At 39.7% G+C, this 144,179-nt stretch overlaps 1 protein-coding gene and 1 long non-coding RNA gene across 12 annotated transcripts; one reads left to right on the forward strand and one right to left on the reverse strand.

Annotated features, from left to right (window-relative positions):
- Positions 1 to 501: 501 nt before the first annotated feature.
- LOC115336829 lies at positions 502 to 38,036 on the reverse strand. Of its 6 annotated transcripts, none has more exons than XR_003921933.2 (5): positions 37,111 to 37,221; positions 33,889 to 33,995; positions 31,303 to 31,397; positions 5,978 to 7,243; positions 502 to 1,498 (listed from the first exon to the last, which is right to left on the reverse strand). It is a non-coding gene; the product is annotated as an uncharacterized LOC115336829 (long non-coding RNA). The 6 variants fall into 6 exon arrangements; XR_003921930.1 differs by lacking the exons at positions 502 to 1,498; positions 5,978 to 7,243 and adding exons at positions 25,124 to 28,616; positions 37,932 to 38,036 and having other exon boundaries at positions 37,111 to 37,202; XR_005931669.1 differs by lacking the exons at positions 502 to 1,498; positions 5,978 to 7,243 and adding exons at positions 25,124 to 28,616; positions 31,497 to 31,687.
- Positions 37,119 to 114,147, forward strand: KCNN2 (potassium calcium-activated channel subfamily N member 2). Of its 6 annotated transcripts, none has more exons than XM_030004440.2 (11): positions 37,124 to 37,363; positions 38,051 to 39,171; positions 39,481 to 39,576; positions 58,976 to 59,394; positions 86,240 to 86,381; positions 101,621 to 101,731; positions 104,252 to 104,379; positions 106,955 to 106,963; positions 109,008 to 109,077; positions 109,307 to 109,376; positions 110,968 to 111,082. In XM_030004440.2, exons 1-10 carry the CDS (start codon positions 37,153 to 37,155, stop codon positions 109,325 to 109,327), a joined length of 2,328 nt encoding a protein of 775 aa, XP_029860300.1. In that variant the 5' UTR covers positions 37,124 to 37,152; the 3' UTR covers positions 109,328 to 109,376; positions 110,968 to 111,082. The 6 variants fall into 6 exon arrangements, 5 of the variants coding, with proteins under 5 accessions (XP_029860300.1, XP_029860299.1, XP_029860301.1 ...); XM_030004439.2 differs by having other exon boundaries at positions 109,307 to 109,362; positions 110,968 to 111,076; XM_030004441.2 differs by lacking the exon at positions 106,955 to 106,963 and having other exon boundaries at positions 37,127 to 37,363; positions 109,307 to 109,362; positions 110,968 to 111,076.
- Positions 114,148 to 144,179: the final 30,032 nt, after the last annotated feature.

The following is a 144,179-nucleotide window of genomic DNA, read 5'->3' on the forward strand; positions in this document are numbered from 1 at the left end:
GTTCTAACTGAGCTATTTTTTGGTTCTCCAAAAGTGTGTGATAATTTATTCTCTGAGCTCTTTGGAGAAAAGACTTATTTTGTACATAGGAGTGCACTTGGGCTGGGGTCAAATCAAAGCCTTTCATCACACCCCTCTGCTTCTACCTTAGCTGTGTGGCATACCTCAGTAGGGTAGATAACATGAGAAGAGAACCTATAAAAGAAAGAGAAACTCATAACACTTAAATTTAACCCTGGTTCAAGTGCAGTCTCTACCAACTACCATCGAAACCTGGACCTTTGTTTCCCATGTTGCAGACAAATGCCACAACTTCTTCAGATGAATGTATATGTGGTCTGACATAAAATCCATCCTGGACCTACAGAAATCTTCGTTGTTATCTGACGTAATTTGTGACGTGATTTTATTTTATCTTACTATGGCAAGAAAATTGTGAGAGTTCTTGATCAGTAAAAAGAGAAAAACTTTGTCCTTTCTATAGGAAATAAATAACAGCCATTTTATTAACAGAATTAATTAACAGCCAATTTATTAATGGAAATTTCCACACTGGTAGGCTAGTTAGGCACCAGTCTAGGCACTACAGTTTCAGTAACCTTGCAGGGGCTGTCACAATTTGGAAGTGCTCTGTCACTCCTTAAGGCTGTTGGAATTACAAGTGCATCCAACTTTCATCAGAAAATACTGTAGCCTGGTTTAATTTAGCATCTTACTATAGAAACAAACATTTTACTGCAGTGGATTCATTTCTAATAAACTGAACACTTCTTTCCGTGCAACTCAGGTAGCCCTGAAACAAAATCACCGAGCAGTTTTCATGTAAATGCAGAGTGAGATAAATACATTGAATGTGTGGCTAACCAAGAAATCACTTCCCATAGTAACACTAACTGCTCGAAAATCCTTAAACTTAGCACCCTACAGGATCTGTAAAGAATATCAGCATTATTATTATTATTATTATTATTATTAATATTATTATTATTGTATTGCTGCTGCACTAAAGTATCCTAGCCCAAGATAGGAGCTCCACTGTGCTGATAATGTAGGAGCACATGTGAAAATATATGTAGTTCTTTCGGACACACAGAGTTTTCTGAATTGAGGAAAAGACAAAATTAGTATCATGAGCAAGAGGAGGACTTCATAGCTAGTAACGTGCACTGCATGATGGGCATTTATCATAACTCCGGGTTTTTTTCCCTCTCTGTCAAGCCGTAACACCCTGTGCTCTCTTAGCATTTCTTTCAGCTCCCACTGTGGCTGCAACGTATCTACCTGTAAATTTTGACTCTGTCTTTTCCTCTCATCTGTTTTGCTACTTAAGTTTGGTGGCTTTTAAAAGACAAACAAAAATCCAGCAATTTGTCTTGCAATTCTCTTGGAAAAAGGCTTCTTTCCACAGGGTGTCTTCAGGCACCATTGTGTTCATGGTAGCTGATGTGTTACCTGGCAGGCTGTGTCAAGCTGTGGGCCGCACCATGTCTTTACCATCCTGGAAGTAAAGGTCTAGTTAATGAAAACAACCTGTGCAAAACAAACAAACGAACAGGCCTTTTTGCATAAGCTAGACTTGTGTGGTTTTGTTGCTAAAATTCACATATACATCTCCTGTGTATTATTATCCTGGCTGGAGATGTACAGGTCTTTTTCAGAGCCACTCCTTGCTCTTACTTGCAGACTGCTTCACAACTCCACAAAAAAGCCATTTGTAAACAAATCTAGAGCCAACTTTGAACAAACCTAGGCCCAGTCTCTAATCAGATCAAGCTAGATATCAAATCAGCTTGGACTCTTTCCTGTTTACAGGCAAAAAATCAAATGAAATTCAGCAGAATTCAGCTAGTGGGTATAGATATCACCATTATTTTTATTGACTAGTGATTACTAGAAGGATTTTTTAAAATCATCTAACTCTCACAGGTAAAGAAGTTTGTGTTTTAGGACCCTCTTGGAATTAAAACCATAATAAGAAAAATCAAAATGCCAAAAAGAAAGCATTTTAACCTATTACATGAGAATAGATATATGTTTAAAATGCTCAAAAGCCATGCAGTTTCCCTCTAAGGTCTGATAATTCTCTCTTATTTTGGGTTTTCAAAAGAAGCTCTAAGGACAGCATAACTTGGAATTTTTGGCTTTGACTAGCTAGTTGATTTTGCTGCCAATATTTCTGCAATAACTTCATGCAGACATATTTGAGATTTTTTTTAGATGTATATTTACTTCTGTTGATCTAATTCTGACTGTTAATTAAACACAAACTAATCTTGAAGATTTCACTTTATTTTTTCATTTGTATGGCCAGTCCATTTTTTTCCTCTGGCTTTTCAAAATGCAATTTATTTCTCTTATCATTAAGAATAACTTGTGTTTTTTCATGCCCTTTCTGCAATGAAATGTTAGCACATCCCCATTTCCAACAGCACCATTGTTAAACAAACCCAGCACTCAGTGGCCACCATTTAAGTTTAATTTCCCCACAGTTTAAAGTTGTGATGTGACAAAGTGACAGCAGTCAGGTTCCTCCAATTCCAACTGGACATTTAGCTGTAAGACCTGCCCAAAAGTGTTTCAGCAGGTGATCACAGCTCTAGAAGGATATCAAGAAATATCTTACCTGCAGGGTCTGTGTACAGTCAGCTGCTCTACCACTGCAGTATCTGTACCCAGTAATATCATTCCCCTTTTCCATTTTTTGTCATGTCCTGTTAGGACTTTTATTCATGACCAGTTCAATTCTATCTGATACTCAGCAGTAAAAATAAGTAAGTAAATCTTTGCATCCGTGTCAAATTCGGATTTGAGATTTGGTTTCCTTGTATACAGTTTATTCTCCGCAAACCTGGGGTGCTCTCCATGACAGTGCTCTATAGGAACTGGGTGTTTGTACATGGTTCTGCTATATCACCTAAACACCATAAGTAAGGGGGATCAAATCTCCTTGTCCCCATTCTCTGCTGCACTGGGGATGAGCAGTGGCTGGGAGGTGGGTTTAGCTCCCTGATTCTCCCATTTTGTAACGTTGTCTTGAGGCAGTACCATCGAGCTACCAGTACTAGCTTAAAGTAAAGCAAAGTAATGGGGTACAAGCTGTGCAGCTCAATGCCATGTGTCCCTAGCAAACATTAAACATCCTCTTTCTATTCAGGAGGGAGGGTGTAATAAGCACAGAAGGTGGCTGTATGGTTTATTAGCTTTAGGCTGGCAAGGACTGCTGTTACTTGTTTCAACTAATTTTCAAGTCAAGACCTTTGGCTAGCTCAAATCCACTGTTTCGTGTTCACTAAAGAAAGGAGTCTGTGTGCTGGAAAGTTTGGTCCATTAAGTCACATTTGTTGTTAATGTAACTTCTTTCAGCATTCATGTTAAGTTAAGCTGTGGATGGGTTAGTGAAGATAAAAGGAGCCCACAACCTTGTGTGCATGTGCATGGCTTCACAACAGTCTGTGGGAAGCAGGAGACAGCTCATGAGAGAAAAAGGAAAAGAAAAAGGATTAGTCTGCAGCATGTTTCATTAGTATGCTGCTAAAAGTTCCTCTAGGTGGTTGTGTTTCCATCATTTAGATGGTAGAATTAAAACAGTTAAAAATTTATCAAGCCTCACTTAGATGTTCACTTCAGAAATGCAGTGGATTAAAAAGCTGTTTTCCTAGGGTTGTTTGCTACTGTCTTTTTGCCAGAACTTAAAACAAATGCATGGAAAGGATCTTTCCAGCATTCATCATTATCTTTAAGACAAAGAAAACCATATTAACCTAACCAAGTTGCTGACCTCACTCTGAGAAGGAAGACAAGCATGATTCATCCCACTGGCCCTGGTTTAGGACTTGAACTCTCATTTTGGGCAATAAGATAAACCATTGCAGCAATTGCTTCAGTGAGCATCTGTCTCTGGTTCCCATCCTGTTCTGATGGAAGTATACAAGGAAATGCTGAAAGACGTTGTTTCCAACCTGTTATTCCAATACTGATTTTGATAAATTAGTAAATGATTTTGAGGTCTTCAAGTTTAATTTTCTCTCTACATGCAATAACAGCAAGCAAACAAACAAACAAAACATTACAATTTATTTTTCTTGGACTAGGAAGGTCTTAGCAGTCCTTAATAATTTGTATATTTTGAGTAGTTTCCCTCTGAAATTTTTGTGGGAACTTTCCCCTCTGTGGGAAACATCAACATTTTGTGATCTGATTTGGGACAGACATTAATTTGGAGATGACAGTAAAACAGTGATTTCCTGCTAGCTCTGCTGAACGTGTAGGTTGTATGAAATGTAACATGTATTAATTCATTCAAAACTACAGTTTTGAACCTAAGTCTCAAAATGCTGTGATATAACATTTCCCACTTAGTGGAAGTACAACTAGGTTATTTTCACGAGTCTTGTTCTAATAAAACAGAAACATTTATCTCATGCTTTTAATGTAACTATAGATACTAAAACTAACACTTCCATTGTCCTGTTGGTAGAGAGAGGTATTTTGGGTTTGGTTTTTTTGGTCATGCTATTATCTTTCCCCTTATGTTTCTTTCTCCATTCTTTAAACTTGCTTGAATTAGGTGCAGTTGTTTGTCAGGCTGGATTTGGAACAAAATTATGTATGATATGTAAGTAGATCCTTGCTCATAAGATTCAAATATTGCTATTTGTGTTTGATGCAGTAAGGTAACATTCCTGTTTTAAAAACTATAAAAGGGAAAAACCCCAAATACAGAGTCCCTAAATAAAACCTTCTTCTATAGCCCCCCAAAATAAAAACCTGTTCCTTGACCTTTTTCCTCCTCCAATTTCTTTTTCTACATGCTTCATTTATTCATTGCTGTTACTCTCTTCATTTTGCAGCATGCACTGACTGTGTTTCAAGCACCTGCAATAGGCCATGCTTGGATTGCCTGGTGACCATGACACTGCATGGTGTTCATGTTTTACATTAAATTGTAAAGTGATGGGGAAGTATCATCTGACTGTTTCCAACAATGAAGATATATTGCTTTATAGGCATTTGGAAGGGAAGCTAACCTGGTCCAAACTCTGAGAGGGATCTGCTCAGATCTTCTCCTTATACTGAACTCCCAATGGAAGACCAAAAGACTTAAAATAAGAAAAATCACATTTTTCATTTAAAAGCTAGAAATATAATTCTTTTGAAATAAAGAAAACACAAAACAACAAATGAGGACAGAACAGAAGTAAAAAGGGTCTGTGTAAGACTCACTGCCCACTGCTCTTTTGCCAGCCAAATGCTGCTGTTGGCAGAGTATCTCCTCCCTGAGATGGCTCTTCAGCTTGAGAGGGGCCAAGTAGAAAGGCAAAGCCCTCTCCCTTGCCTTCCCTCCAGGGAGCTGTGACTGCCTCAGTCTTCTTAAAAGAACATGTAGATCCAAAGCAAGAGCACAACAGATACTCTCTGTCATAGGCAAAATGACCACACAGTTTTCTCAGGTGTTTCCTCCAATTTTGGGGTGGAGAGGGCCTGCAGAGGGAGGTGTTTTTTCCACAACAGTAGTAAAAGATCAAGCACTTAGCTCTCGTGCAGCAAAGCTGCAACTGCTAATTGTTTTTATATTGAATTCCTTTCATAAGATATGAAGATATATGGCATTTTAATTTCTACTTTGGTTACTGAGTGATGCATGCAAATAATTAATTAAAATATTCTGCTGACTGAAATGATAATTTGGTCCAAAAAAAAAAAAAAAAGGGGAAGAGAGGCGTTATGATCCAAAAGCAACAGTGCCTCCTGCTCATTACAAAGAGGAACCATTTTCAAGGCAGCTAAAATGTCACTCGGGGTGTCGAAAATAAATGAAGAAAAGTTTTGGCAGAGACATTTCAATTCTTGTTTTAAACTGCTCAAGTGAGACATCAGTGTACAGAAACCCCAAATGTGAACAAAACTAATGCTTTGCAGTTATGCAAATTTTAAACATGCATAGAAGGATAATAATATGATAACTTGAAGTAGTTACCATGCATTGTATTATTGCCAGAGACTGTTGGATCAAAGACAATGTAAAAATTTGATGATGTGTATCACGTTGTGATAATGAATCTATTAATTAGCACACACTTTTTTGTGCCAATGTGTTCATAGATTATGCAGCTTGCAGGAGAGTCACAAGAGGTCTGGAACACTGGTGTATGTTCAGGATTTGGTTTTGAATTACTGAATAAGTGGTTGCCCAGAGTGTTAATCTCCATTAGGAAATTTCTAAAACAACTGTCACCTAGGCAATACCCTAGCAAACTGGATTTGCAGGTCAAGAATGTCTGGTGGACTGCAAGGAGCTTCAGTCTTTTCTTCTGTGCTTGTACAGAAGAATCTACGAGAGGGACATTGCATAGCGCATGTCTTTTTCTTTTCCCTTTCCATGGTTATGGTCAGGAGAACTTCTACAGAGAAAACTCTGCAATGTGACAAGAGTGAACTGACCTATTCTAGAAATTCAGCCCATGAAGGCCTCAAAGAGAAGTATTTTTCTCCCTGCTTCTTGCTTGCTTCATCTGTGGGCTTTGCCTTGCTTCAGAAGAATGCAGTGGTCTTAGAGGACTCCTGGAGAGGGATGTGCCTCCGGAGTAATCATGTCTTTGAAAATCTGCAGTGAAAACAAACTACAGCCTCGCATGGACAAACTGAGACAGATTTTGGCATGTCACATGATAACCAAACTATTTCTACATTTTTATTCATCCTTAGATGTGTATGCTTTTCACAGTCCTGGATAGAGAAGATATGTAGCAAGACTGCTGCAACCAAGTTCTCTTCTTTGGGGAGTAGTACTTTCTAGTGAGCTGGAGATATGAAGGGGCAGGTGTGCCATTAGTATCACCCCATCATCTTTATTTAGAGATCTGTTAAGTTTCATTCCTCTTTGGTAAATTAGGATAATTTGAGATGTGCATGTAATATTGTGTTCCGGTCAGTTTTTTGAGGTAATCTGTCCTCTGATATCTATTACTCCAGACTTGCCTAGCATCTTCATGCTGAAGGCTGATTTCAGATGTCTGAATTTAGTTTTCATTACTTTTTTAATGCTTTTCTGAAGAAGTGAGGTTGAAGATTCAGCAGTAACTGGAGAAATTTCTGTATCTGGTATTGCCATGAAAATCAGAGAGGATGACTGAGATTTGAGAGAAGTTTGCCAGTAGTGGGCACTGTCATTCCCTCAGCCAAAGTATGGATCATTCTTGTAAATTAGGACCAGAACTTGTTCTCAGCAATGTTATGCAATTTCCTGTGGAGGGAAAAAAAAAGAAAAAGAAAAAGTGTTCTTGAAGGTAATTCTGTGATGTTAGCAGGGTGAGAGAGAAGATTTAAGTGTTTTTTTCATCAGATAGATCACCTACACCATATTTCAAGTATTCGCATCTTAAAGCCGTTTTTCTGCAGCAATAACAGAGAAGAAAGGGTGAACACACTGCTTTGTTTTCTGTGAGTATCAATCCAACTCTATTACCAGAACTAAGTATAGTTGAAATAAATAAAAGCCATTTGTTACTCTAAATTAGAAACAGCAAAAAAAAAGAAATCTATTGTTCTGATACACTGATGCATTTGGCTCAAGGGGTTATTGCCATCATCAGACAAAAGCTGACACATGGCATTGTGCCGCACTGCATATTGTGCTCCAGTAGGCATGCAAACACAATGTTGCTCACGTTTGCATCATATGGCATTGGCATAACACCATAGTCTTAAAATGTTGAGTAAGGAGAACTCTCTGTCTTTGTGTGCTAGTAGGTGGAACTTTAAATTGTGTCACCACCACAGAGTTACTGATGAAAAAAAACATGGCTGGTACATTACTGGAAGTTTTTTAAAATAAATCTTAATTAAAAGCCAAACTATGGGCTTGGAAAAGTAATCTGCTCTCTAGTAATGTGTCAGGAAGACAAACACAAGGTAGGTCAGGAAACAGGCTTTCAATGGTGGTGCTGGAGAGGTCAGTGAGAGACAGCAGTTATTGACTGTGGTAAGAACGGCATGCATTGTGTAGATGAGGTCCGCAGCAGGAAATTAATGATCTAAGCTGGTGAGCTGTTCTATACATTGGGCCAAGTATATGTCATGAGCTTTTCTAAAACTAGCTAAGTGCAGGAGCTGGAAGCTCAGCTGTTACAGATAGAACAACAAAGAATATGGCTAGCAGGGAGCTTTTAAGATATCTAGTTCATTCCCAACCCCAGGAACTCTGCCTGAAAATTTCCTAACAAAAGTTTTTTTCTAGGAGATGCTGTAATCTTTTGTAGATAACCCATTCTTGCCCTTAACCATCCACACAATCAAAGACATCTAATCAATATGCAATTCAGGATTATTGCTTCTTCTCCTACATCCAGGAGACACAGGGAAATATTTATTAATTTTCTCACTGTGGTGTAGTCCCTAGACTAAATAAATATCCCTGTCATCTCCAACTCTCCCACCCACCCTGCCCCCTATGTTTCCAGTTGTTGTTAGTCTCCTCTGGAAACTTTCCACTAATATAACAGTTTCTAAACTGTGGTACTTGGAGCAGAGTATTCCCATTAGTAAACGTTTTTACTCATTTGGGTTCCTTAGTCAGTCTTGACTGACTATTAATACCTCAGATGATGCTGTATTGCAGAAGTATGAGTTGGTAAAGCCTTTTTGGTCTGTGAGTCATTCCATCACCAGCTCCTTTCCTGCAAAGCTGCTGCATAGATGTTCTTCAGGTTGAACTTCTGTAGTTGATTATTCCCACAGAAACATAATATTGTGCACAGATTATTGCCTTGACTTGCCAAGATAATTTTAAATGCTCTCTATCTGCCAGAGTGCAATCTTTTCCACTTCATACACACACAAACTTATTAAGTGCACTGTCTATCAAGGATTCGGATCATTAATGTGAAAACCCATTTGATATATTTTTACAGTTTGATGGTGAAACATGAAGAACTACTCTGACTATGATTTTTCTAATAAATTCTATATTTTTTTCATGGTAGCTCCCACCTGGACTGCATTTCTGCAGTACACTTATGGAAAGGTCATGAGAGACAGCACCTTCCTTAAAGTAAGAGATACTGCATCTACTGTCTTTTGTCCATCTACAAAGCTTGCTAAGAATTTTTTAGGCTTTGAGGAGATTGTCTTGGAGGGCAATGTATTTTCCCTTACTTGTGGCTTTTAGGTTAGTCAAACTGGTGGCTGGAATGCCAGAAGGGAATTGGCTAAGGGAATTGACTGGATGACATCTTGTGGTCTATTTCATCCCAGTTTTCTGTGATGGAAAGCCAGTGCTGGCTAGATTGTTCTTTGGCACTCTACTAGCTTTATATAAGCCTGATGAATGCAGCCTACAGAGACTTATCACATAAACCTCAATTATATGTGCTCCAGGAAAAAGCTGGAACAAAGAGATATACTGGGTTATTAGTGAAAAAATTATTTTGGGAAATGGAGAGAGGTTACTCAGGTATACATCTCATCCTTAAGTAAGGACTGATCCCACAGTAACATCTTAGTGGAGTCTTTGCTTTTGTATCTTCTTGGTAGTTGTATACTTTATGCTCTGCCAATATAAATAACTTGTCAGTTTGCACTGAGTCCCTTAGTTCCCGTCTGCTCTGCTGTCATTTTTCTACTTTCAAAGCCACCAATAAGTTTAAAGGGCTTTGACACTGAAGTTTTGAAACCAATACAGTTTAAAGCAGCCTCCATGGAGTTACAGGAGTCACTTGCATATCCTTGGCTCAGGCCCAAGTTTGTGTCCACCTCTCTCTTTGCAGAGCTGAGGTGTGACATAATTCTGCATGTCGTTTCAGAAGGAGCAATGGGCTGAAAGGGAGAGCTGTGAGCCATGTTTTAAAGGCAAGTGCTTTGAGATGCATTGAAAAGAGCTGTAATAGCTTTTTCTGTTCATGGCTGTCAGGGTAAAGAAATGCTGGGAAAGGAGAATAGAGGGGATAAACAGGTTTTGTCTTCCATTTTACCTGCATATGATAACTTTCTGTTGATGTCACAGTTGTCTCCAGCCTCAGCCATGGTTTCTACCCAGCTAGCCCTATTGTGATTACTGTCCTGGCAGTACAAGAGCTTAGTACTGCAAGAGCTTAGTACTACTTAATACAGGCAGTTTAGAAGCTGGACTTCTACTACTAACAAAATTCAGTTTTTCATCAAGTAAGAGGTATATAACAATGCTTTTTTTTTTTTTTTAATCAAGCCCTTCCATAGTATAGGTAGTGATGCCTAACACCTTACTTCCATGTTTCCCATTGCACAAACACATTAAACAAGGGCATATGAAAACTACATGGCACTTATCTCAGTATTTCCATGAGGCTTAGACAGCAAGACTGGATTGCACAGAAGGTGGGCAGAGGCAGAAGGTTGTTCTGGGTATGCCATTTCTGAAAGCTGAGTATTCTCTTAACCATGTACTTGTAAACCCTGGTTTCTTCTTTCAGTGAGAAACATAATTTGTATTTCTCTTGTAGGGGGAAAATGGCAGTTCTTACATTTCAATAAATATGAATTGTAGAATTTTTTATGCTATTTCCTGTTGTAATCAACAAACAAAACAGTAAGTCATTTTGTTTTGACTTAGTGAATATTCTAGAGTAATCTTAAGAAGCTGGCTTTTTTTATTGTTGTTTCCAATGTTTCTTTGTTGCCCAAATGGTCTGTTAAGCTTGTCTAACTTCCTCAATGACTTTGGTCTCAAGAGAAAGGCATTCTGGATTCTGTCTGGAATATTAAAATAGGCTGAGATTTGATTTGTAAAACAATCTGTAAGTTCTAATCCCTTATTCTGTACACCCAAACTCATGTACTGAAAATATCTGGGCTGCAGATGTAAGCATTCGAATGCTTGTATTAACAACACAAGTACTGGCAAATAAGTAAACTCACTGTGGATAACCTTATACTGATTTTTTATAAAAAGTTGCATATTTCTGCCCTTTTCTCCTTTTTCTTCTTCTTTTGCCCACTCGTCCCAAATACAAATTCTTGTTGCATCAAAATGAAAATCTTTCTTTTATCATGTAAGGAATAACCTAATCTTATTATTAATTTTTCAATAAATATATCAGGGTTTTCACCACTTTTATGCAGACAGTTAGTTACCCTGGAGCTATGCAGTTGGCTTGTTTGACTGCTGGGAAGACATCAGGGCAGTTCACCTGAAAAGTGAGTGATGCCTTTCTTGCTACTATTGCCAGGTCTAGGCTGCTACACTTCTAGTCTGACCTGTGGCCACAAGGAATGCACCTTGCAAGAACAGCATGAGATACTGTACTAATAACAATATGTAGGGTTAGACCTTGGCCTGAATCTTTTTCCACTTATGGCCTTAGTCAAATCACAATATAATAAGAACTGCTTAAATCCAGCTGACTGAAACTCCTGCTCACTGAAATATTTCCACTGTGTTCCTTACTTGAGCTCAAGGCACAGTCTGTTTTCCAGTCTTTTGCTCAGTTTAATTAATATAGTGCATCTCTTAGAAGGGTACTCAAGAATGCCACGCACCTTTTGTTCACTGAGTTACAGACGTCTTAGGTAGCACAAGCCCTTGTGTGAAGGCTAGACTCTGCTGTGAGTTATCACCTCTGGAAAGACTGCACTATCTGCTTGAAACAACACCTTTAACAATAAACAGAACCTCCCCCAGGCCTTTACTTGGTTTCTAAAATATTTGGCAGCCACTGCAAAATTCTTAAAACTGAATAATAATCTTCAGGAATCTTGGGTGAAGTGAGAACCTTTTTCTGTTCTTTAACTTGTATTAAATGAGGTAATTTCATAGAAGATGCAGAAATGTTTGTGAGTAAAAGCATCGTGGCAGCCTCTTTAGCTTACAGTTTTGTGAATGCAAAATTGTTCAAGGACTACATCAGATGCATTCTAGAAAAGAATGCAAGTCTAACAGTGTCAGAAGAAGCTTCAGGTGTCAGGTCCCTCTCAAGTCTAGCGCCAACTGGGGTTACCTTGTTTAAAAGGGGTGGGGGAGAAAGGTAAGTGTGTCTGTGTGGAGACATGAATATTCAGTCTGGCCCAATATTAAATGCAAACCCTAATCCACTTCTGTAGTCATGTGGCAGGAGATGTGACTAGCTCCCAGAACCTTACAGTGGCAAGTGTGTAGTGGGTTGTCCTGTCTGGATGAGGCCTTCCAGTATGGTGTATTATGACAAGCTTGACTTTGATGTATAACAGTTGTTTGGGTTTGTTTTTTTTTAGTATTTTATTTTTTTAGTATTTTTTTAAGAAACAGAATTAAGCGTAGTACCTACATGTTGTATCAGACACTGTTTTAGTGTTCACCTACTTGAGAAACTTCTCAGAGTATCATTAAAGGGCAATGCCATGTGTAATGACTTGAATCTTCCTACTAGGATGGCTACCATGCTGTCCTGGTTTCAGCTGGGATAGAATTAATTGTCTTCCTAGTAGCTGGTATGGTGCTATGTTTTGAGTTCAGTATGAGAAGAATGTTGGTAACACTGATGTTTTCAGTTGTTGCTAAGTAGTGTTTAGTCTAAAGTCAAGGATTTTTCAGCTTCTCATGCCCAGCCAGCAAGAAAGCTGGAGGAGCACAAGAAGCTGGGACGGGACACAGTGTGGTGGGTTGACCCTGGCTGGACGCCAGGTGCCCACCAAAGCCGTTCTATCACTCCCCCTTCTCGGCTGGACAGGGGAGAGAAAATATAACAAAGAGCTTGTGGGTCGAGATAAGGACAGGAGAGATCACTCACCAATTACCGTCACGGGCAAAACAGACTCAGCTTGGGGGAAATTAACTCACTTTATTACAAATCAACCAGAGTAGGGTAATGACAAATAAAACCAAATCTCACAACACCTTCCCTCCACCCCTCCCTTCTTCCCGGGCACAACTTCACTCCCGGCTTCTCTACCAACCCCCCCCAGCGGCACAGGGGGACAGGGATGGGGTTTACGGTCAGTTCATTACACGTTGTTTTCTGCTGCTTCATCCTCCTCAGGGGGAGGACTCATCACACTCTTCCCCTGCTCCAGCGTGGGGTCCCACCCACAGGAGACAGTCCTTCACGAACTTCTCCAATGTGGGCCCTTCCCACGGGCTGCAGTTCTTCACGAACTGCTCCAGCATGGGTCCTTTCCACGGTGTGCAGTCCTTCAGGAGCACACTGCTCCAGCGTGGGTCACCCACAAGGTCACAAGTCCTGCCAGAAAACCTGCTCCAGCGTGGGCTCCTCTCTCCACAGATCCGCAGGTCCTGCCAGGAGCCTGCTCCAGCGCGGGGTTCCCACAGGGTCACAGGCTCCTTCAGGCACCCACCTGCTCCGGCGTGGGGTCCTCCCCGGGCTGCAGGTGGATATCTGCTCCACCGTGGACCTCCATGGACTGCAGGGGGACAGCCTGCCTCACCATGGTCTTCCCCACGGGCTGCAGGGGAATCTCTGCTCTGGCGCCTGGAGCATCTCCTCCCCCTCCTTCTGCACTGACCTGGGGGTCTGCAGGGTTGTTTCTCTCACATGTTCTCACTCCTCTCTCCAGCTGCCGTTTTCCGTCTGTCCCAACTTTTTTTCCCTTCTTAAAAATGTTATCACAGAGGCATTACCACTGTCACTGATTGGCTCGGCCTTGGCCGGCGGCGGGTCCGTCTTAGAGCCGGCTGGTATTGGCTCTCTCTCGAACACAGGGGAAGCTTCCAGCAACTTCTTACAGAAGCCACCCCTGTAACCCCCCCCGCTACCAAAACCTTGCCACACAAAGCCAATACACACAGTCAGGGCCGCTGACCCAAAGTGGCCAACGGGGTATTCCATACCATGTGAAGTCATGCCCAGTATATAAACTGGTGGGAGTGGGGGCAGGGGGATCGCCGCTTGGGGATTAACTGGACGTCAATCGGTGAGCAATTGCACTGTGCATCATTTGTATATTCCAATCCTTTTATCATTACTGCTGTCCCTTTATTAGTGTTATCATTACCATTATTAGTTTCTTCTTTTTATTTTCTATTAAACCTTTCTTATCTCAACCCACGAGTTTTATTTCTTTTCCCGATTTTCTGCCCCATCCCACTGGGGGCGGGGGAGTGAGTGAGGGGCTGTGTGGTGCTTAGCTGCTGGCTGGGGTTAAACCACAACACATGCTGTCATATAAGGCTGTCAATTATGTTAATGCTTCCATTCTATGTTAATACTTATGTCACTTATTTATCAACAGATCATATGAAGATTTCTCTAGCTTTGTGTGTGCTTGCATTTAATGCTTTATATGGCTGAATAAAAGCTGACAGGTTGAATGATGGTAGAATAATAAATAATGAAATCTGAGACTCATGCTATATAAATGCAGAAGCCACAAACATCTGAGAAAACAGAATGCTGCCTCTTAAAAATGAAATCTTTAACTGTAAAAAATGCACCCAGCAGCTCAGGGATGTTCTGGAAGCTTGGTATGATGCTACCTGCATGCAGAAGGGAGCTTGCTATGTGAAGAAGTTTTGACTTTTTGCCTCTGATCAGGCACAGCCTGATTATTTTGAATGGCAAAGGAATCACAGTTGTTGAGTCCTGTGTTTGTCTATTTGGAAATATTTATTCTTTTCACTATGTTATCAAATTAAATTCCATACCATTTTAGTTTCCTTTTCACTTTAGAAGGATGCCAAAAATTAACCGAGGGACAAGAGTGTTTCATTTTTATCACTTCACAATGGTTTAGGGGAATGGCAGACCACAATTACAATCACATCTTTAAATATTTACCTATCTTGGGGTCTACAGCTTGGATGATACTGAGTTTATTCTGTTTACAATTGATTTTATTTTTAAAGGCAAATATTTAGGGTCAAATCCAGACTTATTCATGGAAGGTACTGAACTCAATAGCTTAAATCAATGAGAACTATGAATACTGATTATATCAAGATGTAATGAATTATGCTTTCAAGTGTTTACCCCTTCTCAAGGTTTAGCTCATAATGTGATTAATCACATAGGTATGACAGGCAGGATTTCAACCATAACATTCTCGCTAACATATCTAAGTATGTGCAAATAGAGATGAAAAAAGAAACAGGATCTTTTCAGGGTAAAAAGTGGCTTCCTGACCTTCAATAACTTTGTTATTCTAGTGAGTTTACTGCAGATGGAGAAGACGGAGTGGACCGTCCAAATACTGGTGTAGCCAAGCTCTGCTTTCTGATGTGCTAAGGCTGTATGTTGCACTAGGAACAAGCCACCCAAGTCCTGAGACATGAGCAATGTCACTGCACTGCTTTTGCAGCTTACAGACTGTAAATCATGATGCTACTGGAAAGAAGGATAGGACTGGCCCACATACAGAAAGATACCTGGCTGTGCTAATGTAGCTAAAAGGAAAATGGAAATTACAACATGCTCATAGCATGATGTAAAAACACTTCAATTTTCGTGAATCAAGGAGGAAGATAGCTGAGAAGAAAGGAGTATTTCTTTGTGAATACCAGGTGAAGGTCCGTGGTCAGGGCACACATACAGCACACATCTCTTGTTCTGGCTGCGTGCTGGGGCCAGAGTTTCTCTAAGAGACTTGGTGCAGAGAGGAGCTCTGAGAAATCACAGGGTAAGGAAGCACAGGAAAGCATAATTCTGAATAAATGCAATTCTTCCCTTTAAGCTTGCCTAAGGCATGGCAGAAAATGCAGAAGATAGGAACAGAAAGATAACAAAGTTACCCTTGCTCAGTCAAAGACATATGCAGAAGAGAAATTTCACCTCATTAGTGTCTGTCTTAATGTCTAGCAAAATTTCTCTTGCTAAATCACTTCACTGACATGCAAGTCGCTGCTGTAGCAACCGCTACACTACCATCTTCCATGCATTGTAAATGCCTGCATTTCTAGTGTTTGTTATGCAGCTCTATTAACCTGTATCATCAGTGTTTTTGCAAAGAACCGCACAAATAAAATAGCCAGCTGATGCTCCAACTTTTTACATACTTCTGCCTGTTCAAAAAGCTCTACTAAGTAAACATTTTCTTTGGCTTCCACATATTTATAGCTACACGTATCTGCCTGTGCTAGTGGTATCCCTGTGACTACATAGCTGAAGTCACGAGAACTATACAGACAAGGAAACAGGAAACATACTTTATTAGTGTGGTGATGATGATAAGGTTCAATTCTTTTACCAACAGAAAAAAAGTGCTTTGTGCAGCTGATAATATATCGTATACGTATAGTCAATTTCAGTAATTGCTAATATGTAATTCAAGCTGGCATTCTTAATTTACTGAAAATTTTAAATGCATTTGCTGTAATTGCTTATAAAAGAAAAAACAAGGAAATCTTAACTCATTCTGGTCCAGTGAATTTTGCTTTCTTTACAAATTGTGGCCTAGCTTCAGGAGGAAAGCCTTAGGTGCCATCTGTCCCCTAGCCCAGCCTGGAGCAGGGTGACCTGGGCTCTCTTTGAGAATTAACCTTAAGCAGAGGAGGCATTGAATCCAAGTTCTGGAAAAAAATGTTCCAAGCTGTGTTTTTATGTCTATTTCTGTCAGCTCTTTTTTTTCAAAAGGAGAGAGGCTTCTACCATAGAAAGGCAACTCCAGACCATGAATCACAAGTAACTGGAAGAAGATGCTTAAGACAGAAGCCTTGGAGAGCAGTGAGACTTAGGGCATTTTTACACTAATGAGGTTAGACAGACTTGGTCTTGCTTCCTTCCACTGCTCACCTTGAGACCATAAGTGCAGGGAACAAGGCTGCGGGACATACCTGAGCTGGCTGGACAAGCAATTTGTCCTTCCTAGCTCAAGGTAATATGCTCTCAACAATTTTGTTTATTCAATTTGTATCTATTGCATTAACAGATCTACAACTCTCATGAGGGAAAAAAAGTAGTTAGAAGGATGAATATAGTCAAATACACATAAATACTTAAAATTCAACCCTGGACATATTACACCAGCAAAGACAGAATCATTGCTGCTGTTAGCCAACTCGCTTGAGTTCAATAAACATATTTTTACAAAAGCGTAAATTTTTTGCTAATGAATCACAAATAAGAGACCTCAAACAAACCATGGATATTTTGTCTTTTCTTTCTCATTAGGGACCAGTCACATGGGAAATGTAGGCAGACTCTGAATCACTGGAATAATGTAGGCATGCCAAGAAATGGCAACACAAGGGAGCTCAAGACTGCAGCTGTGCTTTGCTGCTGTGTTAATCCATAGATAGACAAGATGAGAGGGCTTTTTATACCCTCTCTTCCCCTTGTCCAGCTGAAAGCAACTGCAAAATATGGTAAGTATTCACAAAGACTAACTTTCACCTGGGCGGTCTTCAGGGGTTTGTTCAGTGCTAATCCACAGGACCTAAGCCACAATCACCTTAGCTTCTGCCCCTAAAGGTTTCCTACACTGGGAAGCATTGTCTTATCTTTGCTGAGCAGTTAACACATAATCTCACTTGGACGCAGAAATTAGGTATTACTACATCAGGCTCTTTGAGGCAGTGGTCTGGTGGGCTTTTGTACAGCACATTGTGCAAAATCTAGAGGACTGCACTTTTCATTAAATACAACCACAGACATTGCTTTCTTCAAAACACAGCTGGAAGAGGAGATGGAGGTGATGCTCTGTACTGGTATAGGACAAATATCAGTCTTTTACATCAGGAATCCCTGCCTCACTGAATGCTGGAGCCTGGAGGCTGGATAGTCATGCTCCTTTTCTCTTCTTTTTCTTCCTCAAAGACTTTATTCAATGCTTTGGCAGGAGAGAGATACACACAGCAAAATATTAGTCTGGGAGGGTTTCCAAAAGGTAGGAGATGAGTTTCTAATCCCAAGACGATGATGTAAGAGGGAAGATGCTGTTCCTGTTTCTGGCTTGCTTTTATACTGACGTGTGTTCAGGAGAGATTTCAGGCTCTGAATTCAAAGTGGAGAGAGATGCTCACCTCCGATGCTTACTAACCTGGGGAACGGGCCGCATACAAAGTACATTTTTTACACTTGTGTTTACCTATTAGCTAGCTCTTGTGGATCCTGTTTGCAAATCCCTCTTTCTTCTGCACAAGCAGCCTAGGTCCTTAACGCTGGGTTCCACTACCTCAAAGTTAGGTTTTTGCAATGCTCACTGACACTGTGACACCAGAGTGGCTTCACAATGTAGTGTGCTAAATGTGACTGATACAGAGAGGGTAAAGTAGCTGGTATTACTGTACATAGAGGTTTGATGCAGCATCTATTGAAATTAATATCTTTTCACTGAGTCTCGCAGGCATTTGATCCTACCGAATATTTGATTTCGAGGTGAGGAATTTGGCTTACATTCTTCAGAAAACAGAGGACTAAAAAGTAGGCTCAAACACAATTCTGATAGTGATTTTATATAGGGATTGATATTTCTCTTTGCATCAGCTGCACTTACAGAGAGCAGGTAGTAAGACCAAGACTTTCACAAGCCTGCACTGACATTGGAACCACTGCCTTTGGTGCCCAATCTCATGCATTTACAAGGCCTGATACTTGAGACTGGCTTCTCAGCACCTTCTGAAGCTCAGGCCTTTTTAAAGCGATGAGTATCAAGAAATCTATCTTGTAAGTAGGTCAAGCGGTATCTATCAAGAAATAAAAGATAAAATTTCAAGGCCATTTCTGAAAAAAAAAAGAAAAATGGTTTAAAAGATACAGAAAGATTAGATTCTTTAGCAGAGCACTTAACAGGAAGCAGACCAATGAATTAAGCAAATGAACATAAGGTGTGGTTACACATATTATGGGATAAAGAAACATACTGTGTCATCCAGCTCTCAACTCAATTTGTGAAGAAGAGATCTAGAAGTATTATGCAGTTCTCTGATGCCTCAGTAATTTTCAATTCATCTCCCCCAAATTAAAATCAAAGCTTTTGGAAGTCATCTACAAAGTACAAATATTATGGGAAACAGTTTGGAACTAGAAAGCTGTCTTTTTCGCAATATTGTGTGCTGCAAATGCTGTAACTAAATCTAAAATAGATGCTTTTTTTGTCTTTGGTGTAGCCATGTGAGGGAGTACAATAAAACAAAGGGAGTACAAAACAATGCCCTATACATTTATAGACTGGATATAAATAGTCCAGCTGCAAATGTTGAAGTTCAATTTCTTCATTGCTCCGTTATTTTTCTTACATTTACAAGGTTACAAGATAAGCACGATTATTTTTGTGTAGATTGCTAATGCTACTCCCATTAGATGAAAGAGAATTCAAAGGTGAAATTAATATACAGAGAGGATTTGGCTTATCTTTCATTAACTGAGTATCTCCACTACAGCAGTGCTTCTCTTTTGGCAAGATCAGCATTTCTCAACACTGTTCCTCTTTTCCTCTTTCTCTTTCAATAATCCTTCTATATCTTCCCTCTTCATATAATTGAAATCAATATTCCCAGCTAAAACTGTTCTCCAAATCCAGTTTATTGAAGGAGATAGATAGAGTGCAACGGAAAAGGAATAAAATCCTAAAATCTGAAAATTCTTTTTTCTCCCCATGACAAAAAAATGTTAGGCATAAGATTCCTTTTGGGAAGGTGAAGAAAAATGTTGAATGAAAATTATTGACCAGCTATCAGTTAAAAAGTGACTCAACGAGCCTATTCTGCCCCCCCTCCCCTTCTTTTTTTTTTAATTAAATCAGTCTGCAATTGCATATAGTTATGTACAAAACTCAAGCTATTGCCACTATAGACACACAGGGTGGCAGGCGAAGGGAGAAAAAATACACTGTAAAAGAAGAGGAGAAACCTTTCTGTGTATCATCCTTGATTAAACTATCACTTTTGATAAAAGGCTGTTTATGTTTCACTTTCAAATCTAATTGCTCTGATTATCCAGCTAACTCAGTTATGTGAATAATCTTCCTCTAAAATCAGAGCAAAAAACCTTTTTCCAGATTTAGTTCCCTGAATGGTTTGCTGGAGGAGTCTCTCTCTTTGCCCACTGACTTAGTCACCTAGCCATCTTGCCAGGTGGCCAGGGTATTCTTGCCAGGACTCACACCCTCACAACAGGCAAAATAAAGGTATGCTGTATTTTAATGCAAAGTTTGTTCATATTAAACTGCATTTTCCTTTGTTTTATTTATTTACAGTAGGGCCTTGGTGGAAGGGCACTAAGATTATCAGGGCTGCTATGCATGCTCTTAGTACTTAAAAATATAATCTTAAAGTGTATATGCAGAGAGAAAAAAAACACTGTAAGAATTAATGGGTTTGAAATGTTTTGATGAAGTGACTTGCTATTCTGCCTCAGTAAATGAAATGATTTAGTAAATTTTAGTGTTGTGGCCTTGCCACATAACAGTCTATTTTAATGCTTAAGAAAAATTATACAGTGGGGGAAAAGAAGTAGTGATTATTTACTGCAAACTTAATTTCAGGGCCCCACTAAACTGTCTTTTGAAAATCCAAGTGTATTAAATGGTTCTCCCTTGTTACCACAACTGTGTTGACTTCTTCAAGGAAATCCACTGAATTTTTAGATAGGGTCCCACCTGAAGGGTAAGAAAAAAATTTGATTCTTTCCCAAAATCTTATTGATCCATGTGTGTATTACTTCTATCTTTTATTATAGTTCTTACTCAGTTTTGCAGTCCTGACATCAGGTTTACTGGTCTGTAGTGTCACTTATCTTCCCAGGAACCTTGGCATCATATTGGCCATTTGCCAGCTGTCTGGTGTTGATGTAGTCTTAAGCAAGAGGTTATATATTCTGCAGTTAGTAATTCAGCTATTGGGTCTTGAATCACCAAATGCATAGATAAATTCTGCCTGATACTCCCTCCTTTATTTGTTTTTCCCATATCCTCTTTTACTGAGAAATCAATATGGAATAGGTATTCAAATTGTCCATCTGGATCTCTTCTTTATGGGGGACTTGTTGAAAGATATAAGATCAGGACTCAAGGCTTTTAGGCCTCCATCACATCTGCTGCTTCATTATGCAGATGCTTTCCCTTCTATCAGTCAAATTCCTGAGTCACTTGGTTTTTGGGGATGCCCAGGAATAAAATCTTACATGTAATGATCAGGTAAGCCCCCAGCTCATATCTACATCTGACCAGAACAAACTGATTTTGAGTATTTCTTCTACCTCTCCCACCATCACAGCCAACTCCAGCAGGCATTTTTGCGACTTGCTATGTATTTTCTCTCTTTCCCTCACTGCCCTTTCCAAAACAGAGGTGCTGCTACCTGTTCCCACAAATTCACTTATTAAATAATCTCATGGACTAGGATGGTCTCCTAGCATGTGAGAGACCATGCTGTAGATCTCTCCTGTGTGATAAAATCTTAAATCCCTCTGAGCTGGATTCTCTAATTGCCAGAATATAGGGTAAGGTTTTCTCAATTACCTTACTGTTGAACAGAATAATTAAATAGCCATTGCAAAGCTCTACAGACTAATGGCTGAGGAAGTCATTTGGGAGTTGGAAGCCTGGACTCCAGTCCCTGCACTAATGAGTGTTTAAAGTGTATTCTATTAAGAGACCCATTTCAGAAAACCCTCTAGGTTAGTGGCTAAAGCATTGAGCTAAGAGATGCACATTAAAGCTCACCAAGCAGAAGAAGATATTGACCGTATTCGTTCCGCATCTTGGGCGTGCGCTGAGCAGGTGAAACATGGCACAGGCACCGCTGCATCCTCTTCTTCCTTTTCTGACTTCCCCTCCATTTTGCAGGGAGCAGTGATGAATAATGTGCCCCAGGAAACAGTCTGGGTTTGGGAGTCTATCTTGTGTACTGTATGGTAGCATCTGATTTTCATGAAGTGCCATCGTCCCTCAAATGCCAGTTGTCTACTGTCTAAATCAGGTTCATGTGTTGCTTCTCAATTTCACAGTTAGATGACTAACTCTTCCAGTGTATTGTGTAAAGTTTCAAGTTGTAATTGGCAAGTAAAGCTTCTGGATTGTATTAGTGGCTTGATACCAAAGAACTGTTATAGTGCTGAGAAATTATTGAATTTATTGCTACTGCTGATGTGGCGCCCAGCTTTTGAACCTCTAGTTCTTGTCACAGAGGTTAAGTGATGCTCTGTGGAGCTGAGTGGGTATTCAGTAGTGAAGAGTTTCACTGATTAAATGCTTGTCGTGGTTTCCCCAGCCAGCAACCATGCAGCTGCTCGCTCACTTCCCCCACCCCACAGTGGGATGGTGTCCCAATCCAATGTCGGGGAAGGTTTCGATATGATCCCAAGAGCGAGATTAAGACACAAATGAGGTCAAATGCCATATAGTCAAAAGAGTTTTTATTATCAAAAGTATCAAAAGTGGAAAATGGTGGCGATAGGATAGAATGGAAGAAAAGGCAGAAATTAAGCAAGCAGTCGGGATAGAGTTGCAAGGATAGTCACCACCATGGATCCAGCGGCGTCCCGTTGGTCCTCAGGCAAGCAGCCGGTGGTGGGAGTTGCAAGGACGGTCACCAGCACAGATCCAGCGGCGTCCCGTCGGTCCTCAATCTTCAATTCTTTGGTGAGGAAGAAAAGGCCCTCACAGCTTGTCTCTAGGGGTTTTTATAGGGCATATTTCGATGATGTCATGCGCTGCAGGTTTCATTTATCACAGGACCTTCGCGTGATCGACACCAGAAACCAGTATCTTATCAGCTCCAGCCCAGTTTCCTCCCCTGGATGTCTCAATGGCCTGGTAATTGTCCTTATGGACAGAGGAGTGTCCCGCTTAAACCGGCCATCTTGGAGACAAAGGGCTCAAGATGAGCAGTTCACAGTTCCTTGATGACAGCCCAGTCCCTCATACCTAACAATCTTTGAGGCAAATGGTTCAAGATAACAATTCAGTCTCTTACAGATGGGGGGAGAATCGGGACAAAAAAGTAAAACTCATGGGTTGAGATAAGAACAGTTTAATAGGACAGAAAGGAAGAAAATAATAATTATAATAATAACAATAATAAAATTACAATAATAATAATAAAAAAGTTGGAATATACAAAACAAGTGATGCACAATGCAATTGCTCACTACTTGCCGATCAATGCCAAGTTAGTTCCCAAGCAGCGATCCCACCCTCCCCTGGCCAACTCCCCCAGTACATGGTATGGAATATTTCTTTGGCCAGTTTGGGTCAGCTGTCCTGGCTGTGTCCCCTCCCAACTTCTTGTGCCCCTCCAGCTTTCTTGCTGGCTGGGCATGAGAAGCTGAAAAATCCTTGACTTAGTATAAACACTACTTAGCAACAACTGAAAACATCAGTGTGTTATCAACATTCTTCTCATACTAAACCCAAAACGTAACACTATACCAGGTACTAGAAAGAAAACTAACTCTATCCCAGCCAAAACCAGGACAACGCTTTACAGTTAAATGATTTATGTTCTAGTGTAATAAAGTTCATAATTTTACACAATTATTGTAAAGATTTACTCAGGTAAGAGATAATTAATGTAAACCATGATTAAGAAATCCACCTCATGAAGTTCAACAAGCCCAAGTGCAAGGTCCTGTACATGGGTCAGGACAATTCCTAGCATAAATACAGGCTGGGCGATGAGTGGATCAAGTGGAGCCCTGAGGAGAAGGACTTGGGGGTGTTGGTTGACGAGCTCAACATGACCTGGCAATGTGCGCTTGCAGCCCAGAAAGCCAACCATGTCCTGGGCTGCATCAAAAGAAGTGTGACCAGCAGGTTGAGGGAGGTGGTTCTCCTCCTCTACTCCGCTCTCATGAGACCCCACCTGGAGTACTGCGTTCAGCTCTGGGGCCCCCAACATAAGAAGGACATGGACCTGTTGGAGCAAGTCCAGAGGAGGGCCATGAAGATGATCAGAGGGCTGGGGAACCTCTCCTATTAAGACAGGCTGAGAGAGTTGGGGTTGTTCAGCCTGGGGGAGAGAAGGCTCTGGGAAGACCTTACAGCAGCCTTCCAGTACCTAAAGGGTGCCTACAAGAAAGCCCAAGAGGGACTTTTTACAAGGACATGTAGCGAAAGGTCAAGGGGTAATGGCTTTAAACTGAAAGAGGATAGATTTAGATTGGATGTAAGGAAGAAGTTCTTGACTGCGAGGGTGGTGAGGCACTGGACCAGGTTGCCCAGAGAGGCTGTGGATGCCCCATCCCTGGAAGGGTTCAAGGCCAGGTTGGATGGGGCTTTGAGCAACCTGGTCTAATGGAAGGTGTCCCTGCCTATGGCAGGGGGGTTGGAACTAGAGGACCTTTAAGGTCCCTTCCAACCCAAACCATTCAATGACTCATTCTATGAGCTATGAGCAGCTATTCAAAACAGGCAAATCTTGAAATGTGAGAGGGTGTTCTACGATACATAATATTTGTCTACCTTAAGTGAGCACCTTTTCAAATTAATTTCTAAAATTAAGAAAATACAGTTTCAAAGATAAGATCATGAGCTATTCTCAAGCTCCTAATCTGGATTCTCTTCTAATACTTTTTTCTTTTGCCAATGGTTTTCTGTGCTTCGCTGATCATTTATCATTTCTCCAGTACCAGGATTATGACATATCTTCATCCCAGTTTGGTCATGTACTTAGTGCTCATCTGGATCCCTGGAAAAAGTTGACTAGAGATGGGCAATTTAGTGGCCAAAAATCACCCCCTAAAAAGTTCACTTTTGAGATACTCAGGGAATGCAGATATTCGGAGAAAATGAAGACAATGCAAAAGGATTTTTTAACAGAAGTTATAAAAATGCTAATACTCCTCTTGCCAAAGGAGAATAATCTTACTTAGTTTATTGTAAAAAGTGGACGTTTACATCCATGATGGACTAGAAATGCTACTGCAATAAATATTATTCCTACAAGCAGGATTTGTGGGGAAAAATGCTAGCAATCAATTCATGTTTATTCATTATTATTAACTATTTATTCAGACTTAAATCCCTATTGTTGTTAAACATCTTAAAATTCCTCAGTGACCTTATTCTTTCATTTTCCTTCAGTGAGACAAAATGAGAAGGATTCTCTTCAGTAAAATAGATGTAAAGGGATGACTGCTTAGCACTGGAAATTTCTAGAATTATACAAAATTGTTATTAGGTAATTCTGTTTTTGGAGATTCCCAAGAGGCTATATTATGCCAGGTAACTATATAAACCTAAATTAAGGATTTGCTTTCTGTAAGAAGGAGAGATAGTCTTCTGCTTTGAATCTTCTTGCCTGTTTCATTCATTCATATATAAATCAAGAATATATACAAGAACATGTTCATGCAATAAACATATTTAGGCAATCTCTTTACACAGAAATACAAGAGTGCTACAGCAGCTGGACAAACTGATTAACATTGTGCACAGTTCTTCAAATTTCAGATACGAATTTCTTGGGCTTCTCCTTCAAAGTTCTTCTCATCTAGCACGTCTTATTTGTGTCCACTGTCATATTGTTACTGAGAAAGTACTTTCCAGTATGTCTGATTTCAATATTTAAGGCCTCTTTTCATGTACTTCCCTCCTCCCCGAATTAGCATAATTCCAGTTATCTACTTTTAATATGATGTCTATATTTATTTAATACCTGTACTTTAATGCTACAAGAGAATCAGTGCCACCACGAAAAATAGCTGTCCTAAATCAAAACTACTGATTAGCCTAATACTTTCTTCTCAGATCGTTCATGAAGCACATATTCAGTATCCATTTTCTCCATAACCTTACAAAAGACACTGTCTTGTTTAGTCTAGAAAAAGTCTTTACATCCAGGGAAATCACCTTTCTTCGCTTGCACTGGCACTGTGCCACTATTTTCTTTAGGCCTGGAATACTTGCACCCTTCTTCTGCCTAGTATTGAAAAATAAAAGCTTGTACTAGAATTAAGAAAGAGTATTATATCTGTCAGTATCATAGTAATTAGCTTAATTTTCAGAATTGCTAAGCACCTGATCTAATTGTCAGTTTGGCAAAATACATCAGCTAAGAAGTTCCAAAAGATCTGGCACACAGCCTCCAAGCGTTTGACATAACTTGTTGGGTACCTGAGCCTTATTCTTCACAGGTACAGCAGAAATGAATCTGGCCCCTTGACTGCACTGCTCTGTTACATGTACATTTAGAAAAACCTGAACATTCTTAAGTCTCCTGAAAAATAAACTGGGTTAATCTTTGCACATGCCTTAACAGGATAAAGGATGTTATTAGGGTGGGCTGGTCATCACTAATTATGAGTTCTTTGCTTGGACTTCGTAGATAAGCTTGGCTTCAACAAATGATATAAAGTTGGGAACCTTAGGAAACTACTGCTTTAATGTAGCAATAAATGGACAATTTTAGACTTTCTTTTACAAAGTCACCTGCGGTGGGAATATTACCCATCACTGCAGGTAGCTCAGTGAACAGCTTCAGTACTCAGTCACAGCAAAAGATGCATACGTAAGTCATAGGATGAAGAATAACAGGAATAGCTTAATAACTAGATGCATACGTAAGTCATAGGATGAAGAATAACAGGAATAGCTTAATAACTTTGAAGGCAAAGCAGTAGCCACCTTCTCTGAAGTGCTGTACTGCACATTCTCTTTCAAGAAGGGCACTTCAGTGCTAAAGGAGGCTGAGAAAGGGGTAATTCTATTGGCCAGGCATAGAAAACACTTGTGAAAAAAGCATACTACCTGCCCTCCTTACTTCTTAGCTTTTTTGAGTGGTCTTCTAAATATCTGCACTCCACAACGTTATAAGAATAGTGTATTAAATAAAAGGGCCTAAAAATAAAATACATGTTACAGAAAAACAGAACAGGACCTGTGTCTTCTGTCTCTTACCAGAAAAGTTAGCAGCAAGTAAATGAAGTATTAGAAATGGGAATATTCAACATTTATAACAGGATTCTTTTCTCATAAATATGAACCTTTGCAAATTACTGTCTCGGTAAATCTGAGCTTTAAACTCAGAGAGATTAGAAGGCAGCTGGGGTATCAATTTAGATTTATATCTGCCATTTCAAATAAGAGACCTTGGAAGACAGATCCAACCTATTAGCTCGTAGCCATCACTGCCAAAACTACTATGGGGCAGAGCTGAGACCAGACAGGCACCCCCACTCTGATGGCCCGCTGCATGGAGATGCACTGGAAAGGGGCTCCTACCAGCAGCAGAGCTATGCATGTCTCTCCTTCCACATGGACCCATCTTTCCACACCGGTCACCAGGCTTCTGTCACCCATGTCATTTAAAGTCAGCCTGAAAGCATCCCCCATTCTTCTGTCCTTGTAAGCACTAGCAAGGGGGACGGATTATCCCTGTACCTACTGCCAACTCCTTAGCACTCTCCATCTACTGAAACTCTGATTAGCTCCTGTCAGGGACAGGACACTGGCCTAAACTTGGAGCCTGGGCACTGCCTTCTCCCCACAGATTACAAAGATGGGCAGTCTTGGTGCTCGTAAGCCTTATCTGCCTTCTAAAGCTACACATGAGAGAAAGGACGTGTCAGCCGTCTCCTCCATCTGCTGAGGACCTACATCAAGTTTGTAAAGATGCAAGATATTCTCACTAGTAGAAAAGAGCATGTATCTTACATCAGCAAACCAACTTTCGTTGTTCAGGATTTAGGCCAAAATGTTATTTGTATTCTACATGGATAAGATCTTGTTCCCAGAATTTATCATTGGCATTTAATTACTGACGTGCTTCCATTTTAAGAAATTCAGTGCTGGTGACACATCAAATTTAGACAATTTCTTTTGTATGTATATTCTGTATTTCTGGCCAAAACATCACTTCTCATTCTTATAATTACACTTTTCAGTCTCCATGTCTCAGATTATTTTTTTTAAACATCTGCTGTCACACCTACTTTGGAATTGCAGCTTTTTTTACCCCTCATTACCATTCTTTCCACCTCACATAGTTCATCTCTATAGTTCCAGTATACCTTCATAGTGACTGCTGTCTTATTTTCACTTCTAGCTCCACTGTCATGAGTTACTTTTATATTACAGATGGAGACCAATAAGCAATACTGATCCACTTGAATGGCTTTTAGCTGCTTACAAAGAAATTGTTTATGAGCATACTAGGGGGCATTTTCATGCAGGTTCACACTTTGCCTTATAATAGGCAGAAGTGCCACTCTTACCTCCAGTGTGGGAACTGTGCATCCATTTCCAGTGCTTTAGCACCTAACTTCCCAGTGTGCTTGCAGCCCTGAAGTTACACAAGTACACATGTACATGCAAACATATTGGCAGAGTTTGTGCCTGACACCTTTCTGCAAATGTAAGCCATTACATTTCATTTGAAAATGACACCTAATTGTATGTCTTTTTATTAACTGTATATATACTGTATTTCACTTGCTGTACATTTATCATCCTGACCTAGATTCTGCAATTACATCTGCCACTGTCTTCTAGGACTGTTTTCAAAAGCAAACATTCAGACTATGTCTACAAAATATACTATTACATCTGCAAAGAGATACTTTGGTAGAAAGACATGAGCAAACATTCACTAGCACACACTTTTGGTCTGTGTAAATACTTGCCTGTAGAAATGAAAGCACTAAACTTGAAACAGAGTTGAACAAAGTTAGGAGTAAAAACTGTGAATGATTTACTTTTCAGCAGGGTACTTAGGAAGTTGAGGTTCACATCAAACCAGATTTAGGAGTTCTTTTTCATCCCTGATGAAACCAGAAAGTCTCAACATGTAGTAACATGTAATTACAAAAAAAAAAAAAAAAAAAAAAAAAAAAAAAGAAAAGGTGGTTTAGTTGTTGCAATAAAAGGAAAATAGATGAACACATAATTTCATAGTAGGTGGCATTATTCTCTCCCTTATTCAGTAGTCCTATTGTTAGACTCAGTCACCCAGGACATTGCGAACTTTCAATCCCCTCCTGCCTTTGCCTGGGGATCCAGCCCTACAGGACAGGAGTTCCGAGCAGAGACATTCTTGTGCCACCCTGTTGGTATTTTTCTGTATTGGATAGATAGCTACTCATTCATGCAGGAGCAAAAATGATGGTATTCACCTTCAAGTCTTAGCTGCCAGACTTCAAAGGCATGACCGCAATCTGTGACTTTTTGTTTAACACTAAATGTAAAAGCCTCAGAAGGAGAAATACAAAAACTTCTGTTCTAATCCCCTCATGCACAGAATGGAGCATGAAAAAGGTGTGAACTGCGATCACTGAGTAATAGCTGATTATTCGAGAAAGCAGAGATAGGCTCTATTGATTTATTTTTACCAACAAAATTTCAGATTATTTACTTCTGTCACGTAACAGCTTAGGAACAGGCACCGTTTTTTTTGTGGAAAATGCTGTACCTGCCAGGGGAAAAAAACCCCAAAAGATCATCCAGCTTTGGGGGAACTGCAGTTTCAACCAGATATGTGAAAAGGTGACAGTTCATTCCAACTTGCACTGCATATGTATTTAGCAGTATGTTATTTTTATTCCTCATCATAAGGACTTCTAGACTTGACGGAATTGCCACAGGACATAGTTCTTCAATCTTACCTACTTGTGTTGATGCTGCTTTTGTTTGCATGGTAGCATTGACTAATTTAATAGGGAAATACAACCCGAAGTGTACTTTCTGCGAAGTCATGCCATTTAATAGTAAAATAGATATCCTGTCCACTTTCATGGCAGTCAAAAAAATAAAACAAAGTAGAATCAAACTTCTAAATTTTGTAAAACTGGCCACTAGGTCTAGAAGATAGGAACATTTCAGAGAGACAATTGTAGTATTTCCTTTTAGCTACCAATACCAATCTGGTAAGTTTTCTTCAGGAGTTTAAAGAGTAAATTTCTGGTAGATCAAACTAAAAATAGTCTAGGCGGCTTTTGTGAATAAACATAGCCAAACCTGTTATAATGTGGCTTTTTTTTTTCATTAATGCCACATTCCGCATGTTATAAATAAAATTGTGGCTATTTTACATCAAATACAAAGTCTTTTTTCCCTTTTCCGTTATGCAAAACATGCTTATAAAGCATAAATCATAAAAAAGCTTGGTGAAGTTGAAAAAGAAATTGTCAAAGAGTTAGTAAAGAACACATGCAGACACTTAAAATCACTTTGAACTTGCAGCTTCATGTAGTCATGTAGCAGCTTCACCTCTTGGAATGACAGTCCTGTCCATTACATAGCACATGCATGGGAAGGGCAGCAGGACAAAAACTTACCCAAACTGACAACTGCATGTTAACTGAATGACAAATGAATATGATGACATTGGCTTGTAGTGAATACTCCTTTTCCTACATATTTAACAGGAGAGATGAAATGCTGAATTTCATATGCAAGACTAACTGACCACAGTTTGGGGTATTGTAAAGTATAAGCGATTCTTGAATGTCAGAATAAACACTTAGAACTTGTTAGAAATTTTTAGCAAATGCCATGACTTCAGGCCAGTTCTGAAAGCAGCTTTAAGATCTGTGGTTCCAAGTGCTGCGTGCTCCCCTGAGCATTCAAACGCTGCTACTGCGCTGAAGCAGCCACAGAAGCCTGAACATGAGAAAGTCTGGAGATGGCCAACCGGCTCCTGTGGCTCCTCCAAATGGGACAGTGGTAGATGTTGTGGGGATTCAGTGGGTATTTGCATACTACTCGTGGAGATGAGTCTGTAAAAGGGTCTCTCTTCATCTCCTAGCAGGGTATTACTGTTCCTACTCCAAAGAGAGTGACTGGGTTTTGGCTAGATCCATGTGTCTTGTGTACTCTCATTCGGTCTGACCTAATGAGTCATTTCACATTTCATGGGTAGAAAATTGTAAGGGGAAAGATTGGTTGTTCCTTCCCCCAGCTATGATGCAGCTTGACTTTCAGGATCTGCTCTCTGAGATGGTATATGCGTGTGAGTCCATCCAGGCTGGCAGAAAGGAAAATCACTTTTTCTTCCCTACTGTGTTGATGTGGAGAAGAAACACCCAGACCCATCCAGCTTACATTTAAGAGGAGAACACAACAGCTGATGGTGTTTAAAAGAAAATGCTTAAGCTCCTACCCCATCAGGTGAGCATTCCCCTGAATAGCAGAGTCATCAGTTAAGTGTTGGTCTTGAGGTAGCATGTCCCTATCCTCAGTTCGTATTCTTGACTAGCTCAAACTCTGCATGTTGGGTTGCTAACCCCTCTAATCCACCTGCCTGAGCTCTGCAGCAGGGATCAGGTGCCTAGAAACAAGGTGCGTGGGGGTGCAGGTGGATGTTGCATCTCCACCCTTCAGAGAACATGGCTCGCTAAACACTGGAATTCTGTCCTAAAAAGAAATTGCATTACCAAATAGTATGTGACAATTTGATGATTTGTTGCTCTCAACACTGTCTGACATCTGCATTGCAATTTCCCAAGATGGTACAGGAAGATCTCTTACCTATGTGCCTTATTTGTTCTGCAGTAATGATCACAAATGGGAAAATGGATTCCTACCATGCCCTCAGGTGGCTTTCTTGTCCAGAGGGTAGGCTTCTGTGAGACAGAAAACCTAGTTTTATTCAGACCAGCTTGATCACCGATACATTTTTAATATTAAGAAAATTAGTTTGAGAAAGAACTTCTAGGACATACTTTATAATAGTTACAGCAGAGACTTCATAATTAAAGCTAGAAGATCTTTCCCGTTTTAAACTTGATTTTGACCTTCCAAAAAGATAAAGAACCCAAAATGCTTGTCAGGAGTGAAGAAACCATACTTTCTGTGTATTTCCTGTTTCTGCATCAGACTACTCTAACGTAGAGTGTATTTTGAACGTGTGAAGCTGTAGACAGAATTTTAAAAAAATAATATTAGAGTTTTTCCTTTGAGAAATGGTCTGGTTATCCTAACTTTTTAAAGCAGTCTACAGTGATATACAAATTTTTAAATGTCACTTTGCTAATAAAAGAGCTACTAATCTGATATATTGGGTTGCAGAGATGGCTTTTACCCAGCTGGAAGGGACTAAGTTTAATTCTATAGAAATATTTTCTGAATGGGATAACATTTTACAGGCTATGTGAAAAGTCTTAAGCCCTTTCTCCTTAATCTTAGTTTTGATAACTAAAACTGCCTAGTCCTTTCCTCAAAAACACAGTTAATTTTTTGTTGAGTAGTATGGAAATATAAGGGATAAGGGAGAGAAGTGAGAAGAATTACACTTCAGAGAATGAAAGTTTTATAAAACTTTCCAGCACTTTCTGGAATGTCACCTCAAATAGTTGCTCAGTCTCTGAGCTTATCAAGCCAGAGCCAGCTTGAAGCACAGATCGCTTGAATAACTCCGTACTTTCACAAAAGCTGAGCCACAGAACTCTTCCCTGTCTTCCACCACCTGACCCACAGGTGCTGTCAGGTACCGTACAAGTAAGCATCCTGTCTCCTCTGCAGTAGGGAAGGGCGAGAAGGTTGGGTAATGTGAAGGGCAGGGGAGTGGAGAAAAGAACGTGCTGCAGACAGACATAGCTAGGAAGGAAGGAGATGCTCTTCCCTCAGTGACTGCCCCATTCCTCTGTCCCAAACTCATTTCTCAAGTCAGCCATCTCATAAATTAGAAAAACAACCACACAAATACAATTAAGCGTATATTGAGGAGAAAGTGGGACTGCAGGTAACATAAAACTGGACATTGGCTTTCATCTTTTCCCTGCTTCCATTTGTTCTGCAAGTGTATAAATTTTCCAGACTTGTTACAGATATGATTTCTGCAAACAGGACCCCAACATACATTGACATTTGTGTGTTATGAACATATCCAAAAGGCTTTAGGTATGATGGTGACAGCAACAAACAGACTTTTGTGACATGGGATTTGAACGTGCTGTGGAAGCTGTGGAGTCTTTCAGGGTATCAGGTCTGCAGAAACAAATAAAAAAGCCTCCAGTAAACACAATCAAAGAAGCAACCTCACATTTTATACATGCTTTGAATTGGCAGGGCTACTGACTGAAGAACCTACAATGCATTTAAGATTTGAAAGCAATGATACACACCACATATTTGTCACCTGACAAATGCAAAGCCCATCTTTCATGTTTTAGAGCCTAATAAGGGATCATGTCATTAAGTAACCTAGAATGCATTTTCCAAACACAACAATGCCAGTGCAAATCTATAGTAACTGTGCTCTGATGGTAAAATGGAAGCACTGATGGTAAAGTACCAATGGAAAAAATACCTGTTTTTCAAACATGGGCAAATGAAATTTAATTATTTAGAATCAATTGCTACATGAATCAGAAATGACATATTTTATGGAGAGGAAAAGCACTGTTAACATCTTCAATTTGCACACTACCACCTTTGCAAGGTATGATCTTATATTTAGATGTAAACACTGTCTCACGACTCAACAGGTCAAAATTCTTCAAATACTGGATTCTGTAAAGTTAAAAGTAAGCTCACACTTGATAACCACCCCCACACAAAGTCACTCTGTGCTTTTGCATAGGCTGAAATAAATACTGCATGATGTTATAATTTCAGTAATTGTACTGAGTTAAAGTTCTGTTCCAAAACTGCAGCAATTTGTGAGACTAATAAAAGGTAGTCAGATTAAACCTAATGTAATAGTCACCTGCAGAACAGCTGTATTGGCTGGGCAAAATAGTATCAATGCTGATGCAATTAGCTAGCTAAGAAATTCCTTGTAGGTGGCAGTATCCCTTGATAATGAAAAAAAAGTAGCAGCAACAAAGGAAGTTATTAGGTTTGTGTGATCTCCAAGTACTATAAAATATCCAGAAAGGATGGAAAAGTGAATTAAGGGAAGAAATACTTAACTTCCCAGCTGTTTTGTGGACCCCATCCAATATTTTCAACATGTTTAATAGTAATAAAAAATGTTGTTAGAAAAAATTTGAAAAAACTCCATCCCTTCAGGAAGGCCCCTTGACTGGAGGAAAGGCGTGCAGCAATTCTACAGATTTCTTAAACTGCACCCCCATAAATTAAGACATTTACACTTTTGAAAACTTTGGTTACCGTTTAGAGCTGTCAACACAGTGTCCTTATCTTTTGTGTCCATCATGTCCCAGACAATAGATGAAGGTTTTGAACTGGAGTGAATCTGCATTTTCATTGGTGATATGCTGGAGAAGCAGAAGAAAGTGCAAATTAGTGGAACGGTATAAAATCAAGTGGAAACAGTAAAGCATGCCTCCTTCCAATATGCAGCTGTATTATCTGCACAAAGTCATTATTTGGTATTTCTTCTCCTTCACCCACTACTGTGGAACATTATCAAAACGTCTTTGAAATAAGCACAGGTCCAGCAGGAGTGGGATTCCAGTTAGGGCATATAACTACGCAACAACAGAAGTTGCTGGGGTGAATGTCAGACATCTGGTGGGTAAAAGCCCTGCCAGATGGTATGCAAAAGGTAATTTACACATGTGGCTCATATGGTTAGTTTCCACGCCACCGTCTTGGCAGCTGTACTGCAGTCATTTGGTGTTGTCTCACAAAGCATTTTTATTGCTGCATGGATACCCCTGAGTGATCTCATGATAGCCTGTTGCTGCTGGTGTTACCTCTGTTTTTATTAATGTAACTCTGCTTTCACTGAATGGCATCCTTCTGTGTATACACTGAGCTGTGTACCTGCTTGCTTCTTCTGAACTGGACAAGGCTGTTTCCTTTACTGCTTTCTAGAAACTCCTAGGTCTTGTGCAGAATGTGCTTTGAGTTCAAACTACTGTTACAGAATGGAACTTCCTAGGCTTTTTTCTTTTTCCCATTCTTTTTGTTTCCTTTTTGTTACTATCTTTCTATATTTTTTTACTTTTTTATGAGTGCAGGATTCTCATTGATTCTGAGAATTCTAAGTGATTTTAAGTCTGGCATGAGTAGGGGCAATAGGATAACAGCCAAAATAGCTTTCTAATAACTTTTATTGAAGCCTGTAGGTGTTGTACCTCCACTGGATGTTGTTATGTGAACTTTTCAATGACTAGCCATTAGCTGTCATTTCAAATATTTCATAGTGGTTTTTTCCTCTCAGAAATCTAATTTTTCCTGTGTCTGTTGAACTTCCTGTCCTGCCGTTGGTACAGTTTTGCTCAACAGTATTTATCTTGTTCTTGCAATTAGTGGGTTTAGAAAAAAAATCTGTTTTCCAAACGTCTCCAGTAATCACCATTATCAAATGAGATCTGCAGTAATTGTCTCTCTCTTACAAAGGTGTGTGCACACATGTGTGTACACCCACACATACATATGTATGTGTCAAAACAGCCTCTTTGGCAAAGCAGCAGCAGGACCTATGATAATCAGTAAGAGCAGTTCCATCCAGTATATAATGAAAAGGTAGGAAAAAACCAAAGCCCCCAATCCCAAACAGCTAATGTTTGTTTCATAGGGGTTCACTGTTACCAGTTTAGTATGATTTAGCAGTTCTGAGCTGCCCACACTAATTTATTTGTGATACAAAAGAGTATAACAATTCAGTTCACATGAAGAACATGTTTTATTACTGAAAACAAATACATTCATTTTTAAAAGTGAACTTTGAAATTATTTCACAAGGGAAGACGTTAGATTAAATAGCATCTTTCTATTCCGGCTCATTAATCAGTGTCATAAAGAGGAAGGTTCACCTCTTTAGCTGTGAAAATGCAAACTCTCAACCATTCTTATTTTAGACCTTGAAACTGTGATGCGATATCCCAGGTTGCACAACAGAACTGAAATAAACCCCTAGCTGATTAGTTTTGTAACTTGCTGTGTGATTAGTATGACCTCTTGTGTTAAACACGGGAATATTCATTTGTTTATTCGCATAATGAAACAACCAAGCAAGTATACGAAATATCTAAAAGCTAGTAACAGCACTGTCCTTGCTATTTCTACAAATAAACAGGATAGCAGCAGTAGAGATATCAAAATTGGAACTTGTAACTTCTATATATGAATTAAAAAAATAAATGCCATCATTTCTCCATATAGAATGCAGCTATCATGTATTTTAGTCTACCAAGACTTTAAAAAGATCAAATTTTTCTTCACAATTCTATTAAAACCTTGCATGACCAGACTGGATGGAATTACCGGACAAAGTCTTGGTGACTTCTAAATAAAACATGAAGATTTACAAATTTCTTAAAAAGCCTTTCATGGTAAACGAGGTCCTGAGGACTTTATCATCTGTTAAGGAGAACACTTAAAAGAAAGTATCTTTAAGCAAACATTAAGGACATGGCATGAACGCAAAAGGAAAGATGAAACCTAGGCCTATCTGTATCTTTAACTAGTTCACAAATCATACATTTTGACACCACACTTGTGCAGGACTTTTGTTTAGAGAGTGATAAAAGCCAGGGTTCCGTAAGATTTTCATTTTCTAAGATCCGTGTGATTCATGTGTGTTCGAAAACCCAGGCAAAACAGGACCAGTGAGATGAAATTATAGTATTGTATTTTTTCAAACAAACAATGGAAGATCTGAAGCTGTGTTAAACAGCCCGTTCGTTCTCAAAAATAAACAGCATCTTTAGAACTCAGGGGAACTGAGTGCAACGGAGAGCATCCAAATACACTTCAGTGTAATTTAAAAATACAGAGTGATGTATTTGGAAAGTGCTTTATCATTCATGCCAGAATGTGTGTGTGTTTTATTCAAAACTTGGTTGTTAAACAAATTGTAAGTTATCACAAGGCATTATGATGCTGTATATCACACATACTCCTATTTATGGGTGATTTTTCCAAAATAACCTATGCTTAGAGATTTTTAATTTTTGGTCACTCTCTAAATAATCTATCTATTTTGTACCACCACGATATTTACTACATTAGTGAGGGTTCTTTGTGTGTGTGCGCAATATGTGCTTGCTTTAAAAGGTACACCTTGTTTAGGTGTCACTGAAATTTTATAGCAAAGCATATTTAAAAACTTTGTTAATGACAATTCTAAAATGCAAGCCATTCAAGGGTGTAGAGTTTCTGAAGAAATTTAATGCGTGTGAGATGCAGAAATTATAAGGACGTAGGCTTTTATCCTAGAAATGCTTAGTGAATCTTGTCTTTAACATTAATGAGAAGTTATAGACGTAAGGAAGCCTTCCACACTATCAAATTTTGCGGTTGATTTTTCAAGCCGCAAAGACAGTGCTGCCTGACTTGGGGGGGGGGGGGGGAACCAACCTCCTCTTGTAATCTCACCTAGGTCACAAGAATGGCATAGCTGTAACAAGGCAAATCACTTACCGTTGTCACGATTCTTCCCTTAAAGAATCCTGCCTTAAATACATGCAGAGAAGAGACTTTCCCTGCTGCAGACATTACTCTGCCGAAGGGAGCTGTGGGAATGAATTATTCAGTGAGAGTTTGGGAGGGAAAGGAAGGGGAAGAGGCAAAATGGTAGCGGGCGACCAACTCAAGGACTGCGCTGGCGCTGCCCGCCAGGACACGGGAGCCGGAGGGGAACACTGCTACTCCGTGACGCCGATGCCGTTTCACGGTAAAGCTCCTGCCGACCCGCCGGAGCAGGTCTCCAGCCCCCAAACCGCCCCCCCGCGGTGTCCCGGGTGGAGGCCTCACACCCCGGCGGCCGGCTCTCCCTTCTCCAGCTGAGGGAAGGAGCAGCCGACAGAAGTCGCCGTCGCCCCCCGCCCCCGCTTCGTGAGAGGCTCGAGATGTGCCGGGGAGGGCCCCCCCCCCGGCCCCACGGGAGCCCGCGGCCTCTCCCAGTTCCGAGGACGGGCGGGCAAGGGAGAGGGCGGCGAGGGTGGCGCGGGGCAGGGAGGGAGGGGAGCGAGCGCGACTCTGTGTTTTGCAGGGCGGCGGCGGCGGCGGCGGGCGGCAGGCGCCGCTGGACAGCTCCGGAGCGCGGCGCGGCGCCCATGTTCCGGAGGCGGCGCAGATGTGAGCGGCGGCGCGGAGCCTGGGAGCCCCGCCGCGGAGGCCCCTTCGTGGCGGGGGCGATCCCGGGGGCGAGCGCTCCCCGCCCTCGGGAACCCCGGGGTTTCCGCCGCGTGGGGCTCCCCGCGGCGGGCGGGGCGGGCGCGGGGGGCGAGGGCAGCCCTTACCTGCGGGCGCGGGGCGGGCGGGAGGCGGGATCCCCGCGCGGGGCGGGGCGGGGCGGGGCGTCGAGGGGACTGCGCGCCTCCCCCGCCGCCTCACGCCGCGGCCGGTCCACCCCCCTCAGGTGACGTGATGCCCCTTGTTTTGGTCCGCCCGACCAATCGGACGCGGCGGCTGGATTCTACGGGAGCCGGGATGGGCCCTTCGTGGCGGCAGCAGGACTCTCCCCTGCCGACCATAACGCATTGCGCAGGGTGCACCACCGCCCGGTCCTCCTGCGGCTTTAACGGCGACGGCATGGACGCGCCGCGGCAGTTCCCGGCGGGCTTCGGCCCCGACCAGCAGCAGCAGCAGCGCCCGCCGCCGCTGCACTGTCAGGAGCAGCACGGCCAGGACAAGCAGAGCCTCCTCCAGCAGCAGCAGCAGCAGCAGCAGAGCCCATGCCTCCAGTGCAACAACTGCGCCTACTACGGGGCTGCTGCGGCAGCCGCGGGGGATAACCTGCCCCTGCTGCTCCGCGCCTCCTCGCCCCTCTCGGGCGCCTTCCGGACTCACTCCTCGCCGCTCTCCTCCGCCGCCTCCTCCCGGCAGGGCAGCCAGCTGAACGTCAGCGAGCTCACCCCTTCCAGCCATGCCGGCGCGTCCAGGCAGCCTCACCAGTACCCCCAGTACCACCAGTGCCATAGCCTGCAGCAGCAGCAGGCAGCCAGCCCCAGCAGCAGTGTCAGCAGCAGCAGCACCCACCACCACCACCACCACCACCACCACCACCACCAGCAGCGCCGCGAGAGCAACCCCTTCACCGAAATAGCCATGAGCAGCTGCAGGTACAACGGCGGCGTCATGCGGCCGCTCAGCAACCTGAGCTCGTCCCGCAGGAACCTACACGAGCTGGACTCCGAGTCGCAGCCGCTCCAGCCGCCGCTCGCCAGCCCCGCCGCTGCCGCCGGCGGCACCCCCGCCGCCCCGGAGATCGTGGTCTCCAAGCCCGAGCACAACAACTCGAACAACCTGGCGCTCTACGGCCCCGCCGGCCCCGGCCCCGGCCCCGGCCCGGGCGGCGCCAACAACGGCGGGGGCAAGCCCAGCAAGAAGAAGAACCAGAACATCGGCTACAAGCTGGGGCACCGCCGGGCGCTCTTCGAGAAGCGCAAGCGCCTCAGCGACTACGCGCTCATCTTCGGCATGTTCGGCATCGTCGTCATGGTCATCGAGACCGAGCTCTCCTGGGGTGCCTACACCAAGGTACTCGCCGCCGACGCGCCCGGGCCCGTCCCGGCAGCCGGTCCGACCGCCCCGCCGACGGGCGGCCCCGGCCCCGGCCCCGGCCCCGACCCCGACCCCTCGGGGAGCCCAGCGAGGTGGGGCCGCGCGTCCTCCGGCCCCGGCCCGGGGTCGCCCGTCCCGGCCGGTGGCGGGGTGCCGCCGGCCCCCGCTCCGCCCCCGGCACCGTGAGGCGAGGCGGCCCTCCGCGGTGCCGGGGGTGGCGGCGGCGGGGCGGGAGCGGCCCCTGCGCGTGGGTCTCTGAGGGACGGCCCTGTCTTTCTCTTGCAGGAGTCGCTCTATTCCCTCGCTCTGAAATGCCTTATTAGCCTCTCCACGATTATCCTGCTCGGGCTCATCATCGTGTACCATGCACGGGAAATCCAGGTAACGTTTCCTTCTGTGGGTGACTGAGCGCCGCTGGCGTAGCTGGGGGTGCGAGGTGGTTTGTCTCAGGGCGCAGCGGTGGTAAGTACTTGGCACTTCCCGCTGGTGCAGAAGGTGCAGGCGATCCATCTCTGCGCGCCTGCCGAAGTTGGTGAATGTACCTAAGCCCTGAGAGAAACACGGCGGGCGTATATGTGCCAGGAAGCTCTGCCTGCTAGGGACAGTTGCCCGCAGTTGTGCTGTAGGGTCGCTTAGCCCCGAGGTTATAACACGCTTTCTCGGTGACATGCCCGCCGTCTTCTGTAGCGGATGTACGGCAACAGTCTTTTATTTCCCAATGACTAAATGCCGTGCTGTGCATTTTCTCTTGACGGCAAGGTTGATTGTCTTCACTGTACAAGGTATGTAATCTTCACTGTGCTGTCTCAGACACGAGTGTACTCTAGGAGAATGTTTAAGAGAAGGGGGAAGACTTATGCTCAACTTGTTTTATTTAATGCCGCACAGCTGCTAGGAGTGTGACAGAGGAAGACTGTCAAGAAAGGTAGGGTTAAAGGTACAAGGAACTTAAGGATCAAAGCTGTAGAATGAGTCTCACAAATAATGTCACAGGTTCTCTCCGAGGGACTTAGTTCTAATTTCAGTTGTAATTTTTTTGACCAAGAAATTAAAATTTGGCATTTCAGCTCAACTGCAACATACAACAGATAGATTTCAAAGTTTTGAAAGGAAAAATACCTTACTTGCAGATACATCGGTGCTTTTGCTTGTTCAGATTAGTTAGAGACACCTTGAGCTACAAGCTGAAATGACAGCTTTCAAGGGCAAAGAAGACTTTTCCACTGGTACCAATCGGTACACAAAAAAAGAAAAAAATTTTCAGAATTCTTTAGTACCCTGCTTCTATGCAAATGAATGCTGTAGTTTCAATGTGAAATGGTACCGTAGTCTCCTACTTAGGGTAATGTTTGAGAAGTATTATGTTACTGAAGACTCTGTGCCAAATTGGATCCTGTTGTGCAGTCCTTGCACATGCAAAACTTCTATTCCTGGCTCAGAACCCAGTTTCTCTGCATCAGTATCAAAGATATTGAAGGCTGTTTAATGATACTGTACTCAGTAAACAAGTGTTCTGGTGAAAGAACATCTCTATAAACTACTGGAGTACTGATGAAGAGGTTTCTTTATCTGTATAAAAATAAATGAGTGGTGCTGCTGCAATGTGGGAGCTGCCTTCTGTGGTGTATCTTCCCACAAGTGGTGCTTGAGGCATGAAGAGCAAAGCTGAAAAAAGATCCCTGTAAATATTTGAATTACTCTCTGCATTTTCCAGAAACTTTAAATGGAAAACTTTATGCAAGATAACCAAATTGTTCTAGGTCCCTGTATGCATCAGCTTATACTACGTAGTTACTCCAAGATTCAGTTGGAGGGTTTTTTTCAGGTAAATAGTTACAAATTTTCATTCCCTTAGGAGTGTGTTACAGATCAGAAAAAAAACAATCTTAAAACACTAAAGTTGTAGTTCTGGTGTGTTTGGTTTTTTGTTTTTTTGGTTTTGTTTTTTTTTATTGATCGTTTTTAAAGAACTTCCTCAGGTATGTGACTACATGGAAGGAGTTGTGCAGTCATGTGACTTAATCATGGTTAGTGTAGTTTTCAGTGCTGCCTGACAGAACAGAAAACAAGTATACCTGCCTGTAAAACAGCAATACCCTGTGTTTTAGTCTGAGAGACATCGAAAACTGCAGTAGGCATGGTGGGACCTGGAGTGAGCTGCATTTTCAAGGGGCTCTGTCATTCATGTTGAAAATGAAAAGTTCTCTTTTTCAAGGAGCTTGTTTGAAGGAATGGGTATAGTAGCATCCTTAGCTATTAGATACCTGGCAGCTTTTTAATTTAGGCATAGTCTGGTTTTGTACACACACTTGACTTTTAAAAAATAACATGACAAACATGCAGAGCAAAAATTACATCCATCAACAATTGTAAATTTATCTTACACTTGACACCTGAAAACAAGAAGTACCTTTAAAACACTTTGGCTTAGGAACATATGGAATCTTCTCCAGGCAAAAGAAAATACTGTGTAAGCCTGATAATGTAATGGTTTTTAAATAATCTTTAAAGCTGACTGTTTTCTGAAAGGCACATGTGCCTTTAATTCAAGCAAGTATCCTGCTATGTGCAGTAGAATGATTCACGTCTGTAGAATCATGCCCACAGATGGATGGTTGTGTCCTGCAGGACTGTTTAAACCGGCTATTTGTCAATCCTGTTCATGTTTGAACATTCCTTTCTAATTCTTGTCTGAAGCGTACTTAGACTTTACCAGTGGATATGGTGTAAATAAGCGGGAGTTCATTGAGAGAAGAAAAATTGTTCTATAGAACGGAAGAAGGTCAATGTATTCTGCTTGCGGAGTGGTATCTTTCATACTCTGGGGGAAGCAAACCAACCTAAACATAAGTAGATTTTTCTACAAAGCATGAGACAAAACATGATGGGAAATAAAAAGCTGACAGTTCAGTGATTATTACTGAGTGCAGATTTAATGTTTAGAAACTCCTGGTGACCTGAAGTGCTGGCAAATGGAAATCAGCTTTTTCATTCTTTTCAGTAGTCTGTGACCTTGATTTATTGGTAGGAGGTCTGAACAGCCATGCCGCAAGCAAGTCCGTGGGGCAGTGCCTAGCAGCATAGCGGGTGACTCTAGTCTTTCCGTTCAAATGACCTTGCCGGTATGCTTTGCTTTGCTTTGAAAACAGTCAGCCAGTTAGGTCAACCAAGCTCCGGAGTTTGCCTGTCCCAGACCTGCTGAGCATTTTAAGGGAGCTGGAAGGGAAGTTTATGAAGAAAGACTTGTAGGGATTCTTGCCAAGAGCCGAAAAGAGTGTACCGGTGTGAGACGAATGAGTTTTCTTTCTCGTCTTACCCCCCCCGCTTAGACAGGGGCTGCTGTGCGGCGCAGGAGCTGGAGCACCTTCAGTCCCTCAGGGCTGGGGGGGGCAGGGAGGGCGTTTGCCGCCGCCGCCGCCTTTTCAGCACCGCAGACAGCTCCGCGCGGCCCGGCCCGGCCCGGCGCACCCGCAGCGGCTGGGGGGGGGGGGAGGGGGGGGAGCTCCGCGCCCCCCCCGCCGGCAGGTGAGCTCCTCCGCCGGCCGGCGGCACGTGCATCCATCCCTCCGGGCCTGTTTTCCGCCTGGCACTCCAAACCGGCCAGCAAGAGGGCTTTGTTCTTGAATTCCCTGGAACTTGCCCAGAGCTCTGCACCTGACAGACCAAAGTCTGCAGAAGGGCCTAGCTGCGGTGTTTGAAGAAGAATAACTAACTCTATGGATGATGTGTACCCTTATGAAATAGTGGAAATGTTAAAGTATTTTCATCAAATAGCTTATCAGGGATTGCACTGTCTTAGTTATTCTGTATAACTCTAAGAACAAAGTGTGAGCTGTTACTAAATTTAATCAACGTGAGTTAGTGTTAAGACTATAATAAAAGTCAGATGAAACCAGCTGGTTTTAAATGATAAGTCACAGCTTACATTATAATTTCCAGAAAAGGCGGTAAAAATTACAAGTGAGTTTCCTTCACATCTCTCCCCCTTCTAGAAAAAAAAACAAACCCTAATGAACAACAGTAGCGGTGCTGGAATTGAGGATAGTGACAACCCCAAATCTCTGTGTTCTCTTTTTGGTCCACTGTTGTCATGCCTGTAATGCTGTTAAAAACATCACACTTGGGAGATAATGAAACATGCATCGCTCTGTCTTCAAGCTCGTGTAGGTCTCAGTTCAGTTCTTCAGAGCAAGTGCCCTGTGTTTGGAAGATCAATGGGAAAATTGTAATTCATCATTATCCCAGCCTAGAACAGGTATTTCTCTGACTGTTAACTCCAGTTGACAGTTTGAAGAGATGGAGGAGGGAAGAGCTAAGAAGATAGCATGATCCAACTATCATAATAGTTTTTGATGTATAAATTATCCACTTCATGCATAAACAGTTTGTTACTTAATACTATTTTACATAATTAAAACAGCAGGATGGAACATGGTTAAAATTGTAGTTCCTAGACAACTTATTGTTCCATTCAACATTTCCCTAGAGGAATTTGCTGTTAGATCAATAAATGTAATGGAATTTAAGAAGGTTTTGGGTGGCAGTTCACACAATATAGCTGCAGTTTTTTTAGTTTTATTGAAGAATAGACCTCTCTGTCTGCTGGAGATAGAAATTCTTTTTAAGTATGCACTCCTGAAGCTCTACTGACACTTCCTTGTATTACTCAGAGCAAAGGATTAAAATCAAAATTCTGAGGTTGCCAGTAGGAAGCCTTTAATGTCTTCCATTGGCCATTCCACCATAGCCTGGTATTTCTTGAGGGATGGTGGTCACTGGAGGAATATATCCACTGGAACGCTTTTCCTTTGATGCTGGACTGCTTACTCTATCCCTTCTGTAAATAAACATTGCCCTTCTGTTGCCTGTCCTGAATAATAGTAACCTGAGTAATGCTAACCTGTGCTCTCCTGGACAGAATCTCAACCTCTTCTGCTTCTCCCTGATACAAATGCTCTCACTCATGCAGAAACATGGAAGTTGTTGCTATTTGGTAGAAGTGAATAGAAATGTTCTTTTTTTTTTTTTTTTTTCTTTTGTATGTCAGTTGACATTTCAAACCACTTCTAAAATATATTGCTCATTTGTACTTAGATAGAACGCCCATGGAAGGTCTTGCAAACTCCAAGGTTGAGGTTAAGCCATTGCTTTCACAGCAGAGCCTCCCAGGGCTCTGGGGAGAAAGCACCTTCCATCCCTAGATGGTTCTGAAGTGGTGGGAAAATAATGTGCTACTGATGGATTTGGAGTGAAACACTTTCAGTCTTCATTAACTTTATGGAAAGATATCACAGCTGAGGGGCCAAATATCTTGCTGAAGAATGAAGAATCTTTTCTTCTTTTCCCGGTTTCTGAAAACTTGAAGAAATAGAACAGGCAGTATCAGGAAACAGCAAAGAATGGTAATAAGTACATATCTTGACCTGTTTATTGTGCAAATAAATTCCATAATGCATGTAAGAAACACTGTTTATGGGAATTTGACATCAGTGGAAAGTTCTGCTGTAAAAATTTTGCACTCATGAACAACTATGAAGTTAAACTCCTTTATAGTTTCCTGTCATAAGAAGTAATGGGTATTCTGCAAGCCAGATTATTTATTTGGTTTTATCTGTATTATTGGTTTGCCTTCACTGGGGTTGTACATGTGCATCTCATTAGCTGTCTTTTTGGCGATCTGTTGACTCTGTGCTGAGTCTAACTTGACTTTGCTTAGGTATATTGAAACATCAGGGATTGCACACACAGACAGTAAAACTGCTGCGGAAACATATGAGTTAGATTAAGAGCACAGAGAGCAAGTCTGTTGAATAGTGAGTGAAAATCAAGAAATAAACTTCAAGTGATAATTTTATTCTGATCTGAAGCCTGTTGAAAATTAGTGATTTTTTTTCTATTTATTTTAATAGGCCTTAGATCAGGCAGCAACAAAACTCACTGTGTAGCAGTTACGATCCAGGATACAGTATCTTTGTGTACAAGCTTGAAAATTCACTTCTACCAATCAAGTTTAATACATATCCCATATGTGTATTAAACAGAGCATTTCATGTGTGTATTGAACAGCAAAAAATCATGTAGGAATCTAAGGACACCGTATCTGTCAAATTTACACTTTAGAGTATTTTTGTGAAAATACTTAGTTTTAATTTCATTCAGTACATTTTTGATAGCTAATATCTGCAGAACCTGTTGACCTAGGAAAAGTTACAGGTGCCCCGTGTCTCTGAAATGCAGCACCGTAATGTATATGGCATGGAAAGCAGGCTAGAAAATACTTCAATGTTGGTCAGCATCCATGAGGATCTGGGGCCTTTTGCATTGAAGTAGAAGATGCTTCTGTTTCCAACAGGCTCCATTAGAATGTAGGAGGAGGTTGTACGTGACGGTCAGGACGCTGAATGGTTGGCTTGGCCGAACCTAGAATTATCTATTCATATGCACCGGTATTCTGAGCATTTTTAATGAAGCTGTTAGAAATTTATCAAGACACAGTAGTGCAATGAAGTGTGAGAAGGTATGTTATTGCCCCTGTTGGAGGAGAGCATTTGTAACCAGAGATCAGATTCTGGATTTGTGTAAATTGTGTAGCTTAGCTGAAATTAACAGAGGTACTGCTGTCTATGACCTTAAAGACATTCTGTGTGCACATCTTAATGTGAAAGTATTGTATGTGTCAGATCCTTCAACTGTGGGGACTTCAGATCAGAAAATTCTGTCAGGTACTTGACTGCAGCTCTGGTTTGCCTGAGTTTAAGTGACAGTGTGCCAAGACTGACAAGTGTGGATAATGCTGTTGCGATTCTGGTTCTGATTTGTATGCAATCTACTAAATGAAGTATTCTGGGCTTTGAATTTGATTTGAGACATATTTGTGGTCCATTTTGAGCAAAGATCAGAACAGGAATGGCTGCTGCTTAGGACTTGAGAGAGTTAAAAAGCTGTGTGGAAGCTTCATGCAACTTCAATCAGCTGTTTTCACCCTTGATTTTGATGACGAAAGTTGTTGTCACACTCCCTTACTAGAGGGTGAATATCTGCTCTGAGCCTATGAAGTTCTTTTTTAAGACATAAATTACCCCTAAGTGAAGAGGCTGTAATTGATTTTGTAATTAGCTTTCAGGTAAGCTGGATATATTGCTCATTGTACAAAGTTTCTTTTATTAACTGAAAATAAACTGCAAAGTACGCAGAAAAACAAGTTATTTTGTGGGAAGTTTCCACAGCTCTGTTCTGTGGGAAAGAGAAAAGTTATATATTGTGACAATGAAAAAAAACCAACAGAATTTAATATAAATTTTAAATGCTTTTTTTTTAATAACATAAAATATATTTTGCAGTCAACAATGTTCAGTTAATATCATACATAAATATTTTATATGATACTGTTTTAATGTAGTTGTTGGGAATCACATATTTGTAACTTACTGATTCATTCAGCTTTTCCCTCTTGAACAGTCCCTGCAATTGTGCTCCTTTGTCTGTGTGAAAACACAGTCCTTAAGAAACATAATTTTATATTGACATTTTAAAAACAAAAGGGCATGAATGTTAGATATTCCATGAAGGAGTGAAGAGGGATGAATTCTGAAGATAGATCTGTGCATCTTCTAAGGTGCTTCCTTATCTCATTCATTTTGGTGGAGACTGACACCTTTCAGAAATAAACTCCGTTTGAGGAAATACTAAATCTTTTCATGACAGATGGAAGTACCCCTGTGAATTCCATATAAGAAAAACAAGGGGCAGGTCTTAAATATCTTTATATTTTAAAATTGCTACTCTTAGACTTTTTGAGAGTAATTTGCTCTGGGTTGTTTTTTTTCTGTAAAGAAACATATTCATTAAAAGAAAAACCCACTCTGTCAAAGTGGCACCTTCTAAACTTTTATGCGTATTAGGTAGAGCTACGCTGATGAATAGGGGAGAGCTAGGTTCTGTGTTATATGATTGACAACAGTATTGTTTATTGAGTTCTAACTGAACATATATCAAAGTTACTGCAGACTGCAGGAGCCATGAGGGTCATAAATAGTTAAAAGGCTGTAGAGGTGTAACTCTAATTTGTCTTGCCAAGCCACTGCTGCTGGCAAGGATGTGTCTGTGGGAAGGGACCTAGCTTGATACAGGGTGTGGGTATTCAGAAGAAGATATCAGAGGCAATGGAAGAGTTTTTGCTTGTAGAAGAGCATATTTGAAATAAAAAATAATTGAGAAATAAATATGTATGGGCTCATATCCATAGATATTATTGTCACCTGTGGGTAAAGAGCTTCTTGAGCTTTCTTACCTGTAGTCTGCAATAAATATTGTTGCTTGTAGTATTTTAGAGTGTAGCTGTGTGTCTTCCACAAACAGTTATACATCAGTTCTGTGGTTTGATGGGTGGGTGTAAGATAGCCTGTAAAGAGGTAAATGCATGTATAACAAGCATTTATATTGTAGTTTTGATTGTTAAAGGGAATTACCTGGATGAATCCTCACATTTCTTTCTGTCACTTAAATGTTGTTTTTACAAAAGGGAACACTGAGACCGAGAGTTCAAGTGCTGTGGAAGTAATCTGGGGAAGGCTTCGTAACTACATTTGAAGCTCAGGCTTGCCTATCTTGTAGTCTGATGCTCAGATCAGTCATTTGTCACCTAAATAAGACACTGTTGTTGCCATCCAGCTATGCTTATAATTTTCAAGTATTCCGCGTGCTTTAGCGGATGTCCCAAACGCTGCAATGTAAAATGAATGCAGTGCTCCACAGTATGTCCTAATGAGATACTGTTGGGAATGTTTATGAAGCATTTTATTCCTATTACAATTGTTTATTCCAGCTTTCATAGCACTGCAGCTTCTGTAGCATTACTACAGGTGTATGTAGACATTCACACCTGCCCTACCCCTGACCTCTGATGGGAGTGTCTTTCACTAGAATAACACATTATGAAGCAATGCTTCATCTTCAGTCTCGTAACAAAATAAAGATTCATCCCAGGTGGTGAATGGTATTTCTTGTTTTGTGATGGTTGCTATGCTTTTAAGAATAAGATCTGTTGCAGCCAGGGAATGAGGCGTGTCTTTAATTAAAAATTGCATAGTAGCTTTGATTCAGTCTGTACCATTGCATCCATAAAATTCGCATGCATGGAACTCTGATTTCAGTCTGGGAAACTGGGGAAAGACTGAATGTTCAGCTGTGGCTAGACAGCACAAAAAAAATCGTTTCCTACCTGAAACAAATAATAAATACAACTAGCAATAATGATCACTGAGCATTCACTGATAGCACCTATGTTTAATGAAGTTTTCATCAAAAGTATTCTCACTGCATTTCTGATACAACATTAGTTATCATTTTTACACAGGTCATGCACATTTGAGGTGTGTTTTGACTTATGTATTTGTGAGTATCTAAATTAGTGAGATCTTTAGAGCCTTTCAGTTTAGAGCACCCCCATTATATGCTAAGGATTTGATCCTTAACACCTTTGTCATTATTAAAATATCTTTTCAAGAAGACTTGGAAACTCTTGAGCAGACATTGATTTATGAATAAGCCAAGGATGCTCTTCACCCACTTTCCTTTGCCCACTGAGCTGCTGTCTGCAGTAGCTGTAAAATTCACTTTTGGCTCTGCAGCTGCTCCACCAGGATTGTAGTGGGTTCCTTTGACTGTAGATTCCTTTGTAGGATACTGCCCAAGAGTTGTTCTTGGGCTTTGTGTAAGGAATGGGCTGATAGAGGAGAAATTCTTGTCCATCCAAATTCTGGTATAACTGAAAAGGTACCCTGTGACAGCTACTACTGAACATGATCCTCATCTGAATGGTGTAATGGGTAAAGTTGCTTCACACTAAGCCCACCCCCTCCTTTTGTTACCATTCAGGTTTGGGCTTCGTGGTAAAAGCCAATAACTTGCATGCTGTTGTGATTTCTGCAGTATGATAATTTAGAATAACTAAATCTTTATGCAGTAGAATAGACCAGTGCTGGGCCTGATGCCTTCCCAGTTCAGCTTCCATATAGCTTTAAGTTAATGGCAAAATGTGTAAAAAAAAAAAAAAATTAATAGAAGACTACCCATGACCAGTCTGCTTTCCAGATCTGGTTGTCAGATAGGAAAATGTTTGATTCTCCATCTTTATCTGCAGCCATATATGAACAGACATTTGTCTACCTCCCAGCAACAGAATGGGGATGCAGCGGAGCCAGATGAGAAATTTAGCAGTGTGGCTGTAAGCTGGCAGACCATTCTTTTCCCCTGCCATTTGGCACTTGGAAGGAAAATAAAAAAGATGAACAGGTTTTTTTATATCCAGCCTGTGATCAGAGATGTCAGCTTATCCAAAATTAATAATTCTTGCATTTCTCCTGTGACTTTTTAATGTATGTTGTGGCTGGTATCATCCTGTGTTAACTGCTGGACATCAGACTTTTTGCTGCCATGGACCATCCCATTGAGCATAATGGTTGTGAAAATAAAGCTTTCTAAAACATTTTGAATACCAATTTTATGTTTAAACCATGGAAGATAAGGGGGTTGGCAGCACTCAGTGCAAACTTGTTTCATGGATTTGGTTTGCAGACTCCTTAAAAAAAAGTAGCTTTGAGAACAGAGCATCTTTTACCTGGGAGAGCTGCTGTAAACTAGACAGACTTGATGAAATTGTAACCTTCAAATAATTAATGGGGCAGCAACAAGAACTGTGTATGCTAAGAGGTGTTTGACAGAATATGCTGGGGTTTGGTTTTTGGGGGAGTTTTTGGGTTTTGTTCTTTTTTTTTTTTTTTTTCCTGAGGAAGCAGCTGCAGTAGTAAGTAGTAATGATTAAGTAAAACAGTATTCTACCTATAAAGAAATACAGGTAAATACCTGTAAAGGAACTCGTGTCTATGTTTATTTAACCTGATGTTGAAAGCTGCCCTTCTCAAAGATATTTTAACTTAATCTTTGAAGCAATTTGAAGACTTTATCTGCTATATGGTTTGGCCAGAAGCCTACTTTAGGCCTTCAGGCGTAACAAGTACTAACTAAATAGCTGCTTTATTGCTGCTCCCTCCCAGTTTTACTTGCCAGGGTGAATTACAGAGGCAGTTCTTGCAGGAATGCCTCTATACACTTAGGATTAGTGTGTGACTATGTTTATTAGGATTTTTAAATACACAAGTACATATAACTCCACTCTGCTTTTCCTGCTGCTCATTTCTTAGTTTCCCTTATTTAAGTGGTCATGCTTTAGGACAACACTTAAATACTTAGATTTTGCATTTCTGGATTTGGATTTATTTTAAATGTATCCTTAAATTAAGTTCCCAGTTTAACTGTGTTTGTGAGATAGTAAAAACACTATAGGGACTTCATAGTTCCTGTGGTGCTGATGTGTATTCATCCATTGTCAGTTAAATAAAAATTTACCCAGTTTAAAAACAAACACGCAAACTTTCCCAAATACCTGAAGTATTTATGTCAAAAGTAAACACTAAAGGAGGAACTGAGAATACAGATTCTTGTGTGTATGATGTGTTGGGTACCAGTCATTCCTTAAGAACAAGTTCCTAAGTTTAGTCACCAGTGTACTCCTTTGGCAGAATGAATGAGTTAGCTCATTTTATCTAGCTTGAGATTCAGTGTTTCTTCCTTTAACTTCTGTTTCTCCTATTCCTTTACAAAAGTATTTTCGATTTATTCAGAAAATACGTCCTTTTTTTAATTGGTTCCAGTTTTCCTAGGAGTAATGAAGCTGATCAGCCCTGAAGAGAGTGAGTCTTCTCTTGCATTGGGAACAGTGGCAGATGGCAGCCGTTCTGGGAGATGGCATTTCTTCGTGCAGTGATCTGTAGAACAAATTATTTTTAGTACTGAATGAAGAAAAACAAATCCTAAATGAAGAATTGTAAAATAATAATTTAAAATTAACAACATAAAAATATTGAAATGTAGATGGTTCTCCCCAGTGCGTTTTGGTTCTGCAAGTAGATTGTAGAATCAGAGTTACTTTATTTCTTTGGTACTCAAAATGGGGAAAAATATAACACAGACCACTAAGTTTCTTTAAAAATGCATTCTAAAAATTAGTTCTACTCTGGTAGGGAGTAGTGTGGAGTGGCAACTGATGGAAGCTTAGTTCTGAACAATTGTGGTGTGATTAGGGTAGGGTAGGTTAGGTTAGGTTAGGTGCTGAAATGTTCCTTAAGGGCTGGCTACATCCAGATAACCCTGCTCAGTCCTTAGGTTCTTGGGGAAAAAAGATGTTGTTGAAAACTATGTATCTTTTTCATTCCATCTCTGTCAGTTGTATGATGCCGCTGTTCTGGTTTGCTCTGGGTCACACAGTGTATGCTCTAGTAAATACATCTGTTATGTAGTAACGTACATACTGTTTTTATTTTCTTTGTTATTTCTTCCCTGCTTTTTAAATAACAGAATAATAAATAGTATAAAACAAGATTAATGCTGTTTTAGTGAACTGGTCCCGTTTTCCCATTTTGCATGTTTATGCAGGAGGCCTATCTCAAGTGTTCCTTCTCTGTTATTCTTCTTACACTTAAGCGATATGCAGAGCTTTATTAAGTCATGCTCCTCTGTATCTGCTTGGAGAACATTTTTTACTGTCAACCCAGTCAGAAGAGCTTTTGGGAACTGCTGCTGGCGCTGGATGGATGCCTTCTACATGGGGTAACTTAAGGAGCTTCTTCTCATTGTGTTTTAAGCAGCTGGAGAGGGTGGGAACTGAAACTTTGGTATAATGAAATAGTTGTTAAATTAAGATTATAGTTAAAATGAAGAAATACCTGTTGTGGACATTGACTTTGTAGAAACTCCTGATTCAGTCAGTTTAATTTAGTCACTTACTGGTGGGTCTGCTGAGTATCTCAAATGAATATAGTAACCCTGAGTGGTGGACTTTTATTTCTGGACCTCTGATTTGGTTCAAAGGTTCATAAAAATTCATATAACTAAATATCTCCCTGTTGGTTACAGATCTGAGGAAGCTCAGCTGTGATTGTTCCAGCAAGAGTCCATCCAAACTAAATTCAATTAGGAGATTGTCTTGTGAAATATCCTTTTAATAATGAAAGTGAAAAAATCTTTTGGTTTGATATTAATCTTTTTTTTAGATCAGCCCTTTCTATTAGTAATAATAAGTTCATTATCTAATTCTTTTGATTTTGTTATATATTTATAAGCTTGTGATGATTTCTTAGTTCAATGCATAATTACTCTTTTCTCAGGGGGTTCTTCTTCTCCATAGCATTGGGAAAGAAATCTTGGTATCTTTGAATGTCTTTTTTTTCCTTTGTAGTCCTTGGATTTCAATTCTTAACACTATTACCTGCGTAGAAAGTTACTGGGTAGAAAGAGGGGCATTTTTAGGAGCATCTCACCTTCTTTGGGTCCCTGGAGCACATACATATATATGGAGAGACCTATATTAAAAGAAATTACATACATCCCAGCAATTGCTGAGTGCTGTAATGGTCTTTCGGCATTGTAGGTTGTCAGGGGGTTAAGCTATTTCACAGTTGTTTGAGATGAACAATAGACCTGTAAGTCTGGCCAGTACCATTTAAAAATACTGAGCAATGCCTCTGAATATCTTTGGAGAGAGAAACCTAAAAAGAATACTGTCAGTATGTGATTTAAAACAAAAGGGAAAAACAGGTAGGTGGAATTTAACATTGCATGCTTAGGCAGAATTTAACCCTGTGTTAGTTTATGTGACCATGTATGTCCTGTCTTTGTAAAAAATCTCATAGAGTATTTGGGGTAGGTTTTTTATAATGATCTGAGGGGCAGAGGTTAAAAAAAGGCATAGACAAACCTGATAAGAGCGTTGTTTAACACATATCTGTATTTTTAAATAGTTGTGGTTATGTGTGGCCTGTCAGAGTAACTAAGATGTATTAATGAGATGTATTTTAATGTGAAATTTTTGATGCTGCACTTCTGAAAATAGTGGTTCACAAAGACTATAAATGGTCTGAGCCTCTTTTATGCATTCTTTCCTGAGATGATGAGGTTTAAACACAGTCTTTGAGAGAAGTATTTTGAGCCTGCTTAGCCACCAGCACATGATAACATGAAGTTTTCTTCACATGCATTGATGTACACAGTGTTTATAGCAAAATACCAGTAACTATGAAGAACTAATTTTGCACAGAGATGTCAAATTTAAATAAATACAGTATGCAAATAATAATTTTTGTGCTGAAGCTAAGTACCAGGCTTTTACAATCCTCTGTTTAAATTGGCATTTTTATAAGTGGGAGGGAAGGGGTGTGTGCATGTATATATGTATAAGTGATAGGGCAGTCTAGCTTCCCCATTTGAATGAACTAAGCATGTTTCGTTCTGTAGATAGCTATTTCCACAAGACCTTGTGGATCAATTTCTAATGACCTGCTAGAAAGTTTGGGTTTAACTCTGGATGTGGGAAACATCCTGGAAGATATAAGATAGCCAAGCCTTCATGTAATTTTGTGAAAAAACATATTCTTTGCCTTCAGTGCTTTGCATGCAGAAGACATTTGATGCCTCGTGACTTTATGCGTGACTTAAACCCACTAATGTCTCTGCTCTGTGGCTTTGTATTTAGGATGAGGAGTACAGCAGCCGTCAGGAACTCCTGCAGGCTCTCCAAGGTCAACGACAGGGCTTTAGATAACTTACAGACCATTTGATTATGTGCCTTCTGATGATGGAAAAAGGTCTTTTTCATCCCCTAGTTCGGGGAAACTGTGTTAAAGGCTTGAGATGTCTATGTCCCACCACCATATGGTTTTAAATCATTTGTACTTAATGGGGTGCTGTGGGACAATAACTCGGCTGCTAAGAATAGTGAGATAAAAGCAGTATCTTCCTTTCCGAGTACCATAATAGTCTTTTTGGTTGTATAAATGATATTTTGGGGACTACAAACTATAGAAAAATGTCTGGTCAAAAATTTTGGTAAATCAGCAGCCCCAGAGGCTCTATTTTGCTACTCTGAATTATAGTCCTATCAGTTCTTTTATACGGTTTCAGTGACTTCAATATCAATATTTAACCATTTTAAATTTGGATTCTTAAATTAAACAATTGTTACAATATATTTCTGAGCACAGTTGATTCCCCTTCTGCAAGGAATGCTTCCAGGAGGGCAGCTGATGCTACTTTATCACTGTTTATTGCTTCCTTTTTACTCCTGTGTTAACGTATCCCCACAGTGATAGTTTTCAGATTTCTTCTTTCACCTGGATTATAAAGAAATTTTTAGAAAATGGCTAGTTTCCTTGTTCTTTGCATTCACCAACATTCTCTGATAGCTTGCTATGAATTTATTTTGATGTACTAGTGATTTACAAAATTAACTTCTCTCCTTTTGTTTTAAGTAGCTTCAGGGAGTCTCTGATCTAAGTTGTCATTGTGTGCAATCTGTCTACTTTGAATGTGTTTCTCTTTTTCTCATCTGGTGTTGTATGAATTTAACAAAGTGTTACGTAAATATACCCATAACTATATAAACATCTATGATAATGATATTTATGTTTTTCCTGTGTGAAATTACAAATAACAAGTTTATTTGAAGTTAAACATTGATTTATGTCTTACATTTACATACAACATGCTGGAAATACATTACATAATTTCAGGTAAAAATAACTTTAAAATTTTTCTTGTAGAGTGCAGACTTCGTAAAGCTATATGAGAGTTCTGTATTTGAAGAACCTTGCAGAACACTGATGAAGTACTTGCATAAGATTTCAACACCGAATAATTATAAGAAATTTGAAAGCTATGAACATGCATAACATCTTTGACCTTGACTGGAGTTTGGCCTTCTCTGTGGAGCGCAGGACTCAATTCTATAGGAAGAGTTTGCTCACTCTTTTATTATGTTCTTTTATTGCTAGCATCATTCTCCAGTCAAATGGGGAGTAGTATCTTGAAATTAATGCATGGTTATTATAACAGGATTGACTGAAAGCAGTTAAAGAGTATCCTTTAAATTGTGCTGTTCAGCTGTTGCTTCTCTTTTTCATTCATTTATCTTCCTTGCTTTCCGAATAGGAAATGTACCTGGCCAAGCATGCAGACATGCACAAATACCTCTGTATCTTCCAAACTAAAAGTGAAACTTGCATTTAGTAGGTTGTATAATTGCAAGTATATACAATGTACATGAAATCCTGTACTGATTTCTGTGTCATTTCAGTATGTCCCAACCTAATTGTTATTCACAGCCTGTTTTAGAGGCCCGTGTTTCTTCCAGAGTGTTTGATATCCATCATAGTTTGAAGTTAGAGACACAGAATTGTGAGGAAATCTTCCTCATAAATACAATTTTGAAATGTTAGTATTTTTATGAAATAGAAGTGTTTTTACTGGTTCTGTGGTCCTTTGTGGCTTCTGGTGTTTTCTACCTTCCATGTTTTTACCTCCTAAATCTCACTATATATCAGCTGAAGATATTATCACTTTAAAATATTATTTTCCTTAGAAGAAATTGGCATGGCTGAAGTCAAAGGAAGTTGATAGGTATCTTCTGTGTCTGCAAACGTAGTCAGTTCCACAGAGCACTACTGAGAAACTTCTTTCTTTGTAGCATGTTAGGATTTCTTCTGCTGACGGGTGGCTATGTTATCAAGTATGTGTTCCATAATGACTTCTTAAAGTTTTTAAAAAACCCAGTGATTAAATAACAATTTCTTCTATGAAAATTATAAGATCAAATTTTAATGCCTAAGTTTAACTCAACATTCTTCTATTCTCATCTTTTAAATTGAATCAGTACTTAAGGTATCATTTTTCTTGAATTGCCCTTCTGCAATCTTTTTGAAATCTGTGAAGATGGTAGGTAAAAAGGGAGGACAGAAGACCATCACTTTTTTCAGCAGATTTTGAAACTTTAAAAGAAATTTTAGAACACTGCCAGTTTGACATGTTGATACTTATCTGAGAATTGAAATATTTAACTCTGTTGTTAATTTATTCTTTCCTTCGGAAACCCACACAGCATTTGAGACATATGGTATGGTCTCTTTTTCAGTTAAGCTGGTTACTATTCATCTGTATTCTGGGTGTTCTAAATACCTGGACCTCTTCATAACTGATGTAGCATTTCTGTGATCTGACTGCCAGCATGTACAGGCTAATCACAAGAATCAAATACACTTGAGCCTTACTGTACTTTGAAAGTTTGGCCCGTCATGCCAAGTAGTACATTTGCTAAGTGCAAACCAGCACTCTTTTGGTAATACATACATACATGCATACATACATACATACATGCATAAATACATAAATTGGCCTTCAGTATCAGTTTGCATATCTAGTATGCAAAGTTTGCAGAATGACCACAAAGTAAAAGAAAGTGTATGTGCTCATGTTGCATACACTGAATTCACCGAGTGTTTCTTTAGCTTAATTCAACACTGTGTTTGTCTTTAATAGTATTGCAATGGCAGTAAGAACTATATGTAAGTGTGGTGGCTTGACCTTGGCCAGCTGCCAGACCCCCACCCAGCTGATCTCTCACACTTCCTCCTCAACAGGACAAGGACAGAAAATAAGATGAAAAAGTTTGTGAGTTGAGATAAAGATGGGGAGATCCCTTACCTATTACTAGCACTGGCAAAACAGGCTCATCTTGGGGAAAATTAATTTAATTTATTGCCAGTTAAAAGTAGAGTGGGATGGTGAGAAGCAAAGACAAAAGCTAAACCACCTTGCCCCACTCCCCTCTTCCCAGGCTCAACACCTCTCCTTCATTCCCCACTCCTTTATCTTCTCCCTCGTGAGTGGTGCAGGGGATACGGGGAATGGAAGTCATTCCACAGCAGTTCCTCTCTGCTGTTCGTTCCTCCTCATGCTTTTCCCCTGCGCCAGTGTGAGTCCTTTCCATGGTCTGCAGCCCTTCAGGCTAAACCTGCTCCAGCATGGCTCTTTCATGGGCATTAGTTCTTGTAAGGAGAGTCTGCTGCAGCTTGGGCTCTCTGCAGGTGGCAGTCCCTTCAGGAAATATCCACGTTGCTCTGGCATGGGGCCCTCCGTGGGCTGCAGTGTCGGTATCTCCAGCGTGGTCCTCTCCACGGGCTTGAGCAAAATACCTCCTTCACCATGGTTCTGTCCGTGGGCTGCAGGGAAATTTCTGTTCCAGTGCCTGGAGCACCTCCTCCCCCTTCTTTTCCTCTGACCTTAGCATTTCCGGGGTTGTTTCTCACACTTTTTTCCCCTCACTCCTCACTGCCTGGGCAGCGTTTTACTCTTTCCTAAATATGCTTTCACAGAAGCACCACCAGCTTCACTGATGAGCTCAGCTATGTCCTGCAGTGGGTCCACTGCAGAGCAGCCCCTGACTTCTCACAGACACCGCACCTGCAGCCCCCCCAGTACCAAAACACTGTCAGCAACACCCAATGCAGTAAGATGGAGAGAAAGAACATAAAGGGATGAAAAACAGGTCCACAAACACAGAAATTTGTTCTCTCTCTTACTATGGTTAACTTCTTTATTTCTTTTACTATCAGTTCAACTACAATAAAATTAATTTCTGGTTATCACTTTTCTAAACAAATGACTGGAGCAATTTACTGAAAGACTGAACCTAATGGGAGGAGGATGGAGAGTGTGTTTTCAATCTCTAAAAACATATACAGAGAGATCAGGCTTGTATTTTTAAACTCTTGAAAGATGGAAAGGGGCAAAGAGCAGTGCAGATGAATAATTGGGGTTTTGGCTGTGTATATAGTGTGTAGTGTGCTGAAAATACTTTTCTTACATTAAGAAGCGCGTTCTTTGTGCACTTTTCCTTCTCACCCATTATTTTTGAATAATCTAATTTTAAAAGTCCTGCAAAAGTATTTTTATTTACTGAGCAGCCTTGTTTAGATTCAGACTATAGATAAACTGATGAGAAGGTCTTCTGTCACTGAGATTGTATCTTCTTTGTCATTATGGGTTATGTTGAAAAGTTGCCTGTTTGCAACTTCTTGTGTACTGCTACTGTCTACTAGTGATAAATACTGTTTGATTAAGTATTTATTTAGTAAATAATCAGGAACACCATTTACTAAACAGCGTGAAATGTTTCAGTACCTTTGTTCCTGGGTGGTAAACTGAAGGCCTTGATTGTGCAAGAGCCAACATGTGCTGCTAGTAGACATCACCTGGCTGCCTGGGCTACTCTGATATTTGCCGGCCTTTGCTTTTCAGATTTTCACTGTGAGATATCTTTTTGAGTCTTTGTGCAGTTTCTCATGTGGTTTTGCATCCTACGTTGATCTGTATTGGTGCCTGAAGCTTGAAGAAAGCTTGGATAGTTCCACAGAAGCTATAATATCACCCTGACTGAAGCATGGATATGCTCTAGGACAGGCTTAATATTGCATCTTAGTATTTTCAATTTATAATTTAGATATCCATTCTGAAAACATTTTCTTAAATTTTTCTTAATTTTATGAACACAGAGTAAGCAATTGATTTTGAAGGGACAAGGCTTAATTGGTCCAGAGTTTTGTTTTATCAGAAATGACAGTTAAAGAAAATATGAGGAATTCTTAGTAAATGATACGTGAAAGTTCAGTTTCATGTCCAGTTTTAAAAATAGTGCATGAAAAAATTCTTTTTGTCTTAACCAGAGTTATGTTTCACTTCATAGTGATGTAGTAATGTCACTTTTTGAAATGATGTATTTATTTTCTTTTTTAGTGGTCATTGGCAGCTCTGAAAACTATGGTGTTTTAAAATGGAATTATAACAAGGTCTGTTGATGACGTACTAAAGTTAACCTTATATTTTATTATTTCAGTTGTTCATGGTGGACAATGGAGCAGATGACTGGAGAATAGCCATGACTTATGAGCGTATTTTCTTTATCTGCTTGGAAATACTGGTGTGTGCTATACATCCCATACCTGGGAACTATACATTCACATGGACAGCCCGGCTCGCCTTTTCTTACACTCCATCCACAACAACAGCTGATGTGGATATTATTTTATCTATACCAATGTTCTTAAGACTATATCTTATTGCCAGAGTTATGCTTTTGCATAGCAAACTTTTCACTGATGCCTCATCTAGAAGCATTGGAGCGTTAAATAAGATAAACTTCAATACCCGTTTTGTTATGAAGACTCTAATGACAATATGTCCAGGAACTGTACTGTTGGTTTTTAGTATCTCGTTATGGATAATTGCTGCATGGACTGTCCGAGCTTGTGAAAGGTAAGGTTGTTTTGTTTGTTTAGTTCTTTCTATGTGTCTTTCTATTTTTCTTTCTTGTTTTGCCTCTTCCGTTTTGGATTCAAGGAACCTAAATATTTAATGGAATGGAGCTTCCAGGTCCTTGATATTTTGTTTGTTGGTTGGGTTGTATTCTGTGTCACAGATTGTCAGGAATGCTTTGCCTTTTAATCTGAAGGACTTCTACATAGAGGTTTGTGCCACACTGTTTACTGTGGCACTGTGATTTGATTTCAGTGTTTTGATATAACTTTAGGTATGTTTGCTAAAACACAGTGGACAGATACCATAAAATGTCTTTAAGAGTAATTGTTGATATTCTGCATTTATATCAGCTTTCATTTATTTTGTTTATAAGTCAAATTTATTGAGGATAAGGTAGATAAAATAGCCATGTAAAACTCGAAAGGAAAATGTTTGGGTTTTTTTTTATTTTAAGTTTTATTCTGCTGTAAAAAAACAATAAGGAGTGCAAAATATTGTTGGGAGTTGGCAAGATCAAAAAAGGGGAGCAGGCAGAACAGTTACAGTAATATAATGCTTTTTTCTTCCCCTAAAAATCAGAAAAAGTGCATTTGAGGGGCAGTCTTTCATTCATTTCAGCTAGTTTTCCAGCCTTTCCTTCCCACAGACTTCAGTGTAGGTGCAGGCGCAGAATAAATGGCTATCAGTGCTGACAGCTTGAAACCTAATTTCTCAAACATAGCTTTTACAAAAAGGAAATAAGCTTCTGATTGGATAGGGTTGCTTAGGAATACGAGATAGGTTAACTCTATGGAGACAATCAGGATGATTCTCTACGAAAGGTTTAATGCCTGGGACAGCTCTTAGATCCTGGAATGAATTTCTCCTTACTTAAGCCGGAAGATCTTCAACATATTTAAGGCATTTCTCCTGGTGGTTGTTGACCATTTTGTTTTTCCTCTTCCTTTCCATGTCTGCCCATTTTAGAAGCAGTTTAGGGGAGTTATTTGTGTCAGCTGGCAGATTTAAATCAGCAGTTAAATTGCACACTAACTGTTATGGTTATGTTACTTTAGGAAGTTACTCCTTGCGTTACTTCTAAATTTGTTACAAAGAAAAATAGCTGATCTTATAAACTGAGTGTAGAGATCCTGTTGATGTAGGTTTTAATGTTAATATTGCCAGAATAGTGGAATGTAGTTTGTTACAGTAGATGCTTTGTGTCAATGTTGTTTCCTCATGTTATGGCAAGACTAATCATTTAAGAATGTTCTGAAAATGCCATGTTAACAGTGACATATTATAGTTTCAAAATATTCCCCATAGTGGGGGCAGTCGGAGCACCCTAGATATCGACTTAATCTATAATAGCTGTATTTTAATAAGCATGTTCTCGTTTCAGATATAACTGTCTTCTGCAAAGCCTCTCCTCTTTGTCTGACATTGTTCACCTCTGTTCCCACCAGGTTTTTTTCAACAGAATTGCTGCTCAGGAATTCCTGAGTGTCTACTGAGGCATTTCCCAAATTGTCACTTGTGAAGTGGCTCTGTATAACTTCAGCATCCATTGCTGTCACTGTTTTACATATCACTGTTTAAGAAACTGTATTTTTTTTTTTTTAAGTAGCATTAAATAGTCATTGTGTTACTAACTTCTAAATAGATGCATGTTCAAAATAAGCTTATAAAACTTGTGCCTCTCAGTGAAAATTACTGAAAAATACTAACTACTGTCTGATACACGTTTGTAAAACATTTATTTGTTAGTATAAAGATGGCAGGACAAGAATGTATAGTGTATAAGTAATACTAAAAGTAAAAGAAACAAAGACTACCTCACTCATTTTCCAGTCAGAGAGAGTGAAGACAACACTAGCACAAAGTTTTGATTTTGTGAGTTTGTTTATTTCTATTTAGAAACTGAGGCACTTCTGCATCACTGTGATCCTGGGAAAAAGCTTATTTGTTTGGTCAGATACAGTGAAATCAGGCTTGCAGACAAGGCTGAATTTTCTTCAATTCTCTGCTAAACTAGTAATGATTTTCCAGATTTTAATTTGCAGTTGCTGTCCTTGAAGTGACTGTATTAGCTTGGACAGTAAGCTGGATAGCTACTGTTTCCTCTAAAACTAAAACACACTAAAAGCAAGTTAAATATAGAAGTATTAGATTAGTATGTCTCTAGCATAATTACCCTCTGTCAGTGGAGTGTAGTCCAAGATTATGTTCCTTCACATTGAACAAAATTGTTAATTTTATGTTTCAGAAACACTAAAGGGGATATATTTTGGCTTTGGGAATTAGATACTTAGGTCATTCATGCTAGTTGCGCAGCCAATTTTGCATGTTTTGCCTCAGATTTTCCCTTGAGGGAATTTGCAAGTATTTTGCCAAATGAATGATACTGGCTCTGGATTCCAGTTACTAATTAGTTCACCAAACACCTGTAGATCCATAGTCCATAGAGAAGTACATTTTTAAAAAAGCTCTCAGAAGAAAACCCCCAAACCCCACACACCGGAATGCTCTATATACTCTGCCATATGAAGCTAAACATCCCTTTTTGTATAGCTGGAGACAGATACAGTACCCATTTGTCATGGGAAAGGACAAATAGCTGCTGAATCCATTCTGTGCTGTGTAGAGGTCATAGTCCTCAGAAGATGTCTCCTGAGATCTTAATGGCTTTGATTTGCTCAGTAGTTAAAAGTTTAGTTTACACAAATAAAATACATTTCTTTCATCTGCTCTTAAGTTGATTTTTTTTTTCTCAGTTTTAACTAGAGGGAGTCTTTACATGTTGGAATAGACTACTTTATGTACACAAAATGATCCTGAAAATAAATGTTATCATTAGAAGGAGTATTTGCTGTTCCGCTTGACACTATACATGAAACCCTAATGAATTTTGATATATTTATCAGAAATTAGGAATTAGGCAGCAGTCTGCTGGCTTTGTTTTGATGAGGAGGGATTTACATGAATGAAATTTGATGGTATTAAATGGTTCTCAGCATCACTCTAGCGCCAAGCTTTTTAATTTATTTTATATAGTAGTTCTACATAAAGCTTTGCCCTAGCAGTTTTAGTATTTCTTTAGTGTATTAAATCAGTTAGCTGGCCATCCAAATTGGAAGAAGATGATGGTGATAAGATTTAATAGATTAAAATATTAAAATTCTGAAATGGAGATGAAACATTCTTATGCTATTCCATGTCCTCGGTGAGGGGGGAACTCGCAGTAGCCAGTGTCCTTACTGTGAAGTTGTGTGTGCTTTGTTGCTGAATGACAGCCTGATTTTGAGACTGTTGTTCTATTCAGTCAGATTTTTCTCATTGCAGACTGTCCTGGGAATAGGAAGGGAGATTTGGAAGCACTGCATTTTGTAGCGAGGAAGGTAACATGAAAGAGTATCATTATCCATGTCTCTAAGGAAAACCCTGTTGATGGGGTTATCGGTTGAGTCAGGCAAGCTGACCATCTGAGTAAAGACTTCACTGCTTTAATGGTCGTCTGACTGATCACTTGATATACACTGAACTAAGGCAGGACGTGTGTCTTGGCAGGACGTGTGTCTTTCTCAGTGCCTTAATGGCTGTATTGTTAGCTCCCAGAATGCTAATTATAGCAACTGACACTTAGGGTTGGTGAGCAAGGTATTTTCCAGGATTGCAGTTTAAGGTCATGCATGAGGGCAGAATGTGGTACAGATAATGAAGGTGGACAGCCAGCTGAGTATAAATGGGTTGCTAGGGCTGCAGAGTAATCTGGCTGAGGAAGTTTGGAAGGAAGAGGTGGGGAAAGGACAGAAGGGGTGGAAATACACAATGCCAGAAACTCTTGCTTTTTTATTGTTCCGGTTTTTATGTCTGTTTTGAGGGGAAGATTATGTTACATAGGTTTTAATATCTGCCTTTCCATTGCCAGCATCAGTATATTGCTGTCTGTCATACATGGGCTTCATAATGAAAATCTAAATTTTTTATTAGGTCTAACTCAATAGATTTTTGTGTTTATAACATCTCTGAGGCACACGATCTAGAACACTTAGGAATATGTTACTTTTGTATGTGAATTATGAGACCTGTAAGCAGATTACTTTTTGCAGTCTCCTATACTGATCTGGTTACTGAAATAGCTCGGTGCATGGTTATCTGTTGTTTATACCAGTTGAAATAGAAATTTTTGGTTTCTAAAAAAAAAAAAAAAAAGTTAATATGTATAGCATTATGTCATTGAAAAGTCTGACAAATTTGCTTTGCTCTTCTGGAGAAGACCTGTCTCTGTTGTGAGAAGTGTGCTGCTTTTCTAGGTTACATAGAAGGTAGTCGCTCTTGTTGATCTTTTTTTTTTTTCTGTGCAAAGGAATAAAGAACCTTGCCTTCTGAATGCACACATGGCTATAACGTGCCCATGTATCAGGGCAACATGAGCCACGTGTGCCTACATTACACTGTTGTATGTCCAGAAGTGCTCATATCACGTGCCCGGAGTTACTGTGGATTTACAGCAGCAGAACTGAGAACAGAAGTGGATTTTCTGCTTCTCCAGAGAGCACGTTTTTGGCAGCATTTTTGGTTCTGTTTGTACCTCTCTCTAACTTCTGGCAATGGAGTCAGTTCAGATTGAACAGTTTGTGTAGTCAGCATTTCTTCCTCCCATCAGCTTCTGCTCTGTATTCTTTCCTTGATTTAACAAAAACAAAAACAAACAAACAAAAAACACACACACAAAAAATCCATCTGTGTGTGAAGGTGAAATCCTTTTCTGCTCTCTGCTCATTCTTGTTCTCTACAAATAAATAAATATCTGTCTTTATTCTTGGAAATATGATGCCATCACAAAGCTTCCAGTAAGCAGCTCACACATGACAACTGCTAGGCATATGTTAAGGGTTCATTTGATACAAGCATGTGGATGCACCGAGACTTTCAGTTGTAATTCATGCAGGAAAAAATGTTTCTTAGCCATCTAATTTCCTTGCAGTATGTGTCTGACTTCTTTGGTTGGCTTAAGGACCTTATCTGAGGTTCTACACTGCATGCATAATCCCAAGGCCACACTCCACTGGAAATTGCCTTTAGCAGTCTCCACAGTGCCAGTGCAAAGATTCTTGCTAGTAGTTTAAAAAAAAAAAAAAAAAAAAAAGCTTGGGTATTTAGTTTTAAACGTGTTTTTAGCCCCCAAACTCAGAAGCAATGATGTATCATTTAAATTTTTTCTAGCTAATATATCTAATTACTGTCAAAAGATCAAATAATGTTTGTGTATTGACAGGGCTGGCTGTTTATCACAGTTCTTTACCTTCTCTTGGCTCACTGAAAATAAAATACGCTACTTGCAGTCAGGTTTCTCCAGCTAACTGAAGGCAAAAGTTAACTGTTAAATATTCAACACAACAGTGATCAAAGATGGCCCATCATCATGTTGACTTGAATCTGTGCTATGAATGAATGATTCTCTGCCTTCCAGTCTTAATTCCTGGTTTTGCAGACTGAGTGTAGATTAACTGTAATTATTAGGTTACTCTTTTATAATATTTACATCTCAAAACAACTCATGACTAAACCAGATGTAACTGGTTGCATTTTCATTGCAAATGTTACCAATAGACATCAGATACATTGTTTTATCAAACAATGAAGGCAACAAGGGAATCTGTCACAGAAGTACATCAGTGAATGCCTGATACACTTTAACCCAGATCCAAAAAAGAACAATTGATCCAATGCTAGGTGTATCCAGAAGGATTAATAGCTAAACAATGTGTTCTTCTGCTTGAAGACAAAACAGTTTATGTACATTTAATGGAGGAAGCAGAAGCACCTATTGTAGTGCATGTAGAGTTTGATCGCTATTCTTTTAAATTCGTATTTTCCTTCCCTTTGGAACAATGCTGCTTGTATATTCTCAGCAAAAGAATTTTTGGAATACAAGTAAGAACATATTCTTCAGTTTGTTTGGATTTGTAGAATTAGCCTTATAGCTATGGAAAGTAACAAAAAGTGGTGCAGTAACTTAGTGGATATAGTCATCCCTTCACAAAAATTTATCAAGCTAAGATAGATTGGTGTTTCTCTAGTCCAAAAATAGCAGACCCAACTTGGGGAAAGGGAGTGCCAAAGACAAAAAGTTAAAAAACAAGCACAAAAAAAAATCTCCTTGCTTACTTAATAAAGGTCTTATATCTGTTTTTCAGGGTCATCTAATTAGAACAGGAAAACTTTTTTTTTAGGTTAAATTCCCTTTTATTTACAAAGGATTTATACGTAGAAGAGTTGTATGAGAACAGAATGAAGTGGAAAAGCTTATGTATAGTTCCAAGGTCTCATAAGAATGGTGAGCAAAGTGAAAACTATTTCTCTAAGCGCAAAAGTTTGAAGAGAACGAGAATACCTACAAAGGAGTACTTACCTGCTTTCAAGGGCAAAATGCCTTTTTTTTTTTCCTCATTAATCTTGAATCTGTAAAACATAATTCAGGGTTCTATCTTTCTTCTGTTCAGCAAGAATGGTTCTACACACTTCAAATTCTTTCAGATAAGAGAGCAATCTATGGAATTTTTTTTACCATTATTTCATTACTGGAGCCAAAGATACATCCTCTGGTCCTTGCATTTTTAAATGAAGTAGTTCATTTTTTCCCTCCCCATTTCAACCAACACCTTGAACTATTTAGAATATTTTGCTTTGAAAGGAGTCAAAACTATTTTCCATAATAGCTTAAAAGCAGTCCTTAGATAATACAATCACAGTGAAGCAGGAATCAACTTCTTATCACTTCAAAATATAGTATGTTGCTCCAGTAGCTTAATGTACTTGAAAATTGCATCCTGAAGTGAGGATTTAGCCTTTACTACTGGTTTTCTTTTGTTTCTTGATCTGGGTATCAGGCCACAGTGAGGAGTTTGGATCATGGTTTTCACTTCAGTGCTAATAAACGGGCGATATGCTCACTGAACTCTGACCTTAGACATTAAAGAATTCCTTTTATTGGGAATTTACAACTCAGTCCTAAATATTCAAGTCTATAAGGTTAATGCAGGAGATAGTGTGGGAGGAATTGCACTGTTTAAAGAAATTAGTAGTTATATGGAGGGAAACAGAAGGTGCTTTTTAAGTATTTTATATGTTCTTTATTTTCCTTTTCTGTGCTCCTCCCCCTTTTAATTTGTTGTCCCAATAATTAGATTTTTTTTTTGCTTGGGTAGTTTTTTGCCTTGAAAAGTTCAAAATCAGCTATAGTTTTTCCTATGGCTGCTCTTGAGATGGTAAGTGATCTGCAGCAAATCTGTAATCAGTATTGCAGAGGCCTCACACTAGTGGCCAGCCTATGCTTAGATCATCTGCTTAGGGATATGGCTGGGGAGTACAGCTCACCAGACAAATCTTGCCCCATAGCTTGACATATTTACAGGTTACTTTAGCTTTTACCAAGTAATTTGGTGCTGTTTTGTTTATGCAGAGCTGAAAAAGCCTTACCTTAAAACTGCTTATTCAAAGGATGCCCGACAGAGCTTCCTCCAGTACAGCTCAGTTATGCACACAAGCCCATAATCCCTATGGAAACATTTGATATTTAAACCTGCAACAAAGTTTAACAGCAGTTGGGGAGAGCCCTAATTTTGTGTCATGCTGCAGACCAATGCCCAGTGAGTGGAAAGGTCCCATCACCAGCCCTTCTGGAATATTACTGAGATATAGTTATCAGTGTCAAGTTTAGAAATGGCAGCTTCCTTCTCTTAGTGGGAGTGAAAAAGAGCAGAGCTCCACCTGAACGACTTGATCTGTATTGCTGGCTGTAAGAAATGAATGCTGGAGGAAACAGGTGCTACCAAAGTGGAGTGATGTGCACAGCAGGGATTAGGGAGATTTACCCTGACATGACACCTTCTGGGTCAGTCTGTGAGATGGGAGCACTTCTCGCATGCAGCTCTGCCTGAATAGTCAAACCAAAGGTTGCATCTGTTCACTTGCTTTGTGTTGCAAGCAACTTGCCCTTAGTATTTCTTCTTTTAATGGTTTTATGTATAAAAAAAGATTGTTACTCAAAGGAAAAGTGACAAAGTGGTAGAGGGAAGGACATTTTGCCTTCTAAATTCATTGCAAGTGACAAGGCTCTTACCCATTTTGGCTCAAAACACAGGAATTCTCATATCCTGATACTAGTATTTCTGTAAAGCTTCAATAGTATTTCTGGATGGAAATCCAGACACCTTTTTCACTTTTATTTGTACTGGTTTATTTTAAATATTTTTATAAGAATACCCTACATTCTAACATTTGTAGTGTGTTTTAGACTTTTGTATTTGGGTAATTGAATCAGACAGAATGTATTATGATTTGTTTTTTAAAAAGAAGCTTGTTATCCTTTTTCCTCCATCATTATCAGCAGGGTGTGTATGTGTTCCTGGGATCTCAGTGTTCTCAGATGTGCAGTGCTCATTAACAATGAGTTTGGAGCTAGGACCATGGTGCGTGACTTTCTTAATCTTTTAACTGTGCAAGTGTTGGTGTGTGTTATCACCTATACTCATGCCTCCAAAACCAGTTATGTTATACTCGTTCAGAGCTTGTAGGCTGATCAATCAAGAACATTCCTGAGTTAGAAAATAGAACATGAATCTACTTGCATTTATTTTTCTCTAAAACAGGGTGATATCCAATATTTCTTTTTAAGCCTTGCTCTGCATTAAATGAAATCCATTGGCAAAATTCCTATGGGTTTCCACAAGAGTGGTTTGCTGAACTGAAGTATGTTAATGGCAAACTGAAGCTATCATTTCAGTGTGAATTGGACAGCTATCTTGGATTATTTACGTTGCAAGCTTCTGGGTCAGGGGTTGTCTTTGTTCTGTGTTTGCACACTGCTTAGCACGGTGGTATCCAATAATAACACTTATATATATAATATTGCAGTACTAATAAATGTAATAATTTCTAGTGAGGAAAAAAAGGAGCTAAACACTTCTAAAAACTAGTGATGTTCAGATGAAGATGAATGCCTTCATGTGTTGATATAGCAGTTTAGGATGAACTGTTCAGTTTTCATTGATGCCGACCATGCTGATAACTTGCACTGAGAACACTGCCCAGGCAGGAGTAAGACCCTGCTAGCTGGCTTGTTTTCCCCGCAGACACTCACTGCCTGAAGTGGAGAAGGCTGAGGTGAGAGGCTCTGTAGTCTCGCTTGCAGAGGGGAAGCTATGTTCATGTCAGTCTGACAGTAGAACCTTACAATCCACTATCTATTAGGGTCAGTCAGCTGTACTCCTATTATGTGTGTGCAAGCACTGCTGCAAACATGCATCGGGTTCAGCTAGAATGGCCCAGCACTACACTGGGGTCTCTGTGCTATACTTTCACTTATTGCGTCTGTGATGCAGTGCTTAAGTGTATCTTCTGACACCAAGCTTGACAGCAAAAGAAAGCAGTCCTTGATCACAGGGAAGGTTCAATGAAGATAAAAAATGCACCAAGTGTCCCAGAGTAGGAGCTACCTGAACAGGATAAGAGCAGAAACAGTAATAGGTGGTGTCACTGCCATGAGGCTACAGCCTGGTTTGGAACCTGATGCAAAATCTGTGGAAGCCAGACTTGCAATGACTTCAAGGCCTTTGATGATGGAGCTAAAATGATTGCATCCTGACCGTGAAGTCATGCAAATCATGCCAAGTTGTTGGGGTGAGCCTTGGGTACAAACTTAAGTATCAGTTGTAAGTAATTGTGTACAGGTCTGAAAATAGGTTTTGCAATGCTAGGAAAAAAATCTGCAACCACTGTTACTGGCATCAGTGTGCATGAAGAGCAATGTTATCATCACCTTGGAATATCCATCTCAATGTGCGTTTGTGTGAGAGAGAAACAGAAAGGGAGAAAGATGTATGGGAGTAACTACGACTAAAACAGCTGGTTTGGGTTTGGTTTTCTGTTGTTTTTAAAACACTTATTTATTCAATTAATTCATTAAATATTTACAAATAACTTTAACTTGCAAAAGACTACTTACAAGGTGAAAATAACAGTAAAAAACAGTGTATGCTGTCTTTGAAACAATAAAAAGTAATACATAAACAAGAAATGACAGAATGATTAAAGATATAACTGTAGGACAGATGATTTTAATTAATATTAAAATAATCTTCTGTGATAATCATGATCACCTAGAAGTGTAAAGAAATTATTCACTTAATATAAACTGAATGGGATTCATATTGTGGATATGTCAGGACTGCAAGATTGTGTCTCACTCTTAGGAGTGCAATGATGTATTTGTTCACTCATGCTTATTTTGTTATGATAACATAAGCAGGCTGTCATTATGTTAAAGAGTATTCTTAATAATCGTAAACTTGAGTAGATGCAAATGTAGTTACATTGCATTTGTTTTGTCTCATTGGACAGGCTGCGTTAAAAGTAGTTTGAGTTGTAGGCAACTTTGGAATACAAAGCAGAAAGGTTTTAAAAACCTAGGAATTGAGAGTTCTGTGGGCTGATCAAATGAACGTACTCTTTCAAAGATCAGGATTTTGTATAAGAAGATGAGGATACTAAAACCAAGCTTTTCCAGATCCATTTCTGCAATCTGGGAGTTTTCACTTCCTACAGCTATACTTTAATTTCCTTACCTCTAATGCTGTGACCCCTCTTTTGGGGCAGATTATTTGGCAAAGAGACTCTGCAAGCAGGGTCTGCACGGTTTGGAAGTGCAAAGCAATTTTTACTTACTAATGCACCTGAAAGCTAGCTGGAATTTAGTGAACTGCTAGACTAAACGTTAGGATGCTTACCACCCCAGTAAGACACCAAGAGAGCCTTTGCTGGCCAGGCAGTCTTGAGCTAGGTGGTGAAGGTCTGGCCTCCACAGCTCCTGGGGACAGTCCTTTGCTGCTGCTTTGCCACCTCTTCCTGTGCTGCTGGCATCGATGGATGGATGGCCCTCCCTGGCCCCAGCCAGACCAACCAGCCTGACTGGTCGCCTCTTTTTTTTCCTTTAGGACTTTATACGTTTCCATGTTGGGATTTTACCTCTTGAATCCTTGAGCTACTAACAGTCCTCTCAAGCAGAGGGGGTGTAGTTCCCTCTAGTTAGAGTAGCATTTAGTGAGTATGACCCAAGGCACTGCTAGCTTATGCATATCCATTTTGGAAGACGTTCTTCATTTGTAGAAAATTAAACATTTGCATCTTGCTGCTTGAGCAGAGTAGCTGAACTTCCATTTTATTTCATCGTTATATCTTTGGTTGGGTGTTTCCTTCTTAGCAGACCAACAAAGATAAAAAGGACACAGTTTCAAAGAAATATGCTTCTGGTCATTGCGCAGTAGAGCAAACAGTTAAGTAGAGATGTGACTCAAAATCTTCAAAAGTTTGGGGCTTAGCTGTGAAAACCTATGCAGGTTCAAGCTGTGACATAGTGATCTCATGCTCTCATAAGCTAAGTCAGCTTGAGCCATGAAAAGCTATGTTTGGGAATGGGTAGGGATTGAATAACTGGTGCTAGATTATCATAGGATCATAGAATCATTTAGGTTGGAAAAGACCTTCAAGATCATCGAGTCCAACCATCAACCATGCCCACTAAACCACGTCCTGAAGTACCCCGTCTACTCGCTTTTTGAATACCTCCAGGCATGGGGACTCAACCACTTCCCTGGGCAGCCTATTCCAATGTCTGACAACCCTCTCAGTAAAAAAATTTTTCCTAATATCTAACCTAAATCTCCTTTGCCTCAACTTGAAGCCACTTCCTCTGGAGAAATGGAGCTAACAGTTATCTAACAGTTAACAGTTCTGCGATATGGAAGTGTCATTTTTTCATAAGACATAAACTGGTCCGTAATTGTTACCTTTAAAGTCTATGATCTTTTTCACAAACAGGAGAGAGAATAATACTAAAAAAACCTAGCAGAATTACCTTGTCTTTGCTTGCAAAAATGACTGTGAGCCAGTAATGCTTTTCAGCCCTTAGTTTGGTGCATATTAGCTGGTTCATGCTGTCTGGATGTTTTTGAAATGAAACAACAAGGAGTCAAAAGACATTGTTGGCCTAGCTGACTATGTAAGTGTTAGAAGAATTTGATGTAAAAGAAAGAAAAAATATTTTAGTCCCATTGCAGCTTGATGGTGATTGACGTGATGGTGATTTTGGCTGAGCGCATTTTCCTTTTTTGGCTTGTTTTCTACTGCTGTCACCTCTCTAGTAGGTATAGGATGGATATAGGACATGAGATCTGAAGGGGAGAAGCTGCTCCCTTGGTCCAGCTCTGGAGGAGAGTATGGAAGAGCATGGAAGGTATTTTGGTTATTCATCAGTCATGTCAGAAGGGTCATTGGCTTTGTTTTGATTTCAGTATTTGGCTATGATACATCTGAGGGGGCACCTTAAACATGAGTTTGTAAAACATTGCACACCAACTGCTGGATTTGCAGTGGTGTGGTAGTAGGAGCATGTGGAGTTTACTCTGGTGCAGGTGCTGTTTGGCAAGTGCACCGTCAATTCACTGCTTCAGGCTTGCTTTTGGTAGTTAGAGAGGGATGATGTTAATCTTTGTCCCGTCTCCTTCGGCCACTGCATTCTTTGTTGTTATTGAATAACCTAAATTTATCAGTTGTGTAGACACTTAGTTTAATTGGCTTGATCTGAGAATTGTCCAGGAAAACTCCTTTCTGACCTTAGTGTCAGTCCAGAGGCTGGACTGCATACTGCTGGGCATGCAATAGCATATGTGGGAAGCGACCTTGCAAATGTTTTACATAAAGTAATAGTCTTCTAATAAAAATGATTTATCTCTTCACTGAGTTTCAGAAAGAAGTTACTTGGTGTTCTAATTCCTGGAGTTAAAGGTGATCTTTTATGTTATATTATTCTTTAAAGAATGCAGTAGATGTAACCTGCAAAGCTTCCCACAATCTGAAATCATAGAGATGCAACATTGCCTGAAATTGAACAGTGAGATTTCAGATCAAGTATTCATGCCCAAATGTCTTTTCCTTTTGACTTTGTTTTTAATCATTCATCTTCCCAGAAAATCACCATACACCTTCAGACTAATGAGCTTCTAAAATTGTAACCTCGACTGTTTAAACTTTGGTGTTAAATTGCAGTCTTTCACAGTAGATTCTTTCCAAGGTATTCAGAAGAAAATTATATGTTACATTTAGTTAATTTAACACCAAAGACTCTTGTCAGCTCTCAGTAATACTTGCAGTATTAATTTTCTTTCTTTTCCAAGTGTACCAGCATTTAACAAAAGTTGTGCATGATAATTCTTGGTAACACTGCTTTTAGGGTGGTGTTTGCTCAAACAGTTGAATCTCCTTGCAAGCAGATCACATTAGTTGCCTTCCTTGTTCTTTATGTGCTGGGAGGCAGAAGACCTGCTGACACAATCAGTGTACCACAGCAGGACTCTGTTGTCCTTCAGTCATTGTATTTCTGATTGCAAGGAGTATGATTTCTCTTGATTTTTGGAAAATGAGATCTAGCACAGATAATCAGCCAAGAAGCAGATGCCATGAGCTGATGTTCTAGTGTCTGCTGGAGACACAACAATCTGCACCAGGAACTACATGTTCTGTCAGTTCATTTTCACTTTCTTTCAAAGGAAAATAAAAATTTAGACTAAAGTAATGTTAGCATGGTTTTAATAGGATCAACCCTAATGCTTTGCTGTTATTCTGTTATTATACTGCCAGGTAACTGGCAGTGGTGGTGTTGGTAGTATAGAAATATTGACATGAAGGTTTTAATATACCAACAAAAGTATGCTAAATGTGTACAAATAATTTATAAATTCACAGAAGTATTAAAAAGTTGAAATTTTTAGTGGAAAATGCCATTATTTAATGATACAGAAGATGTTCTGTTTGTTAAAAGCATGAAACAGAGAATCCATCCTACAGTTTTGTTGTGATCCTGAACAAATCACTTAAGCTCTTTGTGTCTATTCCATGCAGAGAATTATGTTTACTCTTACTGTTTGGTGTGGTGTCCTTATACCAAATAACAAAATGGTTTGAACTTACCCAGCAAAAAGTCCTATTAAACTATGATTGCAGTGCTAATGCTTTTACATTGTTTAAAATTATTTTACAGGTAGAAATGCAATCTAACCTATACCCATTCTGAGGAGCAAAGGGAGGGGTGTGAAAATAGAGGAAATGCTGTTAATTCTGTATTTTTACATTTTGCATTCTCACACTTTGGGGAGAGATATTCAGAAAACATAGGCCATCCCCTGCAGGAGGCTGTGTGGCTGTACTGCAGCTCTGCACCTACTTCTCTTCAGTCACAACTGCTGAGCCTAAAGGAGAAATTGACTGAAGCTGCATGGCATTGAAAAGCCAGGCTATAGATCTCGTGTATTTTTCAGGGATTTTTAATCCATACAGTTGGAAGTCTTTGTCCTCTTCCCTTTTGGGGGACTCATGACTAAATTTCTTGAACTCAAAAGTTGCCTTCTAGAGAAACCCAAGATGTTGGTTTTTTTTCAAAGATGAAATGTAATTTTACTTTCAGTCACATCTTTTCTTGAGCTCTATAAAAGGTAACACTCAAATGTAGTTGAACTCTTATAGAAAAATATTTCAGTCTATGTTAAATATGCCTTGTTTATGAATTTTTATAATGAATGTTTTGTAGCTGCAGATATACAACTTAGGTATAAAGTGGTCCCAAATCCACTAGAATGAGACACACATTTTCAGTTCAGTGTCTAGTCCTCTTCTTCCTCTCCCAAACCAAGTATCATCTGCTGAGTATCTCTGACTTGTTTATTCTTTCATGTCATGGACTCCTGCTAATGGAATAGGTGTCTCTGGCTTGTGAGCTCGTGGTCATTACTCATTTAACATGAGGGACAAAAGCAAAAAAAAAAAAAATTTTTTTAGTTGTTCTTTGTGATGCTTTCAAATTATAATATCAGATACTTTTATGAAGCAGGACAGCTGAAACAGTTAAGATAACAGAAGAGCTGTAGCTGTGCAGTCACATTGGAGCTCTACAAATGCCTGTGATTTTTAAATTTTTTTCAACTGGATTCAGTTTCTGTTGTATATGTAAAGTCTTGCAGAAAGCCAGTTCTCCCAAGCAAGTGAAGACGATTAGTAGCTCCCTAGGGGCAGCATATACGCTTCCCTGTGTTTGTCCCATCAGTGAACTGGTCTCATTTCTATGGCCAAGAGAGCACTGTAAATTAGATTTCAAGTTTGTTTAACATTTCATCTTCCCATTCGTACTCTTTGTTGCATTTTAATACTAATTATGTTGACAACCTTTATGAACCATTCCAGAGTCTGAAAAAGGAATAATTAGTAACAGTTGAAATTAAATCTAGTTTTCATATCAAGCCAGTATAGTTACAGACAGCATGCCCAAAATCATATGTTCCCATCCTGTACATCCTTAGTTAAGCATGACCCCTGATTATGTACTTGCCTGCCTAAATCATGACCAAAGAGTTAAGTATGAAAGTCACATAGATACCTCACACTTCTACTGTATGATTTGCATAGAAATTACCAATAGAACAATCAATAAGCATTAGATGATTTCTGTTTTATTAACAGATTTTTCCAACATGTTCAATATGTAGACTGCAAGATACATGCTGTAAGTGTAGGTAGTGCAAAAGGTAAGTTCAGTTGCCACCCCATCCAGACTTCTCCCCTCCAGTACAACACAGAGTGACAACATGTGACTGCTCTTTCTTGCTGAAAGTGTCACCTGCTTGCATTCCTTCAGAGCACAGAATTTCATTCCTTTCCTCAGTGCTTCACTGAAATCAATCGAAAAGAGAAGTCAGAATGTCTTGAATGAGGGCCAAGATACCAGGCAACAAAATGGTCTTGGTAAAAAGAATTTGGCAGTACAGAGAGCTCTCTCATGTGCATGGTCTTTAGAGAAAATACTGCAAGATCTTTTTTTCTTTTTTCTTCTTTTCTTTTTTGGTAAATGTTTGTCATTAAAATGAGAATGATCCCTACAAAAGTTGTTGTGTCCTGAAAGGAAACAAACATGAAAAGGCAAAAGTAGGAAAGTCAAAAAGCCTTATTTTAATCTCCTTTTTAATGACAAAGTAGGGAAGAAAGTAGAAGAGTCAGACTTCATATAATCTCACGCTCCCAGTATTACAGAATTGGACGACAACATGCCAAGGCCTAAAACCGAGCAAAGAAAACCATAACTGCATCTGGCATTGTTAACGTACTACGGTGAAGGTCTCTTAAGCATTTTCTTTTTGGGTGCATTTAGCTGGGCAATACTTCTGTCTTGAAATTTGGCACCGTAGAGGTCTGTATAAGCAAATGAGGATGATATTCCTTTATTATCATCACCAGAGTTAAGCACTACATACAGCTGTATTACATTTCTGATAGCCTGACTCAACTTGCATTTGCCTTGAGAGACTTGTGGCAGAAGTCCATCCCATAGTTGATCCATGTACGTACTCACTCCACTGTAAGGCATATGGCAGCAGAGAGACACAAAAATTTGTCTTCTGTGTAGATAACCTTTCTCGATCCCTAGCAAGTGAGCGTCTCTAGATTAATCACAAAAATTCACCCTGAATTATTTTCCTAGCCTTCTGATCAGTTTGATGAACAGAATTACAAAAGGGAGAACACTTTTTTTTTTTTAATATTGACAACCTCATGCTGAAGTTTCATACATAAAAATGTAAGTGGAAAATATTTATGTTACAAGTGCTTTCCGTTCTTATACTTCTTTATGTTTCATAACATTAAATGTACTGTCCCCAGTACATCACTAACGAGCTGTTCATGAAATCTGGCACAACTTTCAGATGACTCTCAAAAGTACACAGGCTTTGGGTTTGGATTTGCCTTTATAAATATTCAGTAAAATCTGTCTAGTTTCAAGCAGTGTGACTTACAGAAGCTAAACTCAATACAGCCTTTCCTTTTCATAAAGGGAATTAAAATATATTCAAGGAATAAGTACAGTTTAGCTTGATTTATGTTAAGCATAGTCTTCAGTAGTGCTCATGATACAGGGTGTAAGCCTAGTCCCAAATCTGAGGCAGTCAATGAAATTTTTTCCACTGACCACAGGCTTCCACTCTCATCCAAAGTTGGTTTAAAAAAAATTCTGCCTAGATTTTGTAAAATGGTTACTTGTAAGGTGCTCTGCTATGTAAGATAGTTTTATTCTCCAGCTTATCCAGAACATGTATTTTGATGAACCTGTAGGTTATTTTGTTATTTTGAAGGAAAATGAAACTGGATTGGCTTTTTTTTTTTTTTTTTTTTGGTCCTGTGTTTCCAATGTTCATTACATGAGAGAACATACGTATGTTGGTAAAACTGTTGCTATTTGCATGAAGTTTGGACCAAAAAAAAAGCTGGCATTATGGCTGTGAGCTTGTACTTCATTCCTTTTTATGGAAGGCAATACATCAGCTTGTAGAAAACCAAGATATTGAAAAATAGTAATTTGCATGGTGATAAATGAATTTAGTTCCATGAGAGAAAAATATCTTCAGAGTGCTCAGTTTGTCAGAAAATCTTCTCTGAGAATTCAGCATCATCTTTGTTGTGTAATTTCCCCTTCTTCTGGTTCTCCCCCCTTTTCCCACATACAGGAGAAAAGAAAGGCTAACTTTTACCTAGTTCTACCGTTTTATGTCAGAAAAAGGGGTGGGCTTAATTTTAAGTGCATAATGATTAATTCTATTTCTAATTTCTGAAACTTCTATTTCTGCAGGGTTTTTTTCAGCAAATTACTTCAGATTCTTTAGACATGAGTTGATTCTGATGATCTCAACTTAAAAAAAAAAAAACAAAAACCAAAATACAAACCTTTCCTCCTTTTGAGGGGTGCTTTAACAGGGTATCTCCAGAGAAAATGCAAAATGCAAGGTAGGGGAAAATTTTAGAAGGGAATTAGTTGCTAGTGAATATAATGAATGATTCACAGTAGAGCTCATAAGAAACTCTTTGATTTTGAATGATTCATATTTCTATCATAGCACAGCTTTAACCAATGCTGTTACAGACTGAAAAATTAAAGCAAACCTTAATGGTATTGACAAATTTCAAAGATTATACTGTGTAAAAAAAATACGGCTGCAGAAAGGAAATACACATGCATGTATATATCTTCTAAATTAAGATTACAAAGTGCAGTGCTACAAAATAAAAGTTTTCCCTCAAGCTTGTTTATGTCACTTCAGTTTACTTCTTTTATATTCGTGCATTATAATATTCTTTTAACTGTGTATTTATAGTGGCTTCTTTTACTGGACTTCATTTGATAAAGGTGATATACAGAACTACAGAAAGAGCAGCTCTTGGATATTTTGAGGTTTATTTCTATTAGTCAATGTGCTTGTGGTCTCAATACTTTCTGGATTACTTGCTGAATTTTTCTTTGAAAGCAGAGCTATTGATTACTCAAAGGAGTGGTTTGTCAGGGATTGGAATGGACGTGTTCCCTTCTCCAGCTCCTGTCCTAAACCTCTCTCCACTAGATTAAAGAGTCATGCTCTCTCCATTTTGAATTAAATTTAAAGTTGAAATAGCTTCAAAAAGATACTTTCAGATACTTTCACAATCTGTATACTAACAGGTAAGGCAGTGAGATGAAGATGTTGATGTCGATCAGCTTTGTGCTTGAGAAGTGACTTAAAGCAAGTTTGCTCCCCATGGTGAATGCTCTTGTCATTAAGCTGCTAAAGTCAAAAAAGAGTATCAACAGCTCTTTCTCCTGTGTCTTGTGGGAAGCCTGATGGGCTACTTGTTCCCTTAGAATTTTTCCATCGGTGTTTCTTCATGTATGGATACTGAGGCATTTAAAGGGCTATTTTGCTGCTTCGGGACATGCCGCTATTTTTGGCAAAGTGAAGAATTTTGGTGTTATGCAACTTTTGGATGTCTAATTTAAGAGATTTATTTTTAAACGTATGTGTCATTATAGAGGACTTTGAGTTCATTGTTTTTCAGTTGGAGCTTTGAGCATCCAGGCTAATCGAATTGTGAAGTATAGAGCTGAAAGCTCAGAAGGTGAAGACCACCAAAATAATGATAAGCTGTAACAAAGCTGGTTAACTTCATGCAGGGGGTTTGTCAGAGCACTACGAAAGATTAAAATGTGATTTTTCATTTCCAAAAAATGAAGCAGAAAGTTGTATGACAATAAAGTATTTTGTGCTATGGTCATTTATCCCTGGAGCAGAGCTGTACTTTGCATTGAAAAAAGACACTACTGTGTTTTTGTGAAGACTGAAAAGTAGCATATGATCATGGAATTATGGAGTGCATTGTAATACGCATGCCAAAGTTCACGAATAAAGATTGTTCCAGACCTTACTGCGTCAGTGCTGATTGCTACTCTTGATCCAGCAGCTGACAACAACCATTAAAGCCTGAGTTTGCCTCTTAGCACTTGAGTGATATGAATCATGCTTAGTTTTTCTGCATGGTCTGGACATGTATATAGGAGTTGGGAGAGGCTAGAGAGTTGAGTTTTTAATATCTGAAGGCAACCCTGTGAAACATGAAAGCTGTTTTTGTTGGAGACAGAATAACATTGAATGTAGACAAATTTCAGTAGAGCTGGGAAAAGCAGATTCCCTGAGCCTGCTCCATAGTGTGAGGAAGCTAGATCTATCCAAAAGACGATTGAGTATAATAAAATGTGTTAGTCCAAATACTTAACATTAAGCAAAATTTTGCACAAAGGATAATTAATACAAATTTTTTGAAGTGGGAAGAATCAGTCATGTAACCTTCATGGCAGCTGCTACTGTTAGTCCCAGCTTTTGTCTCTGAGAGACAGAAAGGTATTCCTACTGGCCTTACTTTCTTTTCTATTTCTCTTGTGCATATTTTATTAAAATGAGCCATGTTTAGACACAGTGAACTTGATTATTTTTCAAAGCAGTCAGGGTATATGTTTAAAAAAATGTGCTGCAGGCAGGCTCATTCAGGTCTCTGGGAGTTAATGGTTGGTTTAAGGCTTCAGGTACACCTTTCCAAGATCTTTAGTGTTATTCATGCTTCTACTGAGTCACAACAAGCATGTTGGATGTAAACATATGCCATAGCTAAGTTTAAATCCCCAAACAAGCATTTAATTTCATTGTTATGCTTCTAAATGTTGAAGAGGAGAAGCATAGATTTTTACTTTTTTTAGTTTAATTAGCTTAGCGATTTTATTAGGGTGTTGCTCGATATACATGATGATACTCATAACAGCAAAGTTTTATTGGCATCCAAAATGTGAGATGAAGACAAAGGCAAAGTAAGAATTCTGAAATCGATAAGCATAGAAACACTAAATGGAAACATTTTAAAAGATGATCAGTGGAAACTCTGGCCAAAAAAAAAAAAACAGAATAGAAATCCTGGTCCCACAGAAGTCAATGGGATCTTTGCTGCTGACCTCAGTAGAGATAAGATTTTACTTTATGCCACTGCAGGAACAAAATAGCATGAAACTGCTGAAAAGAACACAGTGGGAGAAAGAATATGATTATATTCGGGGATAAGCCCCAGCGGTGGGGTTTGGGGGGCTGGTGAGTGTGTTTCTTAATCAAGGCAATCAAAAATTCTCCTTGAACAAACTCTCTGAAAACTTTCATAAGACACATTAGTGTTTTCATATAATCTTAGACGTTCTGAAGCAGTAGTTACCACTTTATTGACAGCATTTCTTTTTTGTACACTGATACTGAGCACTCCTGTCTTTGCTGCTGTTCCTCTTAGTGGATTCCTGTCTGTCACAAATTTAAAGGTTTCCCAGTTTCCCAATACTTGTAGAATCAATTCAACAGATTCTCTTTAACACTCTTACACCATTGTTGAATGTAGGTTAAAAAAAAAAAAAAAAAAAGGGCAGGTAATACTTTGAAGGAGCTTCAGCAACTTTTGATATCTTCAGATTATGTTTGTAACTGAATGGCTCCTCTTGGAAAGATGGAAAATCTTTCCATCTACCATGGCTGCAGACAGGTATACTGATTTAGCGGAACATCAGCTCTTTACAGCATCAGGAAAACAAGGCAAGACCTTCACCAGTGGAGGTCAAATAAAAGTTTGGTAGCCTTTGAAAAAAGGGCAGTTAGTCCTTATTTCTCTACTGGCAGGTTACCCGTTGCCCAGGCATTGAGAGGTAGACACCTGACAGCAGCTAGGGCTTTAAATAATTTTAGGTCTTCACGCTTATGTTTAAACTGCAATTAATATTCAAGAATAATGATAAAATTTCTTAAAACATGTCATCTCACCCTTCTATTTTTGTGTTGATTTCTCTCTCTCGTCTGTCCTCTTGTTTTCTTTTAGATTATTTTTTCCACCCATCTTAGGTAACATAATAACATATGCTACTTATGTAATGATATTTAACATTTCTCTGTTGGATTTATTAGTTTTCCATAAATAGTCCACAAATACTCTTAATAGAAAAATCATGAACATTTTGACCCCTGTAGAAGTAATCCAGATAGCTTACTCACATCCATTACTTTTGGTTGAGTTCAGAACTGCTACTGATGTGAGTCTGTCTGTATGAAATCCAGATGTTTGCCATGGTCTTTTCATGAAGCAATTTTTATGACAAGAACATTTTTCCTGCTGTTCATAAATATTTGAGGGATGTCAACAGACATGTTAGAAAAAAGGCAAGGAGTGACATGCACTTTTCAAGCTGCCTTTTTGATCCTAAACCCATCAAGGCAGGCAAAATTTCTTTTGTTGACTTCATTAGACTAGGAGTCGGCCCCGCCGTTCCTTCCAAGTGCTGTTGTGGTTTTCTTTTTTTTCTTTCTTTTAAACAGGAGGAAGTGAGAAGGAATAAAAAGACCTGTCTAGTATCATCACTATATTAACAGATGAAAAGCTGCCAGTACCTACCATCTAACACTTAGTAACAGAATGGCCTGATACTGTGGGAGAGCTCTAATAGCTGGTTAGATCAATCAGTGTCTCAACAGAGTCTTGAAAAGTTTCTGATTTAATGGGCTGAGCCTGCTTCCAGCTGTTATTAGTCTAAAAGTTTTTAAGGTTTGACAAGACTAAATTCAGCCTAGATTGCCATTGTAGTGCAGTCCAGGAATTTCTTCTTGATAGTGGTAAAAACAGGCCATTTTCTTCCCTACAAAAAGGGTAATTTTTTAACTGGTTTTTTAATTCTTTCCTTGACTTGTTCAAGAAAGCAAACCCAAAGATGGCAAAGTTATCAGAGGCTGTCCATGGAGGCAAGATAAACTGAAATGAAGCTGCTAAATGTGAATTAATGCACCAGTGGTCAAGCTTAATGTTATACTTGATTTATTCATCACTTTTTAAAATGAATGTGTCTTTGATGTCAAGGTGTCAATGTGTGATAACTGTGTGCAGCTAAAAAGCAGATGTTTTACTAGTTAAATGAAACATCATCAAATATGAACATAGTTCTGAAGAAAAGCAATACTGAAAATCATGATACCGATAGTGAAACCAGAAGAAAAGGACTGCTGTTTGATAAAGAATCTGGAATATTGCTTTGACAACGCAAGCCACTGCAGTATTGTCAGCTGGGGGATGTATTTATGTCTTCCTGCAATGAATGGTAAAACTCCCACTCAGTTTGTCTTGGGAAGGAATCGAGCCATGCTATTTTTGCACAAATCTAACCATTCAGCTATTTTTGGTTTAAATTAGAGTAGTCTCAGGACTTATATATACTGGTTGGTGAGAACTGGATGGTGGTGTTTCACAGGATGATTGCCTGGTGAGTAGCGTGTTCCAGCTGCAGCACTGCCTGCCTGCTAGAACATTCCTTATTAGAGAAGGAGAGAAAAAGTGATAAATAATACTAATGCCTGTGTGACTTCAGCCAAGGATTTTCCTACCTCAGGGGAATACATAGCTTTTCTAAATGACCCTTTATTCTGCTGCCATGTGAGGCTGGATGTGATCCAGAAAATCAACCTGTTTATAGCTGCAGTTTTAACACAATTAAATACTAGCTCTTAACTTCAAGTGGCTCACTGTGTTTCTAATGCAAGTTTTTATTGACTAAGAATAGTGGGCTTTAAATATTTAAATAAATATTTTTGTAGTAATTAGAATATAAAAAATCAAAATCTTTATAAAAAATAAAAATGTTTCCCAAACTAAAGATTAATGACAAAAAGCTTGTGTTTGGGAATTTGGTTGGTAATGACTGGATTTTGCTTTGTGTGGAACTTGTCGCTGAAAGGAAATCTTCTTTTTCTTTACTTCCTGAGCTTTTGGGTTTCTGAGCTGTTCATGGTACAGTATTTTCCTGTCAGATTTCAGAGCTCTGAGATACAGAGTGAACGGATAGTTAGGAGACCTGCAGTTGCATTCTGGAGAGTGTTAACCGAAGCTGTCTTTCATAGTCCAGCTGGAATGAGGAGATGTTTGTAGTGGCTGATGACGACTAACAGTAAGCGAGACAGCTCTGCTCCAGCTGTTCATGTGGACAGCTTTTCTCCTCGCTGTAATGTACATTGCAATTGGCTCTGCTGGGGGTAGTCTTAATAGCAAAGTGAAAAATACAGTGACAGGAATGACTTTTCTTAGGTCTTCTGGTGGCTTGAGTGCAACACATTAGAGGTGCACTAATGGAAAAACATGGGAAAGTTTAACTTCTGCTGTGCTCATTTTACTGTTCCCTGCATAAAGGGAAAAGTTCAGTCCTTAGGGCTGTGATAACTTTGAAAGCAAGTCAAAAAGGCAATGAGTAGATTTCTTTTCCCCTCCTCAAAACAAAGCAAAATGCCTCCAGTGCTCATTTTCAGCCATTCCCATGGCTGTATAAATAAGATGTTTCAATTTCTACTTCTTTAAGAAATTGTTTTTCCTGTTTTGATATACATGTAATAATTTGCTACCTGATTGTGGATGCAGGGTAGCCAAAGGCTCCCCTGGCTTTGCTCATTCAGGCTTGAATCCCAAGCGATGGTGGTGCCTAATGACGCAGCAGGACACTTGGAAGTGTATGCTGGACAACTGTAATCTTATGAAAATCAGAAGGGTGTAGGCATGTACTAGAATTACTAACCCCAGAGATTCAAAAATCATGAGTGACTTTACAAAAAACAAAGACAAAACAATCCACCTTCCTATAAATCTGGCATAGAAATGATGAGATTATGAGGACAGTAACACCCTCCCCCTGCCCACCATTTTAGATTGTCTCTGTTTTACTTACAGATTATTAACTTGAGAATTCACTCCAACTTTCCCTGTACAGTTGTGAGAGAAAAAGACGGTTTTGGTTTTGTTGGAAGATGAAATTAGGTTGTAATTTGCATGCTTTGCCATGCTTGAGCAGTTGAGCCCATGGGGGGGTACAAAGTATCCTTTGTTTCTTAGTCACAGTAAAGTCATAAGTATTGATGATGATTTTTAAATTAAGTGTGCACCATTTGATTGCTGAACTATAAGCTTAAAATCATAACCAGATGAAATATTCAGAATAGGAAATCCAAGAGTGCTGAGCTAAGAAGATGAAAACATTTGAACAGGTCCTTGAATTGTGTTACTAAATATGGATGCAGATGGCTTTAATGAGTATTTCATCTAGGGGACCTTACTAATTAAGATCCATGTCTCCAATGAAACTTGAAAAACTAATGTTGTGCTTTCTGAAATTTAACCCTATGTCACCTTTGTTAAATGATCTATGTATAGATTGGCTTGTGTGTTTCCTGGCATGGTTAAAGGAGGATAAATGGATAAAGACTCCATTACCTTTTGCCTGTATTGTTTAAGGCTTAAAAGAGAGGGTTTGACATTCTTTATGTGAAACTGGTGTTTATTTCAGGAACTTACTGAGTTGTATTTGAATGTTCTGTTTTCAGTCATACCAAGATTTCTATAATTATCACCATGTAGGGCTGATATTTGGTAAGGATGTAACTATTTGGACAAAATATAGAAAAAAAATTTAAAAGCATTGCATTGCATTTTTGTCTTCATAGGAAAACTGTTTTCTATCTGAAGTGTGGAAATGGCCAGGTTCAAAACCCAAATGTATTGTAAAAGTTTATGTAAGCATTTGTTGGTATTTAACTGAATTGCAAACCTTAGAATATGTGTTGTGGCTTTAGTGCACTTCCGTGAAGCTCATCCAAAGCCTATGGGTCATATCACTTACATGGTACTCTGTAGGGACTTGCATGTAACATAGGCTTTCTTCTTGCCTCCCAGATGAGGTGAATATGTCTCTCTCCCTGCATCCATATATTTCACAGACATTATTTGCTAAGTTTGTTGAGTGTAATCCGTAACATTTAGTGCAGACTGGAAAAAAAGCAATGTCAGATCTCTTTTTGTTGTGCACAGCTCTGTGGTCATGAGTTAAATCAAGTTTGCTGTCATTCTTTTTACTACTCTTGTTGCTGTTGTGGTTGTAATTTTCTGTGTCACCGTCATCCTTACGAGGTCCAAATGTGGGCTGTTACTGCATTGTTCTAGGTGCAGAACAAAAAATCTTCGAAAGATTGCATAAAGTATGTGAGAAAGACAACAGTGACACCAGGAGAGAGAGGAGTACAGTTGAAATGTGGAGCAGACTTCTTTGGAGTGATTGCTGTAGTCTCTGGCAGTCAGAGTTTTTAGGTTGTTGTAACCATCAGGGCATAGGTGGGACTTTGAAGAAGGCATTTTGCAGATATATATAGCGAATATCTTGCAAATGAGAGAATAGGGAATTTCCTGAGACTGCCTTTGTGCTCACTGCATTCCTGCTCCGCCGTGGAGGCTGTGGTCCAGAAAGGAAGAACACTGAAGTAATTCTTTCAGTTGTGGAAAGCAGGTTGCTTATGGATTTGTGAACTAATTTCCTAATGGCCCTCTGTGAGACACGGATTTAGGAACTGGCTAAAATAATGCACTTGAGGTTCCAACAGCATAGATAGCTAACCTGAGTCTTCACAGCAGCTGCGGGGGTTATTGCAACCTTGAGGCTGTAGTGGCTGCCACAGATAGTCTCTGTTGCAGGGCTACTCTGTCCAGGGAGCAAAATTCCACCTACATTCCACCATAGACGTCCCGTCCCCCCCCCCCACCCCGAGTGAGTGGTGACAACAGGTTTTAGCCCTAAAATGTGTCCTTACGGCTTCCCAGTTAATTAGGTATATATGTCATGTGAAGACTAGATTATTCATCTGAACTTGTTTTCTTTGAAGGAAAAAATGAACGTATTCCACTAAGACAACACTTAAAACTAAGACAACAAATGACACATCAGGAAATTACACTTAACAGCTGACTGACTTAACACAAAAGGGAGGTTTTGCTATATTTAAGGTAAAGATCTTTTGTTGATGATAAATACAGTGGCATACTTTTCTATTTATCTTGGAAATGTTGAAGGAGAGGGAAGATCTTAGGTTGTCTAAGTCAGCATTTACATGATAGTTCACGATTAGATTTCCGATCACAGGCTTGTGTTTAGGCCAAGGAGATGGAGATGTGCTCTGCTGTCTGCTTACCCACACATCATTTGCTGACTTTCGTGTTTGCCTCAGACTGCAGCAACTACAGTAGACTGGTGTCTTACACCACTGCAGAGGATTAGCAGAAGTTGTACCCCTGATTAAGAGATTCTATTAAAAAATGAGGTTTCTGCTATTTTAATAAGAAGAACAGAATACTCAATTATAAACCATCTCTACTACTGGTGCTATTGTTGTACCTTCTGTTTCTTTACTGCTGATATAATTGTATTTGAGTTTTTTTTAATTCCTTAATAGTGGCTTTTAAAAAGCAAATAACTGTAGAATACAAGAATGGTTCTTGACCAGTTAATGCAAATTCTTTCTGACAGCACAAAAGTTTAACAAAAGTTTTTGTGACAAAGAAATTGTTTTCTTTTTCTTTTCAGGTACCACGATCAACAGGATGTTACTAGCAACTTCCTTGGAGCAATGTGGTTGATTTCAATAACTTTTCTATCCATTGGATATGGTGACATGGTACCTAATACATATTGTGGGAAAGGAGTCTGTTTACTCACTGGAATCATGGTGAGTGTTTCTGAATTTATTCACTGGATATTAAGTTTGCTGCAATTAATCCTGAAACTTGTAGAAGTCATAAAGAAATATTTAGTTGCTGGCTTGTAGAGTACATATACTTACTCACACCATTCCCATGGTCTTTCATTCCTGGTAATGGAATGGAGGGTTTTCCTTTAGGTAAAATTTAGCAGCTGTGTAATGAAATACAAAGAAATAAATTCCACCCTGACATAATTTGCAGATTCAAGATCTCAATAGAGTCTTTCATTAAATGTTAAGGTATCATGTTTTCTCGATTATCTTTGGACATGTGAACTGGACCAGTACTAATAATGAATCCCCCGTTCTGACTTTTGTTTCTTAAAATTAAGTTACTCGCAGACAAAGAAACGTGATGGTGGCTAATATGCTAAAGCATTTTGCTTGAGCATAGTTTTCTACTCTATTTCTTGTACGTCTAATAACATACTACCCATAGCATTCCATTGCTGTAAGTGGATTTGCGTAGTGCAATTTTCACTGTAAGAGTTTTTGTTACCATTGATACAATGCAGCGATTGTTAGTGCATGCATATTCAGTATATATATATTAACTGTACTTCATATCTGGTTTTAACTTTTCTGTATTGCACCATTTGGTCAAAGTTAGGCAGGGAATAAGGTGATGTGTTATAATATCTGGGAAATTTACGCATATATACACTAAATTAGAAGTAAAAAAGCTCCAGGCTCTGCCACTTTTACTTGTATCAGTTCCTGTGTAAGTGTCCCTGTGAATGTGAAGGACAGAATGAGCATCATATATACTGTATATAACAGTAAGATACATATTTGTTTCTGAATTTTTGCCATTGATTATAAGTAATGCAGCTCCAATATCTACCTCTGTTAAAACGGCTGAAAGCAATCAAATAGTTGCCCTTTTGAACGGGTGTTTTAGTAAAATTTTCATTTATAAGAGTGTATTTTTTGTCCCAAGAGTAAAATAGATCAATGCATTTTTGTAATGTTGAACAATTTTTTTCAACTTTTTTTTTTTTTTTTTTTAAAAACATCTGACAGGTTTCAGGTCATTGGCCTTTATTGAGAAAGACTTCCAGTACATTTTGCCCGTGGTGGCAAATGCGTATCTCCTTACATACAGAGTTTGCAATGTAGTTGGAAGGTACAGGCTGAAAGCAGAGGAATGACTCAGAAGGCTTTTTTAAAGGCTGTTGGCTAAGCTCAAATCTGCCATCTTCTGGGGTATTTGCCTTTGCTCTTTCTGAGCTGGATTTTGGTGCCAGAGAGAACAAAACATGGTCATAAGTTCATTAGGAAAAAAGGAGGACAAACAGTGTATATTGCCATGAGGATGTACAGAATGGGGACAGAACCCTGTTATAAAGCTTTCCTTCTTCCCAAGCACTGTTTAGAAATAAGAAGCAAATACTTGAAGATGCAGGTACAGATTATTTTGTTCTCTCAAATTGTTCAGCACTTTTCAGCATTTCATTATGAAAAAAACTTACAGTAACAGAAATCTAGGACTTTCAAAGGCCTGAAAAAGTGCAATGAGAACAGTAGTTTTGATACTAATCATCCATAGGTTTCACACTGCTATTGCATTTATGCTACTGCAAATGATAGCAGCATCTGGAGTGTTACTTTGAATAGCTGTGGGTAGACTTATGATTTTATTATGATGAAAACAAGGTAAAAATAAAATCAGAAAAACAGACTCCAGATTATTGCAAATGTTATTCTATATGCCTCTGAATGAACCACACAGAAGCTGAAATTATAAGATATATTTGTCATTTTGCTTATGACAGCACCATTTGGATTCAGATGTAAAATTATTTATAGCAGTTGCTTCCATTGCTTTGGTGAAAAACTAAAGTACTGATCAATACTTACCATTTGCACACATAGAATTCCTTTTCCACGACTGAAACAAGATTCTGTTGAAAATTAGACTTATAAAATGTATGGATAATACTCACCTTCATGTCTTTGATTGTTTTTTATGATTAAAAATTCTGCAGCTGCTTTGGAAGCACCAAGGCTCCAATCAGAAACTCATGGTAATGAGTTTGGGATAAATACCTCCAGAGACAGAAAGCATTCTTAACCAAAAAACAAGCCAGGTAGCTAGTGTGTGTTGATAGGTAAAACAATACTGAAAGCCTGACCCCTAATTACATTTTTAAGGACATCCATGGTATGGCTTTGGCAAACATCACCTTTGAGAAAAACATTATGGAGCAATCGGAGAAAGTCAGATTTGAAATTACTCTTTTCTTTCTTTGTTTCTTTCTTTTTTTTTAAATAAAGGATCTGAAAGATATGCAGTATGAAACAGTGAACATAATAATGAACTATCTTCCAGCCTAACCGGCAATACTAAAAAGCTTACAGGTGTTGAATAGAATTCTTTAAAACCAGCTACTCTTCTGAAACTTGTACAGTAACTAATTGTTTGTTGTGGAATAGATAAGATCCTAAAAGAACAGGCTTACTGATTTTTATTTCAATAGGAGTGGTTGATGGTCTAATTAAAAGATACAACAGGATAATTGTTGAATGAATGTAACAAATAAAATGAAACCGTGTATGTGATTTTAAGAGGGAAGATGTAATTCCCTCGCATCTGAAGTAGCAAATACATTGTTGGATTGGTGTGATCAATAGCAAATACCACTGAGTTTTTGCTTTCAGATAATGTCCCTGTTTAAAAAGAGTGGAAGGGAGAATAAATAGAAGTACTTGTGAATACAAGAGTAGTTACACAGCCCACTGAAGAGTTAATATTGACTTTGCAAAACTGGTGGCCCATGGAGGGGTCCTTTGGTGTCTTGACCCCAGTGAAGGGAGAGCGCAGGTGCCCTGGCTGTCCTCCCACTTTTGCCTCAGGAGCTGCTTTCTGTGTGATGGAAATCGGACTGCTCAGGCTGAACCCTGTGTTGTGCTCCAGCCTGGGAAGTAGACTTTATGCAGTCTGCTGATGGCACCAAGTTGTCCTGACTATGGAAACTGCAGCTACTGCAATCTTGAGGCACTGGTTCAAGTGATGTCTTTTAAATTCTGCAAATGCACAGTGCTGGAAAATAGAAAAATCTTTACACTTTTTCAGACTATACCAAAAGGAAAAAAGCCGAAGAAGTCTGATTAATGTATTAGAATTAAAAAAAAAAAAAAACAAAAACAAACTGTGAACAAAGAAGGCAAATAGTGAAAAACTATGTACTGTCATATTGAACAATTTAGGTTTTGACCTTGCAAAGCACTTAAATATGTGAAACATTAATGAAAATACTGACACAGCGCAATACGGAGTTTGTGGCATGCATTAAGGTAGAGACGCTTCACAGACAGGCAAATGAAGCTGAACTGGGTACCTCAACTCAATTACGTATCAGTGTTTTTCCAATGAGATTTCATTAAACAGCAATAGTAGACTATGGGCCGAGTGGACTATAAATCAGATAGCAAATGTGTCCTCTGTCGTCTGTATACATTAGGTAGGTCTGCAAGAGTGTGATGGATGGATAGAAATATGAGTGCTGTCACTGTTATCGGAACAGGATATAGAGAAGATGGGGAGACCTATGGCATTTTCATCATGCCATGCAGTTCATCGGAGTTTTGTCTGCCCACTGAAGATGCCATCCGTGGTTGTCAGTGCACACCCAAGCAGATCTCTCAGATCCTGGTCAGCAGGCTGAGCTCAGCTACAGGTGGAGCACTTTGTTTGTGCTGGTGCTAAGTGGACCTGCTTATATAGGCAGCGCTTCAACCTCCTTAATGCCTTTTTGGAGGTAGGGCCTTGGAGCGATTTGCCAAATTTTCCTTTATGAGGAGTATAATGAAGTTAGCAAAAATTTAAAGGAAGGAAGTAGAAATTGGTAGAAGTCGAAGGAGGGGGCAAGTGTGAGAAGGTATGAGAAGTTACATAATTATTGACTGTGAGATGGATAATTTTTATGGATCTTTTTAAGCTTTTGTACCTATGCAAGATAAAATAATGGCAATCCTTTCTTCCAACTCCAAATACAAGGTTCTCTTGCAAGGTTTGGGAAGGACTCTTTTCCTTTCACATCCAGCATTATGTGGTGAGCTAGTGCATTTATGGTATGATGCAAAGTTAAGGATGCAGAATCTTCCTGCAGAGTCAACTGCCAACAGTTAGAAGCAGACATGCAGAACTAGTAGGTCAAACCTATGTTACTGCAATAAAATGGATGAGTTGCAATTTTTCTGTCACAGGATGCGCAGGGTGGTTGGCTATAGCTTGGATGAAGATTGCTTTAAATGAAATAGCTGTTATTTCAGAATGTCTGCCTTCCTAATGCTGACAGTGCAGCTTAAATGCTTCTGTTATTGAAATGAACTCCAAAGAGATAGTTAAGCCTATGAAAGAACCAAATAAATTAGTGAAGTTTTCTTAAATTTACATCATAAAGGTGGACAAGATTAGATGTTTCTTTTGGAAAATTTTTAAGTAGCATCTTTTAACTACAGGATTTGAACACCACTCATATAGGTGAAGAATTCTTATTAGAGTAGTCACAATGCAGTCAATGTGTACAATCTGGCCTTACAGACACTAGTTTTTATTAGTTCTAAATCATGAATCAAAAATTAATCAGACCTGATTTTAAAGCTTCTTACGCTGCAGCTTTTAATGTCCTTGCAGAAGTCTGCATTTAGTTCAAAAGACTCACAATTCCTTTCCTATGCATCATGAAAAAAGTGACAAGGATGAGGTGCTTTTGCTATGGGGATAGAGGACTCTTCATCTAAGGTTAAATTGTGGTGTTATTGCGTACAGTTTTGTCTCAGACTCAGCCTGGTCTTACCAACAAATACAGAGAACTATCTACAAGAGGAACATGACACCTAGAGTGGTATAGTTTTCATCCATATGATATTTGTTGGTAGCAAAATCTGAACTGTAACATCTTTGAAATTTAATGGTTACTAGATCGCAAAAAGAAGAGAAAAAAGTAGATTCTATCTGCATAGTTAACATTGGCTGCAGATCGTCTGGGATGATTCCTGAAAAAGAGAAAAAGAAGGTAAACATCAGATTTGAGCAATGAAATATGAAAATTATTTTATAGAACTTTCTATGGTTAATGTACAAAGAGGTCATAAACTATTTTGCATAATAAAGCCTAAAAAATGTGGGAATTTTTATGAAAACATTTGTTTACATTGTTTAATTCTGTAATGAGTTGCAGAAACACATAATTGTTTATGAAACACAGAAATGTATTTTGAATTACACTCAAAGAACTGAAAAGGTATGATTAATATGCTGTTTTGTGAGTAGATAAGTATGGTTGAACTGATAGAAGCAACTCAATTTACTGTAATAACAGTAAAAGAATAATGGATTCTATTGCTATTTAAAGGTTTACCTCGAACAGTTTGCACGTATATCAAGAATCTATAGTATTTTTATAATTTCTAGTATGTGGTAGTAAAAGGTCAGAGCAGCGTGGTGAGTAGTTTCGCGGATAAGAAGCCTACTAGAGGAATTTAAAAAATCTAGAACACAGCTCAGTTTTTAGTTCCCCAGGAGTACATGAAAAAATGAAAAGCGTTTCATGCAAATTGGTAGCATCTTGGGTCCATGTGTCAGATATATGGTAGAATTTAATTCAGTTGGTTCTAAGAATAATAAATGTAAGTGACGTCAGGATTCAGAACAGATAGTGTTTATTCCTTCTAACATAATACAACCTAATTGGACAGTGTGTCAAGCAGAAACGTAATATGGAGAAGACAGTTAATGATGCTTGAATTATCAGAGTTGAAGCTATTAAAAGTTGGGCTGCTCAGAAATTCTTCAGCTCCTCTACTATTGTTGTTCCAGCACACCAGATTGCCAAAGTGGAACCTTTAGTAAGGAACAAACATAGTTTGGGATTATTTTATGGCTATGGCTTGTTGGGATGAAATTTGTAACGGAAGTAAAGAAAAATAAATGATCAAAATTGAGTTGAGAAGCTCCAGAGAGTGATCCCTGAAGTAGTGGCAGTTAGGGCAGTAATCTGAAATGTGAGGGAATGGCAGAGGCTCTACCTCCATTTGAGTAAACAAAATCTCCTGGAAGGTGTAACCCTGTTTTAGAATTAGAAAAATTAAGGGAAAAAACCTCCCTTGGAAGGTCTTCAGTTCATACCAGTAGAGCAGGGAAAGTTTTGAAGTGTCAGAGGCCAGGGGAACTGTTTCCCACTTAGGTCTAGCTAGGAGTTACGGATGCATTTCAGCAAGTTCAAAGGCAGTTAGTTCCTGCCTGGAATGAACAGCAACTGTCCCATGATATCTTTGTTTACATAGATATGATGGGAGCTGATGACTGTTACAGCAAAACTTCTGCTTTGTTTTGAAAAAATGTAATTTCATCTGCAATAACTTCAGATTTAAACCGCAATTTTAATATACTTTCACATGTATTCTCATGAAACTTCTGTATTTACAACACAGGTGTTGGACAAGAACATCATCAGTAGCCATCATCCTGAATTATTAAAGTAATGTTTCCCATCAGCATTGTAGTCTGTTGAGCCTGCTCATTTAGTGACATCAGATTTCACCTTCTTGCTCAGCAAAAAGGGGTTTTGCACATTGATACAAACCATCTTGATCTCCAGGGATTTTTTAGCTGTTATGACCACTGAAGGTTTCCCAGGAGCCGAGCCACCAGGGTGCATTCAGTTCTTGGGCTTCTCGGAGTTAACACTACTATCATTTATAGGCTCTCCTGCAGAAGAGAGATTGTCTTCATTTTAGAAATCAGCATTTTCTGTGCTGTCCCAGAAGCCTTTCTTGGTACCCAGATTGCATTACTCAAGAAAAGGAGTTTACTTACCCCTGCTATGATTACCCATTACTGCATCTGAGAGTATTTAATCAATTTCCTATGTCTGTATAACATTTAATGCTCTTCATAATTTTTATTTTTGCAACATTGCTAAAAACCTTATGGACTAATTAGAAGTAAAGGAATCTGGTCATCTGCTGTTGTATAGATTAGAAGTTTAAATGTTGCAATAAAATTCTAGCTGTGGCGCAGACAAACTCCACTGAAGACAATAGTAGCCAGGCAAATATTGAATATATGAAAGTATAAATAATAGAAAACTATTTTAAGTCACCTTTTTGGCTGAGATGGCATAGTTGTCCTATTACTCATCCTGTTTTCTTTCTGTGTTGCAAAGTTACACATCTCTCCCAGTAAACAATGACAAATGCAAAACCACATTTATACAACACCATTTCCTTAGCCTCTGTCTGTCTTGTGGATGGATTCCTCCCTCAACTTTTGTATTGCTTGTTTTGGAGAGGTATTTTTTACTTCAAGCAAGATTTTTTTAAATTTTTTTTTTTCCTCTCCCCTGGTGGACCTGTAAGTCCACCTTCTAGAGACCCAAATGAACAAAATGCCTGTTTAAATTTTTACAGGATTTTCGTTTTACGCAGAGCAGCAGGAGGAATGTTGTGCCTTTTCTGGTGCAGAGCTAACTTTCCCACCAGAACCATATGTCTGCAAAGCGGACCTTCTCTCTCCCTCAGTGGATCCCAAGGGAAGTGAGCAAGAAATGTGGCAACTGCCTTCTTTCAGCTACAGGCAAGTATAGCAGGACATTTTTGTGACCACTACAGCACTACAGACTGCACTTCACTTCCAGTCCAGTAAACCAAAGCTGCCAGGAGACTTTCAGCTGAGACGCTGATACAGCGTTGCTTCCTTTCTCACCATTAGAACCCTCCAGGCATATATATGACCTCCAGGTAGCTGCAGAAATGGCTCAATTCATTGTTATCTTGTGACGTTATTTTGGAACCTTACCAAAGAAAGAACCAAGAGGAAATGCCAGAGGCATTTGCTTACAGTACAGGGTTTCTCTGCTGACCAAATGCTGTTTTCAGTGCAGCTTATCAGCCAGTGCTAACCACTCTTTGCCTTAGATAACCCTTTAGTTGAAGAGTTGCAAGCACCTCTCTTTGGTTATCACTAAAACTGGGCCATTACCAGAATGTTAGATGTAAATGCTAAACTTTATTTAAGCCTGAACTCTGCAGTTTTGCAATCAGTGTGTATTGCACCAGTGTGAACCCTGAGTCTTGGCACTTGTGAGCGGTAGGAAAGGCATTGTCTTCATCCAAATTTCATAGCCTCACCCTCACTGGATACTTTGGGCAACACCATCTTTTTCCCTCTAGCTGCCATGGCTGTCTGCTGTGATTTGCCATGATGTGAAATTCTCTGCGCTAACTTTAAGTTAGTCAGCTTTGGTCTGGCGATTCTGATGATGACAGCAGAAAGCTCAGGGTGGGCTGCATCAGTGAAGAGGACAGAGGACTGTGATTAGACTGCTAAAGGCATCTCAGCTGGTATAGTATATAGTAAGTATATTGATACATAATCTCAGCAAACCACAGCAGGATCTGAAGGAGAACAAAGGCAAAGTCAGGTCTAGTACTGTGATGTGTACGGTATAATTGGTTAATAGAGACCTACCATCTATCTTCATTGTTATATATATTCTTGTAGCACTTCAGGACTCATAACACCTGATCCTGTTGATACCAGTACTGCATAAAGACAGTAGAATTATATAGTCCAAATTCCTGAACAGTTTACCATCTCCATATAGCAAAGAAAGTGGGGAACAAGGAGGCATTATGTAGGATAAAAACAAGTGATCTTGGCACACCAGAATCTTAAGTACCTTCACTGATTTTACTAGGCTTTGTAGTAAGTAAAATCCTAAAAAAGAAGGGGAGGAATTTGAAAGAAAACTATATATTAAATTCGTACGTGTTTCCGGGGAGCTTTTCCTAAGTCAAGAGATGATGCAAAGGATTTTGTCTGAAAGGGCTTATTAGAGCTCAAATGCATGAGATGGAAGAGCCTGGAGTCATAAAATATTGCAGTTGAGGACAAATGTTCTATATGTGATGCTATAGAGAAGGGAATCGATGGACAGATGTGATGAGTTGACCCTGGCTGGTTGCCAGGTGCCCACCAAAGCCGTTCTATCACTCCCCCTCCTCAGCTGGACAGGGGAGAGAAAATATAACAAAGAGCTTGTGGGTCGAGATAAGGACAGGAGAGAGATCACTCACCACTTACCGTCACGGGCAAAACAGACTCAACTTGGGGAAAATTAACTCACTTTATTACAAATCAACCAGAGTAGGGTAATGAGAAATAAAACCAAATCTCAGAACACCTTCCCTCCACCCCTCCCTTCTTCCCGGGCACAACTTCACTCCCGGCTTCTCTACCAACCCCCCCAGCGGCACAGGGGGACGGGGAATGGGGTTTACGGTCAGTTCATCACGCGTTGTTTTCTGCCGCTTCATCCTCCTCAGGGGGAGGACTCATCACACTCTTCCCTGCTCCACCGTGGGGTCCCACCCACAGGAGACAGTCCTTCACGAACTTCTCCAATGTGGGCCCTTCCCACGGGCTGCAGTTCTTCACGAACTGCTCCAGCATGGGTCCTTTCCACGGCGTGCAGTCCTTCAGGAGCACACTGCTCCAGCGTGGGTCCCCCACGGGGTCACAAGTCCTGCCAGAAAACCTCTCTGTGGGCTCCTCTCCACAGATCCGCAGGTCCTGCCAGGAGCCTGCTCCAGCACGGGGTTCCCACGGGGTCACAGCCTCCTTCAGGAACCCACCTGCTCCGGCGTGGGGTCCTCCACGGGCTGCAGGTGGATATCTGCTCCACCGTGGACCTCCATGGACTGCGGGGGGACAGCCTGCCTCACCATGGTCTTCACCACGGGCTGCAGGGGAATCTCTGCTCCGGCGCCTGGAGCATCTCCTCCCCCTCCTTCTGCACTGACCTTGGTGTCCGCAGGGTTGTTTCTCTTACATGTTCTCACTCCTCTCTCCGGCTGCCAAAATACTGCCTGTCCCAACTTTTCCCTTCTTAAAAATGTTATCACAGAGGCATTACCACTATCGCTGATTGGCTCGGCCTTGGCCGGCGGCGGGTCCGTCTTAGAGCCGGCTGGTATTGGCTCTCTCTCGAACACAGGGGAAGCTTCCAGCAACTTCTTACAGAAGCCACCCCTGTAACCCCCCCCGCTACCAAAACCTTGCCACACAAAACCAATACAACAGAGCACAGTAACATAGTAAAAATGATGGGCAAAGAAAATAACCATTGCAGCAATCTCTGATATGGCTAAGAAAGAGATAAATTTGCTTTCTTAAAGCAGATGAAAGGAAGCTTGCAGTAGTTCAGAACTAAGTACCAAGGGGAGAGACTGTGCAGACAGATAGGGAAAGTTCCAGTTTATGATGCCTAAGGGTAAAGTGAAAGATAACACCAAGTAATAGTTATTTTGTTCTGAAGGGTGTGTTTAAGCATTTGTTAAAGTTGCTAAATTTAAAGTGTAACTTAAAATACAATGAATTTCACCTTTCTTCTCTTGCTGTTTTCAAATAGTGTGGGCTTGACGTCAAAAAGCCAATGCCTGTTGACATTTTATTTTTTCCCTCAACTTAGTCCGTTCCTCCATTCGTTTTCTAAGGAACAGCAGTCATCATTTAGGCTTGTGTAACTGAGAAAATAATTAGCCTACTAGTGTTTAACAAATACATAAGTATATATGTGAGTCAGATATCCACATACACTTATTTCTATCGGGGCAACTCAGTTTGGATTCTAGGCAGCAAAGAGGGTACTGAAGGAGGGCTTTCATGGACTATTGCTTACCTGCATGAGCATTTGAACTTAAGGCATCATTCTTTGACCTGAACAGGAGCAGCATGTTTAGAATTTAAGATATGAAGAACATCCTAAAGTTGTTTGCAGACACATCAAAGTGTTTTCATACAGGACGGATTGACAGTCAAGGGGAATTCTGTCCAGTGTAAAAAGCGGCAGACCTTATGCTTCAAGGTTGTACTGCTCACAAATGGAAGTTTTACATCACCGTCAGAGATCTGATGCCACTGCAGTCCAGTGTTTGTTGCTTTGCCCAATTGAAAGATCGAGGATGTGTCATATGTTTGTTTTCAGACTCTTGCTTTTACTGAAGACTAATACACACCAGTTCATATCAAGCAAGAAATATCATGCATTCAGGATGAGGTTCACGTGCTTGATCTTCAGATCCTTGCAAATAGGAAATAGGCATTGCTCAGCTCATCGGTGGAATCCTGGTCTTGTTGTTCTAGAGAAGCCCATTTTTAAATCTGTGATCCTTAAGGGCTTCTGGTTTAGTAGATAAGTTTGTTCAGCCTCTACATGCTTTCTGAAAAATAGAAAAATTCAGGTAGATCAGCTTTTAAACTGGTGGTTGCTGACAAACCCTTGATCACAGAGTACTTGAAAGAAATCAGATTAATGGATGGTTAATTCTGTTATTACCTGTTTCCATTAAATGGAGCAAATGAGCAATATAGTAAAACTTTTAACTTTGGCTTGCCCAAGTTGCTTATACCGTGTGTGTTGTAGTAATTTGTGTCGAGGTTATTAACAGCTGTGTCTAAATTGTCAACACAGCTTATAACCGTTTGATGCTTTGTTTCATGTGAACACATAGAAAACTTTTCTGCATAGAAAAAGAATTCTGCAGTTTTGAGAAACCGTGAAAGCAGAATTGTTGTGTTTTTCAAATTTGCTTGAAATCACTGAAAATGTGAATAGTCAGCATCAATTAATTAAATTTTTTGGCCATTTTTTCCCTTTCTTGTGAAATAGGCTTGTTCTGATGTAAACAGTTATGAACATTTACTAACTAGCACAAACTGGTGCTTTTTAATTCTTTGAAATCTGACACTTGCTTTCTCATCTTTTACGCCAGCCACACTTTGAATGGACTGTTCAGTGGGGTAGAAGTTGGTGGCTTTCGGATACGTGTATCTCTAGCTAAAGCTGCAGTGGACTGATGAGGGAACATTATGAATATTCTTTCATTCTCTTTTTCCTCAAATTTTGACATGATGCAAGTCCTAAGCGCCCTTAAAATCAGGGTGCTTACCAAGCCAAAATACACTACAATAACTCTGTAATGCAAAAGGTGGACAGGGGGCTGACTGAGGACTGCAAATTCCAAATAGAATTAATTACTGCCTTGATACTTGAAAATATATACATTCCTGCCTTTTTAATTTCTTTTGTATTATATATAATTCCCCTGAAAGTCAAGCAAGAGCTTGAAGCAGTGTTTTAGTTTATTATTTACTTCAAAACAGGATAAAAAGAATGATGTTGAAAATTATAAAATGCAGTAATCAAATATAAGACTTTTTAGAGTTTTATTCTCAAAAGAGCCCTTCTTGCAGCTGAAATAATTATCATGGTGCTTTTATGTAGCCTAAGTCATTTTAGTAAAAAAGGAGCTGCTGCATTATGTAGTATTGATTTAAAAAAAAGCCCTGAACATACTGGTTTTCATGTGAATCAGGATATTCAAAAACAGGGCAAGTATGATCTTACAATGCTGCCATTTTAAAGTAACTGTATTGCCTCTATTTAATTTCCATAATTTGAATAATTCTCACTTTATTAGTATTTTTAAGGATGCTGAGATCTGTAGGGGAGCCATATAATAGTGCAGAGCACCGTAACTTAAAATATTAGTTAGCATCACGTGCCTTAAATGGAATTTCAATCTTTTTTCTGTAAGCTGTTTGTTGTTTAAAGAATAAGCGTAATTTTTTTTCCTTCAAGGTACTGCAAAATGTAAACATGCAGATAGTAGAATACTTCCTTCTTTTGCAGAAATGATAAAAGAGCTCCTTTTCATATCCTGAGATCCCATCATATCCCACAAAGCCAAGAGGGGTAACCTAAACCTAGAATACCTTGCTGTTGCAGTAAGCTGTGCTGGAGATAAGGAAGATAGCAGTGCATATACATTATAGAGGTGATTGTCATAGCTTGCCAGTGACAGTATTCTGCTGCTGCAGGCAGTTTATTTCATGTGAGATATAAACCTGCTGTTTTTAACAGTGTTTGGCCCTTATAACTGCTGTGCCACTCTGAAAAAACATGAGAGTTAATCTCAAAGGCTGGAATAATTTCAACTCAAACCATATTCCTTTTGTCTGTCACCATTCCTCTAGCCTTTTTGCGGGGGGCTGGGAAGGGGCACTTAATATTTCTCTCCCCTGGTAACTTGACATAAACAGCTGTTCTGTGCCATTTTGCCAGTGGTGTCTATATCAATAATCTCGTTCCATTTTAGCATTTTTGCTGTAAACAGGCAGAACTCAATCTATGTCATTAAATCAACATCTGGCCCCAGTTATCCGGACATACTGGGAGAAAAGATGTCTACTTTTCTCTCCATATTCTTGCTATTGTATGGGGTAATTTATTTATTTGCCTGCAGAGAAGTCTTCTACGTATTAGCACTTCCCTCCTGCCCTCCTTCACAGGAAGGATACCAAAGGAGAGCTGTCTATTTTCGGGGGAGGCAGGGCATGTAGTAGAGCATCTCCTGCCTAGTCCTCTTCTCAGAAGGCTCTATGCATTTCTGAAGTGCTCAACCTTGAGCTGCATTGGCTGTCTTCTTCTTTTTTAACTCTTAGTGGGATGTGGAGAAGCAAAGGAACTTACTTACAGCCCCATTTTGACTCATCTTATGGAGAGAGCAAGACTTCAAGTAAATTTCATGAACTTCTGTTGGCTCAGGGTTGGAGAACAGAGGGAGAGCAAAGCTAGAAAGCTTAGTGTTGAGGATGGGAGAGAAGCAGGAAATGCAGCAAAATTACAAGGGACTTATTCAAGGGAATGTTGAGAGTGGTAGGGGATAGAAGCTGTGATACGTGAGAACTAATTGGAGAGAATTCGGTGTTTGTGAGGGAGCAGATGGATTTCTTGGAACAATCTACCAGGGTAATGGAGAATTAATTAATTGGAGACTTTCACAAAATTCATTGGGTGCCTCAGTAAGTAAGCACAGAGAGCAGATTCATTTTTTTGAGGACACTATGCGAATAAGGGTTTCCAATGCGTTAATTTATTTTGCAGTCCCTATGTGTTTATTAGTGGAATTTGTATTTTGGAAACTAGATTCAGAGCTTTCTTCTGGATTTTCTGGAGAGAGTAAGGCAGTTAGAGAGGTTGGGAATGGAGAGAGAGTAAATGGGAGAAATACAGAAAGAGTGGAAGAAAGCTCTGCGAATGAAAATGTGGTAAGCTTCAATGTGCAACAAGAGATTGCTTTATGCTGGAGAGTAACTGACACAGGTGCAGTAACAACTAGATCAGGTGATCTAGTAACAACTAGGGTGAACCTGCAAGTTAAACACAGCCTCATATATTTAATGTGATTTTTGTACTTTTTAAAAAAGAACCTGTAAAGATTTGTTTAAAAAAAAAAAAAAAAGACTAAGGCAGCAGAATTTATTAATAATGTAAAGTACATGATACCTCTAGATGTGTATAATAGACACTGCTTTTCATTACATGGCTCATTTTAGCCTCCTTTCCTTTCCTCCCCCCCCCTCCAAAAACATTTAAATTTGTAATGCTGGTAAAGGCACTATTTCAAAGGGACAGGCACCTGCTGGCTTTGGCCTGTTGTGAACATGCATGTCAGTGTATATACATGCATACGCATACATATACATAGCACAAGTGAGAAAATGGATACTTTCTTCATCCAAGTTTTGAAGAAATGGTCTTATATATGTGTGCTGTTTTAAATGGTAATAAGATAAGCAGAAATATTATAGGAAAAGATCGCTGAAGGACTCAGAGAGCAACAGGAAAGTATACTGAAGTGATTAAATACAAAATTTATTATTATTTTTAGGCCCTACAGAAAATCCTAAGAAGCTTTTCTCTTTTTGTATGCTAAATACTAATCTAATCTTATTTCCTCTTTAGCAATTGCTGTAACCTTGAGACAATTGTTAAGAACAGGGTATTCTGCATTTTTTTACTAATATTCTGGGGTTTAAAAGTTGTATTGATCCCCCCCCTTTATTTATGCACTAGAAGTGGGATGTGTTCAAATTTTCAACCCGTGCAGGAAAAAAAGCAGGACTTTTAAATGATGCTGCTCACTAATTATTTTGATGCCTTGACAGTTTACCAGCCCGTAATTACTGACTTTTCCTATTACTCTGAACGGAAATAGCTGTAGCGTGTTCACTATATTTACCAGGGATGAATCACCTGATGCCTGCCATACTTCCACAGCAAAGGAGAAACTTCAATTAAAAACTCTGCAAAATGCAGTAGTAACATCTTGGGGGTTTGTTTTATTGTTTTCAGGGTGCTGGGTGCACTGCACTGGTGGTAGCTGTGGTGGCAAGGAAGTTAGAACTTACCAAAGCTGAAAAACATGTGCATAATTTCATGATGGACACCCAGCTAACTAAAAGAGTAAGTCACACTTTATATTCACAAATGAAAGGAAATGTGTGTTAATTTATTTCTGCATTTGTTTTCAATAGTCTCCTGCTCCATCCTCCGACTGAACTTTTTCATGGGTGCAATTTTGCAAGGAGGAGGAAGTGAATGCCTTGAGCTTTTCTCTGAACTGAGGGCAACTGCGAGTTCTCGGCAGACTCTGAGGATTTGAATACTCTTCTGTAGAGGGTCCTTGCACCTGAAAGATAATTGGTATAACCAACAGTTAAATGCTGTGAAACTAAAGACTTATATTAAACTAAAAAAAACTTTTCACGCAGCATATGAGAATATATAAAATTTTTGTAGCTAAAATAGGTGAAATGACTGATATATACAAGAATTTCAAGCTATGAAGGATGTTCTTAAGACAAAGACATATTCATAGTTTGTGCGAGACAGTCTTTCCAGTTCCTTTGTGTACTCAGCACAGGGCTCACTTGCCGACCCACAGTACTGAAGTGCCTTGAAAGATGTTTGTAGGTAATAATACTTTTAGAAGATGTTATTTTAAAAAAAAACTGTAGAAATCATTAGAATTAATAAAAAGAAATTTTAAAGTTTTCCTTATGAAATATGATTTAAATTACATCTTGTGAAATGAAAGAATGCAGCGAACAAGGCAATAGATATCCTTTATTGAAATAAAACAGGTCAGTGTTGAGGGAACAAGGAAATGAGTAGGAGCTACACAGTCCTCTCAATTTGTTTAATCTTCGTTACTGAGACGAGCCAATGTGGAGAAGGTCCGTACGCTCACAACACGAGCTCAGCAGAGCTTGTCCTTACTGATGGTGTGGAGAGGGATGTCCATGCCTGAGCTGGAAACGAGGGCTCTGCTCCAGGCAGGAAGGAGTTGGCTGGCTCACCGCAGGTCTGTGCAGCGGTGCAGTGCTGCGCTGCCACGGGTCCTCTGCTGCAGAGAGCCACGTCATGTCTCTACACGCTGTGTTTCCAGGACATGTCGGCACACAGCTCTGGTTGTGCTGGCTCCCTTGTTTCTATGCTGGTCACCACTAGCAGCCTGTATCTCCCCTAAGCAGTCACGGTGGGGAAAGACTAGGGATGAGTGGGAAGGCAGTTCTCATGTAAGTATAAAGGGTGTCCGACTTGGAGTGTCTATCTGAACTTGTTGATGTACACTCGTACTATAGTCAATTAAGGTCTTGTTGATACTAGACCACAGACAGCAATTTGTCCCTTCCTAACACAGGCACTTTTCTAGTGTAATCTGACAGCTGAGCTCAAAGTGTCTTTCAGGAGAGAAAAAACATTTTGTAAAGATTGGCAAGATTTTGAGTCTGGTGTTCATTTGTGCCTGTTAAAGTTTATTTTATTCAGCTGTCCTTCATATAAATCTACACATCAGTCTATTACTGTATCCAAGTGGTGCTTGGGTAGCTTCAAACTCATGAAACTCAAAGCACATGAAAAGCAAACCAAGCAAACAAATCTGACATGCACATCAGATCACAAATCAGTTATGCGGATACTAGAGAGGTTTCCTCACAGCCTGAAGATAGCCGTACCTTGTGGAAATGCAAGGACTAGGTAGAGATTTTGAGGAGGTCTCTGAAATGTAATTGTGCTTCCACTGAAGTCAGGACCAAGGTTCTCCAACACTTCTATAGGTACAAGGTGGGGACCCCTTGCTGGGAAGAGCTACTGCATGGCATTCCTGCAATGCCTTTACCTAGACATTGACTTAACTTTGATGCTGCAGTGACTGGCAGGATATAAATTTGGAGGGAGGAAAAATCAAGATGAATAATAAGGACAGTTTGCAAGTAACCTAGTCATTCTGTCATTAATCAACATTGCATTGAAATTCTTTGTCTGTTGTTTTCAAGCAAATTTTGGAGCACCAAAGAAGGAACTGGAGGTGGTCTTACCCTTAACATTTTATGGAAAGCCTAATTTTAAAAAAAAATTTAAAGCACTTATGAAATAGAACACTGGCCGCATTAATTGACAAGATACTTTTTCATCTCCTCAGAGAATGGTAAAAAAGAAACAAGAATAAAAAAGTAAACAAAAAAAGAAAAAAAATATGTTCAAACATCGCTGAAATTTAAAAGACTCTTAAATGGCTAAGAGAATTAAGAGGTAGTAACCATAGAACAAGAAAGAGAGAAATTTTATGATCCTATTAAATAAATTTAGTTAATTACCATACAGATAATGCATTAGTATTTCCTCACTGTAATTTATATTGCTATAAACACCAAATGGTGGCTAACTCTTTAAAAGAGGGACAAATTCTTTCCCGATGCAAAGAGAGCTGGTCCCAATATTATAAGTAACACAGGAATTGCTCAACAGTCCCCTTGGTCCAGTTACAGCTTTCTGCCCTCAGTGCTGCAGCTTCTTGATGTCCCCACTTCCCACAGTTAGGCAGGGTTTTAAGTGCTTTAGAAAGAGTTTATACCAGAAAAGACAAAACATGACATAATGCTACTTTTGTCAGCCTGGTGTTTTTCTTTTATTAAACAGGTGAAAAATGCAGCGGCCAATGTACTCAGGGAAACATGGTTAATTTATAAAAACACAAAGCTGGTTAAAAAGATAGACCATGCGAAAGTAAGGAAACATCAACGCAAATTCTTGCAAGCTATTCATCAGTAAGTACTATTTTGCTTTGTTTTCCTCTCCAGGTGTTTTCTCTCTTAGTTTCCCTTTCCCTCATAGTCACTCTTAGTCCCCATGTCCCATCCTGCCCCCTCCCTTCTCTCCCCACTCCCCTCCCCTTCACAGAACATTGCTCTTGAGGTTGATTTTTCTCTCAGAGTAAGAAAAAGATAAGGTTTTAGTGTATTACCTGTTTACAAAAAAAAAACCCTATGATGGCTGTGTATGTCTAATCTAGGGTAAATCAAATTTGTTTGTATTTTTTTTGGAAGTTTCCCATGCTTCTTGAATTATCTAAGACTTTTTTTGTCTTTTGCCACTGGGACTGTCCTTTGTTGTTACGTATTTGCTTTCAGGTAGTAAGATACAAGCTACAATAGACAGAAGAAAATGAAAAAAGTTTCATTTGTAGTAGATGTTTTAAGAATTTAAAATCAGAATGATGGGATAGAAGAGAGCCTATGAGTATGTATATAGTGTTTAATGAAAAGAATATACATCAAGCATCATTGTACAGCGCAACAGCAATTAGTTGCCTCTCTCCACCATATAGTCTCAGTGCATAAAATCAAATGTTGGTATGTCGGCTATGACCCCTGGCATCTGTTCTAGAAAAAGGGACTATATGCCAACAGTTGGTGCGTGACCTTTGAGCACCTCTGGCATGATTCACATGAGTTCTTCCCCTCTACTGAAATCTTAAGAGGTTGAAAACAAGCCTGAGAACTGTAGCCAGTAGTAGGATTAAGCTGAATTATGGTATTGCCCGACTGTAAGTATTTATCTAAAGTTCACAATACATATTTGTCATAAAGCACATCAAAACCAGCAGAATTGCACAATGATTCAGTTGCTATTCCTTGGACTACATGGGAGTTAAAAAGGGACTTTTGTCCCCAGGAACCACACATTCTTCTTGAGGAATGGTCAGGATCCATGCCACTATTTGTCTGCTCTACCTGAGGCAGCCATTTGTACAGCCTATGGAATTAGTTTCCAGGAGATACTGGGGAGATGTAGATAAATTAAGTTTAATTTTGAACTGATGTTTTAATAACTTTTGAGTGTGGGTCTGTGTCTGAGCCAGCCTGTGAGGAGATGTGAGGGAAGCATCCAGCAGGAAAGGAACACTTATGTGTCATCTTGCAGGAAAGACAGGAAGGAAAGGCCAGGTTACCATATTTCCTGTTAGTAAATTTAGGCTAACAGTCATTGTTTCTGTGTTTCATAGCAATGTTTTACAGCAATGGGTAGCTAAGCTTAAGGTATGAGTATTCTATAAACCTTGATTACTATATTATATTTAACAAACTTGCAGGATTAAATTTTACTGTGCTATTGCAGAAATACTTGAAGGAATAGAAAGACGACAAAAGGCGAGGCATTTTTATGTGGATATAAAAAGTATATTTTTCCCAGTTTGGTCATCCTGCTTAGCTTAAAGGATTGGGAGGCAGAGAGGAGTGGCAGAGGTTCTGGGACAGAGTATGGCATGTCCTCTGCATCCTTTGCTGGACTCGAATCCTTGTTTGCAAAGGTTATTCCTTAATGTTTTAACTTTGCTATTTATTTTGTGTGTGTCTGTGTGTGTGTCTGTGTGTGTGCGCACACTCATGTTCAGAGAAGAATCTAAAAAGCACAGCAGGCTCGATCTGCATGTTTATGTATCATTCAAGCCCAGAAGATCTTCACAGGATATAAAGTGGTGTTCTGAACCTGCCTTAAAAATTCATTAATGAGGTGGGGTGAAAAAGGTGGCAGCAGTAATTTTTTCCTCGCTGTGCCAGCCAAACTTTGAACAGCTGTGTTAATAATGCATTTCCCTCTTGTCCTTCAGCACTTTGCATCCCATTTCCAAAAGTTTTGTATTTAAGGAAAAAAAAAAAAAAAGGATCATTTTCTCAATATGCTGAAGAATTTGCTGTGGATGAAAACATTGCTCTCTAGCAGTTTGCTTTCTTCCAGCTGTAGCAGAGTAGATGAGTGCAAATTACTTTTTCTCCCTTTGCATCTCTGAACTTTTCTCCAGTGACTCATGGTAGTATATGGCTCTTTTCCATCTTTCTGGATTCTTAGGTTTTTATTGGTCCCCCTCCTTCACCTTTCCAACCACTTCACTGGAGACAGAAATAAAAGGAGTGAAGTTTCAGGGCCACTTTTATACAAGAAACCAGAACAGATCATGGTAACAGTCTCAAACTCACAGTCACAGCTCTAAAACTGCCTTCGGCTAGTCTGCGTCTTTTTTGCTTCTCATGCACGCTAAATAAGATGAAGGTGAAATCATCAGTCTAAATGATACTATTAAAAGACATTTTATGTATGGTATGAATAAGAAAATGTACAGATGATAGTTAATGGGAAAGTTTGAAGCTATTGCAGGTTCCTTCTTCATGAATGCAAGTGCATTAGACTGCACTTCAGGCAGTTACTGATTGAAAGAAGTAGCAACTCCCTAGGACTTACCACCTGCTGAATCGAGCCCACTGTGCTCATTTGGTTGTTTTAGTATATTTTACAGTTTGTTTTCTTTTGTTTTGTCTCTTTATTTCAACAAAATGAAAATAGAGCTCGGAAGTAAGTTGTATAAGCTGTTCCTTTCTAAATTTGCAGAATTTACTACTGTCTGCATGCAAAAAATAGAGTCTTTATTTGTGAACTTCAGTGGTCTGATTGCTGCCATGGAAATGCGATCGAGAATCATGATCTTTTGCTGTGATAAGTGAAGTTCATAAAATTAAGTTGTTTCATATTTTCTTTTAATGAATTTAGGAACGAAAGTCTGACAGTTTTCTTTAAATCCGGCTGCTGCAGCTAAAGACTTGCCATTATCTAGAGATACATTTTTACAGTCTGTGATAGGTATTGGGTTGGTTACCAAGAGGAATTATCATGTTGGTGTCAGCTGGTAGTTGTATTGCTACAATAACAACATGTTTCTTGGAATTTTAAAATTAAAATACTAACTGACAAACAGATGAGTTAATGAATCTTAAGAAAAGCAGAAAACACATGTTCCACAAATTGAGAGATGCTCACCAAAACACTGGGGTTATCATTCTCCAGTCAAATCATTACATGCTTACCTCTGAGTAATTATTCTGTTCTGAGACTGTGATGATAAAACTCCATACCTTGGAGACTGCTCTGTATTTTTTGCTTTAGAATAACTCCAGTTCATAGTCTGCATTTATGCTGTGCTCTGAAGGAAGCCTCCAGGGAAAGAAGAGCATATGACATGCCAGTAACAAGCCACTGGAATGTCAGTTTTATGTGAACAATTGATTTCTACCTTAACAGTTATTTCCATGTGTTTTAAAAGATATTTCACTCTTCACAAGTTACTTTCTCATGGCAGTTAGCCTAGATATGCAAGGCAGTGCTTGGTAACTAAAGATACGAACAGAAACTTCCTGATTTTGGAATATCTCCAAGAAAGCTTTCTTTAAACAAGCTTTCTAAGTAACACCATCACTGAGAAATAGGCAGAATATACATTAGCAACCCACCTGCCACAAAATGCTGCCAAACTTATTTTCATGTGACAGCTGACCAAATGGTTGGCTTGGTTGGCCCTTGACATACTAGTAGACTGCATGGTATCTTGTAACACATTGTTTATAACTTGATATGTTGTTTTTGAAAAAATGCTATTTCCTGCTTAGAACAGCCACCAGAAAAGTCACTGAAAGTCCAAGGATTTCTCTGTTGGGAAATGTTGAACAAATGACTCGTACTTAAGGGCAAAATTGCTTATTTGTGAAAATTGCATCTGCAAACCACTCCTCTAGTAGTTAATCTGAAAAACATGGACTTTGTTTCAGGGGACACGTAAGAAAGGTCATGTGTGTATATATATATATATATATATATATCTTTCAAAGAATGTGCATCACTAATAATAATGCAGATAGGCAGGCATCAAAGAGAAAAATATACCCTTGCTGCTTCTTTCATAGCTTTTCAGTGCTGTAGTTTAAATAGTGCATTGAAAAGAAATGTCTAATGTAAGTTTAAAATGTAATTATATTTAGAATCACAAATTATGTAAGCAAATCAAATGTATTGGCAAGTGTGTTGGTTATTTAGCTGCTGGTCAGATGGAAGTTCTGTTTAAAGTAATGAGAAACTCACTTATCACTGTATTTCCATCAGGTTCAAACACCTGCTAACCCAATCCATTTCCGACAGAACAGGGCTAATACCTGTATCTAGTCATGTAGGCATGGGAAGATTCTTGATTGCTACAACATTAATGACAAAAAACAGTTGCTCTATGTTTCTTCCTATATCTACTTGTCACGATACTGAGGCTTTCAGGAATGTTTTGGCTTTCTTTCATGTAGTCTGGATAAATTGTTATCTCCCTTCTTGAATTCAACTTTGACCATGGCAAATGGTATTCTCAAGGACATCACATTCCCCTGCTCTTTCCTTTTTTGCGGTGTTGAAGAAGCATGCTTCTCATTGTAGCAGGCACATGACCAATTCTGACTTTACACAAAGTACTCAAGGCATTGTCCATGCAGTTATTTGCTCTTGTAAGTTTTGTGCATGCTTTTTAGAAATCCTAATATGACCACATACACAAAAAAAACTGACTTAACATTCCACTTTTTAGATTAAGAAGTGTAAAAATGGAACAAAGGAAGCTGAATGATCAAGCCAACACTTTGGTGGACCTGGCAAAGGTTAGTAGGCACTTACTGTTGTTTTAATATTCATCCTTTCAAAATGAAGAGTTTGTAAGTGAAAATGTTATGCATTATACATGCAAATATTGTTAACAAGTTTGTTATTTGTAGAAAATGAAAATATGTGTGTGTTTTGTGGTCACACCTACTGAATGAAACATCTTGTTTATGGCTCTGACAAAAGTTTGAATGCACCATAAATTTTTTTTTTGTGCATTTGAACAAGATTTCACAGTTGAGAGGCTGATCCTGAGAGCTCCTGAAGCGACTGCAGTGGTCATGGTAAATGCTGAACTGTGAGTCGGCCGTAGTAGTGTAGTGCTGTGTAGTAAAGAGATTTCCCATCCGGTTCTAGTGACTGTGCCATGAGGGACCATAGTACACAGGCTCTCACACAGACTGGAATTAGAGGTTCTGGTTTTCCGTTCCTGTTGTGTTATGCAGCAGTGACTTTGGACAAGTAAATTTAGGTCTGTATTTGTTTAAGTTTTTATAATGAATAATAGCTGCCTACTTTGCCTATACATCGTAAGGCTTTATTAATCTTTTTTAAGCCATTTGAGATGAGGTAAAACAGGCTATTCAGTTGCAAACTGCTTGTCTATTGTTGCTGGGATTTTTCATTAATATCAAATAACAACTAGAGAGTGAGAGGGCTGAGCTGATAACATTCCAGGTTTCACATTAGACCTCAGTATTTAACAGTTACTTTGATCTTAATTTGAGGCTACATTAGAGGCATTAATGGGCTTTTCCTGAGGGTTTCTTGTACACCTCTTCATGTACCTTACAACCTCCCTCAATTTAAAGTGCATCAAAGCAAAGATTAAACTCTTCAGTGTTCACTCCCCTTTTGCTTTAGAGAACCACCAGACAACTTCGGTTGCTGAAAATACATTTCAGTCTAATGCTTCTCACAACTGATAAGGACTTTACTATTTAACATAGACTACTTTGCTTTCAAGGGTTATACTAGCATCTTGAAACAGGGAGCAGAGAAATGGGTTATTGAAACTCATGTGATACTGAAGTGCTTTACATTTCAGGCAGTCATTCAATTAATATTCATTCCCTTTGGATGGTTTATAAACTTCAACCAGTTTGTCTACTGAATTACATCCAGTTTTGACTCTAGTTAAGTCTAATCTGAAGTCTCAGTCTATCAGAGGGAGAAATTTAGTCATTATTTTTAACCGGTTCCAAGTCTCTATGAAATAACACATTTCAGATTACATTTTTACTGACCACTATGGCATTTTAAAGTACACCCTATACACTTGCTGTAACCAAACACTGTTTTGTAGAGGGCAGATAGTCTGGGGAATGCAGAAGTAGAGAAGCATACAATGGAGTTTTTCCTCCTTGCACTACATTTCAAAAACAATCCACTCACCTACTCTTACTACAGCCAGTTCAAGAAAACTTCGTCAGTTTAAGGAGAAAGCAAATGAACAACATTTGTGTTCTGCTTAGAAGAATGAGGTTGTTTAAAACCAGAGGAAATAGAGAAGAGTCAAGGATGGATCACAGCTTTGGAGCCTTCGGTCTTCTGGTGGCTTACACAACTGACTGTTGACAAAGCTTAGCATGGTGCATTTCTAAGAACCTGAACTTCCAAAAAAGCTCTCGTCGTTTGTCTAATTCATTTAGACCTTGTCATCTAAAGTGTTACTCAAAATACATTACATTTCTGCTCAGCAAATTTAGTAGAAGGTTTATTCTGTATCTACAAGGAAAATTATTTCACAAGACTAGATATTGTTATAATATTCATATCCTTTTTTTTGTGAAGTGCAAAAGGATTTACAAACCCTTGTAGAGTTGTGCTACTTGTTACAGTATCTGTAAGGTCTCTCTAAACCTTTGTTTACATCCTTCTACTTTCAGACTCAAAACATCATGTATGACATGATTTCTGACTTAAATGAAAGAAGTGAAGATTTTGAGAAGAGAATTGTTACTCTGGAAACTAAACTGGAAACTTTAATTGGTAGCATTCAAGCTCTTCCTGGACTGATTAGCCAGACAATCAGCCAGCAACAGAGGGATTTCCTCGAGGCTCAGATACAGAATTATGATAAGCATGTTGCCTACAGTGCTGAACGATCACGATCTTTGTCAAGAAGAAGGAGATCATCCTCCACAGCACCACCAACCTCATCAGAGAGTAGCTAGAAGAGAATAAGTTAACCACAAAATAAAGACTTTTTGCCATCATATGGTCAATATTTTAGCTTTTATTGTAAAGCCCTATGGTTCTAACCAGTGTTATCTGGGTTCTGATGTCAGAATCCTGGAAACCTGAACACATTTTAGGCCAAAATGAGTGAAAACTCTTCTTTTTTCCCCCCTCCTCCTCTCAGATGCACAGTGAATGCACCTATTATTGCTATATTAGATTGTTCCTCCTGTAATTTCACTAACTTTTTATTCATGCACTTCAAACAAACTTTACTACTACAGTATATAATATAATAAAAAGGTTAATTTCTGCACATAGTTGCTTGGTTACTTGGACTTAACAACTAAAAAAAGCTCACAATTTAAAGGCCTAATTATAAACTTTTAAGAATCAAAATTGAAGCTTAATAATTATCTCTCAGTATGAAAACTAATTCTCTAAACTTTGCTTGCAGTGGAGGGGGAAAAAAATCAATATTCATCTATCAGTGTGCTGTATATGTATAGTCATTTTAAAAGGTCACTGACAGCTTCGATTTCTGAAGTGATTAATTAAAAATACAGTTTATCCTAGAAAATAAGTTATGAAGTACGCTATGGGTTTTTTAAATCTTCTTAGGGCTGTTGTTTAACATGCATTGGTACACACACATAGATAATATATATACATATATACTTATGTATATAAAATTATTTATGCAATGCCCATGGCAAAGATCTTTTAAACTGACTATTTGTAAAGCTACTGGCATGCAAAAAGCACAGGTAAAGTCCTGTTCATTTATTCAGAGTCTCATAATTACGCCAGGTAAGTATGTCCAGACAGAAGCATCACTTTCAAGCTGGCAGTCTCCCATTAATATTATTTGGGTTTTGAAAGTGTTAGGTTGCTAGTTTCTCCACTCCCTTTTTTTGTGTTTAATGTTTCTGGTGAATGACTGACACACAGAGTTATAGTATACACAATTGTGTGATGGCAGCACAGTGTTCTGTATACGTTATGTTTGGGTAATCCCCATGGTTTCTGCTATGCAGTCAAGCTTAGCAAGACACTTTTAGCAATATTTCCAAAAACTGTTGCAAAAAAAACCTGCTGTAGACTGGAGTTATGGCAGTGGGGTATCTGTGATGCTTTACTTTCATGCATAAATAATGTGGTCTTCTGCTTTCTTGAAAAAAAAAAACCCACACAGCATAATGTACACATTTGTGAAAAAGATCTGGCTGACTTTTTGCCTGGTTTATATTCCAGAATAGGAAAACTAAGTAAGCTTAAATGCTCAGTACATGCGACTTGCATTCACAGTTCCTAATTATAAACAGAGAATTATTTGGCTTCATGAAATATTTTATAGTATTTGCTATTTATGAAATATACTAGTCTCCCCCTTCCCCCTTCCCCCTCCCCCCTCAATTTACAGACAAGGGTAACACTATAGCTGAGTATAACAAGTAGGCTTGTTTCCGAGGAATGCTACATCTGCCTAGAATTAACTAACATGCAGGTGAAGGAAATGGGCATTGCTTCATGAGACATCATGAGTTCTGGGCAGTAGTGACAGGCAGGGAAGATAGTAATGCAGAAAGTCAGGGCAGAGCTGTGCTGGACAAGACAGAAGAGCTGTTCTTCCCAGCACCTGAAATTCCCCAAACCAAATACATAATCTGAAAAACAGCAGGTGCTTTAGGCCTGTTTAAAATAAAGGGTCTGCTTTTGGGGGGGGTTACAAAATATATAACTGATGAATAGAAGTTAAATCCAGAGGCATTGCTTGTTTACAAAAAGGTCGAGCGTTACTCCAACACTTTTTATGTCCTTGAGAAAGGTGATGACTTTGCAGTATTTTTCCCCCTAGATGAGCAGGAGAGTTGCATGCCTTTGGAGTGCCTTGTTTACCAGGCTATGGTATTTTGTGACTGGAAACAATAAGCAGTATGCACAGTATTTGCAGTTCTGCTTTTGTTTTTATGAAGTTCATTCCCAAAGAAAAAGATGGATATTACATAGTGCTAATACCGTGCTAGCCCACTCCTAAACTACATCAGATTTTTGAGTGGTCATGAGGCCACCCGCTTTACACTCTTGGCAGGATTAGAAGTAGTGATTAATAATATTGGAAATTAATAGTCAAGTTTCAGAATTCTTTTTTTGAAGCTTTTTTCTGTCCATTCTCCCATTTTTTGTGTTTCATTTAGAATATTTTTCCTGTCATTGAATGTGAAATACACTTGCTGTAGTTTAAATACATTCCTTTTTGTCCTGTCAGCTTGAACTAGCTCTTTTGTTGTTTACATCTTTTTTATATTTAAGACATGGTTTTTTTCTCATCTGGGTTGTACAACTGGGTTTTTAAAGAACTGTAGCTCCACGTTGAAAATTCTTGCCAATCTGTCAGAGTTAAGTTTGAATTAAGATCCAGCTATAAGTATTGAGCTGGTTTATTCTGATGTGAAAGAGCAACTGTAATCTTTGACCTCTCAATGTCTTTTACACAGTAGGACGCAGGAGCTTGAACCTACTAAATTCTTGTATCAGCTTTATGCACGCAGGGCTGTGAAATGTACCAGGATTATCCCCATCAGTAGGGCTCTCTAACAATCTGCCAAATTCTTTTGGATTCCTGTCTTTGTTTTTAAAGCAAATAACAAATGATGACATCATGGAATACTCCAGTTCAATTTCTTAATTTACTCTAAAGTTCACTACAAAAATTTTATCTGCATTTTTGGTACTGATGATTCTTTTCTTCTAATACCCGGTTCTGAAAAGCACTTAAGTGCTACATGTGAATGCAGTCAAAGAAAAGGTAGATATAAACTTAAGTTTAGGAGAGCCAAAGCAGTACGGGTTTGATTTTCTTACTCCTGATAAAAAACTCCTTTTAATCTTTCCTTGTTTGAGTTTTGTAGTACCACAAATTCAATTACTGGGTTTTTTTATTTCTAAAACTTAAGCTCCTTCACCGTGTTCAGTGTTTGAGCTCACCAAAAGGAAAAAGTGGTGTTATGACACATCTCTGAAACTGCTTGTGTGGTTGAACGTAGATTTTACTTTGTCTACAAATGACAAGGAATCTTTCTCAAAGCATAAGGCATAGTTACTATGTTACAGTTGAAAAGCTTCATGCACCTCTTGCTTTAGTCTCACCAATAGGAAAATTCAGCTTTCAGTTGCTATTGGACTTCTCCTTTTCACTACATTCCAGACACCACTTCCATTTATCAGTTACTTTGGAGTCTTGTTGCTAATCCCTGCATTTTTAATGACACTTAGCAAAGATATCTTCCCTGTAAGGACTGAAATGTAAGATCACAAATAGGCTTATTCTCCATGCTTAAAACTAAGTACATTGATTTCAATAGTATTTTTTAGTTACATTTAAAAGTTTTTGCAGGGTCAGAACAATACATTCACAGATATTATACTTGCAAATGCTCTGCAGTTCTTAATTCTGCAAATCATTATCTATTGTAAGCCTGCAGATCTTCCTAGACAGACTTGTGCAACTCAGCCTTTCTTTACCTCCTGCTGCTCCATAAAGATGGATCTGATATGGAAAGAGCTTCACTATCTAAATGTTAAGCATCCAGCTTAGGAGCTCTAAACACTTTCTGGAAGTCCATACCTTTCCTTGTGAGCTATTTAAAAACTGTGGCTCCCCAGACTGGGTCTGAATCACTGTCATCATTAGAGGTCAAAGATAGGCATACTGTTTTACTGCCACTCAGTTTCTAAGACTCTTTCCATGTCAGATCATATGTGGACATTCAACTTAATACACTGCACACTAAAAGTATATCTAAGCAGAAAAGAATAAATGGTTTAAATATGAGTGTCTTAATATTCAGAATAAAACCTATTACCCATATCAGTACTATGAATGGAAATTGTCTGAAAGCTCTTTTCCCCTAACTAGAAGTTACGAAAAATTCTTAGTAAGTTTTATCTACGGAAGGAAGATTTTCTGATTAGTAAGTCTGTCTCTCCATCTGCCAAGTTTTTTGTTGCTCATATTGTTTCTTTTTTTAAAAGAAAGTCCTTAAAGTCCTTTTGCCTTTTTAGTCGACCCCTCTCAATTATTAAGAGGTGAGAAGCAGCCAAATAAAGAGGGGAAGGGAGGAAAGTGCTAACACTGCTGTGTCTCACTTTCAGAAACCTACCCCCGCATCAGCATATTGGTGTGCTGGGGTAGAAATAGTCACGAATTCCCTCCATCAGCTCTCCTGGCTACCTAGATACAAGCTAGCTGTAGCCCAGGAAGAGCACTCCCATATCAGTACAATCCTGAGGTGGAACTTGCACACATCCAGAGCCAGCCATTTATGTATGTGGAACTTTATGCATAATAAAATTAACCTACATCCGTCAATCAGGGCTTATGAATCCTATCCTATACTTGTTAGCTAACACAAGTGCAGAGAAGACTGAGCTGTAATATCTGTTAGCCTTTTTTCTCCAAACCTTGTAAGGAGTATCTATAAGGATCTTTGCCCTCTCCATGACTGAGAGAATAAAGAAAAACAGATTCTTAGGAGACACTTTGCAGCCAGGTGTGCACAGGTATGGCTCTGACCCGCCTGAGTGCCTCACCATCTGCATATCAATTCTGGTCCAGAAACCACAGGTTTCACTCACTATGGAGTGAGTTAGCACAGCACTGAGCAAATAAGCCCCATCTCTCAAGAGCAGCCTAATGCGCAAGGTGATCGCAACAAACAGGAGAGGAGAGTTGTGGTAATTTATGCACCTCTGCTCAAGACTTACGGCTTAGGATAGCACCAAGCCTCATGCAGGCATTTGACTCCCTGCCAAGAATTCCTTGCAGCTGGGCAGTACAGCACATGGATGGAGCAGGTGCAGCATAGTCTGGGCTAGGGTGTGTAGACATGCTTTGAGAAAGCTGAAGTGGAGGCAGTTGCCAGAATTAGCATGACCATACTGCTATATATTAGACGTTATTACAGTGATACATTTGAAGCTCCATTAGGTCAATAATTCTCAGGCTTTTGTATGAAGAAGATTCTCCTGCAGAGGACTGCAGGAGACTGCAAAGCCTTTCTGCATAACAGAGGATATGCAACACAGCTGCAGTGCAAGAAAAAACATGCCACAAACATGAACCTGTTGCAATCTAACATGGCAAGTAACCAAATCAGATGGAGAAGTGAAGCATAAAATGCTTTGTGCTGACTTCACTTGCATTCAGATTCACTTAAACCCATTAGTATCTTCAAATATTTAGGAGAATCTAGACTGTTTTCAATTATACATGAAGCAAGCAACAAGCTTTTAGTTAGAGTGAAAGGTTGTACTTTAAAATGATGCTTATTCAGACCGCTTGTTGCCTTCCAAACCTGCATTTCCAAATATCTTGAGTCTAAAGAGGAGCTGCATGTTATGGTAGGTGGTTACAACAAAGCATGTCTCTGAGCAGAAGAGCATCTGCAGTCCAGATAAATGATCAAACATCATGTGGTATCAGGAATAATAATGAAGTTAAAAGAAAACATTCAAGTAGGTGAATTGACCAGCTACTGGCTTCAGAGCTTAGAAGAGGTTTAAGTGAAGCCTCACACCAGGTCTGCAAGTCATGGATATCAAAAGTCAGAGATTGTGCAGTTATATTTCCTGACAATGAACAAGACGGACACACTGTGTTTAATACTATCTATCACCTTATATGGAGACGTTGTCAAGCTATCACAGAAGTACAAGGGCTGCTCATCACACAGAAATAAAGCAAGATTTTTTAAACAAAGAAATCCAAACTCTGTAATGCAAATAAGGAGAAAACCTGAAAGAGCTTGTGCTAGATTATTGTCTCGAAAGACAGGCACCTAGCCTCCAGAAAAATTGCAAGAGATGAGGTTTCAAGTGGTCTCAAGCAAAAATCAAGCAAAAAAAAACCACCTCGGGAGCAGTTTTCCACACTCAGAATTGCTCTTCAAAAAAAAAACAAAACCAAAACCTCTGCAATGTGCTGATTGCACAAATCTGTGCAAAATGAAGTATGGCAGTGCTCTGCCTCTCCAAAGTGACTGAGTCCAGATTCCTGCTGGAGAAATTAAAAACATCCAGTAGTCAGCAGATGAACCTGACATGCGTGTAGGAGAACAAGAAATCTATCTTAAGAATCTCTCCTAAACTTAACCTGCAGTTTCAAATAATTGTGGCACACTAGGTAACATTGCAGTACCGATCAGAGTGCCAAGATTTTATTTTTTGCAAACATCACTTACCACATGCACACACGCACGTGCACGCGCTTCAGTTAAAAGGTCTCTCAACAGACCGTGCCACCCACACTCCTTCCATTGCTCCGGCCCACCCTCAACCCTTTGCTCTTACATTTTTCACTCTAGCAGCTGCTGAGCACTGGGAACCGTGTCTGCCTCTGTCAGCGTCCCTGGTACAGAGCTACCAGTGCTGATCTGAAAGGTAAGGTGCCCCGGGGCACTTGAGAGGTCACTGGCCCAGTGCATGTAACTGGAGAGAACAGATAGCAAGACCCAACCCGAAGGCGGTCATAGCCCCCTCAGCATGTACCCTGGGGGTTACGATGACTCCATCCGTTCTTCCTCCCGCATCACTGTAACACTACGTTCCTGTATGTCTCAAATGGTCTTATGGACTGAAAAATGCTTTTCCTATCATATCTCAAGCGTGACAAGACCTCACTGGTTTTGACAGGCTGTGCCACTGCTGTGAGGAATGCACGAGGTCTGCTGCTCCACTGCGAGCACAGGGCAGCGCTGTGCCCCTCAGCAGGACCCTTTCAGACAGCTGCCTCTTTGGAGATCGAAACTGACAGCGCTCCACCAGCACCAGTTATCAAGATTCAACGGGAATAAACCTTAGTAAGGTGTTCTGGCTGGGCAATGAGATTCAGGAGCTTAGCTGCTAAGTGGTTAAACATTAAAGTCTACTCCTGAAAAAATGAGATGGGTGGAAAAAACGGTGCGAGGAGAGACATCAATTACTCCTTCTTGATATCTGTGTTCGCCAGAGTTCAGCGTCTCACTTGTGCTGCATGACCGTGAGAGAAAAGACCGGCAGATTCACTCCTGAGCACGCAAGTTCAGAAGACAGTCCCAAGCGTGAAATGTGCTAGCAAGCCACCTGGCTTCATTAGCTTCCTTTGAAACAGAGCTTTCAGTCAGTTTGACTAATAACGGTGAATCAAACATGTTGCATTACCTGTGGTTTCGACACGCTTTGAAAGCACCTCCTGCTGCTGGCCTCAGGACCCTCCGAGGAGTGTATTGACTTCAGGCAGCTCAGCTGGCACCACTGCCACGCTGTTTCCAGAGATGTGCCAGAAAATGTCTGTGCCCGTTGAGTTCATCTGGTCAGCAGGTGCTGTAATGCCTTTTACTGGCTGCTCAGCACGTCATCCCTGATCAGGTCTGGAGAGAAGAAGCTTTCCCGTGATGTCCCAAGCTACTTTGGAAGATAATGCAGGAATAGCTGGAAGGGTTTCTGTTCCTTCGGACTTTTTAGTTACAGTCTACACACAGAGGAAGCTAATCAGGTATTGAAAGTGCTGTGGTAGGAAATTAGGCCATACTTAAGTTATCAAGTGCATGAAAAGAAACATAAAAATCGTACCTAAGAAACAGACTGCTTTTCCAGAACTCCCATATTCAGGGTTATATTTCCTGCCTTGCTACCCTGTTGTCTTCAGCCTGTAAAACATATTTAGTGAGTCAGCTATATTATTTATTTTCAATTTGAAGCAATTGCTGTAATACAGCAGCATGAAGTATGTGCATTTCCAGAATTGCAGGTATTCCTTTCATTAGAAGGGAAACAGAAGAGAGATGGGCAAGTGGCAGGTGGGCTTTCCAAATAAGCTTTGCAACAGATTTTAGAGAGGTAGAAATAGGACGGAGAGGGGGTTTGATCCTCAGCTGGCACAGCCTGCAGCCTCTCTAACAGCGTTCAATGGATAGGTCTGAATTGTCCTTTGGCAGCCATGTCCACATGGGCCACGGAAAAGACATGGGGCCATCTCTACAGACAAAGTAGACATGGTCTGGTGTCTGGTGGCAGCGTGAGGGCATCTGGCTGTAGCCCACACTTTGCCCATGTGAACATCTACTTCCCCTGCCAGCTTCCCCTGCCATCTACTTCCCCAGCCAAGATCTCCAGCTGTAGCACACCATATTCAAAGAGGACTAGACCAAAAAAAATAAAAATGGACAACTAGACTGTTACATAGAAAATATTTGGTTTTAACTGTTTAACATTTGCCTTCTTTTTCCTCTGCATTAAAAAGATTAAGAAGGAAGAAATATGAAGAAGAGTATTGGTTTTATTCAGTAGGAACAGCTTGTTTCCATGACATTTATACATTAAGCTTTTTCTAAATGACAAGCAGATTGGAAAAGTCTCTCTTTTTTTTTAAAGCTGTCTTTGCCCTGCCCCCCTTTGATCTTTGCTTAATGGATGTAAAAAAGACATTGTCAGATCCAGAGGCCTTTTGTAACCTAAGTTGGTGGAGAAAATGCCTCTTGCATGTGTATGAAATGGCCAGATACTAGCCAGTGGCATTTGAATGTGTGGTTCAGGATATGAAGTTCCACCTGCCTTGACTCACACTATTTGCCCTGCAAGGAGCTGCAGAATAGCAAACTTGCACTGCTTCACAAGTTGTTTCACAGTTGTTTGAACAGTTTTGGCTCAGTTCAGCTGAGTGCACGATAAATAGGCTGAGCACCAAGGCTAGGTACAGGGCAGCTGCTCAAAGGAGCCCAGCAAATGATGTGGTGATTTCTGTCTTGTGAATGAAGAAGCACCATCCCACTGCTCTGTTTAATTTACCTAAACAGAGCCAGAAGCTTCCCTGAAGCTGCATGTGTATTATTGCTCCCAGTAATTTGCAAGATGACTGTCAGAAAATCTTGATAGCAAATAAATTCATTTCTGTTGCAAAGCCTGGCATTTCTGCCAGATAACTCTCCCATGGAAGGGAGGTCACTGAGAACAATAAAGTTATCTATCCAAAGTGATCTATAGGAAATACCACTCTTTTCTTTGAGATTTGATTTCTAACCCCTCAGGGATGGATGTACATCACCCACACCTGTAAATATACTTGGAGTTCAGTGCCTCTTCCAAAAAAGATGACTTTTTTTTCTTTTTCTTTTTTTTGAGGAAAAACATTTGAATTAACCCAAAAGCAGGGTAGCAATGACACTCATAGGAAAAAAAGGTTTTTCATTTCTGCAAGGCGGTTTCTCTTGTGAAGTTAGTCCTAGGCTTTTTCTATCCCCCATCGGTTTTTTGGGAAAGAAAGGTGGGATGGGGGGGGGCTTTATAGCACTTTTAAAACAGGAAGCAAAAAGATAACTGCTTTAAAAGTTCTTCTATAACAGAAAGAATGAACAAATAATATTTTTTTTCCAGAAATAATGGAATGATCATGCACTTTGGAGACTAATCCCATAGGGAGCCAGCAGTGAAGAAGGGCAGCTTCGCAGGTTGGCCTACCAAGTTCAGTGCTTTTGCTTTCTGATAGCTGCATTGCCCTGTTGGCATTCAGAAACACTTACAGCATCTCCAGCACAACAGGTTACCAATACTTTTGGCTTTATGAGGAAAATAAACATTAATCTGTGCCAACACCCAGTTAGATTGCTGTCTACCTCTCTCAGCACTATATTTGAGCACAGTAATATCCCACAAATGAACCTTACCAAAATGTATCCCATCAGCCAGAAGCTCATTGGAGCAGAGACTTCTGCCGGGCAGGTGTTTGTATGGTGCCTGGACACACGATGCTGCTCCCTGACTGTAGCTGACAGTAGCTGGCCAGCTCGCTGAAATGCCCTTATAGCATCGTCTTCTTACAGCAGCGTTGCAGCCCTGAGAGGCACCAGGCATGTCCCATCTTAGAAGCAAGCCCATCAGATTATTTTGGCTACTTTTCCATTAGTCTTAGATACTGAGTGAAGATTATGTTAACGCAAGCTGATGCCTAAACTCCAGATGTCAGTACTGTAATTAGAAACTTTTATATAAAACACCCCCACAGTAACGAGAGAGGCATCTACATGAATCAGCAAAGAGAATGTGCCATACTGTACATTTTGTTGCTTTAGGAAAACAGATTGGCTTAAAAGGTCATAGAGATGACTGCTTAAGATTCTACTAGAGAGTGCTGACTTTAATAATAAAGGACGTGTTTATATTTTTATGGAATGTTATGTTCCATATATTGCAATAAGGAAACAAGAAGACAATGTTAAAGTTGTTTTTTACTATACTATCGATACCACATGTGCCAAACCTAGCAAGATGGTTAAAGCTAGACCATATGCTATTCAAGTGATAGTTATAGGAAAGCTTAGTCTGATCAAGGTTAAAATTGCTCAGACAGGAAAATGTACAGAACAGTTACAACAACTGGGTTGTTAAACTCAGAGATTAAGGGCATTAACTACCATTTTAGTGCTGATTTCTCATAGGATTCTCAAGTACCTGTTGTCCTATCAGTGATGAAGTACGAAATAAGGAGTCTCTTCTTCAGCTGTGATTTAAGAGGCAGTCAAATGTAACAAGAAAAAGCTTAACTCCAACAGGAGTGATGCATTCAACTAGGGAGAAGTACTTCTTATTAAATGTCTAAATTCTTTCCTCCCACCCCAATTTATCTACCTATCTTTGTGTATCTGGGCATTTTTCTTCTAACTATCCTTCCTAGCTGGTCCCCAAAACAAGCTGGCCCACTACATCATCTTTTTATGATGAGTTAGTTCTCCCTGTTATTTTTTGAGATGCTTTGGATGCCAAATCTAGGTCTAAGTATTCCACTAGAAGGCTTGACTATCTTAGGAGGAGGTACGTAAAATACAAGTTGAGTGGCACCCAAACTCTTTTGAGAGCCCTGGTTCTAAAATATCATTAAAATTATTTTTTAAACCTCATTTCCCCTTAGTTACATGGGGTGTCTCTAAACTCCCAGAGTATGCTGGGGCATAATATAGGAATATACATAGGTATACATAGGTGCGTAATATAGGAATTTTTGTAGTAGACATACAAACAAAAATGCTAGAAGAATACTTGGTTATACATTAAATGAAGGGGAAAAGCTACATCAGCAGTGTTCTTGCTGTTTACTTTTCACTTAAAACATTGCAAGAACTTAATGATATGTAAAATGCTGGAAGTGATTTCTTTCACAAGAAGTTCAACAATTTCAGAGGTAATTTGTAACGTGCAACCATTTGGGCATTAACCAGTCACTTAAAAAGAATCACATGGGGATTTGCTGCTGAAAAATTATTGAACATCACTGTTTTCAACTATACCAGACCCTAAAAGAAGTACATGGGATAAGTTGACATGTTGTGCTTCTCCATTGTGTCAGATTTGCATTATTTCAATATTCTTTGAAATACTGGCAAGAGACGAACACTGTGGTTTGAAGAAAAAAGTCCATGCAAAGTTCTAAGATTTATTTTAAAATACGGATGCTCCTTTCAAACCTTACACAAAAAATGGCTCCTGTTTCACTGTTGATGACCTGCTTGCTTCTGGACTTCCACACACTTGTCATTTGTATTTTCTTTAAGTAGTGACAAACACATAGAAGACTAGCATGGGTACCAGTGGCACATCAACTGATCTGGAGTCATGTTTTTGTTACTCAACACCTCACTCTTCCTCCCAGCCAAGAAAGTTCAAAATTCACTGGACTACAGAAAATCCGTATTCATCTAACTTCAGCCAGCTCCCATCAGTTCTATAACAAAGACGACCAGAGGAAAAATATCCAGTATGCCAATAACAGGGCATGGAGAGGGGATGGAATTACAGAAAAATTAAGAAGTTATTAATTAAAACCAAAGCCACCACCCCCCCACCCCTGCCGAAGTACTCTGGAAACAAAGTCAGTCTAGATTAATGATAGCCTTTTAAACAGATTTCAACAGGCTTTAGACAAAGCCCTTGGTGTTAACAGGATCAGAAAGAGTAAATACTACATCTCACCTCTTGGTCAGATGCTGAGACCCAGTGCTGTTTTACCTGTAGTAGCTACAGCCTTGCAACTCTGAAAATATTTACTGGTTTCTCTGAAATAGTCTGTTCAGTTCTTAATGAACAACAGCATCCACTCTCAGCTCTGCTGGGAGTTTAGTTAACACAAGTACTGTCAGCGCGCTAGAACTGAACTCCTCCTTCACTCTTCTCTCAAAGGGACTCTCTTGTTTCCACAAGTTGTAAAGGGTTAGCTTTAGCAGCAGCTGCCCACTTGCTAGCTAGAAATCCTCCCGGTGGGTTTTAAACTGGTTGCTACTAACTTATGAGAAACTCAGGTAATGCCAGGGGGACAATACTAGAACATCAAGTAGGTGGCACCCTGTGTAAGTGTGGTTAACTGTGGGTCTCATCATATTACAACCACAGAGAATGCAGCCATTCCCTGACACCAGTGGAGAGAAAATAAGTAAAAATTAATGGAGAATGGTGCACCCAAACTTCAATTTTTATACACACACACACACACACACACATATATACACACACATATATAAATCAGTCAAGAATTAATACTTAAAGGAATAAATAATTTTAATTTAAGATTATACTTCCTAAAGCACCTGTCATTGTTGTAAGATTAGCACACCTCCGTCACCATATAAAGTCATCTTCTCAGCTAGCATTAACAGTTTCTGAAGTCCTGCAAAAATTTTACGTATTTGCACACTAGATCTTCATGACCTGTTACATCTTCCAAAGGAAAGAATGTGTTTTGCTGCGTGTTTGTTCCCCAGGAAGACAAAAGGGGTGTTCCACTACTATTGCAGCTTCTAGCAAATAACAGCCAAATCAAAGCAGTGGCTGTTGTGTGGCTCCCCAGCATTAAGGGATGGTGCAGAGGGACTGCCACCTTGCTGCTGCCATCCCCAGGAGCTGCGAAGCCATCTAACCGCAGAGGTCTTGAGGACAGGGGGAAATAGTTCAGTATGCCATCAGCTTTTAACACTTAATTTTGTTCTGTATGGGAACAAAGACAAAATAAAAAATAAATGAAGCCTTTCAAATGCCTTCCTGGTAAATAAAGTGCTTCTACAGTATACTGGTAAGGGCACAGGACTGGGGTTTTCTTGGAGATGCTGGCTCAATCCCTGTTTTGCAGCACACATAAGACTAGCATTTTCCTACAAATCAAATAATGGTAGTTTATACTTGTGTTGGACACATTTCAGGCACATACTTATCTGCAATTCAGCAGAAGTCTCCCTCACTTTTTCTAAGTCATGAAGGAGAACACTTCTTCATTAAATAATCTGTCCTCAATGAAAAAACTCATTTCCCTGAAAACACATTTGGCCAACTTCGCCCTACAGAGTGTGTGCCCCTTCCCATGCTGCAGTTTGGTAGACAGACCCAGTGTGGAACAGTATTTGCTTCCAGGTAGACTGAGTTAGAAAGGCAGGGCACTGTAGACTCCTAGTAGCTGTAGATAGTCGGACCCACAATACAAACTTGCAATTATAATTAATTTGCTCTTAGCTATAGATCACTTGTGATGGCAGTTAAACAACTTTTTTAAGAAGGGAAGCAAATGGCAATACTACTCATACAAGCAGATTTTGTTAGTGAAGAGATGGGAACCTAGCTCACAGGGCACAAAGATGTTCAGCATTTTTTTCCTCACCCCTTAGAACAGTTACCACCTCACTCTGTCAGTTATGGCGTCGTTTAAAAGCCCAGAGCCTTTCAATTGTATAATACATCTTTTTAAGTACAGTTTAGAGTATTTTTTTCCCTTAAGGTACATTTTTTTTTTCACTTAATGGAGGTGCTTATACATTATTCATTTGTTTTCCTTCAGTAACAGCAGAGCACTTCCCTGGCTTTTATCTGAGGAGCACAAAATACATTTGTTCATTTGTTTACACAAATCTGTTCATCTTTGCAGTTACCTTATTCGCTCTGCTTCAAGCTGTTGTACATCTACGAGAGCACTAAACAGAAAGCAGCATACCAAAGCAATAAGCTCCTGAAATGAATAGGAGTGATCACCAGATACAATCCACGCTCACATCATTGAAAGTATGTGCTACCTTCTCTGTTTTATTTTCTTTATTACTAGTATTTTGCATTATCTATATTGACAATAGGGCAAAATACATTCATTCTGGTTAGCAAAGAATGGGGTTGTCTTGTGTTTTGTGTGTCACTGCACACAGCAAGACTATCCCTACCCTCTCCCGAAGGCATTTAAGTCTATAAAAGTTTAAAAGCATGGGGGAAACTCATCCACCAAGTTTGCCACATGAAACTATGGCACAATTTGGAGGTCTTTATGAAGACCAGACCCCTAAGCTCATAGGCCACCTGCTGCTCTACCAGCATTTCTACCAGCAAGCTCTTGGCAGCGCTCTGCTAAGCACATGGAATTTGCATATCATATTTCAAAAAGACATAACCTTTCAGATACATTGCCTGCAATTCCTTTACACCTAACTTTGGCAGTCAGGGTCGCACAGGCTAAACAAGGAAATGCGCAACTCTCACATGACCGAAGCTTTTGTTATGGCAGATCCTGGCTTTTTTTTTTCCTTTTTGTTTTTTTAAAGGGCCGATACGTCAGTGTATCAATTTTATTAGTACCACTTTTACCCTATATCAAGATAGAGCCTTTGGCCCAAGATACCTTTTGCCCAAAGTAACCTCTTTGACCCTAGCAAGTGATAGTGCAAAAAATCTAAACTCTTTTACTAAGGCTTTGGATTTTTGTGCTGCTATTTATGGAGTTTCCCTTTCACTTTTCATTTTTTGTTGGTTTCAGGGTTTGAGATCTGCCTACAAATCCACTGCAACTTCCTTGGCCATAGCAACTAACTTGGAAGGATACCAGATACCATAAGCATTTGAAAACTGCTGTCTATCTAAAATTAAGAAAGCTAAATAAAAAGCTAAGATTGTAGACTACCCATTTGAAAGAATTAAGATGAAAACAATGTATTTCTAGAATTAATTTACCTGCATATTTCATTTTTGGTATTTTCTTTTTGTTCCTTAAGTCCTGTCAATTTGTGCAATTTCTCTCTTTGCTATGAAACTTTTGCCCAAGAACTTCAGTCCTTACAGTCTTGCAAAGTTGCTTCCCTCTGAGGGAAGGCAGCCAGAGACCAAACAAGCTGCAAGCTTCCCTGGGGAATTCAACAGAGCCCAAACTGAAAATGCTTGTAGCACCAGATGAAGCTGGAAAAGGAAAGAGGGGAGTCCATGCTAATTAAAAGCAGTGTTGCCAGTTCAACAAGAATAATATTGGGAAACCCTTTCATGATCTCTGGACTTCCCTTACAAATACTTGCAAGTTTTAATGCAGCTGTTAGTGCAGAAAGAGGGTCCCTGACCATAGTTGAGTCTTTCAGATGAACAGGCACAATTGTTTGACAGAAGACAGCGGATTGCTGAATGTCAGCTTAATCAAACTGGAGCTGTCATGGATGCTGGTAAACCTCAGCACCCTTTCTGCTCATGTGTAGCTGGATCTGCACAGATCTCAGAGAGGTGGTTTTACCTTGGTTGTCACAAATTGGACTAGAAGAGATGACTGAAATGCATCTGCTGTTGCAAGAAAGATGGTGTAGGATTCCAGACCAGTCAGGCTCATATCATCATTTGCTTTAAAAAAACCCAATCCAACAACAACAACAAAATCCCTTCACCTTTCTCCAAACACATCACTCAACGTGATTCACAGAGACTCACAGATAAGCAGTTCCATGAGTGCAGGGACCACAAAACTGGTCCTGGCAGAGGACCAGACCCTGGCTGAGGATCCAGCTCTTGAATGGATGCTGCCATGCCACAGCCCTTCCACCAGCAGTACAGCAATAGATCCTCTCTTCCCCCAGCTGCTAAGGTCCTAGAAGTTTTGTAAAAATGTTTTGTCTTACTCTTCTACTCCACAGTTAAATTTTTCCGAAATTAGCCAACTCTTTCAAGAGAAAAGAAGGGAGCGATTGATTGCATAATCCTGCATGCCTCGCTGCTTTAGGAAGCCAGGTCAAAGCACTTTATATACTCCCACAGAGGTACTAATCTGTACCCAAACTAGTGCACTAGCTAGCTCTTGCACAGTTATTGGTAACACAGAACTAACTGGGAATCGCTGCCTGAGACACAAAATCTGGTTCCCCTACAACTGCAGAGAATCCTAAAATGCTCAGATGTCTCCACAAGGCTCCTTTCGTACACAGGTGTTTATTAATTAAATCTCCTGGCTGACCTGTGGCAATGATGCGTGTGACACCTTTCAGAGGCAGCTAGGGTGTAGAGTTGTAGAAGAAAAGAAGGAAGTTTTGCCTATAGACTCCTAACATATGCTTCATGCATGAACTACAGGACTACTCAGAAAGCGTTGGCAGTTCCTTAGGAGCTGGAGTCCCCAGCCTCTGGAATACCTCAGACCCTCACTAGCTTACAACACAGATTTTCAGGCCAGAGCAATCTAGCCACGTAAATATTAAAGCACACCAATGTTTCCACAAGTACGCATAAAGTTACTTTCTACTCTTAGCCCACATTTACCACTGATGTTTTCATTTCCCCTCAACAGAATGTGATAATAGCTATCAATTCTATTTTTCAATGTTTGTATGTTCACTGTTGTAGTAGGACACCTCAACTCACACCCCCTAAAGATCTTAAGATGTGAAGGCTAGTTAGTGAAAGGGAAATAAGTTGTGCAGTTGTCTTTAGCCTGACAACAAAGCTGAAGATTTTCATTCCCTTCTCCCTCATGTTGACTCTACCAGACTTGTGATTTCATGGGAGAAGAAAGCCCACCACCGCAGTAGTACCCTCCTAAACACTTACATCCAATAAACATGTCTTCATCTTTGGGATACATTCCACTGCACATGCAAAACTGGCAAAAAACCTTACAGGTATTCCTGCTAATTCTCAACTTTTTGTGCGCATCTGGCAGTCATGTCCAAGACTGACTCTTTGCAGTTCTGAAGACACTAATCATGTGCTACTCCAATGCATGGGATGTACATTACATTCATAAAAGCAAGAACCAAAACAGACCAAAATTTTCTCCAAAAATCAGTTAGCATTAGCTGTTCACTGGGAATAAAAATCTTGCAAATATTACTTTGGCATATTAGTTATTAAGTTTCCTTTTTAGGACACTTTTTCCTCAAGAGTTTTTACTAAAGGGCCCAGTTCATTAAATCTGAACATCTGTCTAGCTTCTATTTGCCACCAGAAAAAAAAAAAAAAAAATTGACAGGATGTTGCTATGTGAAAAATAATTGTAGAGAAAACAGAGGTCAATAAATAAACCAAATGCTTGGTACAGTACAAGGTACACCTTGATTTTCCTAAACACAGTAAATAAACTTCAAACTTTTAATGCTGTTAGCAGGACTTAATATTAGCCTTTGTACACAGTTACATGGTCACACATTTCTGGGTGAGCGAGTTTGTGGAGAAATACTGATTTCTTCATGTTGGCCTTAAAAGTGTCCACATATAGCTCCTAAATCCATATGCCAGTACATAAATAACCAGCTTAATTTTAGAGCTTGGAGAATGCATTAGCGTCTATCAAACTTCCTGATGCTTCACATATTGTAATACTTGGATAGTAGTTTGCATTCCTAAACAACAACATACCCTCCTAAATTTTGAAAATCCTGTCTTTTTAAACTGATTATTTTATGTGTTTTGTGAAAAAGTGAAACTGCTGCCTGTAAAGAAAAAAAAGCACTGTCTGATTTGATCAGCCAACTACAACCTCTTTGGCTGCACCCTCCAAACAACTGAATTCAAACTGTATTTGAATCATCTGCTGCTGTTGTTGCGGATACTGAGCCCCCATTCTCTTAAATAGGTTGAATTTTAGCTGAGACCCTGTATCCATCTCAAGGAGTTTTTCTGAATCTTTCAAATTTCAGTGGAGGTTTAGTAAAGAAAACAGGAAGGGCTAGGGAGGATAGTGCATTTTTTTCTTCTCCAAAGCAATTCCAGGACAACCAGCAATGCAAGAGGAAGGGTTGCTTAGCACTAGAGCACATAAAGAAGACAGACGTCTTCCTGCATGATCTCTTGAAACGGAAGGTTTCTGTTGTCTGCTAACAAAATTAGTTGCAGAAATAACAAAGATCAGCTGTCCTTCCAATCACTTCAATGATTCCTGGAGGTAAATGGCTGATAGGACAGTAAGAGAAAACTAAAAGAAAAAAACAGGCCTTAGCGATAAAGTGAAATTAGACATGAAAATAAATAGTTCTGCCTTAATTACTGTATTCTCTGACAGAGAAATGGATCTCTCTCAAACATGTGTTTGAAAGCCAAGATAGTATAATCAAATCTACTTGAGTTGCTGCAGAAGTGTTTTTATTGAAATAAGTTAATGCTAAAGGAAAATATGGAGTGCATATTAAGTACATATTAAGTAAGAATGTTAAGTGTCATATTGCAAAACAAGTTTCAGTATCATATTGTGAAATAAATCTTAACTGCAGTCTCCCTTGTAGACAGCAGCCCCCTACCTCTTCGCATGTGAAGCATTGCGTTAACAGCTGGAGAGCAAGATAGAATGCCAACAGAGAGTTAATGTGAAGATCCAGTGATGGCAAACACAACAGGCAACAACTGCACTTATTTGTTTTGTAGCCTTTTCTCCCCTAATACATTAATGTCAAAGGCAGCCTCAGCCAGTATCACATATATCCAGACACTCAACCTGTGCTCTTTAGTGTCTGACACCAATACAGAATATAGTATCCCAGACAGGTTTCTTTCAAAATTTTATGAATTCAACCAAAAGCTTCCTTTACATCTAGGGAAATCCCATTTAGGATGAAAATAAGTTTCTTTTGAGTTCCTAAACAGTTTGCTTTGGAAGAGACACAGATCAAAAGCTTTACGCAGGTCTTCCTGTTCCTTTGTGCTTCCTATGTGAGATAATGAAGGAAAAGGTAGCTGAGTGCTTTCAGGCATGCGGCCTTTGTGAGGGGGGGAGAGAGAAGCGGAAGAGGGCAAAACCAAAGCAAGTTCACCTTAGCACTGCACTTCTGAAATTGCACCTTGAGAAGCATAAGTTGGAGATACTACATTTCTTAAGAAGGTGCTAAAATCACAGTTTTAAAAGATGCAATTATTACTGAATGCTGTTCTATCTTCCTAAACAAACAACTACCTAAGTCTAAAGCTGTCTAGGCAGTGATATTTCTGGCCATGATTACACTGGAATAATAATTCATTTCTGGCTATGCTAGCAGTAAGTTCCTTTGTGGACTGTCTTCTAGCATAAACTACGCTTTTTTTTTTTTTTCTTTTTTCCAGAACCACTAAATAGTGGAAGGTCCCTGTGCAGAGGTAAACCTTTACATACCTTCAGAGCATGCAACTAGAGTAGGAAACACATGCTGAGTCTGCCTGTCCTTAGCACAAAGCAGTAATAACGAGGGTCTCAGCCCTATGCAATCTTATCTTGCTGCTTTACAGTCCTGATCAGAGGCTGATGCAACTAAGAGCTTTGGTTTAGGCTTATAAAAAAAGACAAGGTTCAGGACTCTGCAGGAGTACTGTGTGTGACACATACTGCCATGTCTGCCCAACAGGTAGAGACAAATGAAGTATATAACTGGATTTGGTTAGTCTGGATGATAAGCAGTGTTTCTGGCCTGAACTGAATCTTCACAGGAAGATGCAGCAGTTGTCCACAGATGTGGAACTTAAGTGGCTTCTCCTGCCAAGCACCATGGCTCCTGCTGCTGGAGACACCTAATGTACAGGGCTTCCACAGGGGTAAGCCGCCTTGCACTGATGTAAACTGTAGTCTCCTCATGAACAAGGAAAGCATCTAAACAACAGAGCTCATGAGTGAGTAATGAATCTTGATCCTTTACCTCTGGTCATGGTATGAATCCTAGCCAAAACCCAGATGTTTTGTTATGGCTGCAGCACTCAGCATCATTTCTCTCAAAAGCCACAGAACCAGAATTAAGGACCACTTGCTGGAGAGTTAGAGGAAAATTTCTAAAGTGTCAAGAATTTGGAGACTACCATTAAACCATTAACAATGGCTATTTCACTCTCCTTTGTGAATGTGGAAACACTCAAGAAAATGGAATAAACCCGCATGACTGCTGCTTTAGGACAGATAACACTGAAGAGTTGCAAAGATTTTTATTTTTTTTTAAACAAAAAACTGTCTCTTTGCACCCAAAATACTGAACAATCTGGAATTATTTTGTTTTCTCACTTCAAAAGTTCTTTTATAAGTCTGTGAAAATCTCCTGGCTTATGATTGAGATTATCAAATGTCAACAGGAATTATTTTCTGAAACTAAGGTCACAGCTGGAAGGTAACCGGTTGTTGAAAAGGTAAGGTGTGACATAAGTGAGATTAAAAGACTCATTAACAAAATGCAGATGATGATGCTGTGACCAGCTTCTGAACTGCCTTCGATCTGTGACAGGGAATCCTGTTGACCTGTTGACTACTTTAGCTTTTCTTTTACCTACTGGCAAGTGTTGGGTACAATGAAAAACATGAGAATACAAACATGGTATCTCAAGTCTGCACCTATATCAAACAAGCTGAACTCATTTTTAAAGAGGTTTGGGGAGGGGGGAGGTGGAGATGGGTAGTGAAGGGATGCTCATAATCATGATGTACAAAAACTTGCCCTGCTACTCACAGCACACTCAAGAGAAGAAATCTGTCATTTAAATATTATAGCACCGAAAAATTGTTTTTTAACTTCACAAATCCATAGCTGTATAGCACACATTCATTTCTGCCAACAGACTGAAATTCCAGAGCAGTTTAACAGGAACAAACTGATTAAGAAAGGAGAAAAGCAAACACTACTGCCAGTTGACCAACTGAACTGTTGGGAGCACAAGGCTGTCTTCCAGCAGCTGGCTAAATACCACCTACAATAGCCTTCTAGACCAGAAAACTGAGCCTGCTGGGAGATCCAAGTACTTCTTTAAACTTAGTATTAACAGCATATCCATTTGGGGAAGTGAAAAATTAAATTAGGTTGCTATAAATACAGTCAATCCCAGTGTCATAAGAGAGAAGTTCAATTAGCTCAGACAGGTCCCCAAAATCATGTTCGGAAAATGAGATAATGATGAAACACCACAGTTTTTTTTTTTTAATTAGCCATTCCCTCAGTAGCTCAGAGGGAAAGCTCAGCAGTGTCAGAAAACAGGAGTGTTTTCTGTTAAAATGCAGCAGCTGTTTGTAAGGGCTTGTTGAAATCACCATGAAATTTGAACCTTACTGGAGGGAAGACTGAAACAAAATAGCCTGTAAAGAGCAGCTGTGTGTGAGGAGTTCAGCTTCACTGCTTTTAGACTGCGAGCCTCTTGCAGAGAGCTTTTTCCAGCTTCGGGAAAGAATTCTCTCAGTAGCAGGGTCAGAGGAATTTTTAAAACCTCCCTGAGTCAGAAAGCTCATTTATCGGTTTTGATTTCTTGCTAACTACTAACTAAGTTAGTAGTTAAGACTAACCTAAGTTAAGACTAACCCACCAGACTTTCAAGAAGTGACAGTGGTCTTCTCACTCTTAAGTGTCTGAAGCAGCCAACTCACTAACTACCAAGGAGGCAACACTTGACTTTGTAGATTCGAAAATAAAAAATAAAAAATCTAGGATTACTTACAATGAAAGTTAAACCACCTTATATTCCATCTCCTCTGCTACAGAGTGTAGGAGTCTCCAAAATGTTGCTTTTCCCTAATGAGGTAAAAAAACAACTATAAGCATTGTAAAAGGATTGCCAAATTCTGAGCCATTTTTTTCTGGGTGTTGCCACTACTATTTATGCAGAATCGTAGCATGCATCACTTTAGAGAAGTTTCCAGATATGCAATTAATACAAGTAAGAGGCTTTGTTATGCATAGACCATAATATTGGCTTCATAGTACCAGCAAGCAATTCACCTCTATAAAAACACGTGCAAAATCTAAACCAGGGGGAATGAGGAAAGGAGGTGAGAACTCCTTGATGAGGTGTCTGCAGAGACACAACACACCCAGATCCCAGGAGGAGCTGCCCGAGAGCAACAGTTGTGCTCTGCATGGTGTCTAGCTCCTCTGCCACAGCTTCTCTCTTCTGTAACATATAGGGCAAGAGGAGATGCATACCCAGTTAAAAAACCACCCAAAGAGTATAAAGCCATTTAGAGGCCAAACAACAATTCTTTGCACAGACATCAGAAACCACTTGGGTATACAAGAGTGGCACAAATTTTGCAATATTTGCAATAAGCGAGGTTAGCTATGCGTGTGTAGGGCAAATTGGCAGTGTGGGGCCCAACCCTGATTGGGGGTGTTCGAGAAGCACAGCACTTAAAAGGGGTTTGAAGAAACTGCAGTAGTTCTGCTCAGTGAGAGCCTCCAGGGCTCCACCATCAGTCCTCACTCTACCCTTTTCCAGCTCTCGGCTCAAAACAGCAGCTTGTGGATGGAGTAAGGGAGCAAGGAAACAGAGTGAGGGTGCTTAGCTCTCTCCCTGCATTAGTCCCCAGCTCGCCAGCCCTCTCATCCCATCAGGCAGAAAAGGGGCACTCAGCTGGATCTGCAGTGCTCCTCAGAGAAAAGGTTGGCTCACTCTCCACAGCCCTGTTTGCAGTCCAACGCCTGTCATTTGCCACAAGATGAGACAGGATGAGGGTTGGCTCACCAGCATCAGGGCTGGTGGAGTGGATTTATAGGAAGATGGCATTTAGGCAGGTCTGTCAGAACCCAGCCTTAGTTTGTCACAGCACCCAAAGCTGAAAAAAATCAACGTCAAATAATAATAGGTAGCACAAGTACAAAGGAAAAGAAGAGGGATGTTTTTTCCTGACCACTTCAAATCAAACCTGTTTTCACCCGCACAAATACAGAGCTGTCTGTGTAGTATGCTTGCAAAATCTGACCTTTCTACTTTCTTGATCATTTTGCTACTACGTCAGGTTAAAAGGGGAGAGGAGGAGAGAGGAAACTGAAAGGTGGGAGTTCATCCTCTGGAACTATTAAGCTCATTTGAGCATAGAGTATAAGCAGTCCTTGCCTCCGTAACTTAAGTGATATTTTGCCATTTCTAACATGTTCCATCTGAATACTTCACAGCATTTCACACTTGGTTCTCACAACAGTGCACATATCTGCCAATGTGGGCCTCTCAAGCCTACACAGTAACAAACAGAATTAACGTGATAGCACAGCATTAGGGTCAAGGACGAGCAAAGCCTTGCCTCTTTCACATGCCCGTGCAACACCTCCATCCTCATTACTGCAGCTGCTTTGTCACATTCCTTTCTGCTACTTGGTTTGCTAGAAGTAGTGCCAGAAGGTTTGGAAGGGAAGGGGTCAGAGGAGGACTGTGTGGCTGCCACTTTCATTTTTGGAACTGGAGAGCAGACTCAGCAGGAATGGGAGCAGGGAATCACAGATCTCCGTTGGTGGCATGTTGTACTGGAGGCAAGGCAGTCAGCCAAGACAAGGCTAAGAGTTTTCCATTTCTGATACTTTCTGCAGTTGCAATGCCCTGTTGAGAGGAGCAAGTGAGAAGAATATAATTTCATAATACATGTTTATTCTGCTTACTGGCAACCGAGCATTTGAAGGAAATCAACTTTATTAGCATGCCTGATACATTGCTATTTGCAGTATGTTTTCCAGGTCCATAATCTGTAGTGCAATGGGTTGAAAGATGAGTATAACAGAGAACCCATGAAATATCATATTGCCATGAGGCTTGAGCTGTTCAAATTTAAAAATTAAATGAGAAGAACATCTTAAAAATGCTGCAGGATGTCAGGGCCCCGTGTGAGGAGGGGAGACTCGGCAAACTTTCCACCCTGCTCCTCAGGGTGTAGCTGCCTGTGTTCAAGGTTGGCTCTGCCATGGTGCAGCCATGCAGCCTTGGATGAAACTCCTGTGAAAACAGCTATGTTGTGAGAAAGAGCTGTGAGGTGCCTCATGGAGCATCTCTTCCTCCTTGGCTCAGGCATTGCATTTAAGCTCAGGCTCCTGCTCCTTGGCCCTTGCCTGAGCCATCTTGCAGATGAGTGCTTTCTGGCCTTGTACCTTGCTGACCCTGGTCCACTGACTTGGCTCCCTGGCTTGACTTCCTACTAGCCTCATTTCTGGTGCTGCTACGGTGGCCACAGGTCCCCTGGCTGCCCCTCCTCACTGTCGCAGCCCTGCGCAGCTCTCCTTGTTGAGGTGCTGTGGTCCTGTGTCCTTGTCGGCGAGGGCATGGCTCTGCCTGCCTCTCTGTCACCCTTGGCTCCCAGCACTTGTGGAGCAGCTGGTCCCTGACAAAGGGTGTCTTAAAAACAAAACAACTTTTGAACCAGAGAGAGACGTATCATGTATCAGCATCACAAACTTATCTGGAGGATGCACTACCACTTCCACAGTTGCCTTTGCGCTTTCTTTCAGGGGTGCCCTCCCTGAAATGTTCTGAGCAGCTGCTATCCTGCCCTCCCCTGCCTACTTTCTTTTGCAAGGCTAACAAGCAGCCAGCCTGCCAGGGCAGAAAGCAGGACAGCCTGGTGGATTCCTTAAGATTTTGTTCACGTTTAAGTGGGGGCAGCAGGTAGGGAAATCCATGAAGAGCACTCCCCATAAAACTGCATGCCAATTAGCCTGTACAGCCTGTGTGGAATCCCAGGAGTTCTCAAAAACAGAAATCAGGATAGATTCTCAAATTATTTGTGCTTCAGGGAAGGGATATTCCCTCTCACATATTTGTTCAGCTCTGCTGCACTGCAGCCCCTAGGCATCAAATCATCTAGTAATTTTGGTTCTGTTTTCAGAATGTGTCAGAAATCTCTGAAGACACTCACTGAGAATGGGTTGCAATCGTTCCAGTGAATTAAGTGGCCATTATGGGACTTTCACTTCTTTAACTTGTGAGGATTGTCTATGCAGGAGAGTCTAATCTAGACCACTTTCAATGTGCTGTTGATTTTGATCAACTCCAGTAGATCAGGCACTTGCCTACTTTGCTATTCACTTTCATACAGCACAACAGAAAAATCAAATGCTAGCTGGGTCACCAAATCTTTGCATTTTTTGTGATCCTAAGAAATAATTTTTTGCTGAGCAGGAAGAACAGAAAACACTCATTCTTCTCTCTCACCCAACAGCTGTATTTAGATGCTGGAAATTGTTTCTTTAAACAATCTCCACAAAATCTTTACAAACAGGTAATGTCACATTGCCAACGCATGTGTGGGAGTTTCTTGAGCAAGTTGCCAGGTATCTTTTTAGCATGTGACCTATGTAGCAGAAAGGTTGCTATGGTAAGCATGCAGCTTTTTGCTTTTTAAAAATGCAGCACCACATTCCATAATCATACAAACTTCTGCAAGTTGCTGGCATATAAATGCTGCTACTCTGAGCTATCTTATCTTTCAAACTCAACCTTTTTTTCTTCACTCTAATTTCCTTCAGGAATAGGAATTTTTACCATGCAACACTAAATTATCAAACAATGCAGCTGTTTATGTATAAGCATTGAGTTGCCCACACGCCACTCAGACTTGCTTTCCAAATGAAAACAGAGTAAGATGTTTTAGCCGTTCAATTGGTAGGATTATACTAGTTTAATAGCACACACATTACAGTCCTGTTCTGTCATATATATGAACTTTTTCACACATTTTGAGCAAGATTCTGTTTTCAACAACTTCTGTATGTTGACAGGAGTCCATCTGGCAGCAGCACTGGACCCTAAGGCCTGTCACTACTGCTCCTTATCCAGAAGTCACTCAGTGTTATTGAAAGGACTTAGTTTGATAGTCTCTTTCTTCCCCTCCCCATCACATCCATTTTCATTTAACAAAATCATCTCATCTACTCTCGTACTCCACTCTGTCCTACCTGACCTTCATTCTCAGCAAATTACTTTAGAAAGCACCCACCACACTGTGCAGAGCTTTTCAACATCTCCCAGATATTCTCTATGCATGAGAACGGCTGTGCTTCCATAGAAGCTTCTGCCTTTTTGCAGTTACTCCGTTGCATCTCTTGGCTTCTTTTGCATACTTACAGCATCAGCTGCACTGCAAAGCCATTGATCTGTACTTATTACCATCTCTCTACTCATACCAAATACTGTGGCCTATAACTGGCACAAGAAAACCTCTCTCTCTCTGGCGAGGATCACAGTAAGCCGTGGAAGCACAGAAGTGTGTCTTTTTTTTTTTCCCATTTTAAGAAAGACTTCCCACATTTTCTTTGTTTTCTTCCAGTAGAACACAAGTTTTCTGTTATCAGGACTTGTTTATGCTCATTTGGTGAAAGTCCATTACATTTGACACGGTACAACACAAGCTCTAGCCATTACTGTAAAGCATAAAGAACTTCAGAAAGTAATACAACACTCGTATGAAGTGCACTGAAGTGGCTTGTGCTTTGTATGTCTTGACATAGCTGACCAGACAGTGCTCCCATACACTTGGCTTGCTTCCTAGGTGAAAGACTAGTCCCTTGCTGCTTTTGGAAGAGCAGACAGAGGACAACCCTTCTCAAGTTCATTTATGTACTTCATATCTATTCCTTAGCTGGTTCTATTTTGTGTGATGTTTCTCGCATCAAGATTTTTTCTGGTAATGTTTGCAGTTTGCTGATCTGAACATCTCAAATTGATCTTTCTCCTGGAATAGAGATGCAACTTATGAATATACATGAACAATTACAGCTTTGAGCATGCCCGAGGTAAATTAACCCTGAAAAAGCTGCAAAAAATACCAAAAGTGCCTTGCCTCACCACTGCCATCAACTCTTCCACCTGCTGCACTGACCACATACTGGATACGAGTTACAAATTTTCTTTGTCAGATTACCTAGCAGGATAAGCAAGAGTTGTTCTCCAGGTGTTTTGAAATCATCACAGTGATTACAGAGCAAGTGGACTTTGGCATTGGTCCTGCCCCAAACCTTTGCAGATAAAAAATTATCTTCCTGAATGAGTCTCCAAGTCATCATGAGGACTTTGCAAGACTCCTCATTTCAGCCTTATGCAAATCCACAGAGGCAAGATCAGATCTACCAAAAAAGCAGCCCAAAAAGTCCAAGACAGCAATGCCAGCAAATTCTCATTTTTGTTAATATTGCTGAGCACAGTTATTACATAGTCTTTTGAAACCCATTCTGAAAATCTTTGTTGCAATCTAAGGTCAGCTGAGTGGCTGCAGAACTAGACTGAATATTATCCCTCTATGACATTGAAGTGTTGCCTTTTCTTACTTTAATTAGCCCATAAGCTTTCATAGTAAGGCAAGATAAATAACATAAGTAGAATTAAAACTGCTGACAATATTTATTCAACATGCAAATAAAGTAGAGTTGAATATAGCATGAAAGGTCTGAAGGAAACAAGTTTAAGAAAGGCTCTTCTCTCCCATTCCTCACCCTATGCTTTAAAAAAAAAAAAAAAAAAAAAAAAAAAAAAAAAAGACAAATCAGAGCCAAGGATTATTTTTGCTCAAGTACTGTAAGCAGAATGTGGTTGCAGAAAGCAAACTACCGCTTGGGGCAACAGTGGGCCATTACTGCTTGGGGCAACAGTGGGCCATTTTTTTCAGAAGTTTCTCCAGTGTCCCTGGATTATGCAGACCCTCAGAACCCCTGAGACTCTGCTTTCCTGGTCAGACTCCCTGTGGGATACATGCCAAAAAAAGTCAGGCACCTGGAAGCTTAGAGTCAGAAATGGATTTCTACCTGCAAATTAGGACTTCTATTCTTTAGCAAAACTGCGTCTTAAATATATTTCCTTCAACTTTGAGATCTGCCACCAGCAAACTTCTTCCCCAGCAGAAAAACAAACAAAACCAAAAACTTCAGCAGCACTTTTCTCAACAGCTACACAGTTTCTACTACTTGAGATACTTGCTACTCTTCTTCTCTGTAATCATACTGTACTACCAGAAATTTCCATCAGAAGCTAGTATTGCCTTTTGAGAACAGAATTCCCAAGGAGACAGGGAATGAGAAATGGGAAGAGCAATTATCTAATATGGTCGCAAACTTTAGAACAGAAGGCTGGTTTTATTTTCCAGATGAAAATACCTGCAACAGGAACTGACTCAGGTGCTACTTGTCTCCACTATCTCTCTAATTCTAACATATACTAAATACATTTTTCCTGCCCATAACATTTATTGTTGGAGAAGGGAACATTGCATTATAAAAGCTGTGGGTTGAAACGAATAAAGATAACTCAATTCTGAAGATACCAGAAGTCTGAGGTATATCAGTACACACTCCACATTCATTTTCTGATTTGGTTATCCTACTAGGGTGTTTCATCTCCTTTCAGCCTTCCCAAAATGAAAAGAGAGACAGCTATAAGAAGGAAGACTGGAAGAGGCTCAGCCAGTAAGGGAGGCAAAATAACTATGAGCTGATTATTTTCACCTGACATTTTTTGTGATCCATATGTCTGCAGATCTCCATGAAAGTTACAAGCAAGGCACCCAGCAGGGTGGGAAGGTACAGGTAACCCCCGTTACCACACTATACAAGGAAAGCATGCAATGTTTTGATATTGTTTGAGCAACTTCCTTACTCTACCTGTAAGAAATTTCAACCAAGGCAATTTCCTTCATAACTTTGATAGTAAGGACCTACTTAGCTTTCTTCCCGCTCACTAGCACATAAGGCTGGTTTAATTTCTGTTTGTATTTACCTCCAATTACCTTGCTGTGCAACAACAAATCTGCCTCTGTACTTCAACACCTGACACCAGTAATAGATAGAAGTAGCATGTGTACACTGAATTTGATACAACAGCAAACCAGTGATGGAAAGCCAGCGCAGAAGCCCAAAGACCTAAGTCTGTGCCTGCACATGGAGTTCTTTTCAGTTTTCTGCTTTTTGCAGAGATGCGCATGCTTATGCCTCAAGGATGCAATTCTACTTTAACACTTGATAATAGCAAGCCCCATGCTGAGTTTCATCAACTCAGCAGGAAACAACCCGAGGTCTTGGGTCCTTATCATACACCTCTATACAAACAGCTTTTTGGTATGCACTGTCTGGTACGGATTAACCCTTTGCAGAGATCAGCATGGATCTTCTCCCAGTTTAGTTTCTAGTCTGCGCTGAAAAATTGTTTAGAATTGCTTATAGCCCTCCCAGACATTAAAACTGAGGTGCTTTGATCTTGAAACATTTATCTTTTCCCATACTAGCCTGCATACTTACAGAATTAGGGTCTGAAATATAGATGCCAATACAGACCTCAGCATTTCAGGGTATTTCCTGCTCCATGCCTTCAGAGGTATGAACATTAACAGGTATTTTCTGGGCCTGGGCTTCTGCTATGCTTGAAGGCTACTTAGTTTATGAGCACAGCTTTCCACCCCACTTTGAACAGTGTCTTTAGTATTGCATACTACGTTGCTTGCAGCCTACAAAAATGTAAGAATAGCTCAAATAGAAGGTATTTTTTACACTGGGATGTGCAGTCATCATTGTGGAAACCACACATGGTATGTTAGGTTCATGGTTTCCAGCATGAAATCATCCTGCATCATCCTTTTACATTAAGGGTTCACAAAAGGTTTGAAATCTTACACTTAATTTAAAGAAGATTTCAAAACAAAACAAAACAAAAAAGATATGAATAAAAGTAATGCATTCTTTAAAACACAAATTCATACTAATGAACTACAGGCAGTTCACTTTCTAACCCCATGAAAGAACAAAATTCCACCTCTGTTCTAAATACGTTTCACATTTGCACAAGAGCAACTGCATTATCTCTTTCAAGGCAGGGTAAGGTACATGTGTAAACATCGAGCTTGACTGAGAAGTTCTAGATGTGATTCTAGTGGCATCAAACCCATGGTTAACAAAGGGGTTAATGCTGCACCGCTAGGAACATGGTGCCTTTAACTCTTGGACTCCCAGCGCTGGACCAGAAGATGCTGCAGCCATGTAGTGCACAGCCCTGCTATGGTATAAACCAACTTGGGTAGATCACATTCTCACAGAAAGATCAATTTTGCATAAGCAGGCTTCAGGCTAGTTTTATGCTGACTAATGAAAGAAAACCAAGATTTTGTCTTATCTATTTTCTTTACCACATCCTTTGGCAAATTCTACAGAAGCGTGATCACACGCCGTGCCTGGTTCAAGTCAGATTTTTATCACTGAGTGACTTGGCACTGTGCTGATCTAGTTTTATGATTGTGGAAGCAGCAGCTGAAAACAGCAAAAAGTGTTATAAGACAACAAACCTCACACTCCTGAATAAATTCTGTTCCATGTGTATCACGTTAAAAGCTACTGGGACATAAACTATTCCACCACATTCATTAAATATCTCTCTATGGGTTTTGGTTTTTGTAACTGTACTGGTTCTTTTCTCTTGGGTCTTCTGCATTAAGGTTAGTTAACACAAGGCGGTATTATTTATACTTACAGGAAACTGACAACAGCAACCGACATTCTGAAAGTCGGTATCTGTCAGGCACTGAGTACACCAAGAAGCTCAAATGCTTTCCCTCTGCACCACAAGTGTTTAGCTCCCGCATTCAAGCTTAGCTCTGCCAAGGTGTACCCCTGGACGAAACTGCTGGGAAAACAGCTGCGTTGTGAGAAAGGGCTGTGAGATGACTCACTGAGCACCTCTCCCTCCCCAGCTTGGGAGCTGCATGTCAGCTCAGGCCCTTGCCCCTTGCCGTCTCTGACCTGCAGACTCGGCTTGCTGGCTGAGCCGGGACCTGCCCCATCAGTGGGGCTGGTGCGGTGGCCACAGATCCCGTGGCCACCCCTGCTCACTCTCCCAGTCCTGCAGCACTCTCCTCGTCGGGGTGCGGCGGGTCTGGACCTTGGCCGATGCGGGCAGTGTCCTGCCGGCCTCCCGACCACCCTCAGCTCTCGCTGCCGAGTGCCTGCTTCCTGACGGTATCCTAGACTTGTCAATCTCCTTTTCTACCCCAGAGTTTACCAGGGCTTCTGGCTTTATTTCAGCTATTTTCAGCTTTTAGACTGTGTCCTTCTGTTGCCCTTTTTAATCTACGTTCCAGGAGTCTTAGGGGAGGTTGTCTTTTTTTATTAGAAGCTTTCGGTAAATTAGCATTTTGCACTACTTACGACAGTAGCAGTAGACGTTGTCAAGTGAGTTTTTTCTAGTTAGGGACATAGAGTAACAAAATACATTTACGTGAAAACTTTTGCCCCTCTAATTGGACACTGACAGTCATCTAGAGACAAGAAAAAACATGTGCTTTCCAGTTAATTTTGTTCATAGTGGACACTGCATTCCTGGATTTCTCCTGCATCGCACTGAATGATTTATGACAGTTTTTAACCTCACTGGTGGCAATTTGTCTTTGGATGTTATGACTCTTAGCGTATCTTAAATTCAGATATCGTGAAGGCAAATATTAGTCTCAAGAATCTGAAATGTCTCTGGTTTTCCAATGCTGCAGCGTGGCAACAAGCACCATTCAAATCCCACAGCATATTTCAGTGTGAGGTAGGTCTCTTCAGCTGTTAGTGTTTATTTAGTACTTCTAGTAATATTCTTACATGCTTAAATATTTTTATCCTTGTTCTCTAATGTTTCATCATCATCTGTTACAGGGTTACTACTAATTCCGTGACAACCAGGTCACCACTACCATCGATCTTGTCCTCTAGGGTACTCAGTATCCTCAAGAATAGTCAGTACTTGAAGAAAGAGCTAAGGGCTGCAGAAAGTGGTACTAACCAGCTTTTCCAAAAGAATTCAGCACAGAATTGGTTACAGCTCTATGACTTCTATGCTGCTTTACATCACAGCGAACAACTCAATGATGTAAATTCTTCTCTTAAACAATTCTGTGAGCCAGCTTTTATTTTTTGTTTATTCAGTAAGTTATTAAAATTATTGTATATCTATACAGTGCATTATTTTGTGAGAAATAGCTATGGTACAGTAGCATTTTGGTACTGCAATGAACATGGAGTGAAGAGAATTACCTTTCCTATCACTCCCTTTGGGAAGGAGGGAGGCTAGATGGATAATACAGGAGAACTCTCCAGAGCAAAAGACATTCTTCCTTTTTCTTTTATTTGGCTTGTGCCACAATATTATTTTAATCCCATGGGAGTCGAAGTTCTTTTAAGCTCACCATAAAAGACGCAGAGTAAGAAACAGTAGCACTGAAATTTAGGACATAGCACTTAAGTGCTGCAGTTGCATAGTTCATCCTCACTTATGGCTCAACAGTTGTACAGGGACCATAGGAAGATCTGAGAAATGTCATCTTGACCTTTGCCAGTAACAATAAAACAAACATATCAGAAATATGCCAGCACCAAGAAGAAAATATAATCCTTTTTCCATTTACATGTACAAAGGTGCAAGGGAAATACAAAAGGAGCTAGATGGTCCCATAGACCAGGTCACTCCTCCGATAAGTATACCGGTGCCTTCTCAATACCTACTCTTGTAAGCCTGAGAGTCTTCAGCTCTCATTCACATCTTCCCTTGTGCAAGCTGGCTCTCCCTCCATGAGTTAAGGTCTTGAAAATGGCTCCCATGTGTTCCTTCTGGGCCCTGGCCATCCCTTTGCATTAGACACTTGCCTGATGGGACTCATACTGGCCATAAGCTTTAGCCACCTGGAGATGACAGTTCTTCAAGCTGCAGCTGATTCCAAGTCACTTTCCTCTCTGCTGACTTTCTTTTCTGCCCCACACACCAACAAACCCCTATCCCTGATATTGTCTAGCTGAATAACAGACTAACTTAAATTTTACTTCACTTTAAATTTGTTCTTTCAGAAGGGCATGTGTGATGAATGTTTTTTTTTCCCTGCCCTGCTATGTCATCTGGTTTAACTGATTACTTTAAGGCCATAGCCTTGTATCTGCACCTACTTTATTTATACATTATTCTTCCCACTCCCACATCACTGCTC

Source organism: Aquila chrysaetos, chromosome Z, assembly GCF_900496995.4.
Source record: "Aquila chrysaetos chrysaetos chromosome Z, bAquChr1.4, whole genome shotgun sequence".
Lineage (NCBI taxonomy): Eukaryota > Metazoa > Chordata > Aves > Accipitriformes > Accipitridae > Aquila > Aquila chrysaetos.

What these genes read in the sequence shown, in the direction of transcription:
- KCNN2 (XM_030004437.2), top strand. Translation starts at nt 37,153, where the DNA reads ATGCAGAGAAGAGACTTTCCCTGCTGCAGACATTACTCTGCCGAAGGG. An exon ending in GACGCCGATGCCGTTTCACG is followed by an intron (nt 37,364 to 38,050) that starts GTAAAGCTCCTG and finishes CACCCCCCTCAG; the next exon opens with GTGACGTGATGCCCCTTGTT. An exon ending in ACCATGCACGGGAAATCCAG is followed by an intron (nt 39,577 to 58,975) that starts GTAACGTTTCCT and finishes TTATTATTTCAG; the next exon opens with TTGTTCATGGTGGACAATGG.